The sequence below is a fragment of the Salvelinus alpinus genome, chromosome 19 (assembly GCF_045679555.1).
Source record: "Salvelinus alpinus chromosome 19, SLU_Salpinus.1, whole genome shotgun sequence".
NCBI classification, from domain to species: Eukaryota; Metazoa; Chordata; class Actinopteri; order Salmoniformes; family Salmonidae; genus Salvelinus; species Salvelinus alpinus.
In genome coordinates, this window is record NC_092104.1 from 28,175,785 (window position 1) to 28,298,804 (window position 123,020).

General features: G+C 43.6%; 4 protein-coding genes, 1 long non-coding RNA gene and 2 pseudogenes across 12 annotated transcripts; 3 read left to right on the plus strand and 4 right to left on the minus strand.

The window, feature by feature from the left end:
- Window positions 1-6,826: 6,826 nt before the first annotated feature.
- LOC139545838 (DNA polymerase beta-like) lies at window positions 6,827-13,389 on the minus strand (annotated as a pseudogene).
- A 45-nt stretch (window positions 13,390-13,434) lies between these two features.
- LOC139545229 (uncharacterized) lies at window positions 13,435-23,894 on the minus strand. The gene is made up of 5 exons (XR_011669013.1): window positions 23,693-23,894; window positions 14,317-14,366; window positions 13,789-13,840; window positions 13,581-13,626; window positions 13,435-13,470 (listed from the first exon to the last, which is right to left on the minus strand). It is a non-coding gene; the product is annotated as an uncharacterized lncRNA (long non-coding RNA).
- A 144-nt stretch (window positions 23,895-24,038) lies between these two features.
- On the minus strand, window positions 24,039-28,166 carry enkd1 (enkurin domain containing 1). 3 transcript variants are annotated; one of them, XM_071352764.1, is made up of 8 exons: window positions 28,055-28,166; window positions 27,169-27,269; window positions 26,854-27,078; window positions 26,440-26,612; window positions 26,038-26,223; window positions 25,558-25,697; window positions 25,236-25,372; window positions 24,039-25,030 (listed from the first exon to the last, which is right to left on the minus strand). In XM_071352764.1, the coding sequence occupies exons 2-8, from the start codon at window positions 27,251-27,253 to the stop codon at window positions 24,870-24,872; spliced, it is 1,107 nt and encodes a 368-aa protein (XP_071208865.1). In that variant the 5' UTR covers window positions 27,254-27,269; window positions 28,055-28,166; the 3' UTR covers window positions 24,039-24,869. The 3 variants fall into 3 exon arrangements, with proteins under 3 accessions (XP_071208865.1, XP_071208863.1, XP_071208862.1); XM_071352762.1 differs by lacking the exon at window positions 28,055-28,166 and adding an exon at window positions 27,750-27,921; XM_071352761.1 differs by lacking the exon at window positions 28,055-28,166 and adding an exon at window positions 27,616-27,921.
- Window positions 28,167-37,121: 8,955 nt separating this feature from the next.
- Window positions 37,122-56,427, plus strand: LOC139545232 (voltage-dependent anion-selective channel protein 2-like). Of its 2 annotated transcripts, XM_071352771.1 has the most exons (10): window positions 37,171-37,284; window positions 43,165-43,280; window positions 45,896-45,967; window positions 46,550-46,599; window positions 48,334-48,486; window positions 48,695-48,747; window positions 48,926-49,153; window positions 51,519-51,669; window positions 51,800-51,857; window positions 55,371-56,427. In XM_071352771.1, the coding sequence occupies exons 2-10, from the start codon at window positions 43,169-43,171 to the stop codon at window positions 55,460-55,462; spliced, it is 969 nt and encodes a 322-aa protein (XP_071208872.1). In that variant the 5' UTR covers window positions 37,171-37,284; window positions 43,165-43,168; the 3' UTR covers window positions 55,463-56,427. The 2 variants fall into 2 exon arrangements, with proteins under 2 accessions (XP_071208871.1, XP_071208872.1); XM_071352770.1 differs by lacking the exon at window positions 43,165-43,280 and having other exon boundaries at window positions 37,122-37,284.
- On the minus strand, window positions 56,424-82,467 carry ikbkb (inhibitor of nuclear factor kappa B kinase subunit beta). 5 transcript variants are annotated; one of them, XM_071352765.1, is made up of 22 exons: window positions 82,302-82,466; window positions 81,631-81,750; window positions 72,203-72,297; window positions 66,996-67,116; window positions 66,831-66,900; window positions 65,056-65,144; window positions 63,471-63,560; window positions 63,079-63,203; window positions 62,466-62,573; window positions 62,201-62,333; window positions 61,868-62,062; window positions 61,607-61,721; window positions 61,275-61,398; window positions 60,872-61,023; window positions 59,611-59,672; window positions 59,425-59,528; window positions 59,217-59,266; window positions 58,936-59,035; window positions 58,359-58,506; window positions 58,170-58,270; window positions 57,868-57,967; window positions 56,424-57,714 (listed from the first exon to the last, which is right to left on the minus strand). In XM_071352765.1, exons 1-22 carry the CDS (start codon window positions 82,365-82,367, stop codon window positions 57,655-57,657), a joined length of 2,328 nt encoding a protein of 775 aa, XP_071208866.1. In that variant the 5' UTR covers window positions 82,368-82,466; the 3' UTR covers window positions 56,424-57,654. The 5 variants fall into 5 exon arrangements, with proteins under 5 accessions (XP_071208866.1, XP_071208868.1, XP_071208867.1 ...); XM_071352767.1 differs by having other exon boundaries at window positions 81,631-81,755; window positions 82,302-82,435; XM_071352766.1 differs by having other exon boundaries at window positions 82,264-82,402.
- An 11,415-nt stretch (window positions 82,468-93,882) lies between these two features.
- On the plus strand, window positions 93,883-113,857 carry LOC139545233 (tissue-type plasminogen activator-like). Its single transcript, XM_071352772.1, has 15 exons — window positions 93,883-94,038; window positions 100,529-100,610; window positions 101,033-101,075; window positions 101,577-101,711; window positions 102,384-102,494; window positions 103,442-103,616; window positions 103,722-103,813; window positions 104,318-104,495; window positions 104,660-104,745; window positions 105,055-105,120; window positions 107,655-107,862; window positions 108,037-108,173; window positions 108,477-108,617; window positions 112,011-112,159; window positions 112,528-113,857. Exons 1-15 carry the CDS (start codon window positions 93,980-93,982, stop codon window positions 112,693-112,695), a joined length of 1,830 nt encoding a protein of 609 aa, XP_071208873.1. The 5' UTR covers window positions 93,883-93,979; the 3' UTR covers window positions 112,696-113,857.
- A 6,394-nt stretch (window positions 113,858-120,251) lies between these two features.
- On the plus strand, window positions 120,252-120,759 carry LOC139545915 (myosin regulatory light chain 2, skeletal muscle pseudogene; annotated as a pseudogene).
- Window positions 120,760-123,020: the final 2,261 nt, after the last annotated feature.

A 123,020-nucleotide genomic window follows, 5' to 3' on the forward strand; every position in this document is an offset into this window, starting at 1 on the left:
ATCACCATATTCTTATCGGCAGACTCAGTAGCCTCGGTTTTTCTAATGACTGCCTTGCCTGGTTCACCAACTACTTTGCAGACAGAGTTCAGTGTGTCAAATCGGAGGGCATGTTGTCCGGTCCTCTGGCAGTCTCTATGGGGGTACCACAGGGTTCAATTCTCGGGCCGACTCTTTTCTCTGTATACATCAATGATGTTGCTCTTGCTGCGGGCGATTCCCTGATCCACCTCTACGCAGACGACACCATTCTATATACTTCCGGCCCTTCCTTGGACACTGTGCTATCTAACCCCCAAACGAGCTTCAATGCCATACAACACTCCTTCCGTGGCCTCCAACTGCTCTTAAACGCTAGTAAAACCAAATGCATGCTTTTCAACCGTTCGCTGCCTGCACCCGCACGCCCGACTAGCATCACCACCCTGGACGGTTCCGACCTAGAATATGTGGACATCTATAAGTACCTAGGTGTCTGGCTAGACTGCAAACTCTCCTTCCAGACTCATATCAAACATCTCCAATCCAAAATCAAAGCAAGAATCGGCTTTCTATTCCGCAACAAAGCCTCCTTCACTCACGCCGCCAAACTTACCCTAGTAAAACTGACTATCCTACCGATCCTCGACTTCGGCGATGTCATCTACAAAATAGCTTCCAATACTCTACTCAGCAAACTGGATGCAGTTTATCACAGTGCCATTCGTTTTGTTACTAAAGCACCTTATACGACCCACCACTGCGACCTGTATGCCCTAGTCGGCTGGCCCTCGCTACATGTTCGTCGTCAGACCCACTGGCTCCAGGTCATCTACAAGGCTATGCTAGGTAAAGTGCCGCCTTATCTCAGTTCACTGGTCACGATGGCTACACCCACCCGCAACACGCGCTCCAGCAGGTGTATCTCACTGATCATCCCTAAAGCCAAAACCTAATTTGGACGCCTTTCCTTCCAGTTCTCTGCTGCCTGCGACTGGAACGAATTGCAAAAATCTCTGAAGTTGGAGACTTTTATCTCCCTCAACAACTTTAAAAATCTGCTATCCGAGCAGCTAACCGATCGCTGCAGCTGTACATAGTCCATCTGTAAACTACCCACCCAATTTACCTACCTCACCCCCCATACTGCTTTTATTTATTTACTTTTCTGCTCTTTTGCACACCAGTATCTCTTCTTGCACATGATCATCTGATGATTTATCACTCCAGTGTTAATCTGCTAAATTGTAATTATTCGATTTATTGCCTACCTCATGCCTTTTGCACACATTGTATATAGATTCTCTTTTTTTCTACCATGTTATTGACTTGTTTATTGTTTACTCCATGTGTAACTCTGTGTTGTCTGTTCACACTGCTATGCTTTATCTTGGCCAGGTCGCAGTTGCAAATGAGAACTTGTTCTCAACTAGCCTACCTGGTTAAATAAAGGTGAAATAAAAAAATAAAAAAATAAAAAAGGCATATTGTGATTTTTGATGGGTGAGTTACAAATGGAGAAACAGGTTTGATATAAAATACTAGGTCAACTCCAGCAGAATGAGAAACACTTAATAAAAGTCTATTTAAAAATGCCTCACATGGAAATCTTAACTTCATCTCAAAAGCATGATAAATGTCTTCCACAGATCATAAATATGAAACTGGACAGTGAGTGAGGGAAACAGCAATGTACACAGATGCTGCAGGAGTGACTAGTCAGGCATACCAAAAAGATCTGGCAGCCCTATGCTTTAGCCAGTGTGTTTCTTTAGTCAAGGCAAGGCATTGTTGCCTAGCTAGCCAAACAAGACAGCGACAAGCAGACTGACACACTGTGTTGCTGTTTGATACACATGATAAGTTATTACTTTAGCACCATCAATACAAATATATTTGCATGTTTATGCTGAGTGACAGCACTGTAAACAAATTATTCTGGTCTTACTCTTGGCATTGATGGTGCACCAAGATGGCTTAGCAGTTCAGACGTCATTTCTGTTTCGTATTGTCGTGTCCTGTATATATATATATTTACACCTTTCTTCGCATATCTTTTATATATTTATTATCCAAGAACTCAACTACAAAAGCTTTCCTGCAAAAGCTTTCCTGCAACCCGCTTCACCAATTACAAAAAAGTATTATTTACCTCAAATCTGAAAATCCACCGTGGAAGCTAGCCAGGGGCTAATTCAGAAGCTAGCCAGAAAGCTAACCAGAAGCTATCCGATAGCTAGCCAGAAGCTAATCTGTAGCTGCCCAGAAATTAGCCGGTCTGCTGGCTAGCGTTGGTGTTTCAGCTGCCCACGTTTTGTGGTCATCAGCTATTCCTTTAGCTCGATAATCTACCGGCACTTTTGTGCAACGCGACTCGGACCGGAGCATTCCGGGACTTTTTTTTCTCTCAGTTTCCCCGGATTTCAGCCGCAGGCTCTGGACATTTGCAGCTAGCTAGCTGCAAACCGTGTGACTATTGGCTTACGTCGATCCCGGAGCAAACTCAAATCATTCCGGAGCTAGCCAGCTGAGGAGTTCCATCAGCCATTCCTGGGCTACAGTCACCTATCCGGACCCGTTTTTTTTTGTTTTGTTGTTGCTGCAGATACGGAGCCCCACCGGGCCTTCACGACTGACTGCCGACGTTATCTGCCCGAGGGAGTTATCCAACTGGCACCTCCGTCCCGACGTTACCTGAACGCTCATCTGGGGCCCGCTAACCGTTAGCTGTCTTATCGGCTGCTATCTGAATAAGTATATCGGACAATTATTATTATTCTTTTTTTTCTTTTTTTTTTCTTGGGTCACTATATCTATTTTGCCAATTTGGATTGATCCCCTCTACCACACGGAACCCCACTAACCTACCGACGGAAACGCACGAGGTATCTACAAATAGACTTCCATACTATGCTATCTTGCTACCGATAGCCATCTACCCGGCCAGCTGTCTGGATCGCCGTGACCCCAACCAACCTCTACTCACTGGACCCTTATTGATCACTCGATTAAGCATGCCTCTCCTTAATGTAAATATGCCTTGTCCATTGCTGTTCTGGTTAGTGTTTATTGGCTTATTTCACTGTAGAGCCTCTAGCCCTGCTTACTATACCATATCCAACCTCACAGTTCCACCACCCACATATGCGATGACATCACCTGGTTTCAATGATGTTTCTAGAGACAATATCTCTCTCATCATCACTCAATACCTAGGTTTACCTCCACTGTATTCACATCCTACCATACCTTTGTCTGTACATTATTCCTTTAAGCTATTTTATCGCCCCCAGAAACTTCCTTTTACTCTCTGCTCTAGAAGTTCTAGACGACCAATTCTCATAGCTTTTAGCCGTACCCTTATCCTACTCCTCCTCTGTTCCTCTGGTGATGTAGAGGTGAATCCAGGCCCTGCAGTACCTAGCTCCACTCCTATTCCCCAGGCGCTCTCTTTTGATGACTTCTGTAACCGTAATAGCCTTGGCTTCATGCATGTTAACATTAGAAGCCTCCTCCCTAAGTTTGTTTTGTTCACTGCTTTAGCACACTCTGCCAACCCGGATGTTTTAGCCGTGTCTGAATCCTGGCTTAGAAAGACCACCAAAAATTCTGACATTTTCATCCCCAACTACAAGATTTTCAGACAAGATAGAACGGCCAAAGGGGGCGGTGTTGCAATCTATTGCAAAGATTGCCTGCAGAGTTCTGTTTTACTATCCAGGTCTGTTCCCAAACAATTTGAACTTCTACTTTTAAAAATTCACCTCTCTAAAAACAAGTCTCTCACCGTTGCCGCCTGCTATAGACCACCCTCTGCCCCCAGCTGTGCTCTGGACACTATATGTGAACTGATTGCCCCTCATCTATCTTCAGAGCTCGTGCTGCTAGGCGACCTAAATTTTAACATGCTTAACACCCCAGCCACCCTACAATCTAAGCTTGATGCCCTCAATCTCACACAAATTATCAATGAACCTACCAGGTACCACCCCAATTCCGTAAACACGGGTACCCTCATAGATATCATCCTAACAAACTTGCCCTCCAAATACACCTCTGCTGTTTTCAACCAAGATCTCAGCGATCACTGCCTCATTGCCTGCATCCGTAATGGGTCAGCGGTCAAACGACCTCCACTCATCACTGTCAAACGCTCCCTGAAACACTTCAGCGAGCAGGCCTTTCTAATCGACCTGGCCGAGGTATCCTGGAAGGATATTGATCTCATCCCGTCAGTAGAGGTTGCTTCCTGCAACACAAATTCAAAAAAGTTCTGGGACACTGTAAAGTCCATGGAGAATAAGAACACCTCCTCCCAGCTTCCAACTGCTCTGAAGATAGGAAACACTGTCACCACCGACAAATCCACTATAATTGAGAATTTCAATAAGCATTTTTCTACGGCTGGCCATGCTTTCCACCTGGCTACCCCTACCCCGGACAACAGCACTGCCCTCCCCTCTGCTACTCGCCCAAGCCTTCCCCATTTCTCTTTCTCCCAAATACAGTCAGCTGATGTTCTAAAAGAGCGGCAAAATCTGGACCCTTACAAATCAGCCGGGCTAGATAATCTGGACCCTTTCTTTCTAAAACTATCTGCTGAAATTGTTGCCACCCCTATTACTAGCCTTTTCAACCTCTCTTTCGTGTCGTCTGAGATTCCCAAAGATTGGAAGGCAGCTGCGGTTATCCCCCTCTTCAAAGGGGGGGACACTCTTGACCCTAACAGCTACAGACCTATATCTATCCTACCCTGCCTTTCTAAGGTCTTCGAAAGCCAAGTCAACAAACAGATTACCGACCATTTCGAATCCCACCATACCTTCTCCGCTATGCAATCTGGTTTCAGAGCTGGTCATGGGTGCACCTCAGCCACGCTCAAGGTCATAAACGATATCTTAACCGCCATCGATAGGAAACAATACTGTGCAGCCGTATTCATTGACCTGGCCAAGGCTTTTGACTCTGTCAATCACCACATCCTCATCGGCAGACTCGACAGCCTTGGTTTCTCTAATGATTGCCTCGCCTGGTTCACCAACTACTTCTCTGATCGAGTTCAGTGTGTCAAATCGGAGGGTCTGTTGTCCGGGCCTCTGGCAGTCTCCATGGGGGTGCCACAGGGTTCAATTCTTGGACCGACTCTCTTCTCTGTATACATCAATGATGTCGCTCTTGCTGCTGGTGATTCTCTGATCCACCTCTACGCAGACGACACTATTCTGTATACTTCTGGCCCTTCTTTTGACACTGTGTTAACAACCCTCCAGGCGAGCTTCAATGCCATACAACTCTCCTTCCGTGGCCTCCAATTGCTCTTAAATACAAGTAAAACTAAATGCATGCTCTTCAACCGATCGCTGCCTGCACCTGCCCGCCTGTCCAACATCACTACTCTGGACGGCTCTGACTTAGAATATGTGGACAACTACAAATACCTAGGTGTCTGGGTAGACTGTAAACTCTCCTTCCAGACTCACATCAAACATCTCCAATCCAAAGTTAAATCTAGAATTGGCTTCCTATTCCGCAACAAAGCATCCTTCACTCATGCTGCCAAACATACCCTTGTAAAACTGACCATCCTACCAATCCTCGACTTCGGTGATGTCATTTACAAAATAGCCTCCAAAACCCTACTCAATAAATTGGATGCAGTCTATCACAGTGCCATCCGTTTTGTCACCAAAGCCCCATATACTACCCACCACTGCGACCTGTACACTCTCGTTGGCTGGCCCTCGCTTCATACTCGTCGCCAAACCCACTGGTTCCAGGTCATCTACAAGACCCTGCTAGGTAAAGTCCCCCCTTATCTCAGCTCGCTGGTCACCATAGCAACACCTACCTGTAGCACGCGCTCCAGCAGGTTTATCTCTCTGGTCACCCCCAAAACCAATTCTTCCTTTGGCCGCCTCTCCTTCCAGTTCTCTGCTGCCAATGACTGGAACGAACTACAAAAATCTCTGAAACTGGAAACACTTATCTCCCTCACTAGCTTTAAGCACCAGCTGTCAGAGCAGCTCATAGATTACTGCACCTGTACATAGCCCATCTATAATTTAGCCCAAACAACTACCTCTTTACCTACTGTATTTATTTATTTATTTTGCTCCTTTGCACCCCATTATTTCTGTCTCTACTTTGCGCTTTCTTCCACTGCAAACCAACCATTCCAGTGTTTTTAGTCTTTATTTTACTTGCTGTGTTGTATTTACTTCGCCACCATGGCCTTTTTATATTTTTATTTATTTATACATATATTTGTTTGCCTTCACCTCCCTTATCTCACCTCACTTGCTCACATTGTATATAGACTTATTTTTTTTCACTGTATCATTGACTATATGTTTGTTTTACTCCATGTGTAACTATGTGTTGTTGTATGTGTCGAACTGCTTTGCTTTATCTTGGCCAGGTCGCAATTGTAAATGAGAACGTGTTCTCAATTTGCCTACCTGGTTAAATAAAGGTTAAATAAAATAAATAAAATAAAAAATTGTCAGAGACTGTAGAAATCACTGGCAATCAAAAACCAGATCATGCATATAATGAGGTAAAGTGTGTTTGAAGCTCTAAATGTGTTGACAATCTAAAGCATATTTCCTTCTCAATGAATCATTGCATTTACCAGTGATTTCAAAAACACTGAGTTCACTTCAATATATATTTCCTGGTATAAAAAGTCTGTGGGACTGTGGGAGAAACCTAAAAGGTTTTGTCCTATTTTTCCCTCCTGGGAAAACAAACAGCAAAATATATAGAAGCCCTAAAACACACACACACAATTTTCAGCCTTTGAAGGTAAATCATGTGGGGATAAAAAGTGTATTTTTAGCCCCTAGTTTCACTCGCTGTGCTCTTTGGGCTCTCTGTATTTCCACTGGATGTAGTAAAAGATGTCCTTCTCACTGTCCACCACCAGAGGCTCTCCGGCCATACCGACAACCACAGAGAAACAGACATGAACTGCTGGCTAACCCACCAGTTAATGACAGAGATTTTTATTTTATTTCCCCTTTATTTAACCAGGTAGGCCAGTTGAGAACAAGTTCTCATTTACAACTGCGACCTGGCCAAGATAAAGAAAAGCAGTGCGACGCAAACTACAACACAGAGTTACACATGGAATAAACAAACATACAGCCAATAACACAATAGAAAACATCTATATATAGTGTGTGCAAATGAGGTAAGATTAGGGAGGTAAGGCAATAAATAGGGCGTAGTGAAGAAGTAATTACATTTTAGCAATTAAACATTGGAGTGATAGATGTGCAGAATATGAATGTGCAGGTAGAGATGCTGGTGTGCAAAGGAGCAAAAAATAACAATATGGGGATGAGGTAGTTGGATGGGCTATTTACAGATGGGCTATGTACAGGTGCAATGATCTGTGAGCTGCTCTGACAGCTGATAATTAAAGTTAGTGAGGGAGATATAAGTCTCCAACCTCAGGGATTTTTGCAATTCGTTCCAGTCATTGGCAGCAGAGAACTGGAAGGAAAAGTAGGAATTGGCTTTGGGGGTGACCAGTGAAATGTACCTGCTGGAGCGCGTGCTACAGGTGGGTGTTGCTATGGTGACCAGTGAGCTGAAATAAGGCGGGGCTATACCTAGCAAAGACTTATAGATGATCTGGAGCCAGTGGGTTTGGCAACGAATATGAAGCGAGGACCAGCCAATGAGAGCATACAGATTGCAGTGGTGGGTAGTATATGGGGCTTTGGTAACAAAACGGATGGCACTGTGATAGACTGCATCCAATTTGTTGAGTACAGTGTTGGAGGCTATTTTGTAAATGACATCGCCGAAGTCAAGGATCGGTAGGATAGTCAGTTTTACGAGGGTATGTTTGGCAGCATGAGTGAAGGATGCTTTGTTGCGAAATAAGAAGCTGATTCTAGATTTAATTTTGGATTGGAAATACTTAATGTGAGTCTGGAAGGAGAGTTTACAGTCTAACCAGACACCTAGGTTTTGGTAGTTGTCCACATATTCTAAGTCCGAACTGTCCAGAGTAGTGATGCTGGACGGGCGGGCAGGTGCGGGCAGTGATTGGTTGAAGAGCATGCATTTAGTTTTACTTGCATTTAAGAGCAGTTGGAGGCCACGGAAGGAGAGTTGTATGGCATTGAAGCTCGTCTGGAGGTTAGTTAACACAGTGTCCAAAGAAGGGCCAGAAGTATACAGAATGGTGTCGTCTGTGTAGAGGTGGATCAAAGAATCACCCGCAGCAAGAGCGACATAATTGATATATACAGAGAAAAGAGTCGGTCCGAGAATTGAACCCTGTGGCACCACCATAGAGACGGCCAGAGGTCCGGACAACAGGCCCTCCGATTTGACACACTGAACTCTATCTGAGAAGTAGTTGGTGAACCAGGCTAGGCAGTCATTTGAGAAACCAAGGCTATTGAGTCTGCCGATAAGAATGTGGTGATTGACAGAGTCGAAAGCCTTGGCCAGGTCGATGAATACGGCTGCACAGTATTGTCTTTTATTGATGGCGGTTATGATACCGTTTAGGACCTTGAGCGTGGCTGAGGTGCACCCATGACCAGCTCGGAAACCAGATTGTATAGCGGAGAAGGTAAGGTGGGATTCGAAATGGTCGGTGATCTGTTTGTTAACTTGGATTTCGAAGACTTTAGAAAGGCAGGGTAGGATAGATATAGGTCTGTAGCAGTTTGGGTCTAGAGTGTCTCCCCCTTTGAAGAGGGGGATGACCGCGGAAGCTTTCCAACCTTTGGGGATCTCAGACGATACGAAAGAAAGGTTGAACAGGCTAGTAATAGGGTTTGCAACAATTGCGGCGGATAATTTTAGAGAGGGTCCAGATTGTCTAGCCCAGCTGATTTGTAGGGGTCCAGATTTTGCAACTCTTTCAGAACATCAGCTATCTGGATTTGGGTGAAGGAGAAATGGGGGAGGCTTGGGCAAGTTGCTGTGGGGGGTGCAGAGCTGTTGACCGGTGTAGGGGTAGCCAGGTGGAAAGCATGGCCAGCCGTAGAAAAATGCTTACTGAAATTCTCAATTAATGTGGATTTATCGGTGGTGACAGTGTTTCCTAGCCTCAGTGCAGTGGGCAGCTGGGAGGGGATGTTCTTATTCTCCATGGACTACAGTGTCCCAGAACGTATTGGAGTTTCTGCTACAGTATGCAAATTTCTGTTTGAAAAAGCTAGCCTTTGCTTTCCTAACTGCCTGTTTACTAACTGCCTCTTTACTGAAATTCATAAATGTATCTAAGATACAGGTGTCTAATCCAAAATCCACCTCTAGACACTTGGATCTGAAGGATTCGTTGCATGTAAGCAATATGAGTTTCCTCAGCTTACACCCATCCGGACCTTTCAGAACCAAACATAATATGTCTAACAGCAGAGGCAAGGGGTTGATTTTGGACTGCTGATATTTGTGTGACTCACCAGTGACCCCCACTGGCCGGATGGTGTACTCGTTGAGGGTGAAGCCTTTCTCCAGAGCGGGAGTTCTCATGTTCTTATTGAAGATGTCACTGACAGTGAAATACAGCACACCACAGTAATACTGGTCCTTAGGAATTAACCTGCAGTAAGATAAGGGAAATTGCGTTTCTGTTAGAGCAAGGTTATAGCGACACCATCATTAAGTTTGACGATACAATGTTGGTAGGCCTGACCACCAACGACGATGAGAAAGACTATAGGGAGGATGTCAGAGACCTGGCACTGTGGTGCCAGAATAACAATCTCTCCCTCAATGTCAGCAAGACAATGGAGCTGATCATGGACAACAGGAAAAGGCGGCCCGAGCATACCCCCATTCACATCGACAGGGCTGTAGTGTAGGGTCGAGAGCTTCAAGTTCCTTCCTGTCTACATACACACACCAACACAGTTGTGAAGAGGGCACGACAACGCCTCTTCTCCCTCAGGAGGCTGAAAAGATGTGGCATGGGCCTACAGATCCTCAAAAAGTTCTACAGCTGCACCATTGAGAGCATCTTGACTGGTTGCATCATTGCTTGGTACTGCTTGACATCCGACCGCAAGGCGACACAGAGGGTAGTGCATACAACCCAGTACATCATTGGGGCCGAACTCCCTGCCATCTAGGACCTCTTTATCAGGCGGTGTCAAGAGGACGGCCCTAAAAAAATTTTGCCTCCGGCCACCCAAGTCATAGCCTGTTCTCTCTGCTACCGCATGGCAAGTGATACCGATGCAAGTCTGGAACGAGTCCTTAGTCTGGAACCAACAGGACACTGAACAGCTTCTACCCCTAAGCCTACTAAATAGTTAGTTAAATAGTTTGGGTGGCTATTTGGTTAACTATCTGCATTGACCCTTTTTTACACCATTTTTTTGTCTCATCACATACGCTGCTGCTGTTTATTATCTGTCACTTTATTCCTAGTTCTATGTACATACAGAACCAGTCAAGAGTTTGGACACACCTACTCATTCAAGGGTTATTCTTTATTTTTACTATTTTCTACGTTGTATAATATTAGTGAAGACATCAAAACTATGAAATAACATATGGAATTATGTAGTAACCCAAAAACTGTGAAACAAATCAAAATATATTTTATATTAGAGATTATTCAAAGTAGCCACCCTTTGCCTTTATGACAGCTTTGGACACTCTTGGCATTCTCTCAACCAGCTTCACCTGGAATGCTTTTCCAACAGTCTTGAAGGAGTTCCCACATATGCTGAGCCCTTGTTGGCTGTTTTTCCTTCACTCTGCGTTCCAACTCATCCCAAAACATCTCAATTGGGGTGAGGTCGGGTGATTGTGGAGGCCAGGTCATTTGATGCAGCACTCCATCACTCTCCTTCTTGGTCAAATAGCCCTTACACAGCCTTGAGGTGTGTTGGGTCATTGTCCTGTTGAAAAACAAATTATATTCCCACTAAGCGCAAACCAGATGGGATGACGTATTATTGCAGAATGCTGTGGTAGCCATGCTGGTAAAGTGTGCCTTGAATTCTAAATAAATCACTGACAGTGTCACCAGCAAAGCACCCACACCTCCTCCTACATGCTTCACGGTGGGAACCACACATGCGGAGATCATCTGTTCACCTACTCTGTGTCTCACAAAGACACAGCAGTTGGAACCAAAAATCTCAAATTTGGCCTCATCAGACCAAAGGACAGATTTCCACCGGTCTAATGTCCATTGCACGTGTTTCTTGGCCCAAGCAAGTCTCTTCTTATTGGTGTCCTTTAGTAGTGGTTTCTATGCAGCAATTCAAGAATGAAGGCCTGATTCACACAGTCTCCTCTGAACAGTTGATGTTGAGATGTGTCTGTTACTTGAACTCTGTGAAGCATTTATTTGGGCTGCAATCTGAGGTGCAGTTAACTCTAATGAACTTAACCTCTGCAGCAGAGGTAACTCTGGGTCTTCCTTTCCTGTGGCGGTCCTCATGACAGTCAGTTTCATTATTGTAACGCTCGTCTTTATGTGGAAGAGAGGAGGACAAAGGCGCAGCGTGGTGAATGTTCATGATGTTGAATTTTAATGATTTATCCAACTAAACAGAACACTGACAAAATACAAAATAACAAAACGACGTGAACAGACCTGAACTTGAGAACATAAAACATGAACGCACGAACAGGAACGAACGAACGAACCGAAACAGTACCGTGTGGCGAACAAACACAGACACGGCAACAATCACCCACAAACAAACAGTGAGAAACAGTCTACCTTAATATGGTTCTCAATCAGAGACAATGACAAACACCTGCCTCTGATTGAGAACCATATCAGGCCAATACAATGAACCCAACATAAAAACACATAACATAGAATGCTCACCCAGCTCACGTCCTGACCAACTAAACAAGGCTAAACAAAGGAAATAAGGTCAGGAACGTGACAATTATAGCGCTTGATAGTTTGAGACTGCACTTGAATTTTCCTGATTGACTGACCATCATGTCTTAAAAAGTAATGATGGACAGCCGTTTCTCTTTGCTTATTTGAGCTGTTCTTCCCATAATATGGACTATCTTCTGTATAGTCTAGATTTGTTTAGCACTTTTTTGGTTACTACATGATTCCAAATGTGTTATTTCATAGTTTTGATGTCTTCACTATTATTCTACAATGTAGAAAATAGTACAAATAAAGAAACTCTTGAATGAGTACGTCTGTCCAAACTTTTGACTGGTACTGTATCTACCTCAATTACCTCGTACCCCTCCACATTGACTTAGTACTGGTACTCTGTGTATATAGCCAAGTTATCATTACTAATTTTGTCTTTATTACAACGGCTTTTACTTTTCTATTATTTCTCTATTTTCATTCGATCTGCATTGTTGGGAAGGGCCTGTAAGTAAGCATTTCACTGTTAGTCTACACCTGTTGTTTACGAAGCATGTGACAAATAGATATAATGGGAGATAGAATGACTTGTTGAAAGTGCTCTGTCTGACCTTCCTCAGGTAACGGAGTCATCAGAACAACATGTGATGAGGTGCGTTTGTAACTAGCTACCCACCTGATATCAATGCGCCTGTGAAGATATTCCTCCCCATCTTCATAATTTTGCTGCAGCTGGCAGACTCCCTAGAGACAGCAACTATCAAATCAATGACCAGGTCGTCGACCAGGTAAAATAAAGGTTGAATAGATAAACATTCTGACTAATGTGACTAGAGAGAGTAACTATCACATAAATAAGCAGTGAGCCATGTGCTTGAACGGTTGCTTCCAATTTAGTTAAGTGAATGCAGTACAGACCCTTGCTGCACAAACTACATTACAAATCAAAACATCTTAGTTAATTTCACTGTTAAAGAAACAGATAAAGCAAAATTCCCTGTAGCTAGCTAGCCACACGCAGCCCTCACCATGAATTTGGTGTCTCCTTTGGACAGTGTCTGTAATGAACCCAATGGACTCAAAATGTTCAACCATGACATGGAGAAGTTTGGGCTTGAAGAAGAAGAACAAAGAAAGGATGGGATGAGCATATGAAGGTCATAAGAGGTCGTCTTCTGTTGAATGCAATGCCCTTGGGCTGTCATGAATGCATGTACTAAACCAAAGCATGAAGACATACATGGCAAATAAGATAAATGTATTTGGACTGGTGAACTGTAAAGCACTTAAATGGAGATTGCACTTACCCAATGTCCACTTATCTTAGTGTATATTAATCATTACAGTACCAAAGCAGCAGTAGGCATTGTGGAGTTTGGTGGTCACCTGTTTCTCATCCATAAAGGTGTAGTTTGGGTGAGTCAGCAAGATCTCAATATCCCCACTGGATTCAGCACCTGCAGAAGAGAATGCAGGAACAGATAAATAATTAGGAAATTACCCAAAACATAAAATAATCTAGTTTTTATAAAAACAAAATGTTCCTTCCCACTGCAATCACTTCCTTGATCATACATGAAACATGCACATCTAAACAGTACACAGAGTTATTAATACTAAAAAGCATCCAGCAACTCCAGCTCCTGCAGAATGAATGTCTGGACAAACACACAAAAAGTCTAAGACAGTAGTAACAGTAAATACACTCCATTCTAACCACTTTTAAAAAATGTCATAAAAAGTATTCACAACAGCAAATATCACCCACCAACATCTTAACTCGTGGAATCCTCTTCTCAAACTCCTCAAAGTACCTACAGCAGACACAGAGCAGTGTCACACACATGCCACCAAGCATGCACAGGAAACTTCAATTGGAATGTATGAGACACCAACCATTGATGGTCATACAACATTAGCAAAACACTTACATTGGGGCAGGCAGAGTGATCAACTGACAGGAAATTCACACTTACTTGAGTCCAATCTGCTGATGATGATTGAGCTTGTGTTCAATTTTCTTCAGATCTAAAAGCGTAACAGTGTTAATATACAGTGAGCTCAAAGTATTGGGACAGTGACAAATTCTTTGTTTTGTCTGTGCACTCCAGCACTTTGGATTTTAAATGATACAATGACTGAGGTTAAAGTGCAGACTGTCAGCTTGAATTTGAGATGAATCGATATGGAATAGAATATGTTACTAAACACTTCTACATTAATGTGGATGCTGCCATGATTACTGATAATCCTGAATGAATCGTGAATAATGATGACTGAGAAAGTTAGAGGCATAAATATCATTCCCCCCCAAAATGATAACATAACATCCCGTTAATGTAATGGTGAAAGGTTAGCATGTCTTGGGAATAGGATAGTTTGTAAGCCAATATGGATGAAAATACCCTCATATTAAAGCTGACAGTCTGCACATTAACCTCATAGTCATTGTATCATCTCAAATCCAAAGTGCTGTAAAAAGTAGCTCTAAAAGTTCAGCAAACCTTCCAGGGTCTTCACTCCCTCATCAAAAAACTTTCTGGCCTAAGCTGGACTGGAGAAGGAGGGAGAGTTAACTGGTTAGGTGTGTTCGATAAAGGCTGGAACAAAATCCTGTGGAACAGTAGTTTTCCGCGAGAAGAGTTTGCCACCCCAGGGCTAGAAAAAAGGGGTCAGTGATTGGGTTTAACAAACAAAGCAGAAGACATACTGTTATGATTTTTATGAATAATGACTAAATTATGTATACATTTAACGTAGAACTATAACTAACGGAATTCTACCCTGTCACTGTATGATTGTATGAAATTTATTAGAATCATAAATCTAAATCTGATGTGTGTAGTTTTAGTCAGAACTGGAACAAGGACTTTTTGTTCCTTTTTAGTATGTAAGCAGGGTGCAAGTGTGAGACAATGTATGAGATAAGAGGAGCTATCGACAGACGAGCTGTACTACTGTGTTCCTTTCAGGATATTCTGTCCCCACCCAGGGAGGGGAGAGACCTTGGGCTTGTAGTAGATTGTATAACAGGTGGCAGGCAATGTATGAGAAGGAGAAGACTTGTGAACTATATTGTCATTGTTTCTGAGAGGAGGAGGGACATTTATGATGAAATGTGAGGTATATAGACCAATGTACAGGAAATGATAAGCAGAGCTCTCGTAAATAAACCTGCTGACTAAGTAGACTGGCCTCTGTCTGTTTCATTTTAATAAGAACCTTACAAATTCTTAGTAACAGACAGAGTATTTTAATTGAAGTTCAGTTAATGAACATGAGAACAGAATTCTCATAACAATTGGTCCTTCGAGCCGGATCTCAATATCTGCCTCTGTCGTCCCAAGGAACTGCTGAAAACCGTGCACAGGCGGATCCAGGATCCGTAAGACAAAGACCTGACCTCTGAATTGAGGGTTTATTTCAGGCCAGTGGTGAACTGGTACACGACAGAGGTGGTGGCGAGATCCAACCTACATTGCTTTTCCAAGTCTACAAGACAGTTCAGTAAATCTTTATTTACGAATTTGGGGGGAATGATTTAAGATATCTTTGATTTGATGTTCTAAAATGTTTAGAATTGATCAATAATAGGAGCTTGGGTATTCCAAACAGATTCACCAGGAGCTTTTTTAACCAATATCGATAACAGGGCAGGTCCGAAATTCCCTGAGGTAAGGTGCACTACCATAAATAAAATTAGCTTAATAGATCCGGGTGCCTTGGTGGCCAGAGGGGTTATTAAGGCTTAATAGATCCGGCGGCCTTGGTGGCCAGAGGGGTTATTAAGGGGGGATATTAAATAGGTGCTGTGAGATAGTGTCAGGTTTTAGCCAAGACTGTTCGGGTTTTGGTCACTAGATGTCCCCATTGCACCTTTTTTGTACCTTTTGTTTTTCTTGCTCTAATTATTGTTTGCACCTGTAGGTCATTCCCTTGTTAGTATTTAAACCCTGTGTGTTCCTCAGTTCCTTGCTCAGTGTTTGTAAGTTAGCACCCAGCCCCAGCCCAAGCCTTGTTTTATACAGATATTTCTCTTGTTGGATTTTCCAGAGGTTCTCTGGTTTAGTTCTTGTGTATTATTTGAGTAGTCTTTTGAGGTTTGTTTTTCCCTGCTGTTTTTTACCACTTTGTGGAGTTTCTTTTGTATTTTGGAGGATTTCCATTTTGTGCCTCTTGGCTTTATTTTTGGACATTGTGGATTTAGTTTCTTTGCCTGAAGATTTTGTTCTTTAATTAAACCACCATCTCTAGTACTGCTGTGTCTGCCTCATCTTCTGGGTTCTGACGATTATTAGTGACTGTTTCTCGCACCGGGTCCTGACAGAAACACTGAGACATTATAATGAACCCAGAGGCAGCCAGTACCCAGGATTTTTTTTCCATGCTGTCCCACCACGAGGGGACTGTCCAACGCCACGAAGCTGCTCTGGTTCAGCAAGAGGCCTTAATGGCTAGACATTCTCAACTTCTGTCAGAGATGCTGACTTCCATAAAGCAGATTTCGGATCGACTTTCCCCGGCAACCGCTTCTGCTCCAGTTCATCCGATTCAAGTGCCCCTGGCAGTTAACCCCCTGGCTGAACCTCGTCTGCCGCCTCCCCAACGGTTCTCAGGGGATCCGAGTGTTTGTAATGGGTTTTTCACCCAATGTTCTCTCTCTTTTGAGCTGCAACCATCGTCGTTTCCCACCGACCGGTCCAAGATAGCATATATCATCACCCTGCTGTCGGAAAAAGCCCTAGCCTGGGCTACTGCTGTGTGGGATGCCCAAAGTCCCTGCTGTGCCAGCTACTCTACCTTTGCTGAAGAATTCAAGCGAGTGTTTCAAGGTCCTACCAACGGCCCTGACTCAGCCAAACAGCTCCTGACTCTCCGCCAAGGTCGGCGCAGCGTGACGGACTATGCCATCCAGTTCCGCACTGTGGCAGCAGCAAGTGGCTGGAACGACGAGGCGCTCACAGTGTGTTTTTTGAAGGGTCTTTCTGACACCATCCAAGATGAACTGGCCACTCGGGAACCACCGGACAACCTCGAGTCCCTTATCAAGTTGGCTTCACGCATAGACCAGCGTCTGAGAGAGAGAGAACTCAACCGTAGACCGCTCACCCTAGCTCCTATCGGTTCCAGCTCCGAGTCTCCACCTTTATCCTCGCTGGCTCCACCAGAACCCATGCAGGTTGGACGCATCTCCCAGGCTGAGAGAGACCGCCGGATGAGGGAGCGATGCTGTCTATATTGCGGCAAACCGGGCCATTTCCGCTCCACGTGTCCCGGGCTCCAGGGAAACGCACTCTCCCGTGCAGGCCTGGGAGGACTGTAACGGGAAACATAACCTCCTCCCATCCATCCAACTCCCGCCTGCTCATTCCAGTTACCCTTTCCTGGGACGACCACGAGTTTTCTCTTCAAGCCTTGGTAGACTCTGGAGCCGCAAGTAACTTCATGGATGGGGTCTGGGCGAAGGAGAATGGCGTTCCTTCTGAACCTCTAAGTGACCCCATAAGGGTTACTACGTTGGATAGAAGCCCTTTGGGATCTGGACTTGTCACTCGTGCCACTACCCCCTTGCGACTTTCAGTTTCCCAACACCAGGAAGTGATGAACTTTCATCTGATCTCCTGTTCCGAGTTCCCTCTCGTCCTTGGTTATCCCTGGCTTCACAGCCATAATCCTCACATCGACTGGTCTGTGGGCACTATCAAGCAGTGGGGTCCTACGTGCCAAGCCACTTGTATCTTCCCAAGTTCCCAGAGTTCCCCTTCCGAGTCTCTAGAATCCATCGACCTGTCCCGAGTTCCCGAGTGTTACCATGACCTCAAACTGGTATTTAGCAAACAGAGGGCCACCAAACTACCACCCCATAGACCTTACGATTGCACCATCGACCTGTTTCCGGGGACCTGCCCTCCCAGGGGTCGGATCTTTTCCCTTTCTCCTCCCGAACGAGCTGCTATGGATACCTACATCAAGGACGCTCTGGCAGCAGGCCTCATGCGTCCATCTACCTCGCCGGCGGGAGCAGGGTTTTTCTTTGTGGCCAAGAAAGACGGTGGATTACGACCTTGCATTGACTACCGGGGACTCAATGCCATAACCGTCCGTAACCGCTACCCGCTACCCCTTATGGCCACAGCCTTTGAGCTGCTCCAGGAAGCAGTTGTCTTCACTAAGCTTGACCTGCGGAACGCATACCATCTTGTGCGGATCAAACCCGGGGACGAGTGGAAGACCGCTTTCAACACGCCTACTGGTCACTACGAATACTCGGTGATGCCCTTCGGCCTGACCAACGCCCCGGCTGTGTTCCAAGCGCTCATAAACGATGTGCTTAGGGATATGCTTAACATCTTCGTGTTTGTTTACTTGGATGACATCCTCATCTTTTCGAGCTCCCTTCAAGAACACACTAAGCATGTCAGACAAGTGCTCAAACGCCTCCTAGACAGCCATTTGTACGTTAAGCCGGAAAAGTGTGAATTCCATTCCTCTCGAGTACAATTCCTGGGATTTATAGTGGAACCCGGTCGAGTCCAGATGGACCCCAAGAAGGTAGGGGCGGTAGCGGATTGGCCCACCCCCAAGTCCGTTAAGGAAGTTCAGCGTTTCCTGGGCTTCACCAACTTTTACCGCAAGTTCATCAAGAACTTCAGCTCGGTGGCAGCCCCTCTCTCAGCTGTAACCAAGGGTGGCAACACAAGGTTTCTGTGGGGAAGAGAAGCTGAGACGGCCTTCCAAGGACTCAAGCAGCGCATCCTCTCTGCTCCCATCCTGACACTACCAACGGCGGATGAACCTTTTGTGGTGGAGGTAGACGCATCAGAGGTTGGGGTTGGAGCTGTCCTGTCTCAGAGGGGTGAAGACAAGAAGCTTCATCCTTGCGCCTTCTTCTCTCACCGGCTTACCCCGGCCGAGAGGAATTACGATGTGGGGGATCGTGAACTCCTAGCGGTTAAGATGGCATTGAAGGAATGGAGACACTGGCTCGAGGGGGCTTCTCAACCGTTTCAAGTGCTTACGGACCACAAAAATCTGGAGTATATCCAGCAGGCGAAGCGGTTGAACTCCAGACAAGCTCGATGGTCTCTTCTTCAGCCGATTTCAGTTTATCCTCACCTATAGACCCGGGTCGAAGAATCTCAAACCGGACGCCTTGTCACGAATCTACTCTCCTGCCATTCGAGAAGATACTGACATGACTGTCCTTCCGGCCGCTAAGATCGTGGCTCCGATCTCGTGGCAAGTGGAGGATTCCGTGAAACAAGCTCAAGCCATCGAACCGGGCCCTGGAGGAGGTCCTGCTAATCGGTTGTTTGTTCCCAAGGCAGCAAGGTCCCAAGTCCTTCTGTGGGGGCACTCCTCTCGCCTCACCTGTCACCCGGGCGTAGGTCGCACCTTGGAGTTCATCCAGCGTAAGTTCTGGTGGCCCACCATAAAAGAAGACGTTGCCACTTTCGTCAAGGCCTGTTCCGTGTGCTGCCAGGGCAAATCTTCTCACCTCCGCCCTCAAGGACTCCTTCACCCTCTATCTATTCCCCACCGACCCTGGTCCCATATCTCGTTGGACTTTATTACTGGCCTTCTTCCGTCCCATGGTAATACTACGATCCTAGTCATCATCGACAGGTTTTCTAAGGCGGCCAGGTTTGTTCCCTTGACCAAATTACCTTCTGCCAAGGAAACAGCTGAGTTGGTGATTAACCATGTGTTCCGAGTCTTTGGGATTCCGCAAGATATGGTTTCCGACAGAGGTCCCCAGTTCGCCTCAAGGTTTTGGAAGGCCTTCTGCCAACTCATAGGGGCCACGGCCAGTTTATCTTCAGGGTACCATCCGGAGTCCAATGGCCAAACTGAGAGGATGAATCAGGAGCTGGAAACCACCCTCAGATGCATGGTTTCCAACAACCCGTCCACATGGTCATCCTTCATTGTTTGGGCCGAGTACGCGCACAACACCTTGTGCTCCTCCTCCACTGGTATATCCCCGCATGAGTGTCAGTTTGGCTATGCGCCTCTATTGTTCCCGGACCAGGAGGCAGAAGTCAGAGTGCCTTCAGCCTCGAGGTTCATCAGACGCTGTCGGCTTACGTGGAAGAAGGCACGTCTTAATCTTCTGCGTTCCTCTCAGCAGTACCAACGACAAGCCAACAGACGTCGCCGTCCCGGTCCTACCCTGTACCCCGGCCAGAGAGTATGGCTCTCAACTAAGAACTTACCACTACGGGTGGAGTCTCGCAAGCTGTCCCAGAGGTTCATCGGTCCCTTTAAGATTGCCAGGAGAGTCAATCCCGTTACTTTTCGCCTGCACTTACCCAGATCCCTTAAGATCAATCCAACATTTCACATTTCTTTATTAAAACCTGTTGTTTTTTCTCCCCTTATCCCGGCAGGCAGACCTCCCCCTCCGCCCCGTGTCATCGGTGGCCAGTCGGCTTATACCGTCCACCGGATACTGGATTTCCGCCGGGTGCAGCGGTCCTGGCAGTATCTGGTGGACTGGGAAGGCTACGGTCCCGAGGAGCGCTCCTGGGTTCCTGCCAAGGACATACTGGACCCTGACCTCATTCGTCAGTTCAGGACCCTCCACCCTGAGAAGGCTGGTAGGAACGTCAGGAGCCGTTCCTAGGAGGGGGATTCTGTCAGGTTTTGGCCAAGACTGTTCGGGTTTTGGTCACTAGATGTCCCCATTGCACCTTTTTTGTACCTTTTGTTTTTCTTGCTCTAATTATTGTTTGCACCTGTAGGTCATTCCCTTGTTAGTATTTAAACCCTGTGTGTTCCTCAGTTCCTTGCTCAGTGTTTGTAAGTTAGCACCCAGCCCCAGCCCAAGCCTTGTTTTATACAGATATTTCTCTTGTTGGATTTTCCAGAGGTTCTCTGGTTTAGTTCTTGTGTATTATTTGAGTAGTCTTTTGAGGTTTGTTTTTCCCTGCTGTTTTTTACCACTTTGTGGAGTTTCTTTTGTATTTTGGAGGATTTCCATTTTGTGCCTCTTGGCTTTATTTTTGGACATTGTGGATTTAGTTTCTTTGCCTGAAGATTTTGTTCTTTAATTAAACCACCATCTCTAGTACTGCTGTGTCTGCCTCATCTTCTGGGTTCTGACGATTATTAGTGACTGTTTCTCGCACCGGGTCCTGACAGATAGGACGGTGTTCTTGTACAAATAGGATAACTCATATGGCTAATTAAACACAGGGTAGATTAGCCATAGATCCAATTCAACAAACATACCTAAATAAAGTCCTAAGAGGATATAAACTAGGCTTGGTGAGAGAGGGAGGTAATTATATGCGAACAAGATAACTTAACCTATACAGTACTGAAATAAAGTCCAAAAAGGAGGAGAGGGAAGCCTAATATAGTGGAGTGGATACGAGATATTAACTTTGAGACCTAATGTCCGATTGACAGTCAACTCTATAGATAAAGTTTCCAGAAAGGAGAAGCACACATCAAACATTTCATACACATAGATTTTCCGAAATGGCACGAAGGTATCTGCACGCACTACCAATGGAAACTATCTAATGTTGAGACCTAAACGTTAAATTGGCCAATATACATTAGCCGATCTAACATACTAAGATCTAACAGTAAGACCTAAAAGTAACACTGGTTGAAGTAATTGATCTAAAGTATATTAGTAGGAAGGGAGGCAAGAACTACCGGAGGCGTGCAAAATAGGTTCGACCGTTCCACAAAAAGAGACACACACATAGATTGTGCAGGACAAAACTATAGTAATTGGATAACGGTAAAAAAGCACACACATAGAGACACGAAAAGCTAGAATTGCTTATAAAACAGATACATAAGGAATGTGGAAAGGATGAGAATAAGCAGAGGGAACAAGGTTTAAACACAGCTAGAGTCTGGCTTTCAGAAGCCAGAGAGAGAGAGAGAGGAAGGCAGGGGAAAATAAAAAATGGACAGGATCAGCCGATAAAAAATGTTTAAATTGCAATGAGACAGTACATTTCGCCCGGGAGTGTAATGCTCCCTGTAAACATTGTGACCGAGTAGGTCACAACCACCGAAATTGTAATTCAACTAAGGGGAAGGTCAGGCACGACAATCGGGAGAGAAAGAGAAGGGCAGAGACAAGGGGAGCGAGAGTAAGGAGAATCCTCGCTGGGGAAAAGCTTGGACCTTTAAATCAGGGCTATTTTCTGGGAATTGTCTCGGCACCGGAGTTTGCGGCTACACACAACACACAATACACAATTATAATAATAGAGGTGTCTGCAGGGAGGCTCCGTCATTCCAATATTGATGGTGGTTCAGCGGTAAACTTTTTGCCTGCCACGCGGGAGACTCGGGTTCGTATCTCAGCCTTGGCACCGATAGACTAAAATTCATTCAGATTGTAATTCAAATACTGATATGTTTTGCCGGGAGAGATACGGTTAGTCAGTGTTTGTTTAGGATATAAACTGAACGTTTTAATAGCTTGTTTAAGTTAAATTGAAAGACCCATCCATTCTAAATAATAGCGGGGCGATTTCGATGGAATACGTTGTCTTGCTTAAATGGTCCGCTGGAATAACGTATTGGGAATGGAGCCGTATTTAAAATGCTGAATCATAGAAGAGACAGTTACCTAAATCTAATGAATTCTAAATAATAACGGAGAGATAATTACGATAGTTGTGCCCATCGAATATTTTTATTCTTATGGATTGACTGACATACGTTATAAATTTAGCGAAGTACATGGTACTTTTAAATTTTGGAGTAGAGGAAGTTGGAAAGTTTGGTTTTACTCTTACGATAGAATTAAAGCAGAACTCAGTTTGAGTATGGGGTATATTTGTGCCTAGGGGCAGGAATAAGAGAGTTGGTTGCAGTGTTGCCTACTAATTTTCAGGGTAAGTTGCTGGAGGCAGGTTGATTTATTGCTAAATGACGTTGTGATATCATTGCGTGAAACTGCGTCATTATGTAGAATACACAATAGCGTTACTCAAATTGATTTGACAGTTGTTCAGGTACAGACTCCCACTGTCTTCTGTACTTCTGGCAGTACAATTTTGATTGAGAGATGTTGAAAGTTCTGTTCAAGATCAAACATTTGTGACCAACTATATTCATTGGCCGCAACCGGGAGGTCCGTGGGGCGTCGTCAGGTTTAGGGAGGGTTTGGCAGGTAGGGATATCCTTGTCTCATCGCGCACCAGAGACTCCTGTGGCGGGCAGTGCGCGCTAACCAAGGTAGCTAGGTGCACGGTGTTTCCTCCGACACATTGGTGCGGCTGGCTTCCGGGTTGGAGGCGCGCTGTGTTAAGAAGCAGTGCGGCTTGGTTGGGTTGTGTTTCGGAGGACGCATAGCTTTCGACCTTCGTCTCTCCCGAGCCCGTACGGGAGTTGTAGCGATGAGACAAGATAGTAATTACTAACAATTGGATACCACGAAAAGGGGGGTAATTTAAAAATATATATATATATATTAAAAAAGAATAAAAAGACATTCCTCTCATAGTTGGGCAATTCTGGGAGTGTAAGAAACAAATATAGAATCATACTCACTCAGACTTCGCATATTGAAGAAACTAACAGAATATTGGTTGGTTTCACAGGCTATTAGCCATGATCACCACAGAGGCTGACGTTTTACCTCACGTTAACAGGCTGTGCAAAGGGGGTTTCAATTACGTTTGACACAGCTATTAGCTAACTAAACGTTACGAGGACTGCAACTAGTTTTAAATAATGAAATACGTTTATATTCGTGTTTTACATACTAGCTAGTAATATGTCAATCTGCTTAACCTATTGCTTGCAAATTAAGGTAGCTAGAAAAGAAGGTACTGTGATGACTAGCTAACCTATTCATATGTGCTAGCCAGGTGTCGTTAGCTAGCACGCCCCTTGACTTACCTGTAAGAACGTCTGTTATTCCCTCGTTTGGGGATTCCTGTGGCGCTTTCCTTTTACTCATCTCTATTCCAGCTTTTTTCAAAGTATGTTGTATTATTATTTTACTTTCTTGCAAGTAATGTAGCTAGCTAAAACTGCCTCTGCAGCCTGCTAGCTCTTAATATTAACAGGGTAGAGTAGACGAGCAATGAACTCCACTACGAGGGAGCAGGGCGTGCGTGACAACACAGAAATAGCAAGAGATAAATAAAAAAAAATGGTTGAAAGTAGACCAGTGAGCGGGTAGTATTATGCGAATATGGTACACACATAAAAAAGGACTGAAAATAGAGGTCGGACACAATTGTTTGAGTGCTGTATAGAGGAGTCTGGTCCTCACATTCATATGACGAGTACCCATAAAACACCCTCAAAGTTTAATGAAATACAAAACTAGAATTCAAGTACTACACACCTAATTACTTCATTACAGTCACAGTCAATGACAAATGCCAGACAATAAACCCACTTTGGATGTAACTGAGAAACATCACATTTGTGCCAGTTCCAAGTTGATATGATTCTGAGTCAGCTAAAATGGGCATTACACGCACCAACTACAGTGAAGGTATGTACATTCTCTGCCAACAGAAGTGCTTGGTTTACAGTAGGGCTGCCTAATTGCCCTCCTAAGAAAAGTATCTGACTGACGTTCTCCCTGCCGGTCTGTATCATCGATGCGCCTTCTGCTCAAGCTACTGCTACTGACTGCCTTTCCCAAATGCCTCTACATCTGAAGCTGTGAAAGACCATCAACCATGAAGTGCCAGATCCCTACATTTGTTTTCAAGGGAATTTGAGATTCTTGTTTGTAATGTATTATTATTACAATACATTCAGTAGTAGGCCATTGGTAGTCAAGCACTAGTAAATGCAACCTGCTTAGTGTCACAGGAGAAATGAATCACTTCATTTTACAATTTCCCCTCTTTGTAAATTACACTAATAATAGCTCTAGAGTCTAGGCTATTTCCCAGCAGCCTCAGACTGCAGGATCACATTCAGTAGGCACAAAGGAGAGAACAAAAAATAAAAAGAGCCTTCATGGAACAAGTTCAAATAGTGTCTCCCAGGCTTCAGAATGTTTTCTCCCATGATCTTGCCTAGTGAATAAGATCCAGGCAGGCCTCCTCTTGTGTTAAGAGTCAGTCTTGATGTAGACTTTGTCCCTGGAGAAGATCTTGATGGCCTCCTCCACCTCAGAGAGCCTGCGGTCCAGCTGAGCACGACGGGAACGGACACCCAGAGAGTCGGCTCTGACTGGAAGAGACAGCAGCTCACTCACCAGAGACCGATGCGCTAGAAGAAGAGAGACAGAGAGAGAGAGACGAAAGAGAAAGAATAAATAAGAGCATCCATCTTGGTCTGAACGTTCAACACAAATACACAGCATCTTTTCAATAGTAAATACCATCTATTTGAGCTGATGTATACATACTAAGCAACTTGAAAAATAATAGGTATAAGACAAATAATGTAAAAGTGCTTGTGGTAAAAGACCTACTCTCTTTGAGTGACTCCAGGGTCTCCTGTCTCTCCATCTCTGGCATCAGGGTGTGACCAGCTGGGATGGATGGATCAGGAATACTCCTCCTCTTTTCCTCCTCCTCCCGTCGCCACTGCTCCTTCCGCTCCTCAAGGCTGATAGATAGAGAGAATGATTCATAGTGTCAGAAAAAGTATGCTTTGTTAACTATGAGGCAGAATTATTGGATCTGGAGTGAAGATTTGCTACTTCCAGTGACTTCCGCTTTTGAATGCAAGATAGACTTTTTGTTCAGTGCAGTTACAGAGGAGGATAATGTATACTGGTTCAGTGTACTTACTACTGAGGCACCTGTCCCTTGATGGCGCTGGGCAGGGGCTGACTGTTCCTCAGGTTGGTCAATGACTGGGAGCGACGGAGGACTGTCTTCCCTGCAGCCTGTGCATTGTGGCTCACAAAGTCCACCATCCTGCCCTGCACCTGCAACAGAATATTCTAATTAATTAAGTTTGCATTTGGGCTCAGAGCATAGCACATCATAAAATAATCATACCACATTTATTTTTGATATTGGTAATAGGTGAAAACAGACAGTACAGAAGAGATATTCTGCTCAGCCACATTTGGAGGTAAATGGAAGTTGAATAAAAAGATGTCTCAACCTTCAGCTGTGGAGGTTCCAACCATAGAGGGCAAGGTTTGGAGGTAGATGTGCAAATACACAGCTAAAATACACACTGATTGGAGGAATAGATGTTTACATTTCAGTTGGAGTCCATCCATTAATTCAGTCAGGGCTATTTTAATGTGCCTATCTCACCTGTAAACTCAGTTTCTCTGTATGGTTTTGGGAGGCTGAGCGAGGTGAGGGGGGCGGCGACGGGGCACAGCTTGGTCTTGCGGAGGGTGAGAGAGCCCGCTTTAGTCTCGGGGGGCCAGCAGAGCCACAGATAGAATGTGCTTTTAAAAAGTTCTGACACTCTGGCTTCATAGGAGGGCTGGTCTCCTGCAGAAGGAAGAGAGAGAGAGGAAGCCATGTAGAATCGATCCCACATTATTACAAAAATACCACACTAATGGTGGTGCCCTGGTTTGTTATAGGAAGAGGGCACAGCATCCCTGGACATCCTTATAATTTGAACTAACTGGCACAGGTCTATGCTTGGTGTGGAAGCCCCCAGTGCACTAAACAAAGGGCTGCCTATCTCCCAGTCCCCCTCACCTGTAGCTGGGCCATGACCCTGGAGGGGATGTCCTGGTATTTAGGGGAGCTCCACAGGGCTTTGACCGGGACGGGACGGGAGTGTTCCCTCTGTGCCTCCTGCTCTCTGCAGCGTCTCTGGATCTCCCTCAGCCGACGCACGTTCTCCTTTCCGTAGTCACGCACCAGCTGCTCTGTGGGACAAACAGAGAATACAGGGAATGAGAGAAAGGTAACAGTCCCATATTGTTTCTGTTGAACCTTTTAAATGTATTTTCCTGTATAGTAAATGACAGTCACCACCCTTGCATGCTATGTACTACAATGACAAACAGTCCATCCACTACAACCACAAATGTGGCTTTGAATTTGGCAAGTTAAGTGGAAGATGATGTTGGCCTGTGGTTACCACGAAACAGTAGGTGTTGGACTTACTGTGCTTAGAGGGGTTGGGACTGAGTGAGACCCCCTCCAGTCTTAGCAGGGCCCCCACCACCCCTCTCTGGCCCCTCTCCAGAATGTGTGTGGCGTTAGGGCCGATGCGGGGGTGCTGAGGGGCACGGGCGCTGTAGCAGCCTGGGTACAACACAGGGTCCGGGGCCAGGGGACCAGAGAGAAGGGCTGGGGTCCCACGAGCGTTCCCCTCCAGACGACCCCTGGCTGGGATAAGGAAGTACGGAAGACACCGTGTGACATGTTGTACCAACAATTATTGGGATTTTAAAATGCTGTACATTTTAGCTATCTTACCAGATGCAGGACGTTTGTAGTATTCGGGGGAAAGGGAAGGATCTGGGGGTATGGGCCCAGATATCATGGATGGACCCTCGCACATCACTGAACACCTGTGGCTGTTGCGAGACAGAGACGAAAGATATTCACAATTGAGCTATCTAGCTAGCTACTCGAATAGGTTTTTCACTGAATTCACATTTCAGAAAGTAACGTTATCATTTAAGCAAAAAATGTAATGCCAGTTAGAAAATACTGTTACACGCTGATCATGACCTACTGTTGCAAGTTTAGAGAAAAAGCAGTCGTTAGCGAACGTTAGCTAGCTAGCAAAAGATATCGATGCATTCATTGACGACTGATGATAACTAAACGGCACTGTTCCTACAACTACAGCTAACATTCACTAGCCTAAATAAACACAATGGTTAGAATCTGTTTTAGAGCTTTTCTGCCAAATATTACCTTTATAAAATACTCCAGACTTCAAACCAACTGTAGCTAGACCTAATAGCCCAGTCAACACGCAGCAGTCAGTAATGACGCAGAGACAACAGTGTTAAAGACAAATCCCTCACCATGGCAACAATGTAACCTACCGCAGATACGTGAGAGGCAACTATAACATCAAATACAGTACAATATAAAGATAGGCTAAAACTGCTTCTCCAATAGAAATCTCGAACACAGTTGTTGGCGACGTTGGCTAACTAAACTCATGCGCACAAATACTTAACTGTCGTCTTGCATCGAACTGCGCGTGTGCATGCCGTGAAATCAAAGGCACTCCTTCAATATAAAGTTGTTTTTGAGGAATAATTTAAACGGTTGTTTGTCACTTTCACAAAGTCGGAGTAATAACATGTTCAGATACTTAAGACATTGGCTCGAATCTATGTTGTACCTTTAGATTTCGAGAAAATTAACAACTAAGGAAGAATCTTTCACTTGTCTCATTGACTTCTCAAATCCCAAACCCCGGCCTGGTCTGTTCGGCATCTTTCGCAAACATTTCCCGGAAGTCTTGCGATGTTGCGCCTCTGAGTTTAGAACCTCTGTGATCCAAACCCCGGCCTGGTCTGTTCGGCATCTTTCGCAAACATTTCCCGGAAGTCTTGCGATGTTGCGCCTCTGAGTTTAGAACCTCTGTGATAATACTGAGGACGACGACGATCTACCACAGAGCACCTGGATGTCCCCGACATAGAGATGCTATTAAATTAACAAAGGGGCCATGTCATAATCCCCAAAATTCCATAATGAATACATTTTGGTCAAGGAGAAATCCAAAACCAGTCTAATTGGAATGAATGGCAGTAGAGACAAAGGTGATGCATTTCCTGCGTTTACTTGTGCAGGAAAATAAAAGTAAGACGTGATATATAAGAAATTGTGTAATTGAATAATATTAAACATAAAATATTGCTATATAATTATAAATACAGTTTATACGGGTTTTATAAAACAATTATGTATAAATAGCCTCTAAAATATCTGCAAACAGACCATAAATGTCTCAGATGTTTTCTTGGAACGCTGTGAGTGATATTATGATACAATATCAGTACTTGTTGCACTTACAACTTATCTAAGTCCTATTGTGACCCTTCAATTATCCTAATGAAATGTCTAAAGAGGTTCTTATATTAAGGTCTGCTCGTTCCTCAACTCAGCAGACAACAAAGTCGTTTGAATGTTCTTTGGTGAATAGGAGTTAGAAAATTGACATCCCAACATACATTTATATTTTTCACATACATTTCACTCAACAATGAATAACCCTGAGCAGTACCGGAACTGTTGAAATAATATAAATAAATGGGTAAAAAATTATGTTTGCACACGTTAAGAGTTATCTCGCGTGGGCCACCTAATATTAAGGAGGAATAGAGTTAATTCACAGTCAGTCACTTTCAGTCCTCAGCTCAATGGCAAAGACCAAAGCAGAATTCATCGCCAAGATCACATGCAGATAGGTCAGCTCGACGAATCCAGCAGCAACACGCGACAAACGGTTCAGCTCTGTGACGTCAGCAGCAGCAGCTGGCACCAGCACTGTAACCAAGTTCCCGAATGCTTTACTTATAGTAGGTGGGGATTTTAATATTTCTCCGAATAATTGAATTGATAGATGGCCTCCGGGACAGTCCACTTCTATGAATACAAGTTTGAGGCAGTTTATGGAAAGGTTTGATATTAGAGATATTTGGAGAGTAAAGTTTCCTAATGACAAGTCTTTCACGTGGAGTAATAAGGCACGCTCCAGACAATCACATAGATTTTTGTCTGGTGCCTAAATGTTTTGATAAACAGGGTATTTCTGTTAACATCCTTGCCACTCCCCTTACTGATCATAGTGCTATTTATATTGACATGAAACTTTTTCTCTGATGATGGCATTGGCAGAGCATCCTACTGGAAGCTTAATAGCTCTTTAGTAAAACATGAGTTGGTCAAGATGGAGATAAACAATTTAATTACACACTTTTAGAACAAAGCTATAACTGACAATTCACACAGTAATAGTATGAGGTTGGAAAATATTTAAGAAAATATGGGAGTTTTCTTGCCAAGACAAGGAGAGCTGAAGAAGAAAGTGTCATTACAAAGATCACCTCTCTTGTTCAAAAGCCTGTTGAAAGTGTCTCAGAGGAGAACAAGTCTGTTCTGTTTGAGCTACAAAACAAGTTGGATGATATGTATACACTGAAAGCAGAGGGAGCCTTTGTCAGATCTAGGAAGAAGTGGCTAGAGGGTGAACAAAATCTTATTTTTTCAGGTTAGAAAAATACCACTCTAAATATAATACAATTCAACAATTAAATATTAATGGTCTCATCACAGATGATCCCAAATTAATCTCTAACTTTAGTTGCAACTTCTACAGGAATTTATATAGTTCTAAGTATTGTGAGGTTTCTTCAACTCTTTTTTTGACTCTCTGGGGGATGTGAAATCAATTGGGGAGGCTCAGAGGGAACAGTGTGATGACCCTATTATAGTTGAAGAGATCATTTATTCTATTGAACACCTTAAAAATAATAAGTATCCTGGGACTGATGGTATATCTGCTGAGTTTTACAAAACTTTTTCTCAACAGTTCGCCCCATTTCTGTTGGAGGTATTTTCTGAAAGCATTACAAATAATGCTCTCTCTCCCAGTTTGACTCAGTCTGATTACATTAATACCTAAGCCCAAGAAAAACTTGCTTCTACTCGATAATTGGCGTCCAATCTGTCTGCTCAATAATGACTACAAAATATGAGCAAAAAGAATGAAGGCAGTATTGGACTCAATTATAGAAGAGACCCAATCTGGTTTCATGAGGAATAGACATATATCTAATAATATCCGACTGGTGTTAGACCTTACTGACTATTCTGATTTAATCTTCGAAGATAGTTTTATTGTCTTCTTAGACTTTTATAAAGCCTTCGATACAGTGGAGAATGAGTTTCTATTTCTCTCCCTTGAGAAATTTGGTTTTGGGGAATTATTTTGTAGTACTATTAAAACTCTTTATATGAATGGGAACAGTTCAATTAAATTAAAGCATGGCACTTCTCCTAGATTTGATTTGAAAAGAGGAATTAGGCAAGTTTGCCCAATTTCGCCTTACCTCTTCCTGCTTGCAACCCAACTTCTTACAAGTTCTGTTAAATCCAGCAATATAAAAGGGATCTCTATTGCTGACAGAGATATTATCATAAGTCAACTTGCAGATCACACAACCCTCTTTTTGAAAGATGCTGACCAGATTCCTAGAGCAGTCGATGTGATAAATATATTTTCCAAAGCATCTGGTTTTTGCCTAAACCTTAATAAGTGTGAATTGTTTGCTGTTAAAGACTGTGTGATACCCTCTATATGCAATATTCCAGTCAAGGAAAAAGTAACATACGTTGGGATTACCATATCTAAGGATCAACAGGAAAGATGCTCATTAAATTTTATACCTATTATTGAAAAAAACAAAAAGAAGTTTAACAATTGGTTGCAGAGGGATTTATCCTTGAAAGGTCGAGTATTGCTTTCTAAAGCTGAAGGTATCTCCAGACTTACTTATGCAGCCCAGTCCCTATATCTTGACAACAAAATAGGTAAAGCTGTTGACCAGGTGCTTTTCAACTTCATCTGGAAAAATCACACACATTATATTAGGAAATCTGTCGTTATGAACTCATATGAATATGGTGGTCTCAATTTTTTAGATTTTCCTACTTTGAATAATACTTTTAAGATAAATTGGGATAAACATTTTTGGGGGGAATTTGGAATTTCATCCCTCATTATATCTTCTCCTGTTTTGTTGGCCTCAATTTTATGTTACTTTGTAACTATAACATTGAAAAGATTCCTGCAAAATTATCTGCTTTTCATAGACAAGTATTCATAGCGTGGTCGTTAATATATAAACATAATTTTCCCCCGCATAGGTATTTCATTTGGAACAATAAGGACATTTTGTATAGAAACAAGTCTTTATTTTTTAAATAATCATATAATAATAATAATCATAATCATATCCTGCTGGTGAGTCAACTTTTTAATGCAGAAGGATTGTTACTCAATTATGAGACATTTTTATCTCGTTACAATATCCCTGTTACACCTAGAGAGTTCGCCATAGTCTTTGATGCTATTCCATCTGGAACTCTCATGTTATTTAGAGGTGTAGCTAGACCTCACCTTTTTGACCTACACTCGCTTAATCCAGTTGACTCTCCAATAGGGAAAATATGTTTCTCCTTGCTCCCTCAGAACAACAGATCTATACGTGCTTAATTTCAAAGGGAAATTGTATCCATTCCTTATGTCACAAGTTACTGGAATACATTGGTCACCAATATCTGTTGGAAAAAAGTCTGCTTATTACCACACAAATACTTGCTTGTTAACAAGGTCAAAGAGGTCTCTTTCAGAATGATCCATAACTATTACCCTGCGAATCATTACCTGAAGAAACTCAAAAAAGATATTAACATTGATTGGACTTTTTGTGTTGAGCATCCAGAAACAGTTTCGCATTTATTTTGGCATTGTCTACATGTAAAACAATTATGGAAAGATATTCACAGTTTTATAATTGTTAATATTCTTGATGACTTGTGTTTGTTATGGGAGAATGTGCTGCTCGGTTTCCTTAACCATAATAAAGATAAAGAAAAACAATTTTACCTCATAAATCTAATTGTGCTAATGGCTAAATTTCATATTCATAAATGTAAATTCACTAATAAAAACAACTCTTCTGTGTTTTCTATAAGGAATTAGAGCAGTACATTAAGACCATTCTACATTCTTCTAATAAGAAAGCTGTTAAAACAATCAATATGTGTGGTTCTTTTAAGGTCTTTGTATAATCTGTTATTTGTTGTACCCCCTAGCATATGTTATCATTGTCTATTTATGTACTTATTGAATGTATACAGACTTTTCGACATTGGTAAAAAAATATATATATACAGTGATCCCTCGCCACTTCGCGGTTCACTTATCGCGGATTCGCTATTTCGCGGATTTTCATAATGCATTTTTTTTTTTTTTTTTGTGCATTGTGCTCTGCATTCTGATTCGCTAAAAACTCACTCCCGCTTCTTGTATCAAAACATGCTACGAATTGTGCTATCATTTTGTCGTCTCGTGCAGTTATGTGTACGTACATAAAACAGCTTGGCAAATTTACATTAAGTTGGCCAGGAAGGAAGGAAGGACTAACGCTTGGTCGCTTAGCAACCATGGTGCGAATGGCCACTGAACTTAAGCGAGTAGCTGAGGAATGGGACCCTTTGATGAGCCGTTCATTACAGTTCTCCAACGTAATCGATGGTGGCATGTCGGTGTACAAGGATCTTTTTGCAAAGAAGAAAAAAGAGCGACAACAGCTGCCTATCACTATGTTCTTCTCCCGAACAAACACACCTGCACCGCGGGCTTCAGAAGAAGAGAACACTGCAGAGCGCAGTCAGGATGCAGCGGCCCAGTCTGAAGAGCAGTGAAACGGCCTACACGTGAGTCACTGTATTTGTATACATGTAATAGTTGCTAATTGTAAAAAAAAAAAAAGTTTTCTATTTCGCGGATTTCACTTATCGCGGGTCATTTTCGGAACGTAACCCCCGCGATAAACGAGGGATTACTGTATTTACACTGCTCAAAAAAATAAAGGGCACATTTGAACAACACAATGTAACTCCAAGTCAATCACACTTCTGTGAAATCAAACTGTCCACTTAGGAAGCAACACTGACTGCAAATGGAATAGACAACAGGTGGAAATTATAGGCAATTAGCAAGACACCCCCAATAAAGGAGTGGTTCTGCAGGTGGTGACCACAGACCACTTCTCAGTTCCTATGCTTCCTGGCTGATGTTTTGGTCACTTTTGAATGCTGCCGGTGCTTTCACTCTAGTGGTAGCATTAGACGGAGTCTAAAACCCACACAAGTGGCTCAGGTAGTGCAGCTCATCCAGGATGGCACATCAATGCGAGCTGTGGCAAGAAGGTTTGCTGTGTCTGTCAGCGTAGTGTCCAGAGCATGGAGGCGCTACCAGGAGACAGGCCAGTACATCAGGAGACGTGGAGGAGGCCGTAGGAGGGCAACAACCCAGCAGCAGGACCGCTACCTCCGACTTTGTGCAAGGAGGAGCAGGAGGAGCAATGCCAGAGCCCTGCAAAATGACCTCCAGCAGGCCACAAATGTGCATGTGTCTGCTCAAACGGTCAGAAACAGACTCCATGAGGGTGGTATGAGGGCCCGACGTCCACAGGTGGGGGTTGTGCTTACAGCCCAACACCGTGCAGGACGTTTGGCATTTGCCAGAGAACACCAAGATTGGCAAATTCGCCACTGGCGCCCTGTGATCTTCACAGATGAAAGCAGGTTCACACTGAGCACATGTGACAGACGTGACAGAGTCTGGAGACGCCGTGGAGAACGTTCTGCTGCCTGCAACATCCTCCAGCATAACCGGTTTGGCGGTGGGTCAGTCATGGTGTGGGGTGTCATTTCTTTGGGGGGCCGCACAGCCCTCCATGTGCTCGCGAGAGGTAGCCTGACTGCCATTAGGTACCGAGATGAGATCCTCAGACCCCTTGTGAGACCATATGCTGGTGCGGTTGGCCCTGGGTTCCTCCTAATGCAAGACAATGCTAGACCTCATGTGGCTGGAGTGTGTCAGCAGTTCCTGCAAGAGGAAGGCATTGATGCTATGGACTAGCCCGTTCCCCAGACCTGAATCCAATTGAGCACATCTGGGACATCATGTCTCGCTCCATCCACCAACGCCACGTTGCACCACAGACTGTCCAGGAGTTGGCGGATGCTTTAGTCCAGGTCTGGGAGGAGATCCCTCAGGAGACCATCCGCCACCTCATCAGGAGCATGCCCAGGCGTTGTAGGGAGGTCATACAGGCACGTGGAGGCCACACACACTACTGAGCCTCATTTTGACATGTTTTAAGGACCTTACATCAAAGTTGGATCAGCCTGTAGTGTGGTTTTCCACTTTAATTTTGAGTGTGACTCCAAATCCAGACCTCCATGGGTTGATAAATTTGATAATAATAATAATAATAATAATAATACAATAATTTTTGTGTGATTATGTTGTCAGCACATTCAACTATGTAAAGAAAAAAGTATTTAATAAGAATATTTCATTCATTCAGATCTAGGATGTGTTATTTTAGTGTTCCCTTTATTTATTTATTATTATTTATTTTTTTATCCCCTTTTCTCCCCAATTTTCATGGTATCCAATCGCTAGTAATTACTATCTTGTCTCATCGCTATAACTCCCGTACGGGCTCGGGAGAGACGAAGGTCGAAAGCCACGCGTCCTCCGAAGCACAACCCAACCAAGCCGCACTGCTTCTTAACACAGCGCGCCTCCAACCCGGAAGCCAGCCGCACCAATGTGTCGGAGGAAACACCGTGTACCTGGCCCCCTTGGTTAGCGCGCACTGCGCCCGGCCCGCCACAGGAGTCGCTGGAGCGCGATGAGACAAGGATATCCCTACCGGCCAAACCCTCCCTAACCCGGACGACGCTATGCCAATTGTGCGTCGCCCCACGGACCTCCCGGTCGCGGCCGGCTGCGACAGAGCCTGGGCGCGAACCCAGAGACTCTGGTGGCGCAGCTAGCACTGTGATGCAGTGCCCTAGACCACTGTGCCACCCGGGAGGCAAGAACAAATTCTTAATTACAATGACAGCCTATCGGGGAACAGTGGGTTAACTGCCTTGTTCAGGGGCAGAACAAAATATTTTTTGTTTGTTGTTGACCTTGTTAGCGTGGGGATTCAATCCAGCAACCTTTTGGTTACTGGCCCAACGCTCTAACCACTATTTGACCAAGAAGGAGAGTGATGGAGTGTTGCATCAGATGACCTGGCCACCACAATCACCCAACCTCAACTCAATTGAGATGGTTTGGGATGAGTTGGACCACAGAGTGAAGGAAAAGCAGCCAGCAAGTGCTCAGAATATGTGGGAACTCCTTCAACACTGTTGGAAAAGCATTCCAGGTGAAGCTGGTTGAAAGAATGCCAAGAGTGTGCAAAGCTGTCATCAAGGCAAAGGGTAGCTACTTTGAAGAATCTAAGACATAAAGTATATTACATTTGTTTAACACTTTTTTGGTTACTACATGATTCCATATGTGTTATTTCATAGTTTTGATGTCTTCACTATTATTCTACAATGTAGAATAGCCTGCAAGGGGGCTTTTCTGGACCACTGCTGAGTTGTGGTGGTCTTACTGGTGCTTTTACAGTCGCCGAAACATCACCCAAGTGGGTACTACATTTCAGTAGTGAATGATCCAGCCTACCTACGGAGGAGGAGCTGTGACTATCGAAGACGACCAGGTGCCTGTTGAGGAGCTCCATGGCCTGTCAGTCAGATGTCTCTACCTCCCTGGCTGTACCATCTATGCTCCCTGTTCACAAGATACTACCTTTCTATACTGCCTATCATCTGAAGATGTGGAAGACCATCGCCCAAATACTGCAAGATCCCTATATTTGTTTTGATAAAGATGCACTATGCAGAATTCGCTCTGCCATTTCTTGGGTTCTAAAATTCAAATAGTTTGTCTAATTTATGTGACAAAACAAGCACTCATTGTGTAGAGAATCCTTATAACATCTACACCGCTGTGGAATATCTTTTCCATAACCAAAAATGTTCTATTTTCAGCTGTTTGAAGCTGGTGTATAAAACCAAAAGTAAAAGCAAAAACTAAACTTAAGAACGGGAAGTATAGAAAAAGTGCACATAGAATGGATCTACCGCTTCTTAGACTTGCTTTAAATGTCAATGAAAGATCTATTACTTACATTTTTATGTGAATTTGGTCAGCTCACCCAAAAAGTTACATATTGTAGCTTTAAATTGTTTTTGGTTTATTTTGTTTATAAAGCGACTTTGAAATTCTACTTGGAATGAAAGCGTTAGCTCTATAAAATAAATACATTATTATTATTATTTTTCTTATCATTATTATTATTATTATTATAATACCTAGCTACCAAGAAGCCATTTCAGACTATGAGTCAAGTTATCTTAGCTGGTATGCCTGCTAAATTGGTAGACACATTCCTTTCAATCTTTTACCCAGATTTTAGCAAAGATGCAGAGACGCATATTTACTTTCTTTTTAAAAAAAACAGGAGGATACAGACAGCTCAAGAAGTATGCTTAGATATGCTGAAAAATATGCATATTTTTTGTAAATTTTACATCGAATTAAGCATAATGATTATGGCCCTAGATAGCAGGAAAAAGCAGTTTTAGGTGTTTGAAAAATGCTAAATTCTCCAACTTCCTGACTGTGGGCGGTCACCTGCCCAGCCATCCTCACGTAATTTGTTCCCCCTCAGATTTTTTTGGGGGGGTGAACAAATTGTTTATTTTCTGCAGAAAATAAACAAGCTTTGGAAAACAGTTGGCTTGTTTCGTAGGCAACCTCTCTTTGCTCAATGACAATTACACAACGACCCCGCCCTCTTTGTCGTCCGATTGCGCCTGCTCAGTCCGCCCCTCTGTGCTTTCTCTTTCTCCTTTACTCTGCCCTATTGCGTGAGACCCAGACCGTTCTGAAACTCCGTGCATCGCCCTGCAAACAAGGTAGGGAATTCATAACACCAACAATATTTTAATCTCGGCTAGTGGAGTGATACTGAAATAATATTTTACTTATTTGATTGTTGTTTAGATGGCTCAAAGTGTGGAAGCGAGAGTATAGTGGGGTAGGCTACAGGATAGTAGGGCTTCAGGACAGGGCAGGAGGCCTGACTGTCTGACAACTGCATAAGTCTCAGCACTTTTAGATATTCAGGAAATTACAACATTCGGACAAAGTAGACATCACTAGGCTATGTAGGTTAATTATAGGCTATAAATAAACGGATTAAATAGCTTATAATACATTTGACGCTAACTAGTGAGCATTGCGCACGGTGTTTCACGTTTAGTGACAATTACAGTCTCAGAATTTCAGCAGAATATTAAATTGTAAATCAATTCAATTGTAGATTTTGTGAATTGTAATTTTTTCCCCAATAGTATCTGGTTCTAGCACTATAGATTTTTGCAAACATGAGCAATGCATTGAACTATGAACAATGGAGACCTAGGCTAGCCATCTTTCTATTCCAAAGGGCAATATATATGAGCCCATAAATTACGCCCTATAAAATCTAGTGTCAGTGTTTTTATAAAATGTTTTGTAAATTTGAATTCCCATTAACAGCATGGTTTGTGCCCCAGATACAAAGAGGGTTAGGTTTATCCTCGTGTTGGCACAATGCTCTTTACGCACGCTGGTTCTGATGTAACACGCAGCAATTCAATAATCCATGGACAGAAGGTCGGCCCACAACAGAAATGAAAGTGAATACGATTTGGAATTTCAAGTAGTTGTGAAAAAAAGGTAATCACAGTAAGTGTGGTTGTACGATTGCACAATAGGTGTTTTCCTATTTATAAACCTCTGACAGCCTCTTTGTCGCTCTCCGAAGTTCTGAAATCCAAATGCACCTATGGACAGCAAATAATGATCCAAGCCTTGCTTCTTTTTCTGGTAGTGTCTGAAGCTGTAGGCCTAGTCCTTTTAATAAGCCTGAAGAGAGTAGGCCTATAGCCAGTGATAGTACGTTCAATGGTAAAAGAATGCTGTTAATCACAATCTAGGTTCCTTGGCTACCTATAGTGTTGAGCAGATTAATATATAGCTCCATGTACACAGGCTGAATATCAACCCCAATAGGAAAATGGCTGTCCTGAAATGCCTGGCAGGAATTTACATTTTGGTCATTTAGTAGATGCTCTTATCCAGAGCATCTTACAGGAGCATTTAGCGTTAAGTGTCTTGCTCAAGGGCACATCAGATTTTTCACCTAGTCAGCTCGGGGATTCTAACCAGTGACCTTTCTGCTGGGCTACCTGTTGAGTAGGCCATGTGGTAGCTACAGCTAACCCATGCACCACATGCACCACATTCAGGCTATAAATTCACTAGGTGTAGCCTAGTGAATTTGACTGCCTTCGACCTTATCTCACACGCACACACACGAATAGTTCGCCTAATTTCAGTTCATGTGACAAAACAAGCAAGTGTAGAGAATCATTGTACCATCTAAACCGCTGTGAAATTAATTTTCAATAACCAAAAAGTATTTTCAACTGGTGTACAAAATGGAAAGTAAAAGATGCAAAAATGAAACGTAAGCATAGAAATATTTCACATAGAACAGATCTACCGCTTCATATACTTGCTTTCAATGAGAATTATAGATCTATAACTCACATTTCTATGTGAATTTGGTTAGGTCGCCCAAAAAAGTACATACTGCAGCTTTAAGCCATTTATAAGCAGACCTTAAGTAAAGCATCACCCTCGCCTGTCCCTAGTGTCACGAACCGGCTCATAGCCCGTAACAGAGAGAGACAATAATAATAATATTTATTAACTGAAGTAACCTATATACAATAAACAATGGTGTGTGTGTAGTCAGTAATCAGTAGTGTAAGTGATTGGTTGCGTGCATAGATGTGATAATGAGGGGTGTTGAAATGTGCCCAAACAAACAAACAAAACAGCCACAAAAATGCCATAACCAAAATCCAACAGTGTGTCTGCATGGAGAGAGTCTCCTCAATGAATGGGGCAAAGGTGTGTCCCATTTCGCTGATGACCCTCCCAGCTCCGCCCACCAACATCCTAATAAGGAAAACAAGAGCAAAGAGAAAGAATATGGCAGACAGAGTGGGAGGGTCGTCACACTAGTCTGTCTTCATCACCAAAACAATGTCTCTGGGCTGGCATGATAATAACTTTTGCAGCTGACTGATATCCCCAACAGTGGTGCTTCTTTTGTTTGAATAGCATAAAGACCCAGGAATACAATGGTGAATACTGGCTGTCTGGTATCTACATTTCCCAGGATCCTACTGGATGTGTTATGTTCATCTAGTAATTTGGGCCAGCCATGTTGTTGTCTGAGTGTGCACATGTTTTCCTGTTCTGTGCATAGCTGATTTATGAATGTCCTTGTGACCCCTGGAGCTCAGTGAATGTGTGTTTGACATTTGTTTGGGGGACAGGCTAGTGAAAGGGTCAGAGGAGGTTAGTGAGTGAGAGAGAGAGAGAAAGAGAGAGTGAGGGGGAGTGAGGAAGTCAAGAGAGAGGAAAGTAGGGGTCAATGTTGGTGATAGGAAAGAGTGTGTGTCTATGGTGGTGTGGGTTGAGTAGGAGTGACGAGGTGTGTGTGAGGTTAGGGTAGCAGGAGGTAGAGGGGTAAAGCACCCATTTCAAAATGGCATGGTCATATGAGGCATGGTGTCAAGTCCACCTGGGTTATTTATAGAACAGGGGTCAGGGGGAGAAGGGGAAGGGGGAAGGAGAGGGTGAGGAAGCTGGGAATAAGGGACTGAGTAAGGAGGAATGGAAGTGAGAAGGAGGGGTGTAACTGACAAAGACAGATCCCAAACCGTGCTGGGTATGCAGAATACCCCTTTCATAAAGTCCCTGAGCATAGACAACAGCACTGAGACAGACATAGAGGACAGGATTGCTCTCATCTAATCACTCACATTATGGAGTGAGGTGTGTGTGTGTGTGCGTGTGTGTGTGTGTGTGTGTGTGTGTGTGTGTGTGTGTGTGTGTGTGTGTGTGTGTGTGTGTGTGTGTGTGTGTGTGTGTGTGTGTGTGTGTGTGTGGGTAGTAGTGGGTGAGTGAGTCTAAATTCCCAGTGACACCAGGGTAAACATCCCCACGGAAACATATCATCCACCTCACCGCTGTGTCTCGAAAATCACCAGATGTTCTCGGTACCACAGTAAGGTGTGTGTATGTTACCAGATCATCAAATGTTGTCATAGGTGGTATGTGTTTGTCGTCTATACAGCCATGGGCCCTTTGGGTGATTAACATATCAGCAGTTCTCTACGGGCCATAGAGCACTGCTTTATCAGTGCTGAGGACACACCCTCTGGTTCAGTATTATAGGGTGTCCACCCACTCTGCTCAGAGTGGGTGAAAACGTGCTTTGTTGATGTCATTTAACTTCCTTATGTTATAAAATACATTTTACCAAGACAAATATGATTTCTCATTTTCTGAATCATTCAATGGGGTCTTTCTCTAACATATCATTTAAAGCTGCAATATGTAACTTTTTGGGCGACACGGCCAAATACACACAGAAATGTTAGTTAGATCTGCCATTTTCATTGAAAGCAAATTTAAGAAGCCGTATATATGTTCTAGGTGTGCTATTTCTATGCTTCCTTTGCTTAAGTTTTGTTTTTGTGTCTTTTACTTTTGGTTTTGTACACCAGCTTCAAACAGCTGAAAATACAATATTTTTGGTTTGCACAATATATTTCACAGTGGTTTAGATGGTACATTGATTCTCTACACTATACTTGCTTGTTTTGTCACAAACAGAAATTAGGTGAACTATTAACATAGGGAACATTTAACACTATATCCCAAAAGTTGGATTTCGTAACCTAATACATTCAATAATAAGCACTGAGGTCTGTTGACAGAGCGGTGCAGCTTTCTCGCTGAAACTTTCGAGGATTTGACATTTTGTGGACGTTGTCTTCCAAGTTGTTTCTGCTCATTGCTCCATTTTCACAGAAACATTTGTTTTTGTGAGAAGTCTTCCAAAATGATCAGGAACTTCCTATTAATATGAACAGTGTATACTAAAATATGAAAATACAACAAATCAATATCTATCTTACATCTGTATTGTTTTCTGTCCTCCGGATTTGAGAAGAAAGATGAGGAGTTCAATGGTAAACCTGTCAGGTGCCTTAATTCTTGCACAGCATCCAGTCTAAATGCTATTTTCCTGATTTTTGGCCACTTTTTTTCTCTGGCCTCCATTGATTGAGTCTCCCTAATCTTTACCACCCTACTAGGGTAAAAACACCAACACACAGAGTTACACATGGAAAAAACAAAATATACAGTCAATAACACAATATAAAAAAAAGTTTATATACAGTGTGTGCAAATGAGGTAAGATAAGGTAAGGCAATAAATACGCCGTAGTGGCGGAATAATTACAATTTAGCAATTAAACACTGGAGTGATAGAGACTGGAGTGATAGATGTGCAGAAGCTGAATGTGCAAGTAGAGATACTGGGGTGCAAAGGAGCAAACAAATAAAAAATAAATAACAGTATGAGGATGAGGTCGTTGGATGGGCTATTTACAGATGGACTATGTACAGGTGCAGTGATCTGTGAGCTGCTCTGACAGCTGGTGCTTAAAGTTAGTGAGGGAGATATGAGTCTCCAGCTTCAGTGATTTTTGCAATTCGTTCCAGTCATTGGCAGCAGAGAACTGGAAAGAAAGGCGGCCAAATAAGGAATTTGCTTTGGGGGTGACCAGTGAAATATACCTGCTCAAGCCTGTGCTACAGGTGGGTGCTGCTATGGTGACCAGTGAGCTGAGATAAGGTGGGGCTTTACCTAGCAAAGACTTATAGATGACCAGGAGCCAATGGGTTTGGCGACGAATTTGAAGCGAGGGCCAGCCAACGAGAGCATACAGGTCGCAGTGGTGGGTAGTATATGGGGCTTTGGTGATAAAACGGATGGCACTGTGATAGACTGCATCCAATTTGCTGAGTAGAGTGTTGGAGGCTATTTTGTAAATGACATCGCCGAAGTCAAGGATCGGTAGGATAGTCAGTTTTACAAGGGTATGTTTGGCAGCATGAGTGAAGGATGCTTTGTTGCGAAATAGGAAGCCGATTCTAGATTTAATTTTGGATTGGAGATGCTTAATGTGAGTCTGGAAGGAGAGTTTACAGTCTAACCAGACACCTAGGTATTTGTAGATGTCCACATATTCTAAGTCAGAACCGTGCAGAGTAGTGATGCTGGACGGGCGGGCAGGTGCGGGCAGCGATCGGTTGAAGAGCATGCATTTAGTTTTACTTGCATTTAAGAGCAGTTGGAGGCCATGGAAGGAGAGTTGTATGGCATTGAAGCTCGTCTGGAGGTTAGTTAACACAGTGTCCAAAGAAGGGCCAGAAGTATACAGAATGGTGTCGTCTGTGTAGAGGTGGATCAGAGAATCACCAGCAGCAAGAGCGACATCATTGATGTATACATAATGTGTATACATAATGTGTAAACATAATATATATAATGTGTTCTGTCAAATGTGAAGAGCTCAGAGGAAAGTGACAGCGATATTTTCATTGCATGAGAGGCTTTAGAGTCACTCACAGTGGTGCATTGACTGATGATAACCATGACAGTATAAGGCATGCAACTAAAAGACCGCTTCAGCTATCCTTTCCAAATCCACTACCAACAAAAGGTACAACTCAATATGAAAAACACAAAGATTTCCTGTTCAGTTAAGCCAAAGCAGACCAACCTCACAGTACACCCACCACTAGCATTGTTGTGAAAACAGTGAGAGATTGCATGCCTAAGTCTTCTGTCCTTCCTTGTGCTCTTCCCCACATCTGAAGAGTCATGTCAGACAAAGGAGGAGAGAAGGCGAGACTGGTGAGGAAGGAGGAAGCGAGTCCAGCATCACAGGCCATTCAGAACAAAGGAGCTCCCTGTGCACCATGTTGCCACAAGGGTGAGTGAGAGAGGTGGTGAGAGCAGGAGGTGGGGAGACAAAGATGTCATCAGGGTCCCCTGGACTGTCTCAATAGATTGATCAATCTATCATTCAGATGTTACGGATGTTTAGCACGTATTACAAACACAAGTGTCAGAGAGTACTTAAAGGGATACTTTGGGATTTTGGAAATTAGGCCTTTATCTACATCCCCAGAGTCAGATTAACTTCTGGATACCATATTTATATCTGTGTGCGGTTTGAAGGAAGTTGCTAACTATTGCTACCGCAATTGATAACTAGCTTTAGCACAATGACTGGAAGTCTATGCTGCCCTACCAAGCAAAAAGACAGTAACTGCTCATTTGGTCGAAAATGAGTTAATGTAATTTTTGCTACATTAAATACATGCTTAATCATGTTGACAAGTGTCCTGCCTCTATTGTATTGTGTTTTGGAGAAAATGGAGGTCATGTTAGTAGTAACTGCATAAAGTTACTGTTAAACCAAGGTAAAAAAAAAAAAAAGGTTTTCTCAGTTCCACACTATGAGCAGTTACTGCCTTTTTGCTTGGTAGGGCAGATTGGGTATCTGTTAGCAGCCTCGTGAAACTACCTCTAACTTCCTTCATAATTGACACAGAGACATAAAAATGGTATCCACAATTTCATCTGACTCTGGAAGTAGATAAAGGGCCTCATTGTCAATATCCCGAAGTATCACTTTAAGAAACACTGAGCTTTTTCCCACTCCCTACATTCCTGGTCTCTATTCTTGCCCTGTCCTTGTCTCCATTCCTTCGCAATTATGGATGTGTGAGGACTTGATAGGTAACATGATACGTAACAAGCCACTAATCTGAAAGGGCATATATTCAAGTGGTCATTGAGGAAAATAAACCATGAAAGGAGACAAGGATAGGAAGGTATTAGGAGTGTTGGGACAGCGCCTAGTCACCATCAAGAGCAGAAAGATACACACTGCCAGCAAAGTTACCTCACACACTCACACACACACACACACACACACACACACACACACACACACACACACACACACACACACACACACACACACACACACACACACACACACACACACACACACACACACACACACACCGGTCCTATATCAAAGCAGAGACACAGGGGACCCTGGTGACATTATAAAAGCTAGCATAGTGCAGTTGTGTGCAGTGGGGATAGTTGTTGAACCGGCCAAACTCTGACTTAGGCTTACTGTCGTTCAATAGCGCATAGTGGCATACTAGCGCGAGTGCTGTGACGTATACTGTGATTGCTATATGGCATACATCTTCTTCCACATCTTCTTAAGCTAACAGCTTCAACGCAGGCAGCTAACTACTAACAGCGCTGACTTAGGCAATGAAGTGGCAGGCTTTTAAAGGCACAGTTCACCCCAAAATCAAACAGACTTTGATTTAGGGCAAACTATTCCTTTAATCTTAAGGTGGCTCAAATCAGGCTGTGCCATGTGGTTTCCTATTTAGAGAGATGTTTACCTGGTATACCAGAGGTCAAAAGACAAGCAGTCCCTCCCTCGTAAGAGTCAATCCCATTAAGTTAAACCGTGCTAGCTAGCGGTTTGCTAATAGACTGATGCCGTGAATAAATGGAGTTAAATCAATTGGCTGGGCAAGAATGGGGATGTGGGGGGGAGTGAAAAGCAATATATCACAGGCCCAGTAGACCAGATCAGGGCTACTGTAGCTGGCCCGGCCGTTAGTACTTGACAGTACATTGATTTTACAAAGCACACCTTTATAAAAGAGAATAAGATTCCCAAATTTAGCTCAGTGACAAGGCTCCAACACAACTTTGGAAACTACTTTAGTATGAAGCAATGAATTTATACTAATGTGAATATTATTTAGGACACAGTCAAGGATTGTGTGAGCACCTTACCAAGAGGAAGGCATTAGTGGGCCTGTAGATCCACTAGTTAGTAGACACTGTGTGGTGTATGTTGAAACCTTTCTAGAGCGGCGTGTGGTGTGTGTGACTGTGAATGCATAGATAGATGCTGTGTGGACACTGTGTCTAGTGCTAGATGCTGTGTGGACACTGTGTGTAGGCCTAGATGCTGTGTGGACACTGTGTGTAGGCTTAGATACTGTGTGGACACTGTGTGTAGGCCTAGATACTGTGTGGACACTGTGTATAGGCCTAGATGCTGTGTGGACACTGTAGGCTTAGATGCTGTGTGGACACTGTGTAGGCCTAGATGCTGTGTGGACACTGTGTGTAGGCCTAGATGCTGTGTGTAGTTCTAGATACTGTGTTGACACTGTGTGTAGGCCTAGATGCTGTGTGTAGTTCTAGATGCTGTGTTGACACTGTGTGTAGGCCTAGATGCTGTGTGTAGTTCTAGATGCTGTGTGGACACTGTGTGTAGGCCTAGATGCTGTGTGTGTTTGTTTCAGTTCAAAGCCACACAGCTGTGTTCTGTGTGAAGTCATAGGTAGGTGCTGTGTTGGAACTTTTCTGCGTAGAAGTGTGATGTGTGCTGGAGTGGGGGCTCCGTTTGATCAGCCTTTTGCCTCCTGTGAGTTAAAGAAGTGATGTTGTAGTATCAGAGATGCACCACCCTAACGTGTCCATCTCTCTCCACAGTCGCCATGGCGGTTCCTCCTGCATACTCGGACCTGGGAAAAGCCGCCAAAGACATCTTCGGCAAGGGCTATGGTGAGTCATCAAATCACCCCCTCCACCACCACACACAAGGAGAAAGGGGGGAGACACCTGCATATTTCATGTGTCTGTACGCTTTTAGGATAACTCTAACATCTGTCTCTCGCTCTCTCTCTTTCTCTCACCCTCTGAAACCACAAACCTCAGCTGGTCATCCAGGACTGTGTGACCTCTAGCCTTTGATTTACAACCGTCAGGGGATGGGGGCTGGGACTCTGTGTGTGTGTTTAGACGAGTTTCATCCTCAGTCATAATGAGTTAAACAGTGCCTCGTCATCTTTCTTTCTGACACTCAGATCAACTTTTCTGCAAATGTTCTTGTTTCACAACTGTGAAGCTTGGATGACCCTCATTGAAAACAGTCATGTAGATTATGTATACAACAACGAAGGTCCAAATGTGGTTTGCTCCTCTATTTTGAATATATACAGTATATGATGTATGTCATTTAGCAGATGCTTTTTTATCCAAAGTGACTTTAATCCTGGTGTTGTAAGTGCCTTGCTCTACTAACTGAGCCATACAGGACCATGAATAGAGACATCATTTTTCTCTTCCCCCTCCTTTTCTCTCTAGGCTTTGGAATCGTGAAACTGGACCTAAAGACAAAGGCCCAGAGTGGAGTTGTAAGTACAACCTCTCTCTCTCTCTCTCTCTCTCTCATATTTTAGGAGGGTAATTATTACATTTCGGCTTCACTCGATCCGAGTGACCCATTCATTTGTGTGTTTGCGTGTGTGTGCGTGTAGTCTGGCCCTATAAGCCTCATGTCTAGGCCCTAGCGCCTCAGGGCTGAGCAGGACAATCAAAATGGCTGACTCACTGTCTGTCTGCTGGTGGTGTTTGTGTGTGTCTATCGGAGAGTCTGGCAGACTGTTTAACTCAGCTTGGTACATTACTGTCTATCTGACTAGAATCTCCTTATACGTTAGAACAAAATGGATCCCGCTCACAGCATTGCTGTTCCCTGAAACTGTCAGTTGTCCTCTCTTAAAAGTGTTAGGGGTAGCATTGCTCTGTGCAGGATTATTTAGGTTGGTGTGTGTCATTATCTTCATCTAATTCTCACCTGTACACATGTTGGATATGTATCTTTCCAGTTTGGATAACTAATCTAACTCTCCCTCTGACTAAATTCAATCACCAAGAAGACTTCATGAAATACACTTTACTTGGACTTCTCAAGTCTGAACTCAACCTTATCTTGTAAAATGAGAGATTGTACAGCTCTGATTCACAGTTCAAACACATTGGTGCAGAGTTGGTGTCTCTGGTATACAATATGTAAATGGGCATCTTATCTTCTTTCTGAAAGAGTGGAAAAGTGATTGAGTGTGAATACCTGTGTGTTTCTGACTTAACTCTCTGCCTCTCTATTCCTTTGCCTTTTTTGTGCTTCCTCTCTGGACTTCCATTGTCAGATGGTAAGGGTCTGTGTGTGTGTGTGTGTGTGTGTGTGTGTGTGTGTGTGTGTGTGTGTGTGTGTGTGTGTGTGTGTGTGTGTGTGTGTGTGTGTGTGTGTGTGTGTGTGTGTGTGTGATTGTGTGGAGCAGGCTTTTGCTCCCTGCAGGCTTTCTTGCAGCAGTGTCCCAGCTGATTGATACCATCCCCCCTATACTGCTAAAACTATAACATCATTAACTCCTCTCCATAGACACACACACCTTTAGAGTGGTCTAAGTGTCCAGGTTACTGCTCTATAGGTTACTGGTTACTGATAGGTTACTGGTTACTGGTCAGCCAGTGACTAGATGACTGTCTTGACCAACAAACAGGGTCTCTTCCCTCAGCTCACAGCCTTCTCCTAGCATCCTTTCCCCACTCACCTCTCCATGGATTCCCCCAGTGTCTAACACAGTGGTCATAAACACTAGATTTGGTTCCAGCTCAGCACTAACACACCCGATTCAACTACTAAAGGTCTAGAGGATTAGTTGATTAGTTAAAGGAGGTGTGCTAGGTGGAACAAAAGCCTGGACACTGTCCAGGACCAATGTTGGTGATCACTGCTTCAGGGTATCTACCACTACTCAAAATAGTAGCTACTGGCTATAACCAGTCATGCAAACCTGAGTGGAATTGCTTGGCAGAGATGTGGAAGTGGTGCTCATCTCTTTATTTTTTCTCTCGCTGTTTCTCTCTCTTTATATATATATATCTTTCTCTCTTCAGTGAGGAGTGTGCTAAGCTCTCGTTCAGACTACTCTTCTGTATCAGTTCCCCTTCTCTTTTCTCTCCCTTGCTCCAATTTCTTCTGCTGTGCTCTCTTACTTTTCTGCTATTAACCATCCCTCATCTCCCCTCTCCTTCTCCAACCCCCCTGCCTCCTCTCTCTCCGCCCCTCTCCTTCCTTCTCTCAGGAATTTTCAACCTCAGGCTCCAGTAACACAGACACAGGGAAGGCAGCAGGTAACCTGGAGACCAAGTACAAGGTGAAGGAGCTGGGCCTGAGCTTCACCCAGAAATGGAACACAGACAACACCCTGACCACAGAGGTCTCCATGGAGGACCAGGTGAGTTTGAAACCAGTTTAGCCTAAAACCAGGTTACATTACACTTAACCATCCCCTGATAGCACTTGATATTGACTCATTCAATGAAAACGGGTGTATATACGCAACGTTTGAAAGTCAGTACTATTATTAACCATATTGTTCATATTGTTTTGTGTCTTCTGTTCCACAATATGTGATATACCTCCTCTATCCTGTATGTCTGTAGCTGGCTAAGGGCTTGAAGCTGGCCCTGGACACGTCGTTTGTGCCCAACACTGGGTAAGCTGATCACTCACTGATCAATCTTTACCTCCTTGCCTAATCTTTAGTAGTGCACATGAACATGAAGGATTTTGAAATAATCACAGCACCAGTATAGGCGTAATACGGCCCATAATGTCACATGAAGCCTGACACCCTCTCTACTTTTATCTGGCGCCTTCCTCTCTGTCTGCAGTAAGAAGAGTGCCAAGCTGAAGACTGGCTACAAGCGCGACTTCATCAACTTGGGCTGTGACCTGGACTTTGACATGGCCAGCCCCACGGTCCACGCTGCTGCTGTGCTGGGCTACGAGGGCTGGCTGGCCGGGTACCAGATGGCCTTCGACACAGCCAAGTCTAAACTGGCCCAGAACAACTTTGCCTTGGGATACAAGACTGGGGACTTCCAGCTCCACACCAACGTGTGAGTACCACAACTCCTAACCCTAACCTTCATTTCTACCAATAACCACTACCCCTGAGCCTAACCACTATCCCCAACCCTGACTATAACCTAACCACTATCCCCAACACTGACCCTAACTACTACCCCTAACCACTATCCCCAACCCTGACTATAACCTAACCACTATCCCCAACCTTGACCCTAACTACTACCCCTAACCACTATCCCCAACCCTGACTATAACCTAACCACTATCCCCAACCCTGACCCTAACTACTACCCCTAACCACTATCCCCAACCCTGACCCTAACTACTACCCCTAACCACTGCCCCTGACCCTAACTACTACCCCTAACCACTATCCCCAACCCTGACCTTAACTACTACCCCTAACCACTACGCCTGACCCTAACTACTACCCCTAACCACTACGCCTGACTCTAACTACTACCCCTAACCACTACACCTGACTCTAACTACTACCCCTAACCACTACACTTGACCCTAACTACTACCCCTAACCACTATCCCCAACCCTGACCCTAACTACTACCCCTAACCACTACGCCTGACTCTAACTACTACCCCTAACCACTACACCTGACCCTAACTATTACCCCTAACCACTATCCCCAACCCTGACCCTAACTACTACCCCTAACCACTACACTTGACCCTAACTACTACCCCTAACCACTATCCCCAACCTTGACCCTAACTACTACCCCTAACCACTACGCCTGACTCTAACTACTACCCCTAACCACTACACCTGACCCTAACTACTACCCCTAACCACTACACCTGACCCTAACTACTACCCTTAACCACTACGCCTGACTCTAACTACTACCCCTAACCACTACACCTGACCCTAACTACTACCCCTAACCACTACACCTGACCCTAACTACTACCCCTAACCACTACACCTGACTCTAACTACTACCCCTAACCACTACGCCTGACTCTAACTACTACCCCTAACCACTACACCTGACCCTAACTACTACCCCTAACCACTACACCTGACCCTAACTACTACCCCTAACCACTACACCTGACCCTAACTACTACCCCTAACCACTACGTCTGACCCTAACTACTACCCCTAACCACTACGCCTGACCCTAACCACTACGCCTGACCCTAACTACTATCCCTAACCACTACGCCTGACCCTAACCACTACGCCTGACTCTAACTACTATCCCTAACCACTACGTCTGACCCTAACTACTACCCCTAACCACTACGCCTGACCCTAACCACTACGCCTGACCCTAACTACTACCCCTAACCACTACGCCTGACCCTAACCACTACGCCTGACTCTAACTACTACCCCTAACCACTACGCCTGACCCTAACTACTACCCCTAACCACTACGCCTGACCCTAACCACTACGCCTGACCCTAACTACTACCCCTAACCACTACACCTGACCCTAACTACTACCCCTAACCACTACGCCTGACCCTAACTACTACCCCTAACCACTACGTCTGACCCTAACTACTACCCATAACCACTACGTCTGACCCTAACTACTACCCCTAACCACTACGCCTGACCCTAACTACTACCCCTAACCACTACGCCTGACCCTAACTACTACCCCTAACCACTACGCCTGACCCTAACCACTACGCCTGACCCTAACTACTACCCCTAACCACTACGCCTGACCCTAACCACTACGCCTGACCCTAACTACTACCCCTAACCACTACGCCTGACCCTAACCACTACGCCTGACCCTAACCACTACCCCTAACCACTACGCCTGACCCTAACTACTACCCCTAACCACTACGCCTGACCCTAACTACTACCCCTAACCACTACGCCTGACCCTAACCACTACGCCTGACCCTAACTACTACCCCTAACCACTACGCCTGACCCTAACCACTACGCCTGACCCTAACTACTACCCCTAACCACTACGCCTGACCCTAACCACTACGCCTGACCCTAACCACTACCCCTAACCACTACGCCTGACCCTAACTACTACCCCTAACCACTACGCCTGACCCTAACTACTACCCCTAACCACTACGCCTGACCCTAACCACTACGCCTGACCCTAACTACTACCCCTAACCACTACGCCTGACCCTAACTACTACCCCTAACCACTACGCCCGACCCTAACCACTACGCCTGACCCTAACTACTACCCCTAACCACTACGCCTGACCCTAACTACTACCCCTAACCACTATGCCCAACCCTGACTCTAACCTAACCATTGACCGGCAGAGGTTGCTTTCTGTGTTACATTTGCCAACTGACCAGTCATGATCCACCAGAAGTTGATTTAAAAGCTATGTAGCACCGTACTGAATAAGTCCATGGTGTTTTGTCCTCTCAGTAACGATGGTACAGAGTTCGGCGGCTCCATCTACCAGAAGGTGAACTGCCACCTGGAAACAGCCATCAACCTGGCCTGGACGGCCGGCAGCAACAACACACGCTTCGGCATCGGAGCCAAATACCAGCTGGACAAGGACGCTTCCCTGTCTGTGTGTACCACAACCACACATACATAACCACACAGAACCACATACCTGTCCATAATGCCAGGACTAGAACCACACAACCAGCCAAATGCGTGCTTGTCTCACCTCTGTGTCTGTCTGTCTCCCCCTGCAGGCCAAAGTCAATAACGCCAGTCTAATTGGAGTCGGCTACACACAGGCCCTCCGGCCAGGTAACTCAAATCACCTTAACCTTTACATGTATCTACCAGATGCCGAGCTACATCTGTCTATATCTACAAACCTTGACTATTAGTACCAGAGGAGTTGGGTAGAAGAAAGGAAATAGGTTATGTCTACTATATAGACTGAACAAAAATATAAACGCAACATGTAAAGTGTTGGTCCCATGTTTCATGAGCTGAAATAAAAGATCCCAGAAATGTTCCATATGCACAAAAAGCTTATTTCTCAGAAATTTTGTGCACAAATTTGTTTACATCCATGTTAGTGAGCCAAGATAATATATCCACCTGACAGGTGTGGCATATCAATAATATGATTAAACAGCATGATCATTACACAGGTGCACCTTGTGCTGGGGAACATAAAAGGCCACTAGAAAATGTGCAGTTTTGTCACACGACACAATGCCACAGATTGTGTCAAGGAAGTTTTGAGGGAGAGTGCAATTGGCATGCTGACTGCAGTAATGTCCACCAGAGCTGTTGCCTGAAAATGTAATGTTAATTTTTCTACCATAAGCCACCTTCAACGTCCTTTTCGAGAATTTGGCAGTATGTCCAACCGGCCTCACAACTGCAGACCATTTGATGGCGTCGTGTGGGTGAGCGGTTTGCTGATGTCAACGTTGTGAACGGAGTGCCCCATGGTGGCAGTGGGGTTATGGTATTGGCAGGCATAAGCTACAGACAATGAACACAATTGCATTTTATTGAATGCATAGAGATACCGTGACGAGATGCTGAGGCCCATTGTCGTGCCATTCATCCACCACCACCATCTCATGTTTCAGCACAGTGTCGACCTGTCATTCAGGGCAGGTGGGGCAGAGTCCCAGTAAGGCAGCTCTAAAATGCAGGTGTTTCAGCCTAGTTCAGTGCTTTCTGTGGTGTTGGCGCTGCCAGCGGAAAATACGGAGCGTAGGGGTTGGTAATGTTCTCTAGTTGCGCCGTGATTTGCTCAGTGTTCTGTCACTCATAGGGACACTACATCACCGCAAAATCTACAGGGAGAGTTCGGAAGTTCAAGCCCCTTGGGTGCTACCATAGAGTTACATTCACCTAATACCTTTTTTGCACTATTGGTTAGAGCCTGTAAGTAAGCATTTCACTGTAAGGTCTACACCTGTTGTATTCGGCGCACGTGACAAATAAACTTTGATTTGAAGTGCTCTAGGTCATTGGCCACAGATAAAATGATGTCAAATCACGTTATATCTACCGTAGCTTTGATTGTACCGATCATGTCAACATCATACTTTCAAAATCTTAGCTAGCAAGCTAGACAGGCAGTCATCATCATGAATCACGTTGACAATCTACTGGCAAATCCTTTTCAATCTTTGTCATATGAAGAGAAATTACAGATAAAACGTATCGGTGCTCATCGGCCATTGGACATGAACATTACACAACAAGTTGAAAATCTCAAATTCAACAATGAGTGGTTTTGAAGGAATCAGTGGCTAACTGCAAGCATTGCAAAGCAATCACTAGCCTGATATACAGTGGAGTGGGTGTGTGGTCCTGGGTTTAAGGGTCTCTTTTCCAAGCTTAAAAGGATAACCATTCACATGCCATGGGCCAGAAAAGGTTGAATACATTGGCCATGCTGTCAATCCAGCATGACTTCTGCTGCCTTCAAAACAACTGGGAAATCTCAGACTTCAGTGAGTTCAAGACAACTGGGAACTTGAAAAAAACTACCTCTGACTAGGAAAATGTGTTTTGTATGGTCATCCAACTCGGAATTCCAAGTCGGGAACTCGGGCCTCTTTCTACAGGTCCGACCTGAAGATCATTGACATCATGATTCGACCTTGTTTTTTTCCCAGAGTTCCCATTTGTCTTGAAAGCACTATTAATCCAGAGAATGCCAGACTTTGATGACAAAGTTTTATGACAAAATTTGCCCACAAGGATCGCCACGCCACCTTCCTGTTCAAGTGAGCACAGCACAACAAGGTGAGACCAAACATTTATTGTATGCTGATGCTGCTGCATACATTTTGGGGCTCCCGAGTGGCGCAGCATCGTCCGGGTTAGGGTTAAGGGCTAAGGCACTGCATCTCAGTGCTAGAGGCATCACTACAGACCCTGGTTCAATTCCAGGCTGTATCACAACCGGCCGTGATTGGGAATCCCATAGGGCAGCGCACAATTGGCCCAGCATCGTCCGGGTTAGGGTTTGCCCAGGGTAGGCTGTCATTGTAAATAAGAATTTGTAGCCTATAGCTTGTTTTAGAGAAATGTAGTCATCTAATATTGTAAGAGCTTGTCTGCTTATATGCCCCCTTTATTTATCCTTCGGTTCTGACTTTGTGTACAGGGATAATACTGTAAGAATGGCCCATGTTCCGAATTCTGTCACTGTACATTTCAAAAGTGCTGAACAAATAGTTATATTGACTACGTCTGTTTTAGCTCGCTCATTAATGTCTTAATCGAAATGACGGATTGTCTCTTATCCGCTCGTCGTCCCCTTATGCCACAGTTTGTACATCTCAATTGTCAGTAGTAACCAGATTTTTAAGCAAGTCAGCCATATCAGCTATTCTTTTTTAAAGGCAGTAAATGGGTCTGAATGAACTGTTTCGCTGCCAGACAAGGCTCCGCTGATAGCCAGGTGTAGCCTGGTGGTAAGGATTCACTCCATGGTGCTGAAAAGAAAGCTCTGCTGTTGGGAAAGCGCTAACAGTTTGTGGGCACCATTATAGTGCAATTAATCTATTGCATCTAAGAAAATGTTTTTGAGTTTGCCCCAAGATGTACATGCTAAAATCACCACTGTTTCAACATTATCATATTTTACCTTTATTTAACTAGGCAAGTCAGTTAATAAGAACAAATTATTATTTTCAATTACAGCCTAGGAACAGTGGGTTAACTGCCTTGTTCAGGGGCAGAACGACAGATTTGTACCTTGTCAGCTCGGGGATTTGATCTTGCAACCTTTCGGTTACTAGTCCAATGCTCTAACCACTAGGCTACCCTGCCGCACCATAATGCAAGGCCCCATGTCGCATGGATCTGTACACAGTTCCTGGAAGCTGAAAATGTCCCAGTTCTTCCATGGCCTCCATACTCACTAGACATGTCACCCATTGAGCAGGCTTTGGATGCTCTGGATCGACATGTACGACAGCGTATTCCAGTTCCCACCATTATCCAACAACTTCGCACAGCTATTGAAGAAGAGTGGGACAACATTGGGTCACACTGCATGTAGCAAATCATGGTCACACCAGATACTGACTGGTTTTCTGATCCACCCCCCTAATCTATTTTAAAGATATCTGTGATCCACAGATGCATATCTGTATTCCCAGTCATGTGAAATCCATAGATTAGGGCCTAATGATTTTGTTTCAATTGACTGATTTCCTTATATGAACTGTAACTTAGTAAAATCTTTGATATTATATTTTTGTTCAGTATATATTTTTGCTCAGTATATATGAAAGGAGCAGTACTTTCTGTGTTAAGACTGGTCTCTCTCTCTAGGAGTGAAGCTGACTCTCTCAGCTCTGATCGATGCGAAAAACTTCAATGCAGGCGGTCACAAGGTTGGCATGGGCTTTGAGCTGGAGGCATAAGGATGGAGGGAAGAGGAGGAGAAGGGGATGAGAGAAGAGAAGGAAAAGAGCATCAATGACACCTGACACATCTCCACCTCTGTATGCCACACACACACCTTCCGAGTCTTTTGGCCATAACCCTGCAGCCCTTAGCACCCTCTGAGACCTCCAGTACTGTTGAGAACCCAGTTGTTTTTTTGGTTCAGCATCTCTCTGTATCATCTCCTTAGCAATACCAGTACGTAAAGAAACATTACAAACCCCATTCACCAGATAGTACACTACTTATGACTACTTCATATAGGGCTCTGGTCCAAAGTGGTGTAATATATGGAGAATATGGTCACAAGTCAACCTTGTGTTCCACTTCCTCCCCAAAAGCAGACATTTCTCCTTTTCTTTGTGAGATGGGATCGTAAGCATCTTTTTAGTAGGGTTTTATTGTGTGGTATAATTTCACTTTGCCTGAGATCATGTATTTAATTTACTTTTGACTTGAATGAGATTGACAGTAGACTTTGTCTATGTGTGGTACATTCTATCGAGTCTATCAAAGCCAGTAGGGAGTTGTTTTGAAGGAACAACTTATTTAAACATGTCATGATGTTCCCCTGTACCAGACATATATAGACCTTTACAGGCCTTTCTGTGGGCGGATGATCACTTTCAGTGACACATAAACAGGGACACAATGATACGAGCATACTAGAATAAAATGGGTAGTTTAGAACTCTATTAAAAATAGGCGACTGGTTGATTTTCTTTTTCCAAATTCTCTTCTTGTGGTTCAGAGTTTTGAGAAGACAGAGGCATGTGTGGGTATTTTCCAAACCTCTTTGTCATGTTTCTTTTTTGTCTTTTCATCTTTGAATTCTATCTACCACATTATGTAATGTTGTGTCTGTGCTGTGCTTGGAAGAGGGAAGGTTGTTGATAGTTGAAACCTCAAACTGACTTTAAGGAATAAAGAAGATTGTCAAACACTTTGAGTGTCCTGTATTCAAAATTATTACATATCTTTGTTTAAAGTCATGGTAGTAATGTCATGTCACCATCATATGTCGAGCACTCTTATCGATCTGTGGTGGTTGAAGTTTAATTCAACCAGATACACGTACTTACACATAATAATAGACCACAGTTAAATCAAGTAAAATACAGAAAAATAAAACAACCAATTAATATACTGCAATAAATGTTGAAATATCAATTATTTAAAAATGTTAACAATTAAAAATAAGTATATACACAAAAACAGAGGATATTCTGCATCAGCCTTAGTAATGTACATAGAGATCCAGCATAAGGCATCATAAAATATACAGTTTCAAACCAAAAAATCCCCAAAAGCCCAGTTCTAACTGTTATAGAATGCAGGGTTCTCCCCAGGATTTTTTAATAAGGTTGTGATTTTTGTGTTTTTTAACACCTGTAACTGCAATTTCCTGCAATCTAGACCCAGAAATTGCCCTATATGATAACAAATAGAGTAAAAATATATATGTTTTTACATAGTGGCACAGCAAGTTCACAATGGGGCCTCTTTTACATTCTTTGGGGAGAACCGTGAGAATGGTAACTGAATATAAAAGCTACAGCTAAAACCTTGGTCAGAGAATATTTTGTGGCAAGCATAAAAAACATTTGAAAGATTAGGAATCATCACCAGGGGCCAGACCAGACTTTTCTAGAACAAGTACCACCAGGACTTTAGTCAAGAGGACAACCAGTGGGATTACTGGTTTTGATTGGACCAGGCCACTGGTTTAAATACAGCTATGCCAGTGGTCAACATAATTTTCCTCATTCAAACCTACACCCTTTAGAGCAGGATTAAAGATGACTCCAATACACCAGGGTATAGATTACAGCGGTGTTGCACATGTTAATGTCGGCATGCCAATGAGCCTGGAAAATATAAATGTTGGCTCAATCCATTATTTTTGGGGCACCCCCAAGAGTCAATGTCAAATTGTGCGATGCAATCTGTTGCAGTAAGTCTTCCCCACCACACAGCGGCAGCAGAGGACCACAGCAGGGGGTCTGGAATGGGACAGCTCTTCTGTTTGACATCAGTTTGAGACAGAATCGTCCCTTAACCTCAGGTCTAACTCCAATCCTTAACATGACAATTAGGGGGATGACATCATATCTGACCCTGTATCAGTAACTAGGGGAAACCCCTGCCTCCTCCGAGGGAACCAGTAGAGTCAGGAAAGATCAGAGGAAAGGTCCTGTCCTTCACTCAGCCACGTCCACTCTCGCAGCAACTAGGAGACAAAGACAGCCAGAGAGGGTTGTATGTTATTACAACCCTGTGTGTGTGTGAGAGTGTGTGTGTGTGTGTGTGTGTGTGTGTGTGTGTGTGTGTGTGTGTGTGTGTGTGTGTGTGTGTGTGTGTGTGTGTGTGTGTGTGTGTGTACCTGCATATCGCTTTCAGACTCCTGGATGGTCTCCTGTATCAGACTCTGTAGTCGACTCTCAAACGTCCTGCTCTCCTCGATCACCAACAGAGACTCATCCCTGAAACACACACACATGCAAGCAGTCTCAGACACACTTCAAATACACACATTATTAACACACAAAACACCAACTCACTACAGAGAAGAGCACACCATCATAAACACATCCGTCTGCCTGCCTGCCTGCCTGCCTGCCTGCCTGTCTACCTGAAGGAGGTGTGTGTGGTTGTGTGTGTGAGTGGGTGGGTGGGTGTACTCACAGCTGCTGTAGGCTGGGTCTGGGGGTCAGTAGAGGGGGAACAGAGGAGGAAGAGCGTCCCCCATCCACAGGACTCCCACTCACCGGGCTGCGCACCTTACTCTGAATAACAACCAAGGATACACACTGATCAGGAGTGTGTGTGTGTATGTGTGTCCGTGTTTCTGTATCCATTTGTGTGTGCACTTACACAGGCTACTTTCAGCAGGTTCCATAGTTCCCTCTGCCGTCTCTCCTGTAGATTCATTAGGACCTGTTCACTCTCAGCCATCCTCTGTACCACGCCCTCTACACGGGGTAGCAGCTCCATTACACGCTGACGACACACCACCGTCTTACTGCAACACAAACACACACACGTCGTACTGCAGGGAGAGTGAAAACGCAAATGTGTGTATATGGAACGGCACCTGAGGTGTGTGTAGACTAGTGTGTGTGTGTGTGTGTGTGTGTGTGTGTGTGTGTGTGTGTGTGTGTGTGTGTGTGTGTGTGTGTGTGTGTGTGTATGGACACCTGAGGTGTGTGTAGACTAGTGTGTGTGTGTGCATGGACACCTGAGGTGTGTGTAGACTAGTGTGTGTGTGTGTGCATGGACACCTGAGGTGTGTGTAGACTAGTGTGTGTGTGTGTGTGTGTGCATGAACACCTGAGGTGTGTGTAGACTAGTGTGTGTGTGTGCATGGACACCTGAGGTGTGTGTAGACTAGTGTGTGTGTGCATGGACACCTGAGGTGTGTGTAGACTAGTGTGTGTGTGTGCATGGACACCTGAGGTGTGTGTAGAAGTCTTTGAGTTTCCTCTCGTAGAACTGAACTGCCTGGACCACCAGACGTACTACCTCTTGACTGTCCCCCCCACACCTCTGGTCTGGAGAGAGGGAGGGGAGGGAGGGAATAGGAACAGAGACAGACAGGGGGAGGGAGAGAGCGGGAGAAGGGAGCGAGGAAGTTTTCCAGTCTATAATGACATGTTCTCAGAATCACAAGTAGACAGCAGAAGTCTATACTGTGATGGTAAATGGTGATGAATGGAGAAGTGGTAAACCAACCTCTGGGTTTCTCTTTCAGCTTACGGAACAACTCCAAGGCCTTCCCCTCACTGTGGCCGAAAGAGGATAGAGGAGAGAGGGAGCAGTTCATGTTTTATCTCACTAATGGCCAGGCATCAGCTGCTAGGGGGAAACTGGATAGATGCATTTCTAGATCTTGTTCTGGATTAAAGACTGGTCTATTGAGATGTTTCTGTCTGTCTCTTACAGTGTGTCCAGGGCCTCTCCACTCCTCCACGGTTGTCTCTGGAGGTCCACGATGTCTGTCTGGAGGAGCATCATCTCCTCGTCCAGCTCTGTCACCCTCTCTGCCTGCAACACAAACACATTTACACACACATACACACAAACAAAACACAAACACACATGTAGGAAGGCAGGCACGCACACTTACCTGGCCACAGCTGACTGCAGTCTGCTCCATCTCCCTCCACACACCCAGCAGCTTTTCAGAGGCTAGAGACAGAACACCTTACATTACACTAGACTAGTACTATAGTGTGGAATATATACTGAGTGTATTAAACATTAGGAACACCTTCCTAATATTGAGTTGCACCCCCTTTTGCCCTCAGAAGAGCCTCAATTCATCAGGGCATGAACTCTACAAGGTGTCAAAAGCATTCCATAGGGATGCTGGCCCATTTTGTCATACATACACAATCCATGTCTTAATTGTCTCAATAATTTAAAATCCTGTAGCCCTTTACTGCAGTCAATGACCAAAAGCATTATGTTATACTTCAGTCTTCTGTGATGCACACTACCGTTCAAAAGTTTGGGGTCACTTAGAAATGTCCTTGTTTTTGAATGAAAAACCAATTTTTTGTCCATTAAAATAACATCAAATTGATCAGAATTACAGTGTAGGCATTGTTAATGTTGTAAATGACTATTGTAGCAGGAAACGGCCTTTTAAAATGATAAACTTGGATTAGCTAACAGAACATGTCATTGGAACACAGGAGTGATGGTTGCTGATAATGGGTCTCTGTACGCCTATGTAGATATTCCATTACAAAATCAGCCGTTTCCAGCTACAATAGTCATTTACAACATTAACAATGTCTACACTGTATTTCTGATTAATTTGATGTTTTTTTAATGGACATTTTTTTCTTCTTTTCTTTCAAAAACAAGGACATTTCTAAGTGACCCCAAACTTTTGAACGGTAGTGTATATAAAGTGTAATATTAGGATGCAAACTCAAAATGTAATACATTTCAACTCTATATCTGACATGGTACAGGTGTCTTCTTTTTTAAAGCCCATAACAATGTGTGTGAGGTGTATACTTTTGTTTCATAGTAGATTTTATTAAGAGTACAAAGAATCAATCTGTGTTACCCTGATTTAGCCCAGAGCAGTAAAATGTTAACCTGTCTCCACCCCTTCATCTACACTGAATTAAGTGGATTTAACAGGTAAGGTATCATAACTTTCACCTGGATTCACCTGGTCAGTCTATGTCATGGAAAGAACAGGTGTTCCTAATATTTTGTACACTTAGTGTATAGTCAATATATAGCCAACCTATCCATGCTGAGCTGCAGTCTGGGGCAGTCATAAACATATACTATGACTGTTGTCTAGTCCTGATATATTCCAGTTGTGACCCCTGTACAGTACAGTACCTATGTATCCAGTAGCATACCTATCCCTGTAGCTCTCTGCTCCTGGTATTTGTCCATGTCTATGTGCAGGCTGGTAGAGAAGAAGTCTAGTTTGGCCGTCAGCCTCTGGTTCATAGACACCATCTCATTCTTCTGCTTCGACAGGGAGCTGTTGTGTCTCAGCAAACTCATGCTGATAGAAAGAGAGAGAGAGAGAGAGAGGGAGAGAGACAGAGAGAGAGAGAGAGAGAGAGAGAGAGAGAGAGAGAGAGAGAGAGAGAGAGAGAGAGAGAGAGAGAAATAAAGAAAGAAAGAGAGGTGGAAAGAGAGAGAGCGTTTTGGGACTATTCCATGACTTTCATTGTACTGGGCAAGCTAAATCAACATCTCTTTCAGTATTTGATATTTGACCCTGGATAGAATAAGTGTGTTTTTGAATCTTACAGAGCAGCTTTCTGTCCCTGCTGTAACCTCTGCCAGTCCTCCTTCAGGGTGCGGATGGTGTCCCAGGCCTGGCCCCAGGTCCTCCTCAGAGGACTGTAAGACAACACGTGCTTAGGATCCGTCTCTGGGAGGGAGAGAGAAAAAGAAAGAGAGAAAGAGAGACAGAGAGACAGAGAGAGAGAAAGAGAAAGAGAGACAGATAAAGAGAGAGTTCCAGTGTATAACAGAATCCTCACATATTCACATGTAGAAAGTAGAGACGGGTGTGAGAGATGGCCACTTTTCATTGATATTTTTCACTTTTCTTAGCATTAGTGTGCGGGTATACTCACGGACAAAGCGTATGTTCTCTGGCATTGTGCGGGGGGTGAACTGGGGCTCGTAGGTGCAGGAGGAACGGTCAAACAGAAACACCAGAGGAAGGTCTGTCCTCCTCCCGTCTATCTCCTGAGAGAGAGAGGGAGATAGTAAAGATACGTGAAGACTTCTTATTAGCCTTTACACCTGCAATATCTTGACTGCTCTGTCCGACATGCTATATGAAAGACATTTTGATTGGATTATAGATTATGTATCAACATCAGATAGATTACAGTGTAGTCGATGGCACACTGCCCCGCCTCTCCCTGTGGCTCCAGGGCTAGTCCCGCCTCCAACAGTAGCTCTTGATTGGCTGGAGGGATGTTGGTGTCAGACCCGATTCGCTGCTGCAGATCAGCCACGCTCTCATTGGCTGAGACAGAGTAGGTGAAGATCTTAGCAGACACCATGTTCAATACGTGAACCAGCTAGCGAGAGAGAGAGAGTTAGAGAGAAAATAAACAAAATCCAATCCTTCCATTAAAACCCAGTGTCTTGCCAACCAAGGATCCTGTGAGAGAGATTTGTATTGAATTAAAAAGAGAGAAAGTGTGCGTGTAGTGTACCTTCAGCTCCAGTATAGTCTCTAGCTGAGAGAAGCAGTCTGAGGAAGTGGTCTGGGGGTCTGCCTTGCCTCTCTCCTGGGGAGACCACCTCAGCATCAGCTGCAGCCAGCTCTCTAGACGGCCCAACAACAGACTACAACACACACGCACACACAATGAGGAATAATTCACCCAAATTATCAAATTACTTATCTTATGTCTTAATAAATTGAAGGTACTTTATAGGCGAGTTGAAATGGCCCCAGGTGGCGGTGTAGTGACTCACGTGTTGAGGTTGTTGGGCTGGGGAAGGTGTTTAGAGAAGCGCACCTCCCCTGTCAGGTCCTCATAAACCACAATGTCATGATCCTGCTTCAACTTCAACTTACTATGCCTGAGAGAAGGAATGAGACAGAGAGAAAGAGAGACGGAAGGAGGAGAACAGATCATTAGTATTTTTCTATTTAAATTGCTTAGATTGCTAACAATAACTTAGATATACATTCGCATGCTTGCACACAGACAAACACACACGCACGCACATGCACATACATAGGGAATGCAAGTTTGGCCATGCCAGTCTTGTCAACGCTGGCCTCAGAGGCCCACATGGGCAGTACACACACATTTCCCCTCATTATTTAGGTCTTTGATATCGTGTTGAAATATAATCATATTACAGTATAACTTGAGTCTGGAGTGGGATCTATTATAACCAAACATCCCACCCTTTAGGAATAACATTCAACAGGTTTATTATTGTAAGCTCAAGGTTAAACACAGCAGGATAAAGCAACAATGGGTCTGTGTTTCTAACAGGGGAAAGGACAATAAGAGGTTTAGCTGGAGGATGTGTGTGTGTGTGTAGTGAGTGTGTGTTCGTTTGTGTGTGGCAGTACCATGGCACGGGTTGCCAGGTTGGCAGAAAAGGCCGGAACCCAGTGATGCACTCAAACACCAATGTACCAAAGCTCCAATAATCCACAGTCACTGTATACTTCTGTCTCTCCAAGAGCTCTGGAGCCTGAGAGAGAGAGAGAAAGAGAGAGAGAGAGAGAGAGAGAGAGAGAAATAAAGAAAGAGAGAGAGACAGGAAAGAGTGGGAGAAGGGATGGAGAACAGTGAAGAATTGCTATGAAAAAGAGGAATCTATGAGAGCTAAAATAAAAGAGAGGGGAAGTGAGATAATTCCTAGTAAATGTGTTGGCGAATAAAAGTTATTCTGATTCTACCACAGATATATAGAAATAGAACAGATAGAAGAAGTGTTAGCCACAGTAGCGCCACACACCAGGTATTGCAGTGTTCCAACGAATGAGGTACACAGACTGTTCTGGTCCAGTTCCTTGGCGTAGCCCAGATCTATGATCTTATGGATCAACTACAGAGACGAAGAGATAACAGTGTCATGGGTTATGCTTAATTTCATGATGTATGACGTATTCCTAGTATTAACTAAGAAATGACACGGTAAAACAGTAACTACGTTACATATAATTAACTAATAAATATCAAATAACTACTTTGGTGCTCTACGGCCTTTTAGAACTGTTTCATATAATAGTTGTACGGCAAGCACTGAACTCCAAACACACACCTTCACCAGGATGGTGTTTAGTATTGCTATTGTGTGTGAAACATTTCACAATGAAAAACATTTACAGGAAGGTTATATCCTTCCTGTTTGGCCCTGTCCGGGGGTATCATCGGATGGGGCCACAGTGTCTCCTGACCCCTCCTGTCTCAGCCTCCAGTATTTATGCTGCAGTAGTTTATGTGTCGGGGGGCTAGGGTCAGTTTGTTATATCTGGAGTACTTCTCCTGTCTTATCCGGTATCCTGTGTGAATTTAAGTATGCTCTCTCTAATTCTCTCTTTCTTTCTCTCTCTCGGAGGACCCGAGCCCTAGGACCATGCCTCAGGACTACCTGGCATGATGACTCCTTGCTGTCCCCATTCCACCTGGCCGTGCTGCTGCTCCAGTTTCAACTGTTCTGCCTGCGGCTATGGAACCCTGACCTGTTCACCGGACGTGCTACCTGTCCCAGACCTGCTGTTTTCAACTCTCTAGTGACAGCAGGAGAGGTAGAGATACTTTTAATGATCGGCTATGAAAAGCCAACTGACATTTACTCCTGAGGTGCTGACTTGCTGCACCCTCGACAACTACTGTGATTATTATTATTTGACCATGCTGGTCATTTATGAACATTTGAACATCTTGGCCATGTTCTGTTATAATCTCCACCCGGCACAGCCAGAAGAGGACTGGCCACCCCTCATAGCCTGGTTCCTCTCTAGGTTTCTTCCTAGGTTTTGGCCTTTCTAGGGAGTTTTTCCTAGCCACCGTGCTTCTACACCTGCATTGCTTGCTGTTTGGGGTTTTAGGCTAGGTTTCTGTACAGCACTTTGAGATATCAGCTGATGTAAGAAGGGCTATATAAATACATTTGATTTGATTTGATTTACGGTCAATTTAAACCGGGAAAAAATGAATGTGTTTTGTGCCGTACCCTTCATGCTATGAAACAATACAAGGGCGTAAATAAACATTTAGCAACAACATGTTTTAATATGTCCGGCCTTAGTTAGTTATATAACTTTATTTCTGTCCATGCAAACATATTGAGGAGTTTAGTGATGGATGGTATATTTTGCCTCATTAACTAGATGATGACATATTAGGCAAGGTAGGATCTATTCCAGAGATGGGGTGTCTGTCGGCTTTGGGGTTTGTGGTTCTGTGATTACGCAGGTAATGAACCCATATTGTCTGTGCGACTCAAGATCAAGTTAGCCTATTGAGCCAAATCCTAGATATTTGTCTGGGAGTGACTGCAAAGAGTTCAGTTTCTAAAATCACACAGGGAGACTCACTCTCTTCTCTCCCTGCTGGAGGACGATGTTCTCTGGCTTCAGATCTCTGTGGATGATCCTCTTCTTATGAAGGTAGGTCAGAGCAGAGGCTAGGAGACAGAGAGAGATGGGGGAGAGAGAGAGAGAATAAACAAAGCCAAGCTATCCAGTCACAACCCAGTGTAATCAAACAGAATCCTGGTATTTTAATCAAACATGTAATCAAATAGGATCCTGGGCTTCTTTCCTACTTTCTCTTGTCCATACAGACTAACCGGAGGAGAGCGTCAGCATAATTTAGGGGGTGAATCATTTGGCATTACATTACACTGCTAATAGGACATCGAAAAGCAGCCTGACCACTCTGGAGTACAAGACTAATGATACAGCCCTGTGTGTGTGTGTGTGTGTGTGTGTGTGTGTGTGTGTGTGTGTGTGTGTGTGTGTGTGTGTGTGTGTGTGTGTGTGTGTGTGTGTGTGTGTGTGTGTGTGTGTGTGTGTGTGATTCAACATACTGTGTCATTGATGTCCAGTAAGGGTCTGGGCTTTGTTTCCGTGCTGTACGGTTGACCCTCATGGCCACTTAACATCCTACATCAATGGGAGTTGGCTACGAGTGTTAAATGATGTGGATCCCGTAACCCCAGTGCCCCTGTATGTGTGTGTGTGTCAGGTCCCAGTGGGTGCTACATTGTAAAACCCTCATCAGAAGGAAGTTCCCACCAAAGTTCAACAGGAAGAGGAATGATTTGTGTGCGTGCGTGTTACTACTTGAGTATATGTTTTGCATGTCTGTATTTCAAGTGTTTTCACCTGTCTGTCTGTGCCTGATCTCATAGATGTGAGATGTATGGATTTACATATGCATTCCTGAGCGTCTGTGTGTTTGTTTATTGATGCGTGTTTCCTCCTGTGAGTATGGTGTGAGTGTGTCCAAGTGTAGAATGTCTGTACACGGTCCTGCGCTCTCATATCTGTGTGCATGTAGAAGATGATTTATTTGGTGTGAGTGTGACGATGTGTGCTTATGAATATCAGGAAGTTTGCGGTTAGCTTATGACGTTCAGCTTTATATTTAGTATGGTCATGTCTGGTCATGTCATGCCAGTGAAAAATCTGCCGATGTGCTCTTGAGCAAGGCACTTAACCTTACTTGCTCCTGTAAATCGCTCTGGATAAGAGTGTCTGCTGAATGTAAAAGGTATACAGAGTGATGGAAAACACTGTATCAAAGTATCAAAACAAAATGAATGTGAAACATGTCAGCAGTTAAAGTTCTGCAACCGTGGAGCATCTAAAAAGGCCTACTCAATGATTATAAAGAACAATAAAAATACATGTTTGTGGGTTCACTGGACGTCCTGGCTTGTCTTCACTATGTAATATACATGTAATAACATAGTCATTTAGAAGACGCTATTATCCAAAACCAGAAGCTCACAGTAAACACATATATTCAGTACATGTGGCCTATGCAGGAATCAAACCATATTACTATGTGTGAGTACTGTCAATGGTGACTGGCCTGTGGTTAGGGTCGTTGATGATGTCACTCTAAAGGTCAGACAGACAGGTGTGTGTGACACACAAAGTCCCCGCCCATTTACTCCATCCAACAGGAAGTTTATCACACATTAACTGCCGCCTCACAGGAAGTGGCTCTGTGATGTCACCATCAGGAACGTGGAACATGGCCAAACTGCTGGCATATGACACAGACACCATGCTACACAATGACACTGTGAGAATTGGTCAAAATCAGTGTGGAAATGTAATGCATTAGAGCTACTACTCACATATGTCCCGTAGCAGAATAAGGATGGAACCCTCCCTCATTCCACAGCAGTTCTCCAACAGGTTCAGATACTGGAGAGACACACACACAGACACACACACAGGAGAAACATGATCAGCATAAGGCTCTGTGTGTGTGTGTGGGTGTGTGTGTGTATATAACACACCTTCCTCAGGTCACCTCCCTGACAGTACTCCATGGCCAGTAGAGGAAGATCATTGATGCGTAAGGAGGACTGCAGCCCTTCAGGAACCTCCCTCGCTGCTACCACATTCACATGGTCCAGTCTGAGAGACAGACAGAGAGAGAAATAGAGAGAGAGAGAGAGAGAGAGAGAGAGAGAGAGAGAGAGAGAGAGAGAGAGAGAGAGAGAGAGAGAGAGAGAGAGAGAGAGAGAGAAAGGTAGAGGGGAGGAGAGAGACAGTTATGTACTGTTGCATCACTGTAGAATGTATAAATGTGTTTCTGATTGTCGCAGGCTGAACTGTCCTAAAACCGTCCAATAAAAACCAATGAAAACAAATTAAACTAAAAAACGTAATTGGTTCCAGATTCTACAGGCAAAACAATAACATTGGAACATTTGGAAAAATAACACTTTATAATTGTTTACTATATTACTGTACCAAGTGGTTAGGTGATACTGATGATGGTAATCATTAGGATAACAAATAGTCATGCGGTCAACATCGGTCAGCAGTCATTGTGTTTTAGTCACATAATGGTAGTCTGAGAAGTAACTGATTGCTAAACCAAACATGATCAGAATATCATAACAACCCATCAACACTGGAAACAGAGAGGCAGTATAGTGAAAAATGTATGACTGGATATGGAAAATCTCTCCCTCTTCTCCCTAGTGACTTCTGTAAGGTTAGCTGACGTCCGCTGGGCAGTGTGTATGCAGTTATGGGGTGTCTGTAAATGTATGATGTAGTGGGGTGTAAGCTTTCTGTAAAAGTGTGACTCTATCAAAGGCTTTCATGCCTGGACTGCACACACACACACACACACACACACACACACACACACACACACACACACACACACACACACACACACACACACACACACACACACACACACACACACACACACACACACACACACACACACACACACACACACACACACAAAAACCTGAAGCTGGAGCTGAAGCTGACTGACTCAACATTTAAGGGCTTCAGTTGACCTTGGCTGAAAATCTGATGTTATTACATTGATACGATTCTTGGCAACCTGGGTTTAAACTCTGCATGGGCAAAGCTAGGACGGTGTGTGTGTGTGGCTTAGCAGTGCATGGGTGCAAGAGAGGGTTGTGTTTGAGACCACGTCTGTCTGACAACAACACACTCGTTAAAGCATGACCTGATAACAAGAAATCCTCACACCCATTCTCTCTCACACATACATACTAAAGTACACACACTGACAAATTACCTCTCCACACCCACACCCAACTTGACACCAAGAATTTGCCCCCCCCTTCACACCCCATCTGACACCAAGACATAATCGTCACACCCCCACACACAGTGCCACTCACCAACAGGAGTACCACTGGCATCACAGCAAAGCTGAGTTGGTGGAACACTACCTATCCGAGGCCAAATGACCAACACAGAACCCACAGACTGAAATAGACCCAGCTTTCATGTCTTTTTAATGTCATTGGTTTCATCGTAGTATTTTACTTGCCCCAATGTGGACTGCAAAACAAATTAGGGGACATAACAAGTGTCAGTGTCATGGAATGTGCCTGTGACTTCTTATGTGGCCTGTCTCTACAACAGAAGGGAAGTTGCGGCAGGATGTTAATAGCAGAGAGAACAAAGCAAATAGGCATTGTGAAAAATGCAAATCTCCCTGAATGTTCCTTACAAAGAAATCAAATAAAATGCGCCAAATACAACTGGTGTAGACTTTACAGTGAAATGCTTACGTACGAACCCGTTCCCAACAACGCAGAGTTAAAAAGTAAGAAAAATATTTTGTAAATAAAAAAGGAGATAGTAACACAATAATGAGGCTGTATACAGTGCATTTGGAAAGTATTCAGACCCCTTGACTTTTTCCACATTTTGTTACTTGACAGCCTTATTCTATTTTCCCCTCATCAATCTACACACAATACCCCATAATGACAAAGTGAAAACAGATTTTAATTTTTTGTTGTTGCCAAATTTATCAAATCAGATCTGGAGAAATCAACCAAAACATTTCTGCGGCATTGAAGGTCCCCAAGAACACAGTGGCCTCCATCATTCTTAAATGGAAGAAGTTTGGGACCACCATGGCTCTTCCTAGAGCTGGCCACCCGGCCACACAGAGTAATTGGGGGAGAAGGGCCTTGGTCAGGATGGTGAACAAGAACCCGATGGTCACTCTGACAGAGCTCTAGAGTTCCTACGTGGAGATGGGAGAACCTTCCAGAAGGACAACCATCTCTGCAGCACTCCACCAATTAGGCCTTTATGGTAGTGGCCAGATGGAAGCCACTCCTCAGTAAAAGGCACATCACAGCCCGCTTGGAGTTTGCCAAAATGCCCCTAAAGGACTCTCAGACCATGAGAAACAAGATTCTTTGGTCTGATGAAACGAAGCGTCACATCTGGAGGAAACCTGGCACCATCCCTACAGTGAAGCATGGTGGTGGCAGCATCATGCTGTGGGGATGTTTTTCAGCGGCAGGGACTGGGAGACTAGTCAGGATCGAGGGAAAGATACAGAGAAAGTACAGAGAGATCCTTGATGAAAACCTGCTCCAGAGCGCTCAGGACCTCAGACTGGGGCGAAAGTTCACTTTCCAACAGGACAACGACCCTAAGCACACAGCTAAGACAACGCAGGAGTGGCTTTGGGACAAGTCTCTGAATGTCCTTGAGTGGCCCAGCCAGAGCCCGGACTTGTACCCGGTCGAACATCTCTGGAACCTGAAAATAGCTGTGCAGCGACCCTCCCCATCCAACCTGACAGAGCTTGAGAGGATCTGTAGAGAAGTATGGAAGAAACTCCCCAAATACAGGTGTGCCAAGCTTGTAGCGTCATACCCAAGAAGACTCAAGGCTTTAATCACTGCCAAAAGTCCTGAATAAAGAGTCTCAATACTTACAGTGGGGAGAACAAGTATTTGATACACTGATGATTTTGCAGGTTTTCCTACTTACAAAGCATGTAGAGGTGTGTAATTTTTATCATAGGTACACTTCAACTGAGAGAGACGGAATCTAAAACAAAAATCCAGAAAATCACATTGTATGATTTTTAAGTAATTAATTTGCATTTTATTGCATGACATAAGTATTTGATCACCTACCAACCAGTAAGAATTCCGGCTCTCACAGACCTGTTAGTTTTTCTTTAAGAAGCCCTCCTGTTCTCCACTCATTACCTGTATTAACTGCACCTGTTTGAACTCGTTACCTGTATAAAAGACACCTGTCCACACACTCAATCAAACAGACTCCAACCTCTCCACAATGGCCAAGACCAGAGAGCTGTGTAAGGACATCAGGGATAAAATTGTAGACCTGCACAAGGCTGGGATGGGCTACAGGACAATAGGCAAGCAGCTTGGTGAGAAGGCAACAACTGTTGGCGCAATTATTAGAAGATGGAAGAAGTTCAAGATGACGGTCAATCACCCTCGGTCTGGGGCTCCACGCAAGATCTCACCTCGTGGGGCATCAATGATCATGAGGAAGGTGAGGGATCAGCCCAGAACTACACGGCAGGACCTGGTCAATGACCTGAAGAGAGCTGGGACCACAGTCTCAAAGAAAACCATTAGTAACACACTACGCCGTCATGGATTAAAATCCTGCAGCGCATGCAAGGTCCCCCTGCTCAAGCCAGCGCATGTCCAGGCCCGTCTGAAGTTTGCCAATGACCATCTGGATGATCCAGAGGAGGAATGGGAGAAGGTCATGTGGTCTGATGAGACAAAAATAGAGCTTTTTGGTCTAAACTCTACTCGCCCTGTTTGGAAGAAGATGACGGATGAGTACAACCCCAAGAACACCATCCCAACCGTGAAGCATGGAGGTAGAAACATCATTCTCTGGGAATGCTTTTCTCTAAAGGGGACAGGACGACTGCACCGTATTGAGGGGAGGATGGATGGGGCCATGTATCGCGAGATCTTGGCCAACAACCTCCTTCCCTCAGTAAGAGCATTGAAGATGGGTCGTGACTGGGTCTTCCAGCATGACAACGACCCGAAACATACAGCCAGGGCAACTAAGGAGTGGCTCCGTAAGAAGCATCTCAAGGTCCTGGAGTGGCCTAGCCAGTCTCCAGACCTGAACCCAATAGAAAATCTTTGGAGGGAGCTGAAAGGCCGTATTGCCCAGCGACAGCCCCGAAACCTAAAGGAGCTGGAGAAGGTCTGTATGGAGGAGTGGGCCAAAAAACCCTGCTGCAGTGTTTGCAAACCTGGTCAAGAACTACAGGAAACGTATGATCTCTGTAATTGCAAACAAAGGTTTCTGTACCAAATATGAAGTTCTGCTTTTCTGATGTATCAAATACTTATGTCATGCATTAAAATGCAAATTAATTACTTAAAAATCATACAATGTGATTTTCTGGATTTTTGTTTTAGATTCCGTCTCTCACAGTTGAAGTATACCTATGATAAAAATTACAGACCTCTACATGCTTTGTAAGTAGTAAAACCTGCAAAATCGGCAGTGTATCAAATACTTGTTCTCCCCACTGTATGTAAATGTGATATTTCTTTAAAAAAAATTTTTTTTTAACAAATTGACAGAAATGTCTAAAAAACTGTTTTTGCTTAGTCATTATGGGCTATTGTGTGTAGATTGATGAGGGAAAAAAACAATTGAATCAATTTTTGAATAAGGCTGTAACGTAACAAACTGTAGAAAAACTAAAGGGGTCTGAATACATTCCGAATGCACTGTACAAGGAGTACCAGTACCGAGTCAATGTGCAGGGGTATGAGGTAATTGAGGGAATACAACATGTACATGTGGGCAGGGGTAAAAGTGACTAGGCAATCAGGATATATAATAAACAGAGTAGCAACAGCGTATGAGTGATGCTGAGTAATATTGAGTGATGCTGTGAGTAAAATAGGCTCAAGTGGGATTAACGTAACGTAATCCCAATTGGTGATTTGGTAATAAGCCTATTTTGTTGGATTCACACTGCCAACCTCCTGTTTTACTGTACTACATAGTCATCCATATCCCTTCCCCTGCTGAGTTGGCAGATATGACCCAAATGGATTGGTCTACAGCTATACCTAAACCCACTGTAAAGCTAAGTGGACCCATTGCCATACTGCTCGCACCATGCAAGTCCCTTAAGATTGGTAAATAATAAGAAAACATTTTCGTAGACTCTCACCTCTTCATGATCTGTATCTCCAGACACCAGCGCTCTCTGTTCCTCTCACTCAGCTCCTGACGACACTGCTTAATGGCTATCTGCTCCTCTGTGTCCTACACAACAACACACAGGTAGGATTAGACACACACACACACACACACACACACACACACACACACACACACACACACACACACACACACACACACACACACACACACACACACACACACACACACACACACACACACACACACACACACACACACACACAGAATGCTGTTACAATACATACACACAGTACACAGAAAGAGACAGGCCTGACACAACATAAAGCGTAAAAGGCAGCGTAAAGCCTGTCTGAAGTATAATAGCCACATTAATCAATTTCAGTGGCAAGAAAAAGTATGTGAACCCTTTGGAAATACCTGGAATTCTGCATAAACTGGTCATAAAATTTGACCTGATCTTCATCTAGGTCAAAACAATAGACAAACACAGTCTGCTTAAACTAATAACACACAAACAATTATACGTTTTCATGTCTTTATTGAACACACCATGTAAACATTCACAGTGCAGGGTGGAAAAGGTATGTGAACCCTTGGATTTAATAACTGGTTGACCCACCTTTGGCAGCAATAACCTCAACCAAATGTTTTCTGTAGTTGCGGATCAGACCTGCACAACGGTCAGGAGGAATTTTGGACCATTCCTCTTTACAAAACTGTTTCAGTTAAGCAATATTCTTGGGATGTCTGGTGTGAACTGCTCTCTTGAGGTCATGCCACAGCATCTCAATCGGGTTTAGGTCAGGACTCTGACTTGGCCACTCCAGAAGGCGTATTTTCTTCTGTTTAAGCCATTCTGTTGTTGGTTTACTTCTGTGTTTTGGTCATTGTCCTGTTGCATCACCCAACTATTGTTGAGCTTCAACTGGTGAGTAGTGCTGTCAAACATCCAGGTGCACTTTTGCAAACTTCAGATGTGCAGCAATGTTTTTTTTGGACAGCAGTGGCTTCTTCTGTGCTGTCCTCCCATGAACACCATTCTTGTTTAGTGTTTTACGTATCGTAGACTCATCAACAGAGATGTTAGCATGTTCCAGATATTTCTGTAAGTCTTTAGCTGACACTCTAGGATTCTTCTTAACCTCATTGAGCATTATGTGCTGTGCTCTTGCAGTCGTCTTTGCAGGATGGCCACTCCTAGGGAGAGTAGCAACAGTGCTGAACTTTCTCCATTTATAGACTATTTGTCTTACCGTGGACTGATGAACATCAAGGCTTTTAGAGATACTTTGTAACCCTTTCCAGCTATATGCAAGTTAACAATTCTTAATCTTAGGTCTTCTGAGATCTCTTTTGTTCGAGGCATGGATCGACATCAGAAAAATGCTTCTTGTGAATAGCAAACTCAAATTTTGTGAGTTTTTTTTTTAGGGCAAGGCAGCTCTAACCAACATCTCCAGTCTCGTCTCATTGATTGGACAAGTTAGCTGACTCCAATTAGCTTTTGGAGAAGTCATTAGCCTAGGGGTTCACATACTTTTTCCAACCTACACTGTGAATGTTTAAATGATGTATTCTATAGAGACAAGAAAAACACAATAATTTGTGTGTTATTAATTTAAGCACACTATGTGTGTCTATTGTTGTGACTTAGATGAAGATCAGATCAAATTTGATGACCAATTGATGCAGAGATCCAGATAATTCCGAAGGGTTCACATACTTTTTCACTGTAACACTTCAACTCTGGGCAAAACATAATGAGCTGTATGACCAGCTTATCATTTATTTTGGGTATTATGATGGTATCCTGAACAATCCAGGAAGAAACGGATAGAATCATCACCAGTGATTCAGAAAGTAGCAGAGGAAGTCTCATTAACACAATGCCATAGCCCATCATGCCCGTCCCTCCACTTCCTACGACAGACCGAAGTTACACTATATATACAAAAGTATGTGAACACCCCCTCAAATTAGTGGATTTGGCTATTTCAAACCCACCCGTTGCTGACAGGTGTATAAAATTGAGGACAAAGCTATGCGATCTCCATAGACAAACATTGGCAGTAGAATGGCTTTACTGAAGAGCTCAGTGACTTTCAACGTGGCACTGTCATAGGATGCCACCTTTCCAACAAGTCAGTACATCAAATTTTTGCCCTGCTAGAGCTGCCCTGGTCAACTGTAAGTGCTGTTATTGTGATCTGGAAACGTATTGGAGCAACAACGGCTCAGCCGCAAAGTGGTAGGCCACACAAGCTCACAGAATGGGACCCCAGAGTGCTGAAGCATGTAACGCGTCTGTCCTCATTTGCAACACTCACTAACTCTGGAAGCAACGTCAGCACCAGAACTGTTCGTCAGGTGCTTCATGAAATGGGTTTCCATGGCCGAGCAGCTGCACACAAGCCTAAGATCATCATGCGCAATGCCAAGCGTCTGCTGGAGTGGTGTAAAGCTTGGAAACACGTTCTCTGGAGTGATGAATCACGCTTCACCATCTGGCAGTCTGACGGACAAATCTGGGATTGATGGAGGCCAAGAGAACGCTACTGCCCGAATGCATAGTGCCAACTATAAAGTTTGGTGGAGGAGGAATAATGGTCTGGGGCCGTTTTTCATGGTTTGGGCTAGGCCCCTTAGTTCTAGTGAAAGGAAATCTTAACGCTACAGCATACAATGACATTCTATACAATTCAGTGCTTCAAACTTTGTGGCAACAGTTTGGGGAAGGCCCTTTCCTGTTTTAGCATAACAATGCCTCTGTGCACAAAGGCGAGGTCCATACAGAAATGGTTTGTCGAGATCAGTGTGGAAGAACTTGACTGGCCTGCACAGAGCCCTGACCTCAACCCCATCGAACACCTTTGGGATGAACTGGAAAGCCGACTGCGAGCCAGGCCTAATTGCCCAACATCAGTGCCCGACCTCACTAATGCTCTTGTGGCTGAATGAAAGCAAGTCCCTGCAGCAATGTTCCAACATCTAGTGGAAAGTACGGTGGAAATTACAAGATTATGTTATAATGCTTTATTGCATCAAATGGTTGTTTTATGCAACAGAATAAGGGGTTGTTAGAACACTCATCTGTGTGTGTTCTACTGAGGATGGGCCTCTAGAAGATTTACGATGTCTTTGGGTGATACCGCATTCCAGAGCATGAGTTAATGTTTCTGTTCTATAAGGTACCAGGGAGAGATGACTCCAGAGCCAGACGCTGGTCTCTACACAATGAGATACTGTCTGCTGTGAATTATAAGTATCTTTCATACAAATCTTAACCTTGTGACCCATTCCATACATCTGTTGTTTCTCATGTAGACTGAAGGAGGATGGACTTTGCTATAAAATGCTATGGCTCAAACCAGCTTGTTGAGTTCTCAGTGATCACCTCTAGGGGTGGTTACCGACCAGCTCCATTACTGCACTAATTAAATAATAAAGTTTGATTGTTTTGAAGAAATCTAGAAGTTACTCCTTTTTTTACAATAACTCCACCACAATTTTGGCGACGAGGATGCGATGATAAACGTAATTTTTCAGATTGTTCCCAGTGAAACTCAGGTTAACCGTGCACGGGAGTTGCATTAGATGCAACCAGGGGAAAGCCACTCTCCACTATTTGGAGCAGATCGGATCCCCACCTGGCTGGGAGCGTCAGCTGAATGGATACATCATCTCGAACAGAATTGAATTAAGGATGAGACTGGTTTCTTTCAATAATTGAACTTGAAAGTGCACAGAATTAATAGTACTAATTAGACATTAACTGAACGTTTAAGTGATGAAAAGATAAGAAAAACAATATAAAAAATGACAAATGCCCCTATTGAGGGTACACTCAGAGCGAGGTCTTCCTTAAGAGGGCCACAGCTGGGGTAACTAAAAGGACTGAGTTGAGTTGATGAAAGTGTTCTTAAGTGAGGTATCCTTGGACATGATTGTTAATTAGCCAGTTGCGGGCTACCAAAAGTCCAGATCCGTGGTAATGGCTTGATCACAGTAGGACTGGTGAGGTTAATGTATTGAACGAAGAACGAGAGTGCAGGTGACACCTTGCGAGGCATCTGACTTTGGTGAATTTCACATTTTAACGTGTATGTAATTGATAAAATGTTTTGTTAAATGAGGCACACAGGTATGCCCTGGGTTGCTATTGTTGGGTGTAATTGTTTGTGTTTTTGATATTCCTGGTACTTAGAAAATACCCAGGTAAGATAGGATTTCTGGGACCGTGTTAAAAAGTTAGATAGGAGACATGGGTACTCTGTAGGTTGTTTTGCACATTTGGATAGATGGAAGATAACCTATACCATAGTAATCGCAGTAGGCGATATCCCAGTGTGGATACAACACCCAGTTTTGGGACCACTAATTAGGCGATCTTTTGATAATGGTATAGGTTTCCCTGTTCATATAGTCAGGGTTTGAAATCCTGTGTCGATAATCTTTGTAGAAGTGTTCTGTGTGGGTGCAATAGGTTGACTCTGTGTGGGTAACCTTTCAATGATGTTTTGTGTGGACATCTGACCAATTCTGTGTGAGTGGTCTGACCAATCCTGTGTGGATGGTTATTTAGTAATGTTCTGTGTGAGCATTTCATCAATCATGTGTGGTTGATCATGAAGGCTCTGTGTGAGCCTGAGATAAATAATAATTAGTAGATAAGTTAATGATATGCAATGGTTTAAAATAGTTAGGTACATATCTGAAAGCTATAAACTAAATCCACCTATAGAAGTAAGAAAATATTCCTGCAGGTTATACAAATATTGATTATGTGTGTTTGTGAACAGTACTGTGTGAATGTGATATGAGAGTTGTGTGAGTGGGTAAATAAGATGTAAACATTTGCATAATAAGATGATTAAAATTTGGTTAATAAATGTTCATATAATGTTATTTTGGGGTTCCGTCCATCACTGCCCATCATAGAATATCTCGGGCGGTATTGAGAGAGGGACGTTAGCAGCAAGTCTATAGTTTCTGGGAGCCTAGACTTTGCCGTGGTTTCTGGGAGGTCAGAGAACCGTTGAGGATTCCATGACGGGCCGGTTATTGTACAGGAAACAAATGTAAAATTTTTGGGGTTCCGCTGGGAGTTTGCTTGGAGAGCTGCTTCGTAGCTGTGGAGAGTCCTTGAAAACGCAAATGGAATGGTTGATGTGAGTACCTAAGATTTTCTTACATTTTATATGGATTTTGTGAAGATATGAAAATATGATGAATTGTATGTGTGTATAATCGATTACTGGAGATTTGATAAAGTAATACTGGGAATATAATGAGATGCAACTTAAACAACCCATATGTAGACGTACGTAGGTTTTGAATTGGTCCCTTTAATGGATTATTTGATAAAGATGAGGTTTAAGCATTATTCAACTGTCTACAAAGTCTGGGCAATTGTCTCAGAAACTGATTGGAGTGTGTCCACTTTTGGTTAACTATGTAACTATAAAACGCTTATTGGATTATTCTCTGTACGGGTTGTCGGGGGTTCACCTTGGGGTCATGATAGGGGCTGTACCAAATGTTTGATGTATTATAATAATTGATTGTGCTTATGTTGTATTAATAGAAGGGGAGGGGTTATAAGAACCATCTCTCCTTACATGTATAGGGTCCTAGACTACAGATTATCAATATATATATTCATTATAGAGGTTTAATATTGTTCCACAGTTTATTTTCTAGTCTCTGCCTCTTATAAGGAAACGGTCTGAGAAATGTGTGACTGAGACAGAACCCTGCAGGGGAGTGTAAGAGATAAGAGACTAGTCAGACATTCCACTATAAATCAGCTTGGGGAGTGGACATTTACTGGTTAGCCCTTAGAAAACACTGGAACTATTGTATCTCTCTTGCAAGTTTGTATAGCTGTGTATGCATGGGCTTGGTCTGTTGAGTAGAAGGTAATGACGTATGCAGTGACATCACTAGGGCTGGACTTCAGGCTTAATAAAATAACGTGGGACTTTTCCTATTTTGCAGAACTTACTCAGAAACATGCGTGCTATGTTCCTGTTGTCAACTTCTGTCTGCAATTGCATTCATAAAGGTTTTTGAATTATTTAATTAAAGATATTGTCTGAATGATAATTTCACCAATGAGCCAATGATTGACAAGGAACAAGGAACGAACCCCAACAGGGTACTACATTTAAAATAAAACTGCCCATAAGGTAGTATGAGAGGAGTTGCCATATTTATGGAATAAACCTTTTTAGAGCGAATTAAGTTGGAATCTCGAAGTAACTTATAACGTTGTACAAAGCCTAGGGTTTCCATCAAACTAAGTATCATTGCGGAGCTAATGTGATGTAGTAAAATAATTGAAATATGTTGCTTGAGAAAAGATAATCTGCATTTATTACAAGGAGCAAGATCTGGTTTTAAGTCAAGGAATGTCGATTTAACTCGTTGACTGCTAATCTATTCCTTTTGCGCATGTGAGAATCTCTGCGGAGGAGGACTTTTTATGGGAATTGTCTTATTATGTGCCAGATGTTAAGACAACAAACCATTGTAATTGGGTTATTTGCGGGATTTCTTCATAATTTCAATAGCATTGGGTCTATGATATTGCCTAAAATATGGGTTTCTGATTGTAATTCAAGTATTGGTATGTTTTGCCTGGAAAGATACTGCCGCCAGTGTTTGTTTAAGATATAAACTGAAAGTTTTAACTGTGTGCTTAGTTCAAATTGAACGGCTAATTTATTCAATATAAATGGCGAGGCGATTTCGATGTAATTGTCACGACTTCCGCCGAAGTCGGCCCTTCTCCTTGTTCGGGTGGTGTTCGGCGGTCGATGTCACCGGCTTTCTAGTCACCACCGATCCATTTTTCAGTTTCGTTTTGTTTTGTCTGTATTACACACACCTGGTTTCAATTCCCCTATCATGTTCCCTATTTAACCCTCTGGCATTCATTTCTGTTCTGTCCGTGATTGTTTGTTTCGTTAGTGGTTGTTGTTAGTGCTTGTGTGTTTGTTATATTCCCATTGAGGAATTTTTGCTTATTTTTTGAGCAAACGCCGTTGTTTTGCTCAACACCTGTGTCCTGCGCTTGACTCCGCTACATCTCTGCACACAACCCTGACAGTAATACATTGTCTGTTGCCTAAATGGAGTCGTATTTAAATAACTGAATCAAATAAGGGACAGTTACCTACATCTAATGAATTCTAATAATAGTGGATAGGTAATTGCGATAGAGCTGTGACCATGAACATAATTTAAATCTAAACATGGATATTACTTATTGCAGGATACAACTGCAATGAACTGAAGTTGTGGGCAGGAAAAGGATCTGATATTCTGAAATTAGTTTTTTTTCTTATGGATTGACTGATGTACTTTATAAATGCGGCGCATTACATGTTACTTTTAAAGTCTTGGACATTTCATAAGTAGGAAACCGAAAGAGAAGAGATAATTGTCAAGTTTGTTTTTATCCTTACGATAGAGGTAAGCGTAAAATGTTGTTTGAGAAAGAGTTATATTTTTTTCCTACTGGTAAGAATAGAAGAGTTAGTCGTGCTCGCTGGGCTATGTCGGCTGTAAGGATTCAGTGGGACATTTGCAGTAGAGGTCTGAATAGTTCAATCGGAAACGTTCTGTGATAATTTCTGATTACTGTTGCTGGGTTTGATAGTTTAGGTAGTACCAGTGAATTTGAGCAGAAAGTTAATGTATTCTAACATTACAATCTGTTTCCATTACATGGAACAGTGTCCAGTCATTAAAGTGGATTTCAGGTTAGTTTTGACTATTACGCTGATGAGACAGCACCAACTTTTTAAAGATTCTAGATTTGTTAAACAACAGGTTTATATTTTTACTAAATTAATGCAACAGGTTGAAATGATTAGATTACTGGAAAGGATCACTGATTCCTTACGCTGAGACATTGACTACATTTGCTACAGAAAAAAAGTATTACATTTAAACAGGTTACAGGAAACATCTAAGGCGAAACAGCTATTCCATATGTTGTTGGACATTGGTCTAGTAATGATACCAGGATACTTTTACATGGTTATGGAAAAGAGAGACCAGTCATAGAATATGGGAGTAAATCGTTAAGACTCGGTGGAGAGATACATGTTGCAGTGTCTGAGGAGGCTGTTATAGCAGCAAAAGGGGGACCATCTCTATATTAATGCCCATGATTTTGGAATGAGATGTTCGACGAGCAGATGTCCACATACTTTTGGTCATGTAGTGTACGTGGAAGTAGCACTGATGGTTACCTGTACATGACGTTGTTACCATCTGGCCTTTCTGCAAAAGACGAAGGGCTGTGCTTTCTAACCACAAATGCATTTTTACCATAAATCACCAACCCTGCCTTGCCCCTTACCTTTGATGAAGGACATTGATCATGTAGCCTACTTGCACTTTCAGTTCTGATGTTTGGTGTCCTTTCTAGCTATCTGGCGACTACCCTGCTTGGTTACAGGGTGGGTGAATGTTCTACAGACAGTGGGATCAGTCCCTGGAAAAAGGGATCAAGCCCTAGGCAGGGACAAAAGCCAGCCAGCACACAGACATTGTTCTCCAGGAGTGGAGTGAGCAGTTCTGGACTACAATAGGCAGTAGAGACTAGAGACTGACAGGTGGCTGAAAGGCCAAAGCATGAGAGCCTCAGGGACCACAGAGAGAGGAAGGTCATTGAATCTATCTGAATAAAGACGTTACATAAAGGACCATTTAGGAATCAGAGAGAACAAAGGTCTAAAGCTCTTAATACATTAACATCCTTTTCATAACTCTGATGGGGTCATACATCTATGACAATGAAGCGTGTAAAGTACCAGCCAGCAAGAGGATTTGACACAATGCTAACTGTCATTACCACTGACCTCCATTGTTGGTAGGGGTCCACATAGTACTACCACTGTGCCCTTTCAGCTGAATTCACCTGAGACAACACTGAGCAGCATTTCCAGTAAACGAAGTGGTGCATACAGACATAAAGACAGATAGACAGTGCACAGATAGAGGACAGAAAGAGCTAACTAAATGGGTGTGGACAAGTTCCAATGGTGTAGCTATAATAATGTACATCTATGTCCCTCTCATCCTGTGACTAGGTGTGATGTCATAGGCCAGGGAGGATGCAGAGTTCTATGGGCCAGGTGACAGGATAAAGCTGACATTTCCTGTAAGTTACATTTAAAGCATTCATGATGAGGGAATTTAATATTACATCAAATATTAATGTGGGAGCCTCCATAGGTTCTGCTAGGCATGCAGCAGCATAGGTTGTAGGCTATCTGATGACAGTATGAAACATAAAAAATGCCACCACTGAGGATGCTCATACATGATAGCATAGCACTTTTGCAAACACACAAAATATGGTAAAAGTTATAGGTAACAAAATACACACATGAATGGTGTGGTACTGTTAAAGTTATGCACCTTGTTCTGCCATCGGGTGACATTCCCGAAGCCACCGGTCCCCAGGCGTTCCTTCAGCTCCCAGGAGCCACAGCTCTGCTGCTGCTGCAGGGGAACGCGACTCATGGTCCTCAGATAGTCCTGACCTCAGCCACACAACAACACAGGATCAGATTTTTTTTTTACTACAGCATTATTAGCCTGTGTGTACACTGTATGTAGGCCTAACTAACGCATGTCTGGACCATTGAGGCACTGAAGGTAGTAGCAAGCAGAGCCGCAACGATTTCAAAATATATGGTAACAAGTAACTACTACTACTTGCCCTATAATGACAGTGTTATTAGCTCAACATCCAGTGCTGTTCTGTCTGAATACATAATAGACTACATTATATAAACACTGAAATGACAAGAGTGATTGTCAGCAGGCTACAGGAGAACATCAAATTTATTATTTTTTAAAGCAGCAGCACAGCAGTATCATGCGGATAGTTTGTGTTTCGATTTATACAAAATAAAAGTATGCTTATATTGTGTTTATAAACTTTACACGCTTAGTAGTTGTTTTCCACTTATTATAGAAGATTACAGCTGGTATTAAGCTTCCCCGATGCTACTGTAATGTAGCACAACTACCGCGAGCACCTCTCACCTTTCGCTCGTGAGTAGTGACTGTAAAATTTGTCCTACCTGAAAAGTAGACTTTGGCCAACGAAAAACGTTCGTTTTATAATTATATACGCAGCTACCTAGCATACACTTTTGTTCATGAAAGTAACCTTCACTTTCTCTCGATTTACTACTGTAGCTGGCGACAAAAAGAATTCTCAAAGTCTACTTCCTGAAAGTCATATTTCCTGTAAACCTGAACGCGGGGTCGATCCGCCCACAAAGAGCATAGCGTATTCTTGGTCTGTAGACTGGTACTGCTGATATAGTTCAATGCCTGATACATGGATACAGTAGCTAGGTTCATAATCTCTGTCAGTGTCTCCAATGGAGAATCTGTGACTACTGCTGTCTTAGTTTGGAGTAGGATATCTAAAGAGATAATGTGCCAGATGTGCCAATAGCTGTTCTCATAAGAAAATGATAGGCTGCTAACGTTACATTAAACGAGGGAAGAGATCCAGATTTGTCGTGAAGAGTTGAAATGTTTTGCATTTAAACCTTTTCCTAACCTTAACGCAATTATCATAACCTGCTACAAAAATTCAAATCTGAAGTTAATTTGACAAAAGCTGGATCCCTTCTAGCCATGACCCTACAAGAGGTCTGCTCACTCTAGTGGAGTATGGGGGGGCCTCAAACTGATAAATTATACACTACATGGCCAAAAGTATGTGGACACCCATTCAAATGAGTGGATTTGGCTATTGCAGCCACACCCGTTGCTGACAAACACTGGCAGTAGAATGGCCTGACTGAAGAGCTCGGTAACTTTCAACGTGGCACCGTCATAGGATGCCACCTTTCCAGCAAGTCAGTTAGTAAAATGTCTGCCCTGCTAGCTGCCCCAGTCAACTGTAAGTGTTGTTATTCTGAGGTGGAAAAATCTAGGAGTAACATCGTCTCAGTGGTAGGCCACACAAGCTCACAGAATGGGACTGCCGAGGGCTGAAGCACATAGCGTGTAAAAATCGCCTTTCCTCGGTTGCAACACTCACTCCCGAGTTTCAAACTGCCCCTGGAAGCAATGTCAGCACAATAACTGTTTGTCTGGAGCTTCATGAAATGGGTTTCCATGGCCGAGCAGCCGCACACAAGCCTAAGATTTCCATGCGCAATGGCAAGCGTTGGCTGGAGTGGCGTAAATTTCGCAGCCATTGGACTCTGAAGCAGTGGAAACGCGTTCTCTGGAGGGATGAATCACTCTTCACCATCTGGCAGTCCGACGGATGAATCTGGGTTTGGCGGATGCCAGGAGAACGGTACTGCCCCAATGCATAGTGCCAACTATAAAGTTTGGTGGAAGAGGAATAATGGTCTGGGGCTATTCTTCATGGTCGGGATAGGCCCCTTAGTTCCAGTGAATGGAAATGTTAACCCTACAGCATACAATAACATTCTAGATGATTCTGTGCTTCCAACTTTGTGGCAACAGTTTGGGGAAGGCCCTTTCCGGTTTCAGCATGACAATGCCCCTGTGCACAAAGGCGAGGTCCATACAGAAGTGGTTTGTCGAGATCGGTGTGAAAGAACTTGACTGGCCTGCACAGAGCCCTGACCTCAACCAAATCGAACACCTTTGACATGAATTGGAACACCGACTGCGAGCCAGGCCTAGTCGCCCAACATCAGTGCCTGACCTCACTAATGCTCTTGTGGCTGAATGGAAGCAAGTCCCCACAGAAATGTTCCAACATATAGTGGAAAGCCTTCTTAGAAGAGTGGAGGCTGTTATCGCAGCAAAGGGGTGACCAACTCCATATTAATGTCCATGATTTTGGAATTAGATGTTCGATGGTGTTCACATACTTTTGGTCATGTAGTGTATTTAAAAAAAAGATTACTATTATTATTATTTTATTATGCCCAGCTCATGAGGCCCCTTGATGATGTGAGGCCTGAGGCGATTTCCCCTTCTGCCTAATGGTAAGTCCGCCACTGGTCACCATATAATCGTATATAAACGCAACATTCAACAATTTCAAAGATTTTACTGAGTTATAGTTCATTTAAGGAAATCAGTCAATTGAAATAAATTCATTAGGCCCTTATCTATGGATTTCACATGACTGGGAATACAGATATGCATCTGTGGATCACAGATACCTTAAAAAGAGGTAGCGACGTGGATCAGAAAACCAGCCAGTATCTGGTGTGCAGCACGACATCTCCTTCGCATAGAGTTGATCAGGCTGTTGATTGTGGCCTGTGGAATGTTGTCCCACTCCTCTTCAATGGCTGTGTGAAGTTTCTGGATATTGGCGGGAAATGGAGCACGCTGTCGTACATGTCGATCCAGAGCATCCCAAGCTTGGTCAATGGGTGACATGTCTAGTGAGTATGAAGGCCATGGAAGAACTGGGACATTTTCAGCTTCCAGGAATTGTGTGCAGATCCTTGCGACAAAGAAACTTGCATTATCATGCTGAAACGTGAAGTGATGGCTGCGGATGAATGGCACGACAATGGGCCTCAGGATCTCAAATCGAATTTTATTGGTCACATACACGTGTTTAGCAGATGTTATTGCGGGTGTAGCGAAATGCTGGTGCTTTTAGCTCGGACAGTGCAGTAATATCTAACAAGTAATATCTAACAATTACACAACATATACCCAATACACACAAATCTAGTAAAGGAATGGAATTAACAATATAAAAATATATGGACGAACAATGTCAGAACGTTATAGAATAAGATACAGTAGAATAGTATAGGATACAGTATATACATATGAGATGGGTAATGCAAGATATGTAGACATTATTAAAGTGACTAGTGTTCCATTTATTAAAGTGGCCCGTGATTTCAAGTCTATGTATATAGGCAGCAGCCTCTAATGTGCTAGTGATGGCTATTTAACAGTCTGATGGCCTTGAGAAGCTGTTTTTCAGTCTCTCGGTCCCAGATTTGACCCACCTGTACTGACCTCGCCTTCTGGATGATAGCGGGGTGGACAGGCAGTGGCTCGGGTGGTTGTTGTCCTTGATTATCTTTTTGGCCTTCCTGTGACATCGGATGCTGTAGGTGTCCTGGAGGGCAGGTAGTTTTCCCCCGGTGATGCATTGGGTAGATCGCACCACCCTCTGGAGAGCCCTGCAGTTACGGGCGGTGCAGTTGTGCATCTGTAAAAATGTGTGTTTTAGGTGTGCATTCAAATTGCCATTGATAAAATGCAATTGTGTTCATTGTTCGTAGCTTATGCCTGCCCATACCATAACCTCACCGCCACTATGGGGCACTCTGTTCATCACAACGTTGACATCAGCAAACTGCTCACCCACACGACGCCATACACACTGTCTGCCTGGTACAGTTGAAACCGGGATTAACCTGTGAAGAGCATACTTTTCCAGCGTGCAGTGGCCATCGAAGGTGAGCATTTGCCGACAGAAGTCAGTTACGACGCCAAACTGCAGTCAGGTCAAGACCCTGGCGAGGATGACGAACACGCAGATTAGCTTCCCTGACAGTTTGTGCAGAAATTCTTTGGTTGTGCAAACCCTCAGTTTTATCAGCTGTCCGGGTGGCTGGTTTCAGACGATTCAGCAGGTGAAGAAGCCCGATGTGGAGGTCCTGGGCTAGCGTGGTTACACGTGGTCTGCGGTTGTGAAGTCGGTTGGACATACTGCCAAATCCTCTAAAATGATGTTGGAGGTGGCTTATGGTAGATAAATGAACATTCAATTATCTGGCAACAGCTCTGGTGGACATTCCTGCAGTCAGCATGCCAATTGCACGCTCCCTCAAAACTTGAGACATCTGTGGCATTGTGTTTAGAGTGGCCTTTTATTCTCCCCAGCACAAGATTCACCTGTGTAATGATCACGCTGTTTAAGCAGCTTCTTGATATGCCACACCTGTCAGGTGGGTGGATTATCTTTGCAAAGGAGAAATACTCACTAACAGGTATGTAAATAAATTTGTGAGACATACATTTGAGAGAAATATGATTTTTGTGCGTCTGGAACATTTCTGGGATCTTTTATTTCAGCCCATGAAACATGGGACCAACACTTTACATGTTGTGTTTATATTGTCTGGTTTTTGGTTTAGTTCTCACCTAAATGTGTTATCACTGCGCTTCAACCATTTAAAAGCACAGCAAAGTTGAAATGGAAATGCAATGTTGGATATTTTGTTTATTTATACAACAACTTAATGTGTTATCAAATCAAACTTTAAATGCACTTTAAATAAAAGTTTGATTTGATTTAATCCTATTCCTAAAGCTTGAAACCCTAGGCCTATATGTACAGTACCAGTCAAATGTTTGGACACACCTACTCATTCACAGGTTTTTTGTTATTTTTAATATTTTCTACATTGTAGTATAATAGTGAAGACATCAAAACTATGAAATACCACATACGGAATCATGTAGTAATCAAAAAAGTGTTAAGCAAATCAAAATATATATGTTATATTTTAGATTCTTCAAAGTAATCACCCTTTGCCTTGATGACAGCTTTGCACACTCTTGGCATTCTCTCAACCAGCTTCATGAGGAATGCTTTTCCAACAGTCTTGAAGGAGTTCCCACATATGCTCAGCACTTGTTGGCTGCTTTTCCTTCACTCTGCGGCCCAACTCATCCCAAACCATCTCAATTGGGTTGAGGTCGGGTGATTATGGAGGCCAGGTCATCTGATGCAGCACTCCATCACTCTCCTTCTTGGTCAAATAGCCCTTACACAGCCTGGAGGTGCGTTTTGGGTCATTGTCCTGTTGAAAAACAAAAGCTAGTCCCACTAAGTGCAAACCAGATGGGATGGCGTATCGCTGCAGAATGCTGTGGTAGCAATACTGGTTAAGTGTGCCTTGAATTCTAAATAAATCACAGACAGTGTCACCAGCAAAGCACCTCCACACCTTAACACCACCTCCTCCATTCTTCATGGTGGGAACCACACATGCAGAGATAATCCGTTCACCTGCTCTGCGTCTCTCAAATCTGGACTCATCAGACCAAAGGACAGATTTCCACCGGTCTAATGTCCATTGCTTGTGTTTCTTGGCCCAATCAAGTCTCTTCTTCTTTTTGGTGTCCTTTAGTAGTGGTTTCTTTGCAGCAATTCGACCATGAAGGCCTGATTAACGCAGCCTCCTCTGAACAGTTGATGTTGTGATGTGTCTGTTACTTGAACTCTGTGAAGCATTTATTTGGGCTGCAATCTGAGATGCAGTTAACTCTAATGAACTTATCCTCTGCAGCAGAGGTAAATCTGGGTATTCCTTTCCTGTGGCGGTCCACATGAGAACCAGTTTCATAATAGAGCTTGATGGTTTTTGCGGCTGCACTTAAAGAAACTTTCAAAGTTCTTGAAATTTTCCGGATTGACTGATCTTCATGTCTTAAAGTAATGATGGACTGTTGTTTCTCTTTGTTTATTTGAGCTGGTCTTGACATAATATAGGTCTATCTTCAGTATACCACCCCTACCTTGTCACAACACAACTAATTGGCTCAAACGTATTAAGGAAAGAAATTCCACAAATTAACAAGGCACACATGTTAATTGAAATGCATTCCAGGTGACTACCTCATGAAGCTGGTTGAGAGAACACCAAGAGTGTGCAAAGCTGTCATCAAGGCAAAGGGTGGCTACTTTGAAGAATCTCAAATATAAAATATATTTTGATTTGTTTAACACTTTTTTGGTTAGCACAAGTTTCCATATGTGTTATTTCATAGTTTTGATTTATTCACTACTTTTCTACAATGTAGAAAATATTAAAAATAAGGAAAAACCTTTTTGACTGGTACTGTATGTCTATTTTTAGTTGAATCTTGGGTTGAATTGAAACAATAGCTGTTGATGACTTTGCATATGCTATATCGGCCTAAATAGTATCATGGATTATGTATGATTCATAAAGTGTAGTTACATTTCATTTGCTCTGTTACCTAGTCTTTGAAATGACTTCGATAGCAAAAGTGAATTTATAGAATTTTTAAGTGGAGGTTTCCAGTAAATCATTCTCACGATAGCACATTTGTAGAAGTCAGTGACAAATATCAAAGCTAAGCAGGGACAGGTTTGGTTAGAACCCTGAATGGAAGACCAAAGGGTAGTTGTTGATTGATCACTTCTCCAGTAGGAGGTGCTTCCCAGCCTTTAGTTTTTTTCTTCTTCTGATAGTGTATATAACGTTGAAGATCTGACATTTTTTCAAAGTCACAAATTAAACATATTTTATACAAGGTTTGTCTATGTTGAAAATTGGTTACCAAGTTTACATAATCCTGGGGTTGAAATTTCACCCTCAAAACAACAGTTTAAGTTGACGACTTTTTGCAAATCCAATGTATTTTAAACATATCACAATATGTTGACAAATTAAGATGAAACAACATTGATTCAGCCAGTTTGTGCCCAATGGAAAGACTTGTATGGAATGGGGTGCTCACCTGAGTAAACATATAGTCCAAAAAAGAAAAAGGTGATTGTATCTCCCATAAATACTGCAACAACAAGTCTTTAAAATACATGGTGCTCTTATTTTGCTCAGAAAAAACGTGTTGTTACAGTCTTTATGGAGGATACCACCATGTAAGGCCTTTGCACTGCTTGCAACGATCCTGTCCCCTTATCTTTTGAATGGGCTTGACGATTATATCATAACATTTGTGAAAACGTGGTCATTTAAGATATATATGTATAATTTTATATATATATATACAATTATATTAGTGTTTGTGGCTGAATTTACTTCTGCCTGATGCCTTTTATGACGTTTTTGCTCATTGAATAGCATTCAAAAAGTCTACAAAAGTCCGAAAACAACAAGGCTACTTCCTGGAAAACGACATGTCACTTTCATACGTATAGTGATCTAAGGTCTACGTGACTAGTGTCATAATACAATTGGCTCATTCATCCCCCCTCCTCTCCCATGTAACGATTGCCCAGGTTGTTGCTGTAAATGAGAATGTGTTCTCAGTCAATTTACCTGGTAAAATAAGGGTTAAAAATATAAATAAAATAATTTATAATAATAATGAAAAATCACTGTACAACTTGGAAAATACCCTACCGTGGTGTTCGGATTATTCAAGCTATGCAATGACATTGCCTTAATTGCCACCTGATGTAAGATAATGATGCAATCAATGACTGTTCATCAGATTCTCGACACTCAAAACCTCAGTTTTCGAAGAAGAATCCCCTGTTTGTAATGAAAACGTTATCACATTTCCACATCAACAAACAACATGAAACATCCTCCCTATATCCGGCTGACTTGCACCATCACTTTGGTTCCCATACTGTATACATGCTTTTATTTATATGCAAAAGCTCCATGCGTATGGCGTGAATATATATTTTTTACACTAGTAATATGTGATTTGTAGGTGCATAGACCCCCTCACTGAGTAGCCTGTTTTGAGAAACTATTTCCTGTTTACGTTTACTAAATATGGTGTTGTTTCCTAGGCTAGTGCTGTTTGTTTAATATGGTGTTTTGTAAAAAGGCCTAGCAGCCTCACAATTACAATACAGGTGCCTGTGGCCTAAATTAACTACACAAAACTAAGCATTTTAGTAGAGGTAAAAGTGTATAGCTGTCTCTTTATGTACTTCCAAATCACAGGAGGTTGTTGGCACCTTAATTGGGGAGGACGGGCTCATGGTAATAGCTGGAATGGTATGAGTGGAATGGTATCAAATACATCAAACACATGGTATCCATGTGTTTGATGCCATTCCATTTGCTCTGTTCCAGCCACTATTATGAGATGTCCTCTCCTCAGCAGCCTTCTGTGTTCCAAATGTGCATGTCTTAAACTTACAAAAACCTGGGTTTTAGGCCTAATACTTTCACCAAGTTGCATTACATGTGCTACGTGCCTCTAACAGGGGGTCAAAACTATTGCATCATATTTTATTGGTATTGTGGTCATGGCATTGCATTAATTAGGGGAAATTATTTTGTTGACATTGCTTGGTGTCATAATTTTATCCTTATTCATCAAGTAGTACACAACCGCCTTGTCAGACCATGAGTGATAAACGTGTGTGTGTGCACTGTGTGTGTGCACTGTAAGTGTGTGTGTACTGTAAATGTGTGGTGTCCTCATTAAACACTGGTGACTCCATACTAATCTAACATAGATGGAATTGACAACGAGGCGACAGAGTGTTAGTCCAGAGTGTTTGTCCACAATTAGTCCAGTGTTCGCTAAATAATTTCCTTTCCAAAAATGTAATAAAAGTTGAACAACTTCAGCCATATTCTCCTCAACAGCACACAATAACTAATAATAATGTATTTATTTATATAAAAGCATACACTGACACATTTTGATGTCTTTGACTTGTCGCAGCCCCCTGATGTGGAGTTGCAATGAAGAAGATATGAAATTAGAATGATTGTTGTTCAAATTCCATGGAATGATTGTCATTCTGGTGACTGAGTGATGGACAAACTTCCTGTCTGAGGAAAGGATGGGTAGAGTTTGTCAGGGGATTGTGGGTTGTTTGAGAACCACAATGGAGTCACTGTGGGTCAGCCCTGCTGGCAGGGGATTCGCCACTAACTGGATTTCCATTGGTACTGAACAGTCTTTACCCTGGCCTGGTCAGGAGCCATGGGGAGGCCAATTCCAAACAGCTACACACACACACACACACAGACAGACACACACACAGACAGACAGACAGACAGACAGACAGACAGACAGACAGACAGACAGACAGACAGACAGACAGACAGACAGACAGACAGACAGACAGACAGACAGACAGACAGACAGACAGACAGACAGACAGACAGACAGACAGACACACACACACACACACACACACACACACACACACACACACACACACACACACACACACACACACACACACACACACACACACACACACACACACACACACACACACACACACACACACAGTCATAGCTTTGCCCATGCAGAGTATAAACTCAGGTTGCAAAGAATTATATCACTAATAACATCAGATTTGTAGCCTGGGTCAACTGAAGTCTGTACAAGACAAATATTCACCTTATTAGAATATGATAGATTTTTCTTCGTTTTTTACAATCCCTTTGGCACTAATTTCGGAACCTTGATGTCATTTTCAAAACTCTAGACAGAAAACTCACAACCAATGATCAAAATACTAATTTTTCAAAACTCTAACACTTTTTCCAATTGCTTGGATACAATACACATAAAGCTAAGATCATTTGTTCATTGAACTAAAATCACCTGTTCAAAATGACACAACTTAACATCAAAGTATTACCATTTCAAAATGCAATTCACACATTACATCTGAGATGACTGTCTATTCATTTCATTACAATGATCTAACTATCAATTGATACAACTGCTCAAAATGATAAGTAATTGATGCGTTACTCTTAATGCATAGTTTTATGGAAACTGACGAACAATATTCCATGTTTAGATCATGAAAGTTTCAGGATAACGAGATCCATTGACACCAATTACCGTGGAACATGAACCAATTGGACTACATTATCTATGGATGTAATATTTCATCATCATTCTTTATCAGACACAGTTTCTATGGTACCATGTACCACTTTTCCAGACCATGTTTTCAGATTTGACATTACTGTACACTCACCGGCCATTTTATTAGGTACACCTATCTACACACACACAGACAGTACTGGGTAGGACCCCCTTTTGCCTCCACAACAGCCTGAATTATTCACGGTGTTGTATGTTAAGAGATGCCCTTCTGCACACCACTGTTTTAAACAGCTGTGATTTGAGCATTTATGGCCTTTCTGTTAACTTGAATGAGTCTGGACATTCTCCTCTGACCTCTCTCATTAACAAGGTGTTTTTGCCCACAGAACTGCCGCTCACTGAATGTGTTTTGTTTATCACACCATTCTCTGTAAACTCTAGAGACTGTAGTGCGTAAAAATCCCAAGAAGGCAGCTGTTTCTGAGATGCTGGAATCACCATGTGTGGCATCAACAATCATACCACGGTCAAAGTTGCTTAGATTACGCATCTTGCCCGTTCTAATGTTTGGTCGAACAACATCTAAAGCTCTCTACTCTATATACTCTATATATTGAGTTGCAAGTAGCCACATGATTCGCTGTTTGAATGTAATCGTCCTTGATGAGCTAAATCAGGTCTGTAGAGCTGATGGCATGACCTATGTCATTGTGTGGGATAATGTCAGGTTCCACCATGCTCAAATGGTGCAAGCATGGTTTCAGGCCCATCCACAATTTACCACCCTGTGGTGATCCTTTCCTTAACCCGATTGAGGATTTTTTCTCCACATGGAGGTGGAAGGTATATGATAGGCGCCTTCACGAACAAGCCACCCTTCTCCAGGCTATGGATGACACATGTAATGACATCACGGCAGACCAGTGTCAGGCCTGGATTCGCCATGCCCGAAGATTCTTCCCAAGATGTTTGGCTAATGAAAACATCCATTGTGATGTGGATGAGAACCTGTGGCCAAATCCACAAGACAGGGTTGATGGAAATATAGAAGTACAGTAATCAATCTTTTGTTTGGCTTTTTACAGTAAGCCAGCTGAGGAACACTGCAGTTGACCTTTAACTGTTTTTTCTTTTTTTGTAGCTAATTATTTTTGCTTTGATTCAAAGAAACCTATGTTGTGATTTTATTGTATTTCATCAATAAATTTCATATTTTGTTCAATGATTCCACTGTGTCTGTAGTATTCTCTCTACTAGTCCTTTTACAGTGATGCATTTACGTGTAGTAGCATAATGAAACATGTATCACATATTTTGTACTACAATATTTAATGATTGTACGAACAACTACACAGTGAAACTATCGGTATCTTGTGTGTGGGTGATCTAAATGAATGGTCCTATGGTATTTCATGATAAATGAGTTATTTGAACCAATGATTCTGCAAGTGCAAGGTTTCTTTAACGATATGAATGCACAATGCAATGTTTTGAACATTGGACAGCCTGTGTTAAGTGATGACCGTTTTGAGTTTTGTGTCTAGAGTTTAGAAAAATGACCACAAGGTTCTGAAATTAGTGCCAAGGTGATTGTTAAAAACTGTAATCAGCCCTTCAATGTTGAGCCAAAGACAGCTTTGTGTGTGTGTGTGTGTGTGTGTGTGTGTGTGTGTGTGTGCGTGTGTGTGTGTGTGTGTGTGTGTGTGTGTGTGTGTGTGTGTGTGTGTGTGTGTGTGTGTGTGTGTGTGTGTGTGTGTGTGTGTGTGTGTGTGTGTGTGTGTGTGTGTGTGTGTGTGTGTGTGTGCGTGTGCGTGTGTGTGTGTCACGTAAAGGCCTAAGTGCCTTTGATTGAGTCACATTTCCACAGAAAAATTGTATATGTAAAAATGGTCAAATCATGTAGTAATTCTCAACAGAGGTGATTCAACATATTCATATCAAGTAATGAATATTGATTACCTCATTGACGCTGACCTCATAGCCTACTCCAACTATTATAGTCTACACTATATCCGTTATCATGTTTCTTACATGCCCTGATTCGGAGCCAACCCAGATACTCGCCGTGGGACCGTTCTGAACCCGCCCAAATAGCGTCATCATCCTAAAAACCCGCCTCACAGCTTCCCTGGGGTCGATCATTTCCAAACATCCTCCCCCTTCAGCGGAAATAGCCGAGCCTAGGATAAAAACCGAGAAAAGCACAGCAGTTATCACACTTCATCTTCAATATCCGCCGATGACAATTGTTTCTAGAGGGAGATTCAGAACTAGCAACATACCATACACAAGGACAAGGTAAGGATATTCATGTTAATATGTAACCACACATTGTTTTCCAGATTTTAATTGTTATTTACTGGCTATGCTAAAAGTCATAGTGATTGCATTAGGCTACAACATTTGCTGATTGTTTTCTGTGAAGCATGCCGGGTCAAATTCAAATGGAATGCCAAATGATTTCAGTAATATTCGAATGGAATGTCAAATACATTTCAGTAAACAACGTGACGTTTTAAATAATTTTTGTGTATCTAATTTTCCCAAGCATTTGTGCATAGTTTTTAAAGCTGAATGAATGCATGGAGGCTATTATATGATTAGGCTATATTATTATGAGCGCAGTCTCACATACAGACAGTATGCTGATGGAACAGATCAGAATGGTTAGCTTAAAATGTTGATCAACTATTAGTTCTTCACATGTGATGCACAGCAAGGTGCACACGGCGGTGGTAGACCTACGCGCAAATGTTCCAAGAAAAATTGTAGGCTATTGACTTTATTTTTTATGTTCGATTCGGTACCAACACAACACGTTACACGCATCATACGCGGACCACATGCCTCCCAGGGGGTAGTTCGGTTACACCCTCCATCGGTTGAATGGTGTCAGTAAACCTCGGCATTTTTTATCCCATATCGTAGACTTAATGAAAGTTTAACAAATGTACCATTTTGAAAATACACATACATCGCATACTTAATAATACAATTTATTCCACATTGGAGACTCAATTAAAGGAACGTTTCAAATATGTAGTCAGCAAACTCAATTTATTTATGAAATACAAATACTCAATTGATTAATCAATCAAATGTATTTTATAATGCCGTTTTTACATCAGCAGTTGTCACAAAGTGCTTATAACGATACCCAGCTTAAAAGCGCAAAGAACAAGCAATGCAGATGTAGAAGCACAGTGGCTAGGAAAAACTCCCTTGAAAAACAGGAACCTAGGAAGAAACGCAGAGAGGAACGAGGATCAGGGGGTGGGCAGTCCTCATCTGGCTGTGCGGGGTGGAGATTATAAGAGGAAATGTCCGTTAAGGCCAGATCTTTCTTCAAAATGTTCAGACATTCATAGATGACCAGCAGGATCAAATAATAATCACACTGGTTATAGAGGGTGCAACAGGTCAGAACCTCAGGAGTACATGTAAGTTGGCTTTTTATAGCCAAGCATTCAGAGGTCGAGAGAAAGCTGGTCGAAACCGCAGGTCCAGCACAAGGTAGCACGTCCATTGTACAGGTCAGTCTTCCAACTACTCCACTATCTATGTTATTGATTAGAACATTTTCATTGTGCCATTTTTAAAATGTAACCCTCCAAATGTACTTACATCACATAATGGCATTTATCCTATATTGGGGACTCAATTAAAGGACCCTTTCAAATATGTAGTCAGCAAACTCAATGGATTAAGGGCAGAAAGCAAATATTTTCACTCTTGGCTGCTATTGTGTAGGCTAGTTATGCTCTGTTACTTGCAGAGCATGTAGCTCTCGTGCATTTCATGTCTATGCCATTTTCTTCTCACCTGATGGTGGATGTCTCCACACCTTGGCACATGTAGGCTATGTGCACTCTTAGGGGAAAAAAGGGTTCTTCGGCTGTCCCCATAGGAGAACCCTTTGAAGAACCCTTTTTGGTTCCAGGTATAACCCTTTAGGGTTTCATATAAAACCCTTTCCACAGAGGGTTCTACATGGAACCCAAAAGGGTTCTAACTGGAACCAAAAAGGGTTCTACTATGGGGACAGCCGAATAATCATTTTGGAACCCTTTTTTCTAAGAGTGCGGGGAAGTGAAGAGTGACTGAACCAGCCAAGAGCTATAGTGCAATAGTCACCTAGTGCTTACTTGGTGATCAAGTCAAATACAGCTGACCATACCCTGCCACATCTATCTCTTCCACATTCCACTCTCCTCTTCTATCCGACATCTTTCACACCCACACTCATCTCACTCTTTCTCCATCCCACCACATCACTCCATTTCTCTCTTCATCCCTCTCTCCACCTGATGCTCTTGCATTCTTTCACTACTGTAAACCCCCTCTCCATCCCTCCACCTGTCTCCATTCTTCTCTCTTTATCCCCCTCTCCACCTGATACTCCCCCCACATTCTGTTTCATACCGTCATCTCTCTCCCACCTCTCTCTTTCCATTCATCTCATTACCCCTCCCTTCACCTGATACTCCCATTGCACATACTGTATCACTTCGTCATCCGTCAGTTCACTCAGTAATCCACAGCTCTGGAATGAGATCATTCAAAAATTTCTTGTTGCAATAGTTCACATTCAAAAACTACAATAACAAGTGAAAGCAGTTGTGAATCGGTGTTCCTTCAGATAACAGAACAGAGATTACACTGAGAAAATGTTTCTAGGAATGTGGTTCCCTGGAGTTAGCTGGGTGTGTGTGTGTGTAAGTGTGTGTGTGTGTTGGTTCCACCATTTGCCTGACTAGCCCTGTATAGAATTGTAGGTTTAAAGCAGCTAGTTTAACTTGGGAATTCCTCTGGATAGCAGTTGTCAATACTAGAGCGCACCCCTATTGTGTTCCGATACAAGGTGACTGAACAAGACAAACCTGAGGTGGCTCACATGCACCACCTACAGGACAGGGTCACTTCCAGGAACTGGCTGACCATTAAGCGGCAGTATAGTAGTCCAAACTCAGCAATGTTGCTTAGTAACAAGTTGATCCCGGACCATTAATTACGAATCAGTGCATTTAGTGCATTCTTTGTGGTGGCTGGGCTGGTGTTTTAGGCCAGGGGGCCTCTCAGTGCTTTGGCTAACCTGATTCACAGGTCAAGAGCCCGGTATAGCAGTCATAGCTCCAGCCAAGTACCTTACTATCCCTAAGTAACACATAGTGTCATGACAGTGTTAGATCAGTTGTCATAAGCAGACATCAGCTCTCATGACATGTGTTATATCTTTATTATGACACAGTCACTAACATAGTATAGACCTTATGACAGAGGGTTCAAGTGTTGGGAATAACATATCCAGTGTCTCTTCCCCAAAAAGTAATGTGGCGACATGGAAAATAAGGCTATTTTAGAGTATTGGAACCAAACCTAAAGAAGAGAAGGAAAGGAAGATAATTAGCTAGAACCAAACCAGAGTTCTGTGTCGTTGTTTATCACACTGGTTCAATGTGATGCTAATCAGATTACGCCTATGGCTGCCTGCTTTCTCAGTGAAGAATAAACACTTATAACTGTGTTAAACACATGCCATCATGTGCCCACAGTCACATACGCCCATCCATACACACACAACTTCCTCTGTCTACAACTATTTACTTAATTTTTATTAAATTCATGAAGCTTTATCGGTATGAAAAGTGAAGGAACTTACATCGCCACATCATATTTTACCAACAGCAACATCAGTACCAAGGTTTGGTACACTTTAAAGATGTTTCCTGTTTCTTTGTCCTCGTTCTAGCAGCTGTAGGTCAGTATTTCAAAACATCCTTCTATTCAGTTTGATCACTGTTCAGATTTTTGACTAGACATTTTACATTTACATTGGAGTCATTTAGCAGAGCGACTTACTAACTGCATTCATTTTAAGATAGCTAGGTGGGACAACCACACATCACAGTCATAGTAAGTCAATCATTCCTCAATAAAGTAGTTATCAGCAAAGTCAGAGCTAGTCAGTTGGAAAAAAGTGTGAGTGTTAGTTCACAGGTCGGGGTGAGCAGGGGTTAATGTAGGATTATTTAAGATACTATTTGCATGGTAAGGTTGAACACCAGGCGGGCTACAGCGTTCTGGATAAGTTGCAGGGGTTTGATGGCACAAGTGGGGAGTCCAGCCAACAGCGAATTGCAGTACTCCATACGGGAGAAGACAAGTGCCTGGATTAGGAACTGCGCCGCTTCCTGTGTGAGGTAGGGTCGTACTCTAAGGATGTTGTAGAGCATGAACCTACAGGAGCGGGGACACCGTGGAGTTATCAACCGTGATGGAGAGGTCTTGGAAAGGACATCCCCGGGAGGAAGAGCAGCTCTGTCTTGTCGAGGTTGAGCTTGAGGTGGTGGGCTGACATCCAAATGGCGATATCTGCTAGGCACGTTGAGATGCATGTCGCCACCTGGGTGTCAGTAGGGGGGAAGGACAAAAGTATATAGTTGAGTGTCTTCCGTATAGCAATGATAGTAGAGACCATGTGAGGATATGACAGAGCCGAGTGACTTGGTGTATAGAGAGAAGAGAAGAGGGTCTAGAACCGAGCCCCGGGGAACACCAGTAGTGAGGGTACGTGGTGCAGACAGAGATCCTCTCCACGTCACCTGGTAGGAGTGGCCTGCCAGGTAGGGTGCAATCCAAGAGTGTGCAGAGCCTGAAACGCCCAGCCCTGAGAGGGTGGAGAGGAGGATCTGATGGTTCATGGTGTTGAAGGCAGTAGATAGATCTAGGAGGATGAGAACATGTACACAGTCAGCTTTCTTTCCTACTTCCCTCGAGAGGTGAAATGGCCGCTGATTAGTCTCTACCTGCTGTACCAGTGTACCAGCAAATCACACATCCTTACTGTACAGGTCAGCTAGCTAGACTCATCCTCACACAGACTGACAGGGGGAGAAGGTGTGTGTGTGTGTGTGTGTGTGTGTGTGTGTGTGTGTGTGTGTGTGTGTGTGTGTGTGTGTGTGTGTGTGTGTGTGTGTGTGTGTGTGTGTGTGTGTGTGTGTGTGTGTGTGTGTGTGTCGTTAGGTAAGGTTTATGTATTGGTCTTGGTCTTGGTCCAATGCAATGACCACAGTGCTGGAGTCTTCCTCAATCTCTTTTCACTCTTTCCATCTTTCTTTAACTTTAAGATTTTCTCTTTTGTCATTCCCTCTGTCTTCCCTTTCTCCCTCTCTCTCTCTCAAAGGGTGAGTCATGGTTAGTCACAGTTGACAGAGAGGCATTAGGGCCTAAAAGGGTTCTGCAGTGCATCTCTAGTCTGATGTGCGTTTACAGAGAGAACTAGATTAATTTACATTTATTCCCATGCTTATTTTATTGCAGTGACTGTGATATGTATTTGTCTTACCTTCCCTAGTTGAATGCACTGATTGTAAGTCGCTCTGTGAAATGACTAAAATGTAAATGTATACGTAAAATTCCATTAGCAGATGCTCTTATCCAGAGCATCCTTCAGTATTACCAAATAGCACGATCATCACACCTTCACCATCACCACACATTAAAAAATACAAAAGTTCTTCATGTCAGATTCAACTAAGTGTGTATTCTGGTTACAAAACGTAGCAAACTCTGTAGTACTGCAAACAAACGTTTTGGAAAGCCGACATAGTGGTGTCAAACTCTGTAAAGTTTCGTTCCCCCCCCCCTCTTCTCCTCTCATCGCTCTGTTTGTCATAAGTCATTCTACCCATCCTACATCTGCACGCCTGTTTAGAAACTGCTTCCATACTGTCTTGGAATGTTGGGAGAGGGCTTTAGCAACGTTGTATGAGTTCACACACTCATACACAGTTTGCACACACACACACACACAGTTTACACACACACACACACACACACACACACACACACACACACACACACACACACACACACACACACACACACACACACACACACACACACACACACACACACACACACACACACACACACACACACACACACGTGAGCTTGTGAGACTTCTCCTTGGTGGCAAACTGTGCTTAGTTGTTTGTCACTGTTCTCTGTCCCTCAGGACTAACCCTAACCTTAACCCCTAACCCTAAGCTTAAAATAGCCTTTGTCCTCATGGGGAAATGTTCCTTGTTTTACTATGCTTGTGGGGACTTCCAGTACCAACGAAGATAGTAATAACGAGGAAAGTAATTGTAAATAAGAATTTGTTCTTAACTGACTTGCCCAGTTAATTAAAGGATCATTTTTCTTTTAAATACAAGCCCCCACACAGTGACCTATTCAAAGTGACTTACAGTCATATGTGCATGCATTTTACGCATGGGTGGCCCCTGGAATCAAACCCACAATCCTGGCGGTGCAAGCGCCATGATCTACCAACTGAGCTACAGAGGACCGCACATGCACACACACGCGCACACACAAGCACTGCTATAATTTCCTTCCTGTATGTCAGTAGGCCTAAAAGGCTGCACAGGAAATCACAACTTCAAGGAATCAGCAATGCCCTCCAATTCCCCAAAACGTTCCACCTATCCCACCATTTCCCTTTCCCTCTGTCTTACTCAAAGGAAGGGTCAGGGTGAGGGTTAGAGGAAGGGGTAGTATTGAAAAGTCCATCCATTCTCTACCCACATCAGAGTAGCATGCTCGTGACATTGGACCTATTGTTCACTAGGAGTTGGCTTTTTTGTTGTATTTCTCATAAGTTGTGACTGTTGAATACTTGATGTATGTACCCAATGACTTGACTTGTCCTGAATCAACCAAAACAGTCTTTCTTCACATGGCTTAGTAGAACCTTCAATCATTTGTATTTCTTTTCCATCAGAAAAGATCCAGACACAACCATGGCCAAAGTATTGGGAATGCTGCTCCTCCTGTCAGCTCTCTGCTGCTCCCTAGCGGACAAAGTAGGTACCACACCCACTGCACTAACCACAGCTCCAGGTAGAAGTTGCCCTTAGGTGCAGATCTAGGATCAGCTTCACCTATAGGGCCAGCTTAACCTATAGGGCCATCTTAACCTATAGGACCAGCTTAACCTATAGGGCCAGCTTAACCTATAGGGCCAGCTTAACCTATAGGGCCAGCCTAACCTACAGGACCAGCTTCACCTATAGGGCCAGCTTAACCTTTAGGACCAGCTTAACCTCGCAAAATGCACACGGTGAAAAATGCTAAACTGACCTTAGATCAAAGTCTAGAGTTAACTTCATCACTACTGTTGCCATGCAGACAGTTAACTTCATCCACTACTGTTGCCATGCAGACAATATGTGTTTGTTGGTACTGTGGAAATTTGAGCTCACTTCTCTTACATCTCCCATGGCAGGTTGAGCTTCGTCACACCAAAAGAGGGACAAGATACTATAAAGGTGAGCTTGGACTGCCCCCTCACCCTCTTACACCCCTCTTCTGTCCCTCCCTTCACACCACAGTAGGTTACTGAATGGAGGACGGCTCATAATAATGGAATGGTATCAAACACATGGAAAGCATGTGTTTGATGTGTTGGATACCTTTCCATTTATTCCATTCCAGCCACTGGTGCCCAGCCATTAAGTTGCCACTAGCCACCTGTGCTTCACACTAATCATGTGTTAGCTACAACAAATCATTTGTTTGTGTGTCACCTACGCCTTCTCTTTTCATGTGTATACATTATGTATCTGTCTCTCATCTTGTAAGGGACTCATGTGTCTGTGTCTCTATGTTTTTGTCTTTGTCTCTACCCCTGTGTGTGTTTCTGTGTGCATGTGTCTCTCTGTGTGTGTGTGTGTGTGTGTGTGTGTGTGTGTGTGTGTGTGTGTGTGTGTGTGTGTGTGTGTGTGTGTGTGTGTGTGTGTGTGTGTGTGTGTGTGTGTTTGTATGCATAGAGCGGTGTGTGGGTGGCCATTCGGCTGTGGTGCGTGGTTTTGGGGACACAGGGTTGAGATTGAGGGGCCAGCGTGTGGAGCGCTGCACCTGTGCATCACGAGGACGACAGCGCTGTCACGATGTGCCAGTCATCAGTGAGTGGAAACACACAGACAAACATACATATACTGTATATAAATACAGACACACACACACACTCACAACCCCCTTTAGGCTGGCAGAGTGACAACACTGTTCAGCTTGTTTTTCTTGTTTTCTTTTCCAGAACCCCCCCCCCTTCCCTCTGTCTGCCTTCCCTCTGTCTTCCTTCCCTCTGTCTGCTTTCCCCCTGTCTGCCTTCCCTCTGTCCACTCTGTATTTACAGTATCTCTCCCTTCTGGTACCTTACTTTCCTCCGCTATGGAGAGTGGTTGGTGTCATGGAGAGAAAGGGTGTAGTCTAGGATGTATAGTCATTAGAACACCCACCCATTGTGACTTTCACTATATTTAAACGCATACACATGTTCCTTCACCCCCACTGAACAATGCTATGATGCATGACCACCCATCTGATGACAGACAAGTCACTACCTCATTCTCACCTTGTGTGAGGTCATACGCTGTCAACAGAGACGTGGAAATTGGGGTTGAAGCTGTTCTGAAAAAAGGGAAATTATGACAGTTTGTATGTGATGTAAAAGAAGTCATGACATTTGGTATAACAGGTGGGCTCTTCGTCTGTGGTCTAGTAAATATTGTTGTTAGAGAAAAAAACAAAAAAACAAACTCCAACACGTCAAACCATCCCTCTCTCCATCCCTGTAGCCTGCTATCAGTCAAGCTGCTACAACGGGGGAACCTGTAAGGAGGCGGTCTACTCCTCTGACTACCTGTGCCAGTGTCCACCAGGCTTCACTGGAGCTCAGTGTGAGATCAGTAAGTAGAGCACAATCAGAGACCACGCTACACTGTCAATAAATACTTCTCCTCTCGCCTCATATACTACTGAAAAACAAGGACAAGGGATTGATATTGAGGCCTATCTATTAGCTTCTAGTAGTAATGTTGGTTACTACTATCATTAGGGCATTAGACACATAGAGATTGGTAGAACGCAATCCTGCGACAATGACTAGAAAAGATTATGGAGTTGTGGTCTGTGGGCCAACCGTAAAATAAAAATTGTTTACACCCCAGAAGCCAAAATCTGGAACGCCATGGAACCCACTGGTTAGCTGGCATCAATCTGTTTGTTTTATTCCGTTGGGAGGCCGTTGTACATACCCCACCCACTCAACATGTAAATTCATAACACATGTTGATGGTCTAATGAGTGAGTTCACAGCCAAAAGAGCCCAGAGTCATATTATATGATGTCATCTATCAGTGTCATAATTCATCATTGGTCATGTGTTGAAACCACAATGGCCAAACTCTCTCCCCATGTGACTCTGAGTGAAGCCTAAAAAGAGCGGTACATCCTCTCTACATGAGTTTACTCAATACTCATGCGTGTGTCATTGCATGGATACCATAAGATCAGGGAGCCAAAACACGGAATAGATGTGTGAGTGAGTCCTTAGTCATGTAACCAGGATGCATGACGATAGGAGGAAGCTATAGAGAAAGGACGACAGCTAGACAGACACACAGAGAGACTTTATCAGATCAACATGGTTGCTATGATAATGTATTTCCCCATAGATACCGTGTTGTGTCCCAAATGGGACCCTATTTCCTACATAGTACTCTACTTTTCACCAGAGCCCTATATGCTCTGGTCAAAAGTAGTGCGCTATGAAGGGAATAGGGTGCCATTTGGGACACAAATTATGTGTTTGGATGGCTGGATTGGATAGACAAATTTCTCTCCCTCTAAACAGACACCACTGAGAAGTGTGTGGTGGGCCAGGGTAAAGGGTACCGTGGTACGTGGAGTATCAGTCGGACCGGCTCAGAGTGTATCAACTGGAACTCCACAGCCCTCAAAGGGAAGACGTTCACAGCTAAGAGACCAGAGGCGAACAGCCTGGGGCTGGGCAACCACAACTACTGCAGGTACACACACATACACACTCAAACGCACACATGCACACACACACACACACATACATCAATCGAGCACTCGAGGTAAATATTCCCCTCCCCTGTTCTCTCTCTTAGGAATCCAAGCGATGATACTAAGCCATGGTGTCATGTCTACAAGGGAACCCAGATAGCCTGGGAGTTCTGTACTCTCTCCAGCTGCCCTGCAGGTAATGACATGACAACATAATACTATACCGCTATTTGGTTATGTAGCGGACATGAGTCAGTCATGGTCACATAATGAGGTAGTCCGCCTTGTGAACTTCAAAACCAGTGTCTGCACTTGGCCCAAGAGGGAATTTCCTCTTGATCTAAGAGGTTGGTTGTTCCCATGGGAGACCTGGGTTCATGTCCTGCTTGTTAACAATGGCGCCCAACGTTGGGTGGTGTCTCATGGGGGAGGAGGTCAAATGGGGAGTGAATGTAACGGACATGAGTTGGTCATGGTCACGTGATGAGGTAGCCCCGCCTGCAAACTTCAAAACCATTGTCTGCCCTCTGCAATTTCCTCTTGGTGTAACAGTCTAAAACGTTGGTTTCTCCTGTGGGGTTCATATCCTGCATGCTACAGTTACATTGTTGCCGTGCCAAACTATGAGAAGTAGGCTACTTTACTGACTGTGGTCCACAGCGTAAATTAAATCTGTGCCTCACCCTGTGTGTTTTTCCAGACCAGAGCCCAGTGGAGTGTGTTCAGGGCGCAGGGCAGACGTACAGGGGGACGACGGCCGTCACTAAGAGGGGCTACAGCTGTCTCGCCTGGGACTCACCCCTCATCACCCGCAAGTTCTACAACGCATGGAGGTCTGAGGCCAGAGAGCTGGGGCTGGGGAGTCACAACTTCTGCAGGTAGGATTATAAACACACAGAGAAACTCTCTCTCACACATGCATGCTGGGCACATACACTCACTCACACAAACACACACACACACACACACACACACACACACACACACACACACACGCACCCACAATCACACACTTATACATTCTCCTGTCTCTTTCTTTCAGGAACCCAGATGGTGATCTCGGCCCCTGGTGTCACGTCTACAGAAACATGAAGCTGACCTGGGAGCTCTGTAACATCACCAAATGCCGTGAGTATCTCTGTTACCCTGTTACCATGACTACTGTCCAATAATATCGGCAACAGTATGCATGTATGTGTCCTCTCATGTGCCAGTCGAATGACCACTGTATATTCTGCCAAGAATTGTCATCGTCATCACCTACAGTAGCTTACTGTAATGCATGTGATGACTAAGAAGACAAGGAGTCAAATGACTGTCGGGATTGCAATGAGTGAAATGCCTAGGAGTGTAATTGAGTACATTTGCAACTGTAGTCACGCTGTATGAGTATTTGATATCTAATGTCATACTGAACAGTATCTGTTTGTTCTTTAGGGAGGAGACCTACTACTATCACTACTCTAGGCCCCAGGGCTCCCACCAACAACAACAACAACAGAGGTAGGAGGACAGCCACAAAACAACACATTACATTTACCTGTACACTTGTCTTCTTCCTCCACACCACACCCTCTCCTTCTATTCTATTGCTGCTGGTGATTCTCTGATCCACCTCTACGCAGACGACACTATTCTGTATACTTCTGGCCCTTCTTTTGACACTGTGTTAACAACCCTCCAGGCGAGCTTCAATGCCATACAACTCTCCTTCCGTGGCCTCCAACTGCTCTTAAATACAAGTAAAACCAAATGCATGCTCTTCAACCGATCGCTGCCTGCTCCTGCCCGCCTGTCCAACATCACTACTTTGGACGGCTCTGACTTAGAATATGTGGACAACTACAAATACCTAGGTGTCTGGTTAGACTGTAAACTCTCCTTCCAGACTCACATCAAACATCTCCAATCCAAAGTCAAATCTAGAATTGGCTTCCTATTCCGCAACAAAGCATCCTTTACTCATGCTGCCAAACATACCCTTGTAAAACTGACCATCCTACCAATCCTCGACTTCGGTGATGTCATTTACAAAATAGCCTCCAAAACCCTACTCAATAAATTGGATGCAGTCTATCACAGTGCCATCCGTTTTGTCACCAAAGCCCCATATACTACCCACCACTGCGACCTGTACACTCTCGTTGGCTGGCCCTCGCTTCATACTCGTCGCCAAACCCACTGGTTCCAGGTCATCTACAAGACCCTGCTAGGTAAAGTCCCCCCTTATCTCAGCTCGCTGGTCACCATAGCAGCACCTACCTGTAGCACGCGCTCCAGCAGGTATATCTCTCTAGTCACCCCCAAAACCGATTCTTCCTTTGGACGCCTCTCCTTCCAGTTCTCTGCTGCCAATGACTGGAACGAACTACAAAAATCTCTGAAACTGGAAACACCTATCTCCCTCACTAGCTTTAAGCACCGGCTGTCAGAGCAGCTCATAGATTACTGCACCTGTACATAACCCATCTACAATTTAGCCCAAACAACTACCTCTTTACCTACTGTATTTATTTATTAATTTATTTTGCTCCTTTGCACCCCATTATTTCTGTCTCTACTTTGCACTTTCTTCCACTGCAAACCAACCATTCCAGTGTTTTTTTAGTTTTTATTTTACTTGCTGTGTTGTACTCACTTCGCCTCCATGGCCTTTTATATTTTTATTTATTTATACATATATTTGTTTGCCTTCACCTCCCTTATCTCACCTCACTTGCTCACATTGTATATAGACTTATTTTTTTTTTCTCACTGTATTATTGACTATATGTTTGTTTTACTCCATGTGTAACTATGTGTTGTTGTATGTGTCGAACTGCTTTGCTTTATCTTGGCCAGGTCGCAATTGTAAATGAGAACGTGTTCTCAATTTGCCTACCTGGTTAAATAAAGGTTAAATAAAATAAATAAATAAATATTCCTCCTCCCCATCTCCCCCTCTTCTCCACACCTCCCCCTCTTCTCCACACCTCCCCCTCTCCTGTTCTTCCTCCACACCACACCCTCTCCTTCTATTCCTCCTCCCCATCTCCCCCTCTTCTCCACACCTCCCCCTCTCCTGTTCTTCCTCCACACCACACCCTCTCCTTCTATTCCTCCTCCCCATCTCCCCCTCTTCTCCACACCTCCCCCTCTCCTGTTCTTCCTCCACACCACACCCTCTCCTTCTATTCCTCCTCCCCATCTCCCCCTCTTCTCCACACCTCCCCCTCTCCTGTTCTTCCTCCACACCACACCCTCTCCTTCTATTCCTCCTCCCCATCTCCCCCTCTTCTCCACACCTCCCCCTCTCCTGTTCTTCCTCCACACCACACCCTCTCCTTCTATTCCTCCTCCCCATCTCCCCCTCTTCTCCACACCTCCCCCTCTCCTGTTCTTCCTCCACACCACACCCTCTCCTTCTATTCCTCCTCCCCCTCTTCTCCACACCTCCCCCTCTCCTGTTCTTCCTCCACACCACACCCTCTCCTTCTATTCCTCCTCCCCATCTCCCCCTCTTCTCCACACCTCCCCCTCTCCTGTTCTTCCTCCACACCACACCCTCTCCTTCTATTCCTCCTCCCCCTCTTCTCCACACCTCCCCCTCTCCTGTTCTTCCTCCACACCACACCCTCTCCTTCTATTCCTCCTCCCCATCTCCCCCTCTTCTCCACACCTCCCCCTCTCCTGTTCTTCCTCCACACCACACCCTCTCCTTCTATTCCTCCTCCCCATCTCCCCCTCTTCTCCACACCTCCCCCTCTCCTGTTCTTCCTCCACACCACACCCTCTCCTTCTATTCCTCCTCCCCCTCTTCTCCACACCTCCCCCTCTCCTGTTCTTCCTCCACACCACACCCTCTCCTTCTATTCCTCCTCCCCATCTCCCCCTCTTCTCCACACCTCCCCCTCTCCTTTTATTCCTCCTCCACACCAAACCTCCCCCTCTCCTCCTGTCCTTCTCTTCCTCCTTCACACCTCCCCTTCTTTCTCCTTAAACCTTAAGGTTTTTACATCTAAAAACAGAAAATGATATATCGACTGCCCCCCCCATAGGTACCTGTGGACAGCGTGCTGACAACAATCACAGTCGCCCCTCCTTCCGTATCCTCGGGGGGGCCCGGCAGAGTGACATCACAGAGCAGCCATGGCAGGCAGCCATCAACGTGTTCCGGTCCACATACAAAGCACACTTCTTCCTGTGTGGAGGGGTCCTCATAGACTCCTGTTGGGTCCTCTCTGCTGCACACTGCTTCGACGAGGGGTAGGTTTAATACACACGTGCGCGCGCGCACACACACACACACACACACACACACACACACACACACACACACACACACACACACACACACACACACACACACACACACACACACACACACACACACACACACACACGCCCAAGTGTGACTCACTGATTTGCTTTCTCCGTTAGGTTTAAACCAGAGCGTCTGCAAGTGGTACTGGGTCAGACGTTTCGTAAGAACTCCTCCAGCAGTGACCAGATCTTTGAGGTGGATAAGTACTGGACCCACGAGAAATACAACGAGGAAACCTTTGACAACGACATTGGTGACCCATTTTTTCATTACATTTTAGTCATTTAGCAGATGCTCTTATCCAGAGCGACTTACAGTAGTGAGTGCATACATTTTTATACTGCTGCCCCATGGGAATTGAACCTGTACCAACTGAGCTATATTGGACAGCACAATGTTAAGCACTGACTCGCACTAGGCTTATGGCTTGATTATGTAGCATATGTGAAGAGCCATAAAGAGCCGTTGTAACCAAAGTAAAGCAATATCACTCATTCTCTCTTTGCCCTCCTCATCCTCCTCCTCCTCCTCCTCCCTTCCCTCCCCCTCTTCTCAGTCTTGCTGAAGTTGAAGAGTGATATTGGCCTGTGTGCTGTGAACTCCCCGGAGGTCATGCCCGCCTGTCTGCCTGACCCAGGCCTGGTACTGCCTGACTGGACCGAGTGTGAGATCTCTGGTTACGGCAAAGAGAAGGAGTGTAAGACAGACATCACCCTTTCTTTGAAATGTTTCTTTCTTTTTTAAACTCATGAAGCTTAGCTAAGTGTTGTTTCTGTGGTTTATTTTCTGATGCCCAGTAGAGGGCAGTAACCTGAGGCACACTCAGGTTTTTGTGAAAGGGTGGAGAAGAATGTTGAAATACACTACATGACCAAAAGTATGTGGACACCTGCTCATCTCGTTCCAAAATCATGGGCAATAATATGGAGTTGGTCCCTCCCTTTGCTGCTATAACAGCCTCTACTCTTCTGGGAATACTTTTTATTTTGTATTTTTTGTATTTTACCACCTTTTTCTTCCCAATTTTGAGATATCCAATTGTGATCTTGTGTCATCGCTGCAACTCCCCAACGGGCTTGGGTGAGGCGAAGGTCTAGTCATGCGTCCTTCGAAACATGACCCGCTAAACTGCGCTTCTTAACACCCGCCCGCTTAACCTAGAAGCCAGCTGCACCAATGTGTCGGAGGAAACACCGTTCAACTGACGACCGAAGTCAGCTAGAGAGCGATGAGCCGAGGAAAGCCCCCGGCCAAACCCTTACAACACTGGGCCAAATGTGCGTCGCCCTATGGGACTCCCGGTCATGGCCAGTTGTGACACAGCCTGGGATCAAACCCGGGTCTGTAGCGACGCTTCAAGCACTGTGATGCAGTGCCTTAGACCGCTACGCCACTCGGGAGGCCCCTTTCTGGGATGACTTTTCACTAGATGTTGGAACATTGCTGCAGGGACTTGCTTCCATTCAGCCACAAGATCATTAGTGAGGTCGGGCACTGATGTTGGGCGATTAGGTCTGGCTCGCAGTCGGCTTTCCAGTTCATCCCAAAGGTGTTTGATGGGGTTGTCATGCAGAAACAGGAAAGGGCCTTCCCGAAACTGTTGCCACAAAGTTGGAAGCACAGAATTATCTAGAATGTCATTGTATGCTGTAGCGTTAAAATTTCCCTTCACTGGACTAAGGGGTCTAGCCCGAACCATGAAAAACAGCCCCAGACCATTATTCCTCCTCCACCAAACTTTACAGCTGGCACTATGCATTGGGGCAGGTAGTGTTCTCCTGGCATCCCCCAAACCCAGATTCGTCTGTCGGACTGCCAGATGGCATTCATCTCTCCAGAGAATGTGTTTCCACTGCTCCAGACTCCAATGGCAGCGAGCTTTACACCACTCCAGCAGACCCTTGGCATTGCGCATGCTGATCTTAGGCTTGTGTGCAGCTGCTCGGCCATGAAGACCCATTTAAGAAGCTCCCGACTAACAGTTCTTGTGCTGACGTTGCTTCCAGAGCAGAGCATGTGAGCAGAGTTTTTTATTTATTTTTATTTATTTTACCGTTATTTTACCAGGTAAGTTGACTGAGAACACGTTCTCATTTGCAGCAACGACCTGGGGAATAGTTACAGGGGAGAGGAGGGGGATGAATGAGCCAATTGTAAACTGGGGATTATTAGGTGACCATGACCAGTTGAGCGGTTGAAAATCTCTCATGGAGCGGTGCGCAACGCTGATCCATGTCCTTTCCAACTGTTCTGCTAAAAACTGCTCCGCTCACACAGGAAAAAAAACTGCCGCTCCAAATTCGCTCCATTCATTAAAATCACAATTTAACCAACACCCATCTTATTTCTGTGACTACCTGGAACTACCATTTGGTTTTTTGAAGTATTGAAACCAAACCATATGGATTTGAATGAAAAGTTTTTGAATAAAGATAAAAAGGGAAATGTAGGAAGCGCACATAATTTCAAATAGGCTACATGTCATATTAAACAGCATATAATCACTCTAAATAGGCTACATGTCATATTAAACAGCATATAATCACTCTAAATAGGTCAGGAGCCAGACAGGGAGCCTATGGTGGAACAATTAATTATTTAGGCGATATCATTTCAATTATTTCAAGGCTATAGCCTACAAAGGAATACATTGTGAAGCATTTGCGAGTGCGACACAATAGGCTGGTAGAGATATAAAGTATTCAGCATTTAAACAACATTTTGTTGTATTCAATCATTATAGTCTATACATTTTTAGAAACAGGATTTTAGCCAGTCTGTGGCTTCAGGCTCATGCGATGGAGCCTGGAGAGCCGGCCAGCAGCAGAGAATATCCTCTCCACACCTGCAGAGCCACTGGGGATGCTAAACACCCTTTTGGCCACTCTTGCCAGGCTGGGCAGAGATACAGAGTTGTTTTTCATTTTTCTATAGGTCGGCCTACAGGTTTTTAGGCAAAGTAACCCAATCAAAACGGAAAGCTCCTTGAACGTGGGAATATGCCAGGCCTATTGTGCCAAAATCAATTATGGCCTATTGTATAGATAATAGAACAAAAATGAACAAAACGTTTAAGAGAAATAAAATACTATAATTATAAATAAATAAATACTTTGCTACAATGACACACTTAGTTATCTACCCACCTCATTTCTTTCTTTCTTGCTCGTAGTAAGTACACCATAATGCTTTTGGGATATGTGTCTTTTCAGATTCCACAATTATTATTTAGTTGTGGACACTACATCACCACACTCCCTCTCTTGCTCTTGGTCCTCATATTTGTAAGTCACCTTGATTTAAGACCTTGTGGGTTTTATCAGTTTCTTTCTGAAAATATTTACGAATTCCTTGACAGTAGCTAAAGCAAGGGTCTATAGCAGAACACAACTAGACTACAAATGCATGCTGGGCCGGGTATGCGAGAAGGCTGACACTCCAGCCTTTGAGAATCTCACTCCGTGCTCCAGTCAATTTGGGCACGCTCCGCTACTCGCACCGCGCCAGCTCTGCTCCGCTCACATACTCTGTTCCAGAGGCAATTTGGAACTTGATAGTAAAAACCGAGGACAGACGGTTTTTACACGCTTCAGCACTCTGAGTTCCCTTTCTGTGAGCTTGTGTGGCCTGCCACTTTGCGGCTGAGCCGTTGTTGCTCTTAGATGTTTCCACATCACAATAACAGCACTTACAGTTGACCAGGGCTGCTCTATCAGGGCAGAAATTGAATGAACTGACTTGTTGGAAAGGTGGCATCCTATGGAGATCTATGGAGATTGCATGGCTGTGTGGTCGATTTTATACACCTGTCAGCAACAGGTGTGGCTGAAATAGCCAAATCCAGTCATTTGAAGGGGTGTCCACATACTTTTGTATATATAGTGTACCTAAAGCAGTGTTTCTTAATCCTGGTCCTGGGGGCTCAAAGGGGTGCATAACCCTTGCTATCTTTTTTTATTCAGTCTAGAGATGTAAAACAAACAATGTTATATAGGCTATAGGTGTCAGAGAGGGCATGGAGCAATACAGGCCGACAACATGGATAGTGTGTCCAGAGCTTAATACCCTTCCCTTTCCCCTCTCTCCATAGTTGATGCGATGCATTCTGAGCGGGTGAAGAGGGGTCACGTGAGGTTGTGGCCTCAGGACCGCTGTGTCCCTAATGTCTTATCTGGGCGTCTGGTCACCTCCAACATGCTGTGTGCCGGGGACACCCGGGGTCTGGATGATGCCTGCAAGGTGAAGAGGGCTCTTCTTCTTTCACCCTCCTAAGACCCAAACACTCTCTGTCTGTGTCCCAAATAGCACTATATTCCCTATATAGTGCACTACTTTTGACCATAGCCCTATAGGCCCTGGTCAAAAGTAGTGCACTATATCTGTAGGGAATAGGGTGCCATTTGCCATGCAGTATGTAGCCCAAAGCCCCAAAAACTCTACAACACTAAGCACTTAAATAGCTAATTAGCCTGTACAAGGATGTGTCATGTTGGATGTTAGTGCTACTGATAATATTTATAAAATGGTACTGTAGGCCTCCTGCTGAACCATGACTGAACCACAACTGACACGTGTCCCTCATCTCCTCCTCCTCTTCTCCTATGCAGGGGGACTCTGGCGGTCCTCTCGTCTGTCCCAAGGATGGGAAGATGACTCTGATGGGGCTGATCAGCTGGGGTGATGGCTGTGGGAAGAAAGACACGCCCGGGGTGTACACACGTGTTACACAATACACTGACTGGATCAGCAGCAAGAAACAGGAAACTAGCCAGTAAACAAACACACACACAAACAGTACATACACCCGGAGAGAAATTGTGAGAGAATTCATCTGACTCCTGTCCATCAATCACAATGTCTTAACCGAGGAATGGACAACCACTCAATGCACAAGAGGAACCTCCAGTACATTGTTTAACTCTTGGGCTGAGAGGGAGAATGCAGTAAGGTCAGAAGAAACTCACTACACCTCCAAAGAGAATAGACTGTTACTCAGTCCAGCTCAGTACCTTCCAGCTGATTCCTGTTCTACCCAGAGCTACATGTAAAGTATATATTTAGGAATATGGCTCTGCTTCCACCACTCCATATGCAGCTTATAGAATGTTGGACATGTACTTTGCACATAAGGTTCCATAGGAATGTATATAGCCACTCCAATTAACATTTCCCAGTTCATTTAGAGTTCATTTTACATGGGTGGCCTGCTGTTTGAATTGAATTTTGCAATGTTACCCACCTACCCCACTATAGCACTAACCACAAAACAATCTGCTGGATCAGAGTCAATCTAAGACAGCAGCTACATTCCAAACTGACAACTCAACCCCATCCCTCTGTATTTGTTGACTCCCTCAGCACCTAACAGTTCTCAATAGGCGTAAGAAATATGGGAGCCCACCTTCCAGATGCTTGAAAGGCACGAATTAAGGCGTTGAGTTGTCAGATTGGAATATAGCTAAAGCCTGAACACAGCCACCATTATCTGTCTCCATTCCATAAGCGTTGGGTTGAGCCCAGCGATCAGCATATCCAGTCTTTTAAAGTTGGATTTATGTTGAAAAGGACTGGGAGGTGTTTGTATCTAACGAAAGCTCTTTCACTGCAAAGCTTTTGGACTCCACCTCCCTCACATAGTACAGTATTTGTTCATGTTTGAGTGAGTGTTCATATTATTTATTATCTCAAAAATATATACCCTCTCAAGGACAGTAATGTTTAATATTTGTATTTTACATGTGTGTATTAAGTTAATATTTATGTCTATTCCTGTTACAGTTTTTTCTACTGTAATAGTTTATGCAGTTTTTTTAGTAGTTCAATGTGTAGAGTTCTGAAAGAGTTGTTTATGTTTATAATTTATTTTTGGGGCTATCATAACCTTTTTCTGAGAAAGACATACACCCATCTTTTTAAATAAAGAACATTTAAATAACATTTTTGGTTACCTCTTCAATTTCTCTTGTTACTGGGCTAAGCTGTCGACTAGAGTCTTGTTACGGTGCTAAGCCGTCGACTAGAGTCTTGTTACGGGGCTAAGCCATCGACTAGAGTCTTGTTACTGGGCTAAGCTGTCGACTAGAGTCTTGTTACGGGGCTAAGCTGTCGACTAGAGTCTTGTTACGGGGCTAAGCCGTCGACTAGAGTCTTGCTACGGGGCTAAGCCGTCGACTAGAGTCTTGTTACGGGGCTAAGCAGTCGACTGGAGTCTTGTTACGGGGCTAAGCCGTCGACTAGAGTCTTGCTACGGGGCTAAGCCGTCGACTAGAGTCTTGCTACGGGGCTAAGCCGTCGACTAGAGTCTTGTTACGGGGCTAAGCCGTCGACTAGAGTCTTGCTACGGGGCTAAGCCGTCGACTAGAGTCTTGCTACGGGGCTAAGCCGTCGACTAGAGTCTTGTTACGGGGCTAAGCCGTCGACTAGAGTCTTGTTACGGGGCTAAGCCGTCGACTAGAGTCTTGCTACGGGGCTAAGCAGTCGACTGGAGTCTTGTTGCGGGGCTAAGCCATCGACTAGAGTCTTGTTACGGGGCTAAGCCGTCGACTAGAGTCTTGTTACGGGGCTAAGCCGTCGACTAGAGTCTTGTTGCGGGTCTAAGCCGTCGACTAGAGTCTTGTTACGGGGCTAAGCCGTCGACTAGAGTCTTGCTACGGGGCTAAGCCGTCGACTAGAGTTTTGCTACGGGGCTAAGCCGTCGACTAGAGTCTTGCTACGGGGCTAAGCCGTCGACTAGAGTCTTGCTACGGGGCTAAGCCGTCGACTAGAGTCTTGCTACGGGGCTAAGCCGTCGACTAGAGTCTTGCTACGGGGCTAAGCCGTCGACTAGAGTCTTGCTACGGGGCTAAGCCGTCGACTAGAGTCTTGCTACGGGGCTAAGCCGTCGACTAGAGTAGACCTAGAGTCCTACGCCTAGACACACAAAAGCACATACATCATTTTCATGTATCATCATGCTGGCACACATCAGATAACATGTTTGTAATACTTAGGCTACAGATCTATTGTAGCGCTGCTCACATAATCCGTGCATCCACACACTTTATTCCATGGTCATTTTTTTAGAAGAAAATTGCAGTCGGGAAAGGCAGCTGGTCAGCGCGTCCTCACACATATCATTGTTAAATCTTAGGTCTATCGTTCCACAGGGATGCTGGCCAATGTTGACTCCAATGCTTCCTACAGTTGTGTCCTTTGGGTGGTGGTGGACCATTCTTGATACACGTGAAACTGTTGAGTGTGAAAAATCCAGCAGTGTTGCAGTTCATGACACACTCAAACCGGTGCGCCTGGTACCTACTACCATACCCAGTTCAAAGGCAGTTAAATATTTTGTCTTGCCCATTCAACCTCTGAATGGCACAACTACACAATCCATGTCTCAATTGTCTCAAGGCTTAAAAATCCTTCTTTAACCTGTCTCCTCCCCTTCATCTACACTGATTGAAGTGGATTTAAGACATGACATCAATAAGGGATCATAGCTTTCACCTGGATACACCTGGTCAGTCTATGTCATGGAAAGAGCAGGTGTTCTTATTGTTTTGTACACTCAGTGTATATAAACTATTTAGAAGAAATAAATCAGACATGTTTTTACATTTGCAAATAATTTCATCTTTGTAGTTAAATAATTTAAATTATAATTGTTTTTCAACACCACTGAACTCACTTGTCCAAAGTCTCCTAAACAGGTGGCACAAGTTCCACACTAGTAGGGGGTACATACATACTGTACACACAGATCTCAACAGGTCAGTTACACAAGTCATGACTTGAAAACATGTTTACCGGAAGCCTAAGCCTGCACTTGAAACACACAGGCTACATATCTCTTGTTGATGGGCAGTGTAAAGTGCTGTACACAGGAATTAACTACCCAAATACCCTGGGCATGCTATGAATGAAGTGGTACAAAGAAAAGGAAGCACTTTAGTTTACAGTGCTGAAATAACAGGACGGTTCAATAGTCGCCAAGGCTGCAATAGAGGTTTGTCCATATTAGTCCACGTGTGACACTGACACCAAAGTAAGTCCTGAATGTTGGGATTGAATTCACCTCATTCCAAGACTCCCGGTGCCTATTTTGGAGTGCTGGAAAGGTGATACCTCAAGCACCTCATTGCTCCTCCCTCTCTCTCCTATTTTCCTCAGCTCCCTCATTCCATGCCAAACCTGATGGTTTGGCTAAAGTTAGCCCCCTTGGGCTGGTATATAAGGCCCCAAGGGGCCAACACCTCCACGTCAGTCACATTAGCTTGGCGTAGTCTTCTCTTCTTGAACAAGCAAAACCCCAACAAACTCTTAAGACATGGTGAGTGTGTTCGCATACCTCTTATTGGACAACAGTTTTTATGATCTAGGATTGTCTACAGTAAAACTGATAGGATACCAAAGCAACCGTATAATGGCACAAAAATGGACTGAATTACATTTAGAGACTTCTAGAACAGTTTCCCAAATGGTGGTTCAGGACCCATTGGTGGAAGCTGGCTCCTCCTGAACTAAAGACCCAAGACCGTCTTGTAGCTTAAAAACTCTGGTTGTGTTGAATTGGTGCATCAAAAGGAAATACTCAAGGAATGTTTGGGGACCACTGCTCTAGAGATATTACATAATCTTAACCAATCTGAAGCTACAACAGAACAGGACAAGTGTATTTTTGTAACGCTCCTCCTCTTCGTCTGATGATGAGGAATAGGAATCATCGGACCAACACGCAGCGTGGTAAGTGTTCATTGTAAATTTAATTAAATAAACTGAACACTGAATGACAAAAAACAACAAAGAGAGTGAACGACACGAAACAGTCCTGTAAGGTGAAAAAACACAAAACAGGAAACAACTACCCACAAACACAGGTGGGAACAGGCTACCTAAGTATGGTTCTCAATCAGAGACAACGATTGACAGCTGCCTCTGATTGGGAACCATACCAGGCCAAACACCTAGAAAAGGACAACATAGAACAAAACATAGAATGCCCACCCCAACTCACGCCCTGACCAAACCAAAATAGAGACATAAAAAGGATATCTAAGGTCAGGGCGTGACAATTTTATACAACTCACCTTTTTTTTTTGTAACAGTATTTTTATTGGAATTTCACAACAACAGAGACAAAGCAAAAAAAAACAGCACTTACTTACACATACCTGCGCATATATATATATATATATATACATATACATACACATACATACATACACATACACACATACACACCCATACATACGTACACCATTTTCCTCTCCCCGCTCGGCACTTCTCTCACCCCATCACCATCATTGCGTCTCTCAATACATACATTTTAAACAAACTTACAAACAGAAATTAAACAAAAAAGCTCAGTTTAAACTAAGAAGTTAGGTTCCACACATGGAAGGTACAGTGTAATTCTGAAATACATAGATCACCACCATTCTAAGAGAATCCTTGCAGCATAATAACGGATACCTATAGGGTTCCCATACTTTGTAGAACTGATCTGTTTTAGAATGCAATGTACATGTCAGATATTCCAGAGGCACCCATTCAAATAGTATCTTATGCCAATCTTTAATAGAAGGAACCTTATCACTAATCCACTGTAAAAGTATGTTTTTCCTCGCTGCAAAGGTAAGGATGTTGTAAAGCCTCCTCTTACCCACAGAAGTAACATGCCTACTAGGGAGACCCAACAGTAAAGAAACTGGGTCCAAATCTAGATCAACCCCTAGGATCTTTTCAATTTCTTGCAGAACACCAGACCAGTATCTTTGTATTTTGGTACATGACCATAAACAATGTGTTAGGGTGCCTGTATCAGTTTTGCATTTAAGACACTGAGGAGAAGAGGAAGAGGGGCTAAAAGCATTTCTGCGATTTGGGGATATATGCAATCTGTGTATTATTCTTTTTTAATTTTTTATTTAAAAATAGATTTTACCCCCTTTTCTCCCCAATTTTCATGGTATCCAATTGCTAGTAATTACTATCTTGTCTCATCGCTACAACTCCCATACGAGTTCGGGAGAGACGAAGGTCAAAAGCCATGCGTCCTCCGAAACACAACCCAACCAAGCCGCACTGCTTCTTAACACAATGTGTCGGAGGAAACACCGTGCACCTGGCTCCCTTGGTTAGCGCGCACTGTGCCCGGCCCGCCACAGGAGTCGCTGGTACGCGATGAGACAAGGATATCCCTACCGGCCAAACCCTCCCTAACCCGGACGACGCTAGGCCAATTGTCCGGCCGGGACCTCCCGGTCACGGCCGGCTGCGACAGAGCCTGGGCGCGAACCAGTGCCCTAGACCACTGCGCCACACGGGAGGCCCTGTGTATTATTCTTAATTGGATTGCTCTAGTACGATTACATATAGATATTGTTTTTGCATATCTCCAAATGTCCTCCCACATCTCTTCGTCAATAGTAACAGACAATTCTTTCTCCCACACTTGTTTCACCCTCTGTGTGTCGACAGCAGAAAAGGACCTTAAAGCATCATAAAACAGACTTACAGACATTTTTCTTTGTGGGAAAAAAAGCATTCTTTCAATGACAGACATATCAGGGTTACCAATTAGGGTGGTGCTCTTCACAATATAATGTCTTACTTGTAGGAAGCGGAAAAAGTCCTGCTTTGGGAGTCGATATTTCTCGACCATCTGCTCAGATGACAATAAAATCTTATCAGCAAATAAGTCATTTAGTCTGCGTATGCCCTTATTAAGCCAAAAGTTAAAGCCCGCATCCAGCAATCCTGGACCAAAATCTGGGTTGTTAAGAATTGGGGTAAGAGCAGAGGTTAGTTTGGACCTTCCCAGGAAACGTTGAACTGACCTCCATACTTTGAGTGTGTTAAGTGTAATAGGATTATTGCAGTGATCTTCTACAGACTTGAAACTTCTGAAAAATAAAAGATCCTGTAAGGGGTATTTTGAAAGAGAAGTCTCAATGTCTAACCAAATAGAGGAGTCATCGTTTGTGATCCAATCAGAAATATAACATAGGTGGGCACACCACTGATAGAACCTGATATTGGGCAGATCCAAGCCACCCATAGAACTTGGCAGCTGCAATATTGCCATCTTAAGTCTTGGCTTGCGTTTACTCCATATAAAGGAACTTAGCCATCCATTTACAACCTTTATTACCTTATTGGAGAGTAATACTGGGATCATTTGGATTGGGTAAAGTAGTCTAGGTAAAATGTTCATTTTCAAGAGGGATATTCTACCCAACCAAGAAATCGGGAGAGAGTTCCAGCGCTCCAGATCCTGTCTTATTGTATCAAACAAGGGAACAAAATTGGCTTTATACATTTGCTGGAATTTAGGAGTTACAAATATACCCAGATACGTAAAACCTGAGGGAGACCATTTAAAAGGGAAGGGGGGAGAAGTATTAGGTACAGAGTGAAGGTTACCAAGTGGCATAGCCTCTGATTTAGTTAAGTTAATCTTGTAGCCTGAGAATTCGCTGAATAATTCAATAATATTAATAAGAGATGTAGTTGAAGTCTCGGGACTAGAGATGAATATCAGGACATCATCAGCATACAAGCTTATTTTATGGTGAACATCACCAATGAGCAGCCCCTGTATAGCAGGCGTTACCCTGATGGCCTTGGCCAGTGGTTCCATAACGAGTGCAAATAAGAGAGGGGACAAAGGACAGCCCTGTCTGGTACCTCTGTATATAGAGAAGCTATTTGACCTTAGCCCATTAGTAAGGTCAGCAGCCTGAGGATCATCATATACAACTTTCACCCATTTTATAAAGTTGTCCCCTAGACCAAATTTAATTAGAGCAAAGAATAGGTAAGACCACTCCACACGACCCTTCTCAGCATCTAGGGAGAGCACAAGACCATCCATAGCACTTTGTTGGTAGGCTTGAACAACTCACCTTTCTATGAAAGCCTTATGCTGAGAAAGTGTGACTTGGATTGGTACAATTTATTCAAACGAACGCTAGAAGCACCCAGGCATAGAAATCTGAAGCAAAGCTAAGCTTCACTGCCATGTGACTAATTGAAAGGCGGTTAACCATTTTTCAGAATGAGACAGAGCATCCTTAGAGGTCAATGACAATACATAGTAAATTCCTAGAAGGGGATACTTTGTGCCCTTCTGGCAGAACTGATGTCTATGACAGAGGAATCATTCTCAAAATATTGTTGGATTACCTTACCTCTTGCCACTGTGGAGGTCCAAGCCCTTTTGGCCCAGAATCACCAAGAGCGGCTTTTCATGGCCTAAACAGGCTGTTACAGTAAAATGTTGGATGTTTTGGCTGTGTTGACCGTGAGTTAAACGAGATGTTATGTTTACCGTTGACCCCCAGGCACCCAAGAAGGCCAAGAGGAGGCAGCAGCAGGGAGAGGGTGGATCCTCCAATGTGTTCTCCATGATTGAGCAGAGTCAGATCCAGGAGTACAAGGAGGCTTTCACAATCATTGAACAGAACAGAGATGGCATAATCAGCAAGGACGATCTTAGGGACGTGCTGGCCACTATGGGTCAACTGAACATGAGTAATGAGGAGCTGGAAGCCATGGTCAAGGAGGCCAGCAGGCCCATCAACTTCACCGTCTTTCTCACTATGTTCGGCGAGAAGCTGAAGGGTGCTGATCCCGAGTACGTTATTGTGAGCACTTTCAAGGTCCTGGACCCAGAGGCTACCGGCTTCATCAAGAAGGAATTCCTTGAGGAGCTCCTGATTACTCAGTGCGACAGGTTCACCACTGAGGAGATGACCAACCTATGGGCTGCCTCCCCCCCAGATGTGGCTGGCAATGTAGACTACAAGAACATCTGCTATGTCATCACACACGGAGAGGAAAAGGACGAAGCGTAAATTCACCTTTCTCAATCTCTCTACCTCTCTCCGTCACCCTCTCACTAACCCCCTTTTTTACTATTGGGTGCTGTGGTGTGTGCACAATTGTTTATTTGAAACAAGTAGGTGATTGTTTTGTCTCAACATGACGTGACGTAATCAATGGACTTGCCCCTATTCATGTACTCGAAAGGAGCTTAAAAGGGACAAGTGCTGTACCATGGTTGAAAAAGAGTCAAGTGTGATTTAGCAGTGGATTGTAAGTGCATTGTAAGAGAGAGAGATGGCAAAGATTGTGAGAGGCAGGAATGAGAAAAGGAGACAAAAGGGCGGCTAGCGGGGTCCAGGGGCATGCCCCCACAGTTTTTGTATTTTTATTCGGAGGACTCCTGGGAGGCTTAGGACTACAACCAGGGTGGAATTAAAATAAAATAAAATCACACGTCAGGTGTATTCAGGATGCCCTTGAATGAACATTCAAAACTTGACGACTTGGTTGAAGTACTAAAAGTACAAAATAAGATACTTGAAGCATTTCAATATAGCCTTTTCTCATTTTTATGACATACAAGACTGTCCAGGACATACTTTAGCTTAAAACAAGTAGTTGCACCGGCAAAACTTTGAAGAGGTGGAATAATAGAAGAAGTATGGAGAATTACAGTAGTGTTGTTGCTGACACAAGGACAGTAATTACCCTATATTTTCGCCCATTGTAAGGAATGAGAATTTTTCCAATGACCTACATTAACTATTGTGAAAGACCAAATAAGTTCAACAGATGTGAACAAGTCTGTATTTGTGCTTACTTGAATTACTGTTCATTGAGATATGTTAAATACACCACCAAAAGTTAGGTTTGTTTAATTCAGGTCCCTAGGATTTTTGGGGGGTTTTGAAGCAAATTTCCTGCAATTTTCTGTAGTGTAACATGACTCATGATATCTTTTGTGTAAGCTATTTCATTATAATTTCATATCATATTTCATATAATATGGATAAAGAAAAAGTCTAGAATATTTTCACAAATATTATTTCACTAACAAATATATTTTAACATTTTAATTTATGAGTCATCAAGTATCAATTTATTTAAACATATCATTTGATAGCAACAGTCACACATTAGATTACTTCAGTAAGGATGAGAATAGGATGTTCATGATTTATTGGTAATGCCTTACGCGTGTCTATAAATTCCTGTCTGTCATGTCAACTAATTGAGATGGTGGTTGCCCATAGAGAACGATAGAGGGGTCTAATGGCCAAAATAAGTATTAGCATGGGCAGCGCCATTGGGGGCTTCCACCATTTTAATGTAGTCAACTGGGTGGGACTTCCAACTTCATTGGCTGATCCCTCCTGGTGACCCTGTTGGGCTCATGTCCAACCGGGTCATCAGGAGGGATCAGCCAATTGTAAAGAAGAAAATTGACTACTTCAACTCTCCGAGTTGGGCATCTCCGGCGCGGCCCACGCTTGGATTGCGTCCTACCTGACAGGTCGCTCCTACCAGGTGGCGTGGCGAGAATCTGTCTCCGCACCACGTGCTCTCACCACTGGTGTCCCCCAGGGCTCTGTTCTAGGCCCTCTCCTATTCTCGCTATACACCAAGTCACTTGGCTCTGTCATATCCTCACATGGTCTCTCCTATCATTGCTATGCAGACGACACACAATTAATCTTCTCCTTTCCCCCTTCTGATAACCAGGTGGCGAATCGCATCTCTGCATGTCTGGCAGACATATCAGTGTGGATGACGGATCACCACCTCAAGCTGAACCTCGGCAAGACGGAGCTGCTCTTCCTCCCGGGGAAGGACTGCCCGTTCCATGATCTCGCCATCACGGTTGACAACTCCATTGTGTCCTCCTCCCAGAGTGCTAAGAACCTTGGCGTGATCCTGGACAACACCCTGTCGTTCTCAACTAACATCAAGGCGGTGACCAGTTCCTGTAGGTTCATGCTCTACAACATTCGCAGAGTACGACCCTGCCTCACACAGGAAGCGGCGCAGGTCCTAATCCAGGCACTTGTCATCTCCCGTCTGGATTACTGCAACTCGCTGTTGGCTGGGCTCCCTGCCTGTGCCATTAAACCCCTACAACTCATCCAGAACGCCGCAGCCCGTCTGGTGTTCAACCTTCCCAAGTTCTCTCACGTCACTCCGCTCCTCCGCTCTCTCCACTGGCTTCCAGTTGAAGCTCGCATCCGCTACAAGACCATGGTGCTTGCCTACGGAGCTGTGAGGGGAACGGCACCTCCGTACCTTCAGGCTC

Excerpts from the sequence above, each read along its gene's own strand:
- ikbkb (XM_071352765.1), bottom strand. The coding sequence starts at position 82,367 with ATGCTAGGTAGCTGCGTATATAATTATAAAACGAACGTTTTTCGTTGG. Across the intron at positions 81,751-82,301 it reads GGCCAAAGTCTACTTTTCAG|GACTATCTGAGGACCATGAG; the intron begins GTAGGACAAATT and ends GGCTGAGGTCAG. Across the intron at positions 72,298-81,630 it reads TCACCCGATGGCAGAACAAG|GACACAGAGGAGCAGATAGC; the intron begins GTGCATAACTTT and ends GTTGTTGTGTAG.
- enkd1 (XM_071352764.1), bottom strand. The coding sequence starts at position 27,253 with ATGTGCGAGGGTCCATCCATGATATCTGGGCCCATACCCCCAGATCCT. Across the intron at positions 27,079-27,168 it reads CTACAAACGTCCTGCATCTG|CCAGGGGTCGTCTGGAGGGG; the intron begins GTAAGATAGCTA and ends TCCTTATCCCAG. Across the intron at positions 26,224-26,439 it reads GGGTCATGGCCCAGCTACAG|GAGACCAGCCCTCCTATGAA; the intron begins GTGAGGGGGACT and ends TTCCTTCTGCAG.
- LOC139545233 (XM_071352772.1), top strand. The coding sequence starts at position 93,980 with ATGACAATTGTTTCTAGAGGGAGATTCAGAACTAGCAACATACCATAC. Across the intron at positions 102,495-103,441 it reads TGGAGCTCAGTGTGAGATCA|ACACCACTGAGAAGTGTGTG; the intron begins GTAAGTAGAGCA and ends CCCTCTAAACAG. Across the intron at positions 105,121-107,654 it reads CAACAACAACAACAACAGAG|GTACCTGTGGACAGCGTGCT; the intron begins GTAGGAGGACAG and ends CCCCCCCCATAG.
- LOC139545232 (XM_071352770.1), top strand. The coding sequence starts at position 37,137 with ATGACAATTACACAACGACCCCGCCCTCTTTGTCGTCCGATTGCGCCT. Across the intron at positions 45,968-46,549 it reads CATCTTCGGCAAGGGCTATG|GCTTTGGAATCGTGAAACTG; the intron begins GTGAGTCATCAA and ends TTTTCTCTCTAG. Across the intron at positions 48,487-48,694 it reads AGGTCTCCATGGAGGACCAG|CTGGCTAAGGGCTTGAAGCT; the intron begins GTGAGTTTGAAA and ends GTATGTCTGTAG.